This window comes from Scomber scombrus, chromosome 20 (assembly GCF_963691925.1).
Source record: "Scomber scombrus chromosome 20, fScoSco1.1, whole genome shotgun sequence".
Classification (NCBI taxonomy): domain Eukaryota; kingdom Metazoa; phylum Chordata; class Actinopteri; order Scombriformes; family Scombridae; genus Scomber; species Scomber scombrus.
The window spans coordinates 15,794,663-15,938,841 of record NC_084989.1 but is presented as its reverse complement, the minus strand read 5'-3'; the positions used below and the strand labels follow the sequence as shown (position 1 = coordinate 15,938,841).

The 144,179-nt window shown below is 39.2% G+C and overlaps 5 protein-coding genes and 1 long non-coding RNA gene across 10 annotated transcripts; 2 read left to right on the top strand and 4 right to left on the bottom strand.

The window, feature by feature from the left end:
• The first annotated feature begins 14,102 nt into the window (after positions 1-14,102).
• Positions 14,103-22,131, top strand: shha (sonic hedgehog signaling molecule a). Its single transcript, XM_062441645.1, has 4 exons — positions 14,103-14,131; positions 14,555-14,861; positions 19,149-19,410; positions 21,449-22,131. The coding sequence occupies exons 2-4, from the start codon at positions 14,562-14,564 to the stop codon at positions 22,129-22,131; spliced, it is 1,245 nt and encodes a 414-aa protein (XP_062297629.1). The 5' UTR covers positions 14,103-14,131; positions 14,555-14,561.
• A 3,583-nt stretch (positions 22,132-25,714) lies between these two features.
• Positions 25,715-55,801, bottom strand: rbm33a (RNA binding motif protein 33a). 4 transcript variants are annotated; one of them, XM_062441174.1, is made up of 19 exons: positions 55,627-55,801; positions 51,193-51,271; positions 50,390-50,438; positions 49,889-49,962; positions 49,408-49,723; positions 47,300-47,452; positions 46,737-46,905; positions 46,374-46,609; positions 44,680-45,001; positions 41,136-41,197; positions 38,209-38,338; positions 37,441-37,805; positions 36,539-36,802; positions 36,022-36,333; positions 34,828-35,625; positions 32,925-33,113; positions 31,883-32,068; positions 31,392-31,480; positions 25,715-31,185 (listed from the first exon to the last, which is right to left on the bottom strand). In XM_062441174.1, exons 1-19 carry the CDS (start codon positions 55,643-55,645, stop codon positions 31,137-31,139), a joined length of 3,861 nt encoding a protein of 1,286 aa, XP_062297158.1. In that variant the 5' UTR covers positions 55,646-55,801; the 3' UTR covers positions 25,715-31,136. The 4 variants fall into 4 exon arrangements, with proteins under 4 accessions (XP_062297158.1, XP_062297160.1, XP_062297159.1 ...); XM_062441176.1 differs by having other exon boundaries at positions 37,453-37,805; XM_062441175.1 differs by having other exon boundaries at positions 44,680-44,998.
• A 5,944-nt stretch (positions 55,802-61,745) lies between these two features.
• Positions 61,746-81,499, top strand: LOC134002528 (uncharacterized). Its single transcript, XR_009927609.1, has 5 exons — positions 61,746-61,999; positions 62,594-62,659; positions 64,556-64,613; positions 65,195-65,263; positions 79,303-81,499. It is a non-coding gene; the product is annotated as an uncharacterized LOC134002528 (long non-coding RNA).
• Positions 81,500-86,182: 4,683 nt separating this feature from the next.
• Positions 86,183-89,120, bottom strand: en2a (engrailed homeobox 2a). The gene is made up of 2 exons (XM_062441713.1): positions 88,392-89,120; positions 86,183-86,587 (listed from the first exon to the last, which is right to left on the bottom strand). The coding sequence occupies exons 1-2, from the start codon at positions 88,876-88,878 to the stop codon at positions 86,268-86,270; spliced, it is 807 nt and encodes a 268-aa protein (XP_062297697.1). The 5' UTR covers positions 88,879-89,120; the 3' UTR covers positions 86,183-86,267.
• A 13,333-nt stretch (positions 89,121-102,453) lies between these two features.
• insig1 (insulin induced gene 1) lies at positions 102,454-109,239 on the bottom strand. Its single transcript, XM_062441907.1, has 6 exons — positions 108,743-109,239; positions 108,252-108,602; positions 106,439-106,563; positions 106,074-106,240; positions 105,557-105,656; positions 102,454-103,323 (listed from the first exon to the last, which is right to left on the bottom strand). The coding sequence occupies exons 1-6, from the start codon at positions 108,798-108,800 to the stop codon at positions 103,294-103,296; spliced, it is 831 nt and encodes a 276-aa protein (XP_062297891.1). The 5' UTR covers positions 108,801-109,239; the 3' UTR covers positions 102,454-103,293.
• A 27,646-nt stretch (positions 109,240-136,885) lies between these two features.
• Positions 136,886-141,011, bottom strand: htr5ab (5-hydroxytryptamine (serotonin) receptor 5A, genome duplicate b). 2 transcript variants are annotated; one of them, XM_062441865.1, is made up of 2 exons: positions 140,299-141,011; positions 136,886-137,222 (listed from the first exon to the last, which is right to left on the bottom strand). In XM_062441865.1, the coding sequence occupies exons 1-2, from the start codon at positions 141,009-141,011 to the stop codon at positions 136,886-136,888; spliced, it is 1,050 nt and encodes a 349-aa protein (XP_062297849.1). The 2 variants fall into 2 exon arrangements, with proteins under 2 accessions (XP_062297849.1, XP_062297850.1); XM_062441866.1 differs by having other exon boundaries at positions 136,886-137,218; positions 140,304-141,011.
• Between the last annotated feature and the right edge of the window lie 3,168 nt (positions 141,012-144,179).

The window sequence follows — 144,179 nt, the reverse complement described above, 5'->3', positions numbered from 1 at the left end:
TTGCTGTGCTAGTAGAGTTTTCTTGGCAATGGATTATTACCAAATCAACAGTAGTCTAACATGAATATTTTGTGAAACGCACTCATAGTGTTAGCACTGAGTGAGCAGCATTAACTTCATACATTACAACAAAGGAACTGGGTGAATGGGTGGGGTGGATTTGGAAAAATGAAAAAAATGAAAAAGAAAAAGAAAAAAAAAAGCTCAATAGATTTTTTCTATACTTTAATTTTAGGCTTATTAAGGGCTGTGATCTGCTTTTCTGGCCAGCATTGATACAGGGAGTACAAAGGTGCAAGCGTGTGTCAAATAAATTGCAGCACTATCAGTTATAACCCTATTATCCCTCGCAGACACACACACACACATCCACCTCACACGTAACACGTTCCTCCTGAGAAATATTGCTCACTGTACTGGCATGAGTTAGCAAATAATTGCTAGTCAGGGGAGGAGGTGGCTTATAATATGCATTGGGAATTTTAATCTTGACTTTTAATAAGCTTTGACCTTCTTGCGTCTGCAGCCTATAATTAGAAATTCTGGCTGGGCTAGATTGACAGAATGCTGTGTCTTAAGGGAGGTAAGACCTTGTGCGACTGCGGTCAGCAGACCTTCTAAATCATGCGGCTGCATGAGAAACATTTAATCTAACAAATTGGTTCCTGTTTCCTCTCCTTTTTTCATTCTTTCATGCAGTAGGTATTCTAAATATGGTGGTGATGTCATCGTCTCATCCTTTTAAGAGTGACTGTAGACATATTGTGGATATATTCTGAGGGGGAGGCAGAGAATCACGACCTAATGATCTCTCCTCTGTCAGCCAAATCTAATTGTGCCCTTATCTTCTCCAAGTTTAACTGCCCCATCAAACAGGATTGAACTGTCTCGACTTTAACTGTTGACTTGCCTTTGTGTGTTCACACATATGTGAAGTTATATTTCAAACAGTACCACAGTGCTTCTTGATATTTCTGCGATTGACAGTATGCAGGTTTGAACCTCAGCAGAACGGTTGCAGTCTTCTTGCATCTGCGTTAAAACGATGAACTCTCTCTTCTTCTTTGGGCCTTTGCATCTGTCAGGCAGCACTAAATTTAGCGGCTGGCGTTTATTTACTTTATGTCCTTGCTGGTGTGTCCTTGCTAAATGAAGGCGAACCGGACTGTCACCATCCAGAGGACAGCACTGCCCAGCCCCTCGTGAGTTGATGGATAACGTGGGGATGTGTACTCCTGTGTGTGTGCGTGTGTGTGTGTGTGTGTATGTGTATGTGTGTGTGTGTATGAACAGAAACAAGAATATACATGTGTGCAAATGACATGCATGCACACACACGTGCACACAGACAAAATACCTCCTTTTGCACAATTACTGGTTGCAGTAATCCACTCAGATCATACAGTACAGGAAGCTGGGTGCATGACCAGCCACCACAGCTTCACTTTGAACAACAGGCCTGTGTGCCTCCAGTTATACAGGTATTTGAGTTTGCAGCTTGTGAAGGTATTTGGGCTTCCATGTGGCATAGTGGTATTTGCACCTTTGCTGTTTCAGTGTGTCAGTGTTGAGCGCTACACAGTCCTATGGATCAGTGCCTCTGTATGGATCCCCTGGAGCAGCCTCTTGTTCCTTTAACATTCCAGGTACATCCACGCCAGCTCCTTCCTGTCGCTCCCCTTGTGTGGCGCTGATTGACAAGCGTCCGCTTCTCTCAGGCGCGTAATCAATCTGCTAATTGGTGTCGGAGGGTCGGTTGCTGTTGAAGCGTCCCCCACTCTTTCTTTAGCTAATTTATCTTTGTCACCGCCAGATTCACAAGGTACATTAGTTAGGAAAGTTCAGTCTCTGCAGAGCCTTGTCTCCCTCTCTCTCTCTCACTCACACACACAGTATGCTACTGTGCTTTGTTCATCTCTTTTTTCCCCCTTACTGCAATACATCACACAAAAGAGTGAGGGTAAATGTTAGCCTTGCACTGTTTCCATTGGTAACCACGGCTCAGGAGGTAGAGAAGGAGAGCAGGTCAGTCTCTATGCAGGATAATTGGTCACAACTACTGTATGTTCCTTATCATAATCCACTACAGCAAATACATCACAAAATCAGAGGACTCTAATGACTGGAAAGGCTTCTGAAAGTTGTGAAATAGGTTGAATACAATCAGGTTTTCGAAACAATTGTTAAAACTGCATTCATGTAAACTTATGATCAGTAAAGGGAAATAAATACATGTAATTCCTGGTATAACAGGAGCTCAAAAGCGGCATCTACACTTGCAGAGAGCTGACTGAGCCCTTGAAACAGCACATCTGATTGATTTACAGGCAGTTTCTCCCCAGGGTGCCAATCAAGCCCTGATTAGACATCACTGACTCGCTGATGACGGTTCAAACAGCAGCCGTGTCCGCTGTCTTACCAAGCACAGAAGATTGATTGCATGAGGCCGATTTAACCCAGATTAATCTCTGCAAATGACATAAGAGTCATGAAGTTTTCATCTCTCTCAGTTTGCTGGTTAAAAGTAGGAGCAGTGTAATAGCAGAGAAGTAAAAGGAAAAGCATGTGTGGCACTTGAACCACTGCTTGCTCCCAAACTTGTGGATTAGGCCCCCAGTGCCCCCTATTGGCCCCCAAATCATCTGTTTATCCTCTCACATACTGATCCTCCACATTCATTAAGGAAAACCAGGCTTTACTGTGAAAAGCTGTATAAATTAACTGAAAATTATTATTTAATGTTCATCATAACATATATGCCTTCAGATGATGTTAAAATGCATTGCTTTTTATATATACTTATGGTCCTCTGGCTCTTTTCCATTTGCATCTTCTCTTTTCTAGTGTCTTTTTTTTCTTTTCTTTCTGCCTTTTTTCTCATGCAGTGATACATAGGCGCAGAAGTGAGGTAAGGTGCTCTGATGGGAGGAAATTATGGTGAGCAGCAGGAGAGTCCATATTTCAGCCCTGCCTGCCTGTTCGCTAGCTACACGACAAGAACAGCGGCTGCACACTGATCATACCCTCATTAAAGTTGTTCACTTTCTCCTTTTTCACTCTTTTTTTCCCTTCGATGCACTCACTGATCTTTAAGTGCTTTAAGCACTGCGACAGTCGCCTCAGTAAAAGTCTGCCTCCCAGCTGTTAACAACCACCTTTTCAACAATGACAGAACTATCAGAGGATTATTTTATGCAAACGTCCTCTGAAATCGATCCACTCCCATTACCTCCACTTTTATTCACTCTCTTACTCACCTTTAATGCAAAGTAAGGCTCTTAACATTGCTAAGGGATCTCAGCAGAGCTATATGTCTGATCTTCACGTTATTATGATTAGCTGCTGTTGTATAAAAGCCTAAAACCCATTTTGTTTCAGGCTTCTTTTTTTTCTTCAAGTTTTAATTTCATTACTTTTTCGCTTTTGTTAATTTTACAAAACCTGTGCAATTTTTTAAAAAACCCTTTAAAAACACACAATGAGGACACATTTCAGTTATTAATTCTCTAAAATGATTCCTTAGTTCCTCAAAAGTTTACATTTTGATTGTTTCTCAAATTTTAAGTTTTCCATCTGCTAAGTGTATGCTTTTGTGGCTAGACTGTGATTATTCCTGTTATCTGATGGAAGAGGGTGACATGTATGGTTTATGGTTTTTAGGTTCAGGTACAGAGTACAATAGATAAGAAAATAGCCATGCTTCCGAGAATCTACCATCAGATCCTACGGTAAAACGTCACAATTATACTCAGCAACGGAAAATGAATTTCAGGAGGAAGTCAAGGTGCTTCTTGTCCAACATCAAAGGACACAAAGGCCCCCACAGGTCATGACCAACGCTACGAGGCCAGATAGCTTCAAGACACCTCTAATCAGCCTATCTGCAGAGTCGCCCTCTGTATCGGCCTGCTATGCGTCACACTGCACGTTGTTTCAACCCTGACCCAGACATGCAGCCAGACAAACACACTGACAGGGACAAGCTCAATACAAATTAGCCTGTCCTCTTTTTATGCAGGTTGTTTTTTGCAATCGTTGCATTATAACTTTTGGATATTCTTAGGTTTCTGTAGATTCACATGGACCATATTAACATGATAAAAGCTCAAGTCTGAGTCTGACTACCTGTGGGGATGACAACCTTTCCCTCTGCTTCTCTTGAGTTTCTGTATTTGAAGAAAACCATTTAGGGCAGTAAATTCAACACATTTCTGAGCGCCGAGCTTCAGTCTGGTCGGCAGCTTACTTGACAATGTAGCGAGTGGGTGAGTTTTTACACACTGCCCTGTCAGTTTTCAGGGAGCTACGCAAGCGGAGGATGTGGTGAAGTCTCACACCGGCCCCGACCTTCCCAAAACTCCAGCGGTGGAGGCCGGCCTCTGATAGTTTGGTGAGATTATAGAAGAACAGAAGAGGGTCTAAACTGAGCAAAAACACTTCACAGTATGGATTCTTACTTAAAAGAAAAAAAAACAATAAAACGAGTCCATGCAGTTACTGAAAAATATCCTATAATGTGTAAATAATGTGATATTCTCTTATGAGAAATGACGTGAGTTGAGGTTATTCCGGTAACAAAAGAGGATCCAAGGTGGGAAAACACCTTTTCTGCAAGAACAAAGCATAAACATCAATTTGTGCAGCGCTAAACAATAATCAATTTGTGTTACTATTAAATAATAAGAGCCTTGAGCGAGGTAATCTCTGTGAGATTGGCTGCACTGCAAGGTGTAACGTAACCATCAACTTCGCTGTGTGCAAGTCGGTTTCCTGTGCTTTTGATCTGCAGATAGAACACGTCTTCACAAAGCTGAAAGATAATGTACGATATAATATTATGTTCATATGTACACGGCACTAAAACAGCCTTCAGTACACTCCTCAAACACCTGCACAGTCTCCTCTGTGATCCCCTCACCTGTGATCTAAGCCTTTTATAAACCTCCACCCTACAGTCGCACAGTGGAAAAAAAAAACTTTCAACCTGTAAACTCCTCCCTCTGCTCCTCACGGCGCAGTAAAGATAAAGGATGAGGAGTTTCCCACCTGCAGACAGGAAGTGGGAATAGGTTCAGTGGTAAATTGCCACTCACCGACTTGATTGTACTTTCACCCTCAGACCTCATACTGTCAAATTTAGAATGAAAAACAACATCCAGATAAACTGCTAACAAAAAGGTTTGACCTTCCCTGATAACACCAAGAAATATGGTGAGTGGGACTTGTTCTGACATGCCAAAAACAGCCCCTTCTCCTCCACATATTCCCACCTATAGCAATGTCCCCATTTCTTGTTTGTATTGTTAAACTGTATTTTGTCATTGAGGTTTTGTTTGCAGGGGTAGTGCAGGATTTATCCCAGATTACAGAATCGTATACAGACACATCTCAAAGTTGCATTAATCAATATTTGTATATTAATAACAGATCAAATGACTATGTTTAATGTGAAGGATGTCACTTAAAATGACAAATCCACAAAGAATGAGCACCCAACACTGCAGTTCCCCTCAGCTCTATGAAGATATTTTGCGTTGTTTTGGTTTTACGGCCTAAAACTTTACTGTTACAGTTCATTCTCACCGCTCTCATGGATGTCATTTCCAGCCGCAGCAGCTCTGATGAATGTCCTGTACCCGCCCCGCACCCAACTGCAGGGAGACAAAATTGGCAGCTAGCTGGTGGACATAGTGGAGCAAGAGTTCGATGTTTCCCTCTGCAGATGGTGGAGATCAAATCAGAGCTAAAAGGAAAATCAATCAGTCTTACATTCGTGAGGTGGCCAGAAACATGACTCCAAAGGAATACTAAGAATTACTGGCAACTGTTTGACCCCATGAGACAAAATATCCTCTTTGTCTCTCTCCTATTGATATCAACTGCTATCTCCCAGGTTGGTCGCATCAGTGGCGAAATACAAATCAGACCCATCCTCCTTTGTGTGGACAGTGACCACCCTTTGATCTTTTCCCGCACAAGCACTAACTAACCAAACTAAAAAATTGATATCATGACAATATATTGTCAAATTGCCCAACCCTAGGAGAGAAGATGGAAGTCCTCTTTCATGGAGGTATTATAAAGAGTTTGGTAAGAGGTGTCAGTCTGTTTTATAAATAGAAACAACCAACAGTGATGTCTCAAGCCTGTTATGATGTCTGCATATTTCAATCAATCAATCTATCTATCTATCTATCTATCTATCTATCTATCTATCTATCTATCTATCTATCTATCTATCTATCTATCTATCTATCTATCTATCTATCTATCTATCTATCTATCTATCTATCTATCTATTTCTCGTACTAACAGCTTATCTGCTTGTCTGTCTGTCTGCCTCATTTTATCATCTGTCGGTTCAATCTGTCTGTTACTGATCAGACTTCAAAGGAGTTTTAATGCAGGTCAATGCCCCACATTTTCTCTCGGGGGACACAAACAGGAGCCTCTGCCACATAAGACAATTAACCTACAACCACGCCAGCTAAACAAATCATAAAAATAGGTATGAGAGCCCAGGGGCTGATTGTTTGGCAGCTTTTTATGAAGCTGCCATAAAGGGATTTGGTCCCTTCATGATTCATTTGAAGTCTCTTAAGGAGTTTCAGTCTTTAGAGTTTATTAAAAAAAACTGAGTGAAGATGTCTCGAGGTGGATTTTGTTATTCAGGGTGTCAGTTGAGGAAGGGGTGTGAGCAGCAGGGGTCATCGCCAAGGTGCGAGCGAGAGGTGCAGTGCAGTCTGGGTGTTAATCAGACTCATCCTCTGGAGCAGCATTTGACATTTCCCATCAACACCAGCTCCTGGCTCGCTCTCTCCTCACCTGGGCTCTCTCATATGCTCAGCTCCCAACTCAGGCCGTCTTCCATACTCTGTTGACACAGGCAGGCTGCTCCGTCAGTCACTCGCCTCATTAACTCCTGTTGGGCTGTTATTCCCACTGCTATAGTCATACATGCACGTGCCCTCACATACGCACACTCGCGTACATCCACTGACTCAAAGTTTCCCACTTGGAGGCAGTCGAGTGTTTGTCAGTTTGCACATTTTGACATGTTTTGACGTTTTGCTGCTTGTGTGAATCACTACAGCTGCAGGATTCACTTTCTGTCTTTTACCCTCTGATCAGTTGAATTGATTTTGTAGTGCTGGCAGGATAAGTGTGCACTTTTTTTTCTCCCTTCTCTTTTTTCCTTTGCCTGTTTGGATTAAAGCTCAATAGACACATCACTTTTGATTCTCAAGTAGATAAACTAAACCCTTGTGAGTATAGCTTGTTCAGATGGAGTTGTTTTTCTATCATTTCTATTACCTCAGACCCATAAGGAGCATCAATCATCATGCAGACCACAGTATACCACACATTTCAATTTATTGCTGCTTTCACTTTGAAACGCCATCAAATAACCAGCTGACAAAGATCTGTGTCCATCCAAAGCAACAACTCATAGTAAGATATGAGGCAGTGTTACTGTTGTCCAGCTTCCCTGTTCCTTCCAGGCAATAACTTTGATCAGATGAACTTACAAAGCGGGAAGGATGTAGGTTGGGTTGGAACTGATCGCTATCGACTTTGATTTAACAGAAACTCTGATACCGCAGAACGTACACTTCCTCTTTTTTTGATGAATTGTGATATCTGCCACAAAATCAAAATTCAAAAAGGTTAAATTTAAAAGGGAAACTGTAATGCCAGAGCACAGCAAATGATGTTTAGCAACATTTAGTAAGGAGAAATAATAATTAATCGTTATTTATTAATCCAGCCAAACAAATAAGTCCGTCTGATGAGAGACACAATGTTTTGCAGATATCATTAAGGCAGATGAGAAAGAGCTGATTGAGGAGAGATATGCCTGAGCAACATGTTAGCATAATAATTGACTATCAGACACACAGGTGGTTAGTGTGGTTGACATGGGTAGTGTAGTAGCCTGCTAACGGGGTGTGATTAAGCTTTCCTGCTGTTTGTTTTGTTCCTATGCCTCATTTTAGTCAGAAAGGAATTATAACCTCCATTTGTGTGGCCTCGGGTGAAATGGCACACACTCGAAGCATTCAGGGCTAATTAGAGAGATAGAATCAGTGTCCTCAGATTTAATGAGAGAAAAGAGTTCATGTTGAAGCATATGACTCATCTTTAAGAAGTATATTTGCATTTGTGATACTCTCACTCCATTGTCTGGTACTTCAGTCAATCCTGAACTGTTTCACAACTTCATGTCTTTGAGTCACTTGTGACGGATTACAGTAACAGCACCACCTTTTTTCTAAGCGGAACAAACTTTACAACAGATACCAACATATTACAATGGCATCTGTGCTCATATTCAGCCTTCGGTTCTTAATTTCTTGAGGCAAGAAAAAATTACATTAATGATGTGAGATAATTTAGTTTTCTAGATATTAGTATCAACATCTGGAGGCAATGTGTTGCAGTGCAGATTGCAGCAATATAATGTGAACAAAATAATTAGATAATTAAATAATCTCACCCCAATGGCAGTTTTCGTCCTGTTTAAAGCAATTAACATTTTAGAATTTAAATAATAGACAAAACTACTCCTAATGTACTATCATCCATCTCAATCCAACTTCCCCAACCTAGCTGTAGCTCTCAGACCCAAGTCTATTTGTCCCTGCTGAAGACACACATCTTTAAAAAAAACGGGTCACAAAGTTCATTCTCAAAAAGAGATCAATAATTCTCAAAAAAAACCTGGGACCAGATGCATAAAACTCTGTATAGATTCATGAATAAAACTGAGTGCACACAAAGCCATAAATATAAAGCTGTGCGTACTCATGGTTCTGTTTTTATAAATCTCAGTCATGATGGAGCTGGACGCACCGTGCACTAGCCTCATTACCACGTTTCACAATGATCCATAAATGGATGAAGACCATCCCTTAACCAGCCGTTTTCATACCAATAAGCTATCTGCTCCATCAGTCTGTACACCTGTCAATAAAACAAATGAAGACATGCAGTTTCACAGATTGTGTTGCACCGGCGAGGTTCTCCAAGACACCAGTCCTACAGTAGTGCGCGACTATTACGCACAGCAGTGCGGCTCTTTATAGCGTCCATATCATTAATTCATCACGTGGACCCATAAATCATCGCCGACAGCGATATTTTAGAAATGTAATCAATGACTAGTTTGATCGTTCATATCTAAATTGACTTTATAAGGTGTGAAGCAACCATGTATTAAATGAAAAGAACAGCAAAATACAGTATCGATTGCCATGTAAATTAAAAGGATGATAAAAATTAATCACACAAAATCATTAACCAACATTAGCTTTGTTAATGCGTTTTTGATTGACATCCCTGTGTAAAGCAAACAAAACCAAAAAATCAAACAATCAGTGCAGCTGGTTGTCAACCAAAACAATGTTGAACTAAAAGATTCCTTCTTTCACCTTATATTTCATCTCCATCTCATCACGTCACCCTCAAATAGCTTTATAAAAACATGCGTACGCCTGGTCTGAAGAATGCTTGAGGTGTGCACATTCTTGCGTACATTCTGTGTTCATGAATACCAGTCTACGTGAGTGAAATAGCGTGTGCATGGTTTTTGTGTATATGCATTGTTTATGCATCTGGCCCCTGGACACTGTAGTTTTTACCAAACGTTATTCAAACAGCAGTGAATTGCAAATTTGTTGGGGACTACTTTTATCTGCAGATTAATACACATTTGGTACTCCACTGAGTATTTACAAAAGCAGGAAATGGTATGTAGGAATTTAAAATCTATAGTGCTCATGTTTATTGTAATGAAAGAACTTGTCAGTATGTGTAACAGTTTGTTTGTTGTGGTGTTGTTACATGTAATATAGCAAGCTTTGGATACACAGACAACCCTTATTAGTATGTTAGTTGGTTTTGCTCTTTTCATGTAAATCTTCCATTAAAAAATATATAGAATTTAACCAGAATTGTCTTTAAAGATTTTCTTTTTTTTTTTTTTTTTTTTTTTTTTTTTTACAATGTATCCTCATAAAAATTTACAACAGTTACACTGAAAATAATCAAAGGTAGTGTTAAGAAAATGAAACTAACAAGTTGAGATGTTTTAGAATTAAGTAAAAAAATCTCACCCCATTTGCTGTCACTTGTTTCAAGTACTCAACGAAAATTCTGGGCTTAAAACAGACAAACAAAACAACTTGCTAATATGTAAATTCTTTACAATGCATCTCTAAAACTGTTCAGTACAGCAGAGGATAAACGTGAACAGCCACATGTACAGTACATTTCAACGAGGCTGAGCCCCTCCCTTCCCTGTCACCATTGCCCAAGATTGTGATGGTGTTGCATGGCGGGCAGTGTGCTGACTCACCTGGTGGAGTATCACACACACACACCAGCCCCCCGCTCTCCACTCACTCACCTCCTTCCCCTCCCACTGAGTTCACCCTGCATGCAGTTCAAAGTGGTTTTGCCTGTCTAGCCTTGGCGTTTAATGTTTAAGTATTGGGAGCGGCTGGAGAGTGCAAATAAAATGCCTTTACAGACTCCGGGGCACGCTGAGGGCTGTGATTCCAGATACTGTATTGTGAAATTTCCATTGTGCTTGACAGAGTAGCCTCAGGGCTTCTGAATCTGCTCTGCTGAATTTTGACTCTTTACTTATTCACAATGCTCGATGCGTGCGGCTTAGATAAACCATTTAGAGGAAGATTATTCAAACTTTATTACACTGACAAAAGAGTACACATGCTCATGGGATAGACGGCAACATGTCCGTGCTATAAACTGTTTGTCAAAAGTTCAAAACAGGATAAAGGTTTGAATGCAGACCCCACCTGCAAGAGAAAACCACAAACAGCACAATGAGTTGTGGTAGGGCTGCCTTTTCTATTGGCTGGAAAAAAGGAAAACCCTATTTGCAGGAAAGGAAAAACAACACAGAAAGCCTGATACTACTTATATGTTTGTGCGTGATTATTCTGTAGTCCTAATCCGTCTAACAATGTTACAAAACATTCAGACAGGAGGAGGCTTTAAAGCAGTAATTGGGGGGACTTACTCTGGTAAAACTCCGCTCAACCACTTCTAGTTGCATCTCGCTCATGCTTGATCGAGACTGTGGCACAAGAAATCAAACATGGGTGTGGATTTAGTCTGATTTAAAGCATATCTGTTAATTCCCTTAAATGTCAAACTGAAGAGGGAGCATTTCTTTAAAGACTTGGCAATGCAGCAGATGTCTCACACTGGGTAGAGGGTGATGTGCCGGGATGTAATGTGCGTTCATTTCAGTGGTAGAAGTTTTAAAGTGACACAGAGGGAGCCAAAAACTGATGACTCATTGGCCGTTTTCACGCCTCACACTGGATTAGCCATCACATGCAACAGGCTTCTTAATGGAATTGTGTAATGCCCTCAATCCCTCCAGAATTATTTCATAAAATCAGCCTCACTTTCGGCTTCACACAAGCAGTACATGACTGAACATTTTGGGGTTCATTGTAGTCGAGACCTGAACGATTACTTTGTTTTCAGATGTTGGGATAGCTCTTTTACCAGAAAGGCTTCCAAACAACTTGGATAATGTTGTTGTCAGGTGAAAATTTCTAGTTTGCTCGCTCAAACTTAAGCCACTGAGATTATGTGCTCCTCTGTGGTTTGTTGGGCTTATAAAAATCTCTCAAAACCAGTCTGCAAACTGAAAATGGCTATTTTGAAGCTTAAGTGCAAAGTCTAAATTGTCCATAGGTGCGCGAATATGTTATTCTTGCCTGTGTGTTCACTGTATGACTGAGTGTTTGCACCTCAGCATGAACAGGAGTAACCCTGTGTAAGTCCTGAACACGTATAAGCAGGTATTCCAAGTATTGTTTTGTGTTTGCTCTCAGGTGTTTGGGTTTGTTTAGACAGCATAAGATACGTTTTACATATACTAAATTGAGCTTAGATACTTTGATTAATTGTCTAAACTGTCTGCTGTGATTTCAATTGCCTATAGCTGCAAACTCCACCCACCTGGCACTGAAGGAGGCCAAAACCAAACAATGAAGTGTAATGTTTGCAAAGGCTATTTGCCCCAGATCTGGCTGATAAATGCCTGGTTTCCTCGGTAGGAGAAACTGAAGTTCAAATTCGGTCTGTCACATCAGCACACCTTGCTCTTTAGGATGCATTATTTATCACAATTTCTACATTATTAATTCCATGTACCATCACATTTTGTCTCTAAGTTCATTTATAAGAAGCTTTTTACAGTCAATTATGATTATGAAGATGATGGTGATTATTATTGTGTGTACACCCTGCATCCTTTGCGTGGACTGAGACCTCTGAGGACTCTTCCTGCCTCATGTTTTCCCCTCTCTGTGGTTTTGAGGTGTTTGTGTGGCATGCCAGGTTTTATCTCAGAGCTGTGACACCTGAACCAAGACTGACCTGGGGCCAAACAGTGCCTCTGGTGTCCCTCAGGGCACCACAGCCGCTGTCAGCTCAGTGTTTGAACAGCACCTCTGCAGACACAGCTGCTGAAATGTGTCTGAAGAAGACGTCTTGAGAATCTCCATGACGTATGGCAAAAACAGAGGGAATTCAGTGACATGTAGACTGAAAGCTATCAGTAGTAGTCGGGTAACCTGGTCAGGGTTACACAGTGGCTTGCCAAGTGCACCAGCCATCTTTTGGCCAAGACTTGATGTTCATGGTCTCAGTGAGCGGCAGGTAGTCTCACAGTGCCACAAGCCTGGCACAGACAGTGAACACCAGACTGGAGGTCAGCCAGAGTGAGGTTTAATGAGACTGAAGCCACACCAAAGGCTGGCATATCTGTCCTCACACTTCAGAGCACCTGTGCCACACTGTCAGTGTGATGAGAGCTTAAGTTGCCCCAAAACAGCCCCTCTTCCTGTAATTACTCTAACAGTTGGATTGTTATCACACAAATCATTTTCCTTCCTGAAACCTTTTATATATCTGTTTTTGTCTTCGCTAATATACCTTAAATGTGGATTTAGAAGTGTTTCATGTGCAACCAACACACACCAGCACCAAAACATGTCCTAATTGGCTTTAATCACAGCAGTATATAAACACGTGTATGGCTGAAAAACAACCCAAGGATGTTGGTGGTTGAAATGTAAGCTTTTTAAACCAGATACTTCTGTAAGTAGAGTCTTAATGACAGAAGTGCTGCCATGATGTGAGGGAGGAACTCTCCCCAGCCCTCCTACTCCATTAAAGGAGAGAGTACAAGAGAAAGTTACAGTTATATGCAGTAAACATACTTTGGCCACTTACATAGGCCAGTGAATACCATACCAAGCCCTAATCTGGATAACCTGTGGTTGATTCTTGGCCCTTAACACTGGCACACAGTACATTTTACGCACAAATACACTGCTTCCGTTAAGACTATAGGCCTGGAAAACGCTTTCTGAAGCCTCAAACACTAATGTTTTGAAAGTCTGCCCCATTGCTATTATCTTTATTAAGGAATCATCTTCAAAATGGTTAGAATATGTACTTAAATAGATTTAGACTTTTGAAGGGGGAAATAACCGTTAAAAGAATAAAACGCATGCTTTGACGCACAAATAGAGAGGGCGCAACGAGGGCGCAGGGTGGGCACTGCACAGATATCAGTGCACTTTGACAAAGTTTCTTTAACTATGACAGAGTTACATGAGTTTGCGTAATGTCAAACCTAAAGGTAAACTGTGTTATATTTGCTCAGATTTCTTTAGACTGTGATTTAAATTGTTTGAAACATCTCCAAAATAACTTTCGTGCGTGGCCATGGTGTTATTTGGTTGTTTTAGAGGAGAAACAGGGTTAAAATCCATTCAGCATTCAAATCCACCAATCTGCTAAACTAGACAGTAAGTGAACTGTGTAATATGCTTATTTATTTATTTGCTAAGTACAGGGTCACTGCAAAAGCATCATGCACAGGCGTGCGCAGTTCTATTCCTCTGGGAAATGCAATCTGTGCGGAAAGTTGTTCCAGGCGCACTCCAGTTACCGCACACACTGAAATCACTTCACCTAACTATAGTTTCAGATTTTAGCCCAGCACTGTGCAAGTGCCCCTGTCTGTCCTGCCTTCCCTGTGAAATCTGGAAAATGGGAGGGTGAAAAAAAAAAGACGGTTTATAATTGATGTTTTCCCATGGAACAGCCCCTCCTCCCCACGACACAGGCTAACCCTCAGGTGGAAGAAATCTTTTAAGATTTTTTTGTGGGATAACATCAGGAGGGTTTGTCTAGGCGAGCCAATCAAGTCCCTCCCCTGCTATAGATCGGTGCTATAATACAAAGCAGTAAAAGCGGTCGCCTCACACAAGCGGCTGCAGCTCGACTAGAGATCCCGTGGCTTTTAATTCCCTCGCTACTTTTTTTTAACCCTCCTTCGATGTGCCCCGTTATTACCATTTGTCTGAGGCGTTCATTTCCGCACCTGCCACGGTAGAGACCAGGCGAAGGCGAAGTAGAGGAGGAGACAAGGGCATTGCGAGAGCCGGGAGAGGCAGACGGTAGAGATAGCAGCGGCGACTCGTTTGAGATCTTAAAGGACAAAAATGCTGCTCTGGACCAGAATCGTATTGGTCGGTCTCATCTGCTTGTCCTTGGTGTCCTCTGGGATGGGATGCGGACCGGGCAGGGGCTACGGCAGGAGAAGACACCCGAAGAAGCTGACACCTCTTGCGTACAAGCAGTTCATCCCCAACGTGGCGGAGAAGACCCTCGGGGCAAGTGGCAGATACGAAGGCAAGATCACAAGAAACTCCGAGCGATTTAAAGAACTGACTCCCAATTATAACACAGACATCATATTCAAGGATGAGGAGAACACTGGTGCCGACAGGCTAATGACTCAGGTAAGGAGACAGAATAACCTTTTTCCCCCACTGCCCGTCTCCTAACGCACCATCACTGCGCACTGCAACAACCTCCCTGTCAGACTGATTGCGCACCTTAAGTGGAGTCTGTTTTACCGGCTGCTGAACTCTTCACACTGAACCTTTTAACTTCACTGTAAAAGCAGATGCGCTTTATGCACCAGCATGGGAGTTTTTCTTTAAAAAAAAAAAAAAAGCTGCAGGCTTGAAGCAAATGTAGAAATCCAGCTGGAGAAGTGATGTGCAGGCGGACAGTCAGGACACTCGGCCTTCATGATTGTGACAGTGTATTTAAAATATTAATGTGCCCTTCTCCTCATATCTATATTTGTATCTATGTGAGGCTCTATTTGCTGTCTTACACGCGCACATTCACATTAACTTACATTTTATGAAGACATCCAGAATGTGTTGCCTATTTACGCGTTATATTATAGCTGCTTTTAAGCGCATTTTCTTTATTCCAGCGCATACAGAGAGCTGGAGATGCGCACCGCTTCAAACAGCCGGGCTTATTCAGGCATGGCGTGGCTCATTCAGACATTTTCTCGCACAGGCTGCTGTAATTTAGCCTTTCGCATGGTGTGCATCAGTGCATGGAAATAGTGATATTTCTTTGAGAGTGTTCAGGACTTCATTAATGGGTGGGACTCGATCATGTATAAGAGCAGGGCGCACATGAGTGATGGTGCGCTACACAAATGCAAATGCATGGAAGATGACATCTTTTTTTCAAAATAATACTCCATGCTCATGTAGGTAGTTAGTTATCAAAGCTCATAACTCGTTCTGTACATATAAAACGAGCCTCACAATACATCGCAGAGATGGCTTGATTTCTCTCCAGGCTGCAGGATGCCGCGTCTCTTCAGCATGACTTTTAGCACTTAGATGCTGGTGAATTATTAAAAGCGCTTGGGTGATATTGGCTCAGTAATAATAAAATGCCGGTGGTGATGGTGGTGGTGCTGCTGGTGATGAAGCCAGGCGCGCGCCGGAGTCCCTGAACCCGTGCCTCGCACCATGTATGAGCACGAGCTCCGATGAAATATTCACTGTGCGTGCGGTCCCGGCGTCCCTCTCAGCCCTCCCCACATCTCCTCTGTGATACACCTATAGGTTCTCAGACACAGACATCATGAAACTACAGTCGCGTGGTGGTGTGATGCCCGAAGTGAGGTTCAGGGACCCCTCACGTATGCTCGAGTCAGTCTTCCACAGACTCGCGGAAAAATAAGAATAGTTTCGTTTTTACTGTTATTTTATTCATTTACAAGAATATAGAATAACATCTGCATGCAAAGCTTCCAATGTCAGTAAAACGCACCACCTGCTGTATAAACTGCTGTGTTTACAGGTCTATATCAAATCATACACACAAGGCGAGAGTCCCTCAGACAAAGGGGGGTTGTATGGGGCATTTTTGGCATAGGTTTGCCAAATTTTGGGGCCTGTTATTAGCAATGATTGGGAGTTTGTTCTCCTGTTTTACAGATTTATTTTAAATAAGGCCAGTGGTTCTAGCTTCTGCTTCTTCATCCGTTTTCCATTCGGTATCCTAGCGTTTACAGATAACATAACAACTGTGTGAAATGTACATGAAAGGGCTGTTAAGCACCCCTCGCTGGGCCTGAAACGCAATTTGAACTTATGACCTTTGGTCAGCGGGAGGCCATAGTAACTAAAACAGGTGAGCTTGTACTCATCGTACATGACATTGAAATACATGCATCTAAAAGACTGTGGTTGTTGCTGTTTTGTAGACTACTCTGCCAGTGGCATAAGCATGATCACATGGGGATTAACGCTGTGCCAACGATTCTTTCGCTGTTCTACGGCTTTACGCATGAATCCGGTGGTATTTTACGCACGGGTTTTTACGCAATAATGTAGTGGACTTTCCTTGTTATCTTTGACAACAGAAGTTACATTTATACATGAAATGAGGCACGTGCCTGCAGTAGCTTCCTGGAGTATGTGCAATAAATGAACTAATCAATGAATTAATTCACTGCAGTCTAGGAAAGCCTGGTAAACTCAAGTCTGATTTGAAGGAGCGTTTGAATCACCACCTCCCTCAACTATTAAGCCACATCTCACTCTGGGGAGAGTTGCCAAAAGAGGCGTTTTTACACACATTCACAGATGGTGTTTCTTAAGGGTAAAGGGCCTGATATGAACAAGGGTTCCACTCTGGAGGCTGAGCTGCAAAAAAGTCCATCTTCTCCACAAATTATAGCGCCATATTTAGTGTTAAAGACATATTTGTGAGTTGAATGAGTTGCATTGTACCCAATAGAAAAGGTGAAGCTCCATGTGTTCTCAAACTCCTAATTCCACGTATCTATAATGAAGTTTTACATGTTAAAATAAAATTCTAGGCACTACCTGTAAAGGAATATAAAGGTGTTGGGTAGATCTTGTGACAAGGAAATGAAAGTAAAGTCATTTTCCTTTTTTAAACAAGCACAGCTATGGCAGCCCGATTGGTAGATGTTTTACACTGAAGAAAAAAAAGACAAAGCTCCAATACTGGATTGAATTGCTTTTAAAGTGGATTTTTTTTTGCAGTGTAGCACTGTTGGGACACTGCAGTCTCTGCCCACAGTGCAAACGAGTCGGAAAAGAGATGAGCTGGCGGCTTGTTTGCACTGACAGGTAGCTGATAAGTGTTTCCTCTAACCAAATAATTTGTGAAAAGATTAAGAGGGAGGCTGTTGAACAACTTTACCCCGAGCACAAAGCGCCGGTCCGGGGCGCCCTGCTGGGCTTCACGGTGGCTGAGCAGAATTTGGCTTGATTTGCGGCACACGACCTAATGAATTAATAAATAGGTTAAGCTTTACGGCTCTTGACTCCGACAATCCCACTCAGAGTGTGGGAGGTTTTTTTGGGGAGGGATGTTTTGTATTCATCACATTCTACAAGTGTGATATCCTCATAAATCAGCGACTGATATATATAGAAGCCCTTTTTTGTTGTACGAGTTCTTGGGCCTGTGTGAACATTCTTGCTTTAGGACACATAGGCTTTCCATAAGGGGGGAAGACAGTAGGTCTCACACACACGCGCGCGCGCACACGCACACACAGCGAGACAGAGAGACAGAGACAGAGACAGAGAGAGAGAGAGAAAGAGAGAGAGAGAGAGAGAGAGAGAGAGAGAGAGAGAGAGAGAGAGAGAGAGAGAGAGAGAGAGAGAGAGAGAGAGAGAGAGAGACGTTTCTCTGTGTACCCATAACCATCCTTGGATATTTCACAAGTCTGTCAGTCAGCAGGCAAAACACCTCGACTTAAGGAGGCATGTCACGTTTCCAAGACTTTGCAGGAGAAGAATAATGAAAGTTTCCCTCAGCGTTTGGACTGAAAAGACTCTTTGTGATGTTTTATTTGACATATTGGTTGAGTGTTGAGAATAGTTGTCTTGGAGAAGGCCAAGCATCTTCATTGAGAGAGCGCGGAGAGGTTGGGGTGCATGCGACGATTTATTTATAAGACAAACTCCAGATATTTTAAGGCAGCAGCTGCTCTTGGAGATCATCTTCATATCATCTGCATATCAATTATTTATTTAAAGAAAACAGACAACTTGCAACCAACAAAGGAGTCGGTCATTTCTTGGCCTAATAGCTACAAACTCATGAATTCATAATGCAATGCATGTTGTGCTCAATGCAACACTTTTTGATAGAAAGGGACGATGCTCGCACCTTTCCAAGACCGAAGCCCCATATGTTATAGGCCAGTGAAGCGAATGCGCTGCCTTATCAATATTTCATCAGCAGCTTTCTTATCCGAGATATGCCCTCTGACGCTGCTGCTCACACTGAGAAATGCAAGCTCACATTCAGGATCAGAGCTACTCGGCCACCTCTGCAGTTCAGTTCCTCAGCTTGAAAGAATCAGGAGCGTCAGGTGGGGGGCGGGGGAGTGGAAAGGTGTAGAGGAGGCCTCGGCGAGTCCAAATCGATCTCTAATTGTCATTACGATTTAATGGACTCAGCAGAGATTAAACAAGCATACTAGGAATCTTTCAAAAGGAGATAAAACATCATGTGTGGCGCATGTGGTCCAATCGTTCTCTGGGCAAAATATGAGATGTATGTATTAAGTCAGTTAGGGGCACCTGCTCTTTTTGGTAAAATAAATTGTGCCAATCTAAGAGAAGCTTTCCTGCACTTCTCTTGGACAGCTTATATGACTTAAAGCACCCAATATGCCGTATAACACAACAAGTAACAAACTGATTCATTCCTCCTTCCCTCAGAGATGTAAAGACAAGCTGAACTCGCTGGCCATCTCGGTGATGAACCAGTGGCCCGGGGTGAAGCTGCGGGTCACCGAGGGCTGGGACGAGGACGGACACCACTTCGAGGAGTCGCTTCACTACGAGGGCAGAGCAGTGGACATCACCACCTCGGACAGAGACAAGAGCAAATACGGCACTCTTTCCAGGCTAGCGGTGGAAGCCGGATTCGACTGGGTCTACTATGAATCGAAAGCCCACATCCACTGCTCTGTGAAAGCAGGTATGCTGCAGGGAGAGAGGGAAACCACTCAATTGTTCTGTGATGCGTGAGCACAGGAGAAAATCTATCACCAGTGCACATTTTCCCCATCAGGTGCGATTGTAATCATCAAGAAGCGCAGGTGCAGCTCGGGGAAGCTGCCGCGATGTTTTATCTCTAACATAAGTTCATGCAAAAAGCAGTTTTATCAGCTATGAGAAGGGGACAACTAGATTATTTTGCAGGCGTGCTGTGAGGACCTCAGATATCAATCAAGTTGACGATAAAAACCAAGGGTCTAAATAACCTGCTTCCAGTGATCAGTTGTTTGCAACATGTAGTCTGTGGGGAACTAAGCTTGAAACTGTTAAATTCATAAAAAGTGTCTAAATCTCGTCAAGAAAACGTAATGAAAAAAATACAGGTTTTGCCAAATTTACGCATCAACACTTTGCTATTATTAGCAATCAATTAATGATTAATCAAAACAACTAACTACTAAAATCTTTCTCTTAAGCTTAACTGGAGTGAAAAAGAGTGAGAGTAATGATTTTGTTTGCATTGTGAAATTGTAGATGTGTTTTTCTATGAATGGTGTATGGGCACATCCCAGCCTGTGGCGATATGAGCATTTCCCATGCAGCATATTTCTTGATCTTACATCGCCCCACACTGTTTCCTGGTGGGAACCACGACCATAATCTAACAAGGCTTCTAGATGTGACCTAAAACAGCAAACATCATTATTGTTCTCTGGATATTTGTACATGAGCAGAAACCAAAATAAGGTTCTTTAAGTTATGTTGTTAGTTTTAAATTTGGGGAACAGTTTGTATTTGGCCATATACGAGAAAACGTAAGAACGTTCAACTTTTTTCAATTTTTTAAAAATATTTAGCTTAGCTTTGCTATCAAAGTTTGTATTTAAAAACCTTCTTTATGTGTTATTTTTGGCTTAAATCTTCTAAAATTGAGGCCTTCACTAAGCTAAGGACACCTATTGGGTTTGGAAAATATTTCTTCACACTGATTGATGAGCCATGGCTCTTTTTTAATTGATAAATCCCTTATTTATCATTCAACACACACTTTTTTAGATCACACTATGGGCCAGGCCGATGTGTCATTAGGGGTCATGCGACTTTACTAAAGGGATTTGGGGGTAAATCTGGTTTTCAGTTGTCACCTTATTTCATGCTCGGGAATCTTAAAAGAAGATTAAAAGCCCCAAATTCTGAGTAGGAAACCCCCTTTTTCTGTGTGCAGGACAGTGTGATCCTAGAGACTGGTATGTGAAGAGCTCCACCAAGGCCAAAATTATTGTCATCAAGACTGACAACAAAGCAGGGAGAGGTGGTAGAAAGAGGGACATTGATGTTGCACAACAGAAAGCATTTAAGAGTCCGGACCCTCATTTAAATTCAAATCTACAACTCGAGAGGCTTGGAAAAGTGGCTCCACTGGGTAAATAGTAGTTGTGAGTCGCCTATTTGTGTGAATTGTCACATAGAGGTTTCTGCACCTGAGTAAATATGGGAAGAGTAGCTGGGAAAGGCGTAAGTGTTCTTTACCGAGAGTAGCTCGATCCACAAGCTGATTTAGAATAACAATGGCTGCTCTTTATTGGGTTTTTTAATTAAGAATAGATGAGCCAAGGCTTTCAGTTTTCTCGTCTCAGACAACTTGGGCCAAGCCAATACGCATTTGGCATGGAGGAGCCGACAGGCATCATTATGCAAAATGCATATAGCCCACCAAGATGTGGAGGAAGGAAAAAAAAAATACACATACGCGCAGAAAAGGGGGGGTTCTTGAATGGTCTTTTGAATAGGACGGTGGTCCCGAACTGTAATGAAAGCAGGTGTGATTCTTTCTTTTTTCTTTTCAAAAGTACTAAAAGTTTTAAGTATTGTTGATTTAGAAAATGTTAGGAGTATTTAAGATGTTTTAAAATAAGTTTAGGGTGCCACTATGGATGCTTAATAAACATTTTGGGGTTGTAAAAAAATGTGTTGCCTAAACTTCAGTAATGTAACGAGATAATGTTTTATTTCAACAGAAAACTCAGTGGCAGCAAAAACTGGTGGTTGCTTCCCAGGCTCCTCTTCAGTCACCCTGCAGGATGGATCCACGAAGGCGGTTAAAGACCTCCAAACCGGCGACAAAGTCCTGGCAGCAGATGACGATGGAAACCCGATTTACACTGATTTCATCATGTTCATAGACCAAGACTCGACGACCAGGAGGCTCTTCTATGTGATCGAAACCGACGCCGGACAGAAAATCGTCCTCACCGCGGCGCACCTCCTCTTCGTCGCCCACAACTCCACTGACATGGACGAGAGGAGGTCGGCGATCTTCGCGAGCGAAGTCCAACCTGGGCAAAAGGTGTTCGTCTCTGACGACGAGCGAATTCGACTCGAGCCTGTGACCGTAAAACGGATTTACACGGAGGAACACGAGGGCTCGTTTGCGCCGGTGACCGTCCAGGGGACCGTTGTGGTGGACCAGGTCCTTGCGTCCTGTTACGCAGTGATTGAAGACCACGACCTGGCGCACTGGGCCCTGGCACCTGTCAGGCTCGCCCACTGGGTGTCCTCGTTGCTTTTCAGTTCCCAGCCACAAGTCAGTGCACAGAACGACGGAGTGCACTGGTACTCCAAGATCCTTTATCAATTAGGAACATGGCTCTTGGACAGCCACTCGATCCATCCACTTGGGATGTCAGTATACTCGAGTTGAAACCTCTACTACAGGAGCAGAGTGAGACTTAAATGTAGGACACACGAACTATTCAATAGATTAAAAAAAAGAAATAAAATAATAATAATAATTAAAACGAACAAACGAGACAAGGCCCCAGTGGAGTTGGGATATTTATTTCAGTGACTTTTCTATGATGTGTCCCCTTTCAAAGAATGAACGGAGCCTTAAAAAGTTTCTCTTTGAATAATTTATTCTCACGTGAACTCGCTGCTGTCTGTCACACAAATGGATTCTGAGAGGGTGTGAGCAGCAAATTGTGCATAATCTATTTTTGTATATCTCAAATGCAAAAAAAGAATGAAAAAATGACAAAAAAAAATGAAAAAATGAAAAAGAGAGAAAAAACGCGCAAAGAGAAAAGACCATGTAGAAAGGAGCTAACTTTGACAGGTTGTAATGTTCATATGTGCATATATGTGCAACTGACTGTTATATTTTGGGGAGAACAAACTTCGTGGGGATCCATAAATTATATTTTTATACACAGAATTGTAAATTAGATTTTGACAGATCGCTACCGAATCACATTTCGTTATTTGAAATAGTGTAAGATATGAGAATATATTTTAATTTAAATACAGTAGTTGGGAAAGTATTGGAAAAATCTTGTACTGCTTGGTTTAAGAATTTTATTATTTTGGAAACTGTTGGTTTAAGTTGTCGGAGAGGGACAGATATTCTGCCTCATGTCTGCATTCTCTGCTTTTTTTCCCTTTTTTGTTTGTGTTTCTACTTTTCTGTTTTCTTCTGAGAAAAATATTAAAAATGCAGATTCTGACAATTCAGTAACAGTTAAAGTAGTACTGAAAGTTTCGTTAAATAAATTAATAAGTAACTCCTGTACATGTACTAAAATGTATTTTTCTTTTCATATTTTGTAATAGGGAGATAGTTTTATAGAAATGACATGCGGCAGATGCACAGTTTGGATAGTCTATATAGCCAGACCATACCAATTAACTTTCATAACAGGGCGATGTGTCAAAAAATGTCTAGAGTTTATTATTTATATGTTTATTACAAAATGAGATAAAGAACATCTTCAAACTTGCAGTTGTTACATGTCTTTGTCTGACTGAGCTTCACAGGAAACACAAAGAGGAACATTTAAACCACATTATGAGACATTTTTACGCCCAATTAGGATCTTAAATGCGGTCCTGGAACACATAATCAGTGTATAAATCAGTTATCACTTGTAAAGTTATTTTCCCATTTGGCACAATTATCCTTTATAAACGAACTGAATATTCATTTTTGGGCAATGAAGCAATGGTTATAATCAGTGTATAAGGATGATTTTTAAGGTCATTGAATGAGTTTCTTTTGGAAGAGCTAATAAACCATTCCGCCTTGGTTGGCAGCTTCTACAAAATGGAGAATATTGAGCTTTGAAAAACCTATTGCATGCTTGCGAAATGTTGAGAGCCCATGTCAAATTTAACGAGGTTTGCCCTCCGCAAATAACTTCTAACATGCAGACAAATTAAACAGAAGTGTGTTTGTTGGCTCTAAATCTGCTTTCCGGTGTCTGCTGGTTGGGGTCAGATCCTCTTTAACGTCCAAAAACAAAGAAATACAGAAATTGTATTAATCGCAGCTCATTAAAACATGTATTAGTCTGTAGAAATCACCATAATCCTACAATATTTTCTTAGGAACTGAGAGCATGTCAGTGCAACGTCACACATTAGTGACGTTGCACTGATGTATTTTTTTGTCCTCTTTGAGATGTGATGTGGTATTGGTAGTCTTAAATTGATTACAGCATCACTTTCCCCCAGTAGCTATGTTTGTACGCTATACAAGGGCGACACCACGTGGCGTATCAGCGGTACTGCTGGTTGAAGAAAAAAAAGGAATACTGTGCTGTGAATACTTTTATATGAAATCTAACAACTCACAAGCACAGAGGAGCAGCCGCTTCTGTATGTGAACCAGGTAAGAAATACATGTATATTTGGGATTTTGGTGACTATAGGCTCACTTTGTCTAAATGTGATTCACCTCTATATGATAGATTACATAATTAAACAACACAGGGTTAATTAGGAGCACTAGTACAAAATTAAATTCAAATTATGTAATGTAAATAGTATTGCTTTTCAGTTTCAACATCTTGAAAGTGATCAAACCCATCCCTCACCCAGACTTATCAAAGGTAAAAGAGGCCATTGAACCTGAGTTTCTGAACACTGTTGCAACACGAGCAGGAATTCCATTTCCTTCTCTCAGGTCGCCCACATTGTTTTATTGTTGATATTGTGAGGTGGAAACTTGGTGAGGGACAAAGTGGCCCATCTCTGCCAGCACTGTGACCTTGGGTCCCTGACAGATACAAAAGCGTCCGTGCAGGGCAGCATTCCTCAGAGCAGGTAAACAGAGCCTCCTCTAATCCCTCTGGGGGCCCTCAGTCTGCTGGAGCTCAACAACGGCTTTTACAAATGTTGACATTTGCAAACACGAACAGTCTGGCATTCTGGAAAACAAAACTCACCGTTTCTAAGGAGTTCTGCAAATGGCAGCGCTCCTTCTTTCCAGGCCAACATTTACTTCTCTGTGGCAGCAACCAGTAGAGTGCTCAAGATCTGAGTGGTAAATTGGAGGAACAAGAAAACCTACAGGATTCTGATTCTTGACAAGTCATCACACCTTTAACACCACAATTACATTATTAAACTCAAAGAGAGGACTTTACTCTTCATGACAGACTAATAAGATACATTAGTAGAGTTTGAAGAAAGTAGCAAGATAGCAAAAGTACAAGTAGGGAAGTAAAAATGGACAAATCATAAGAAATATAAGGTATAAACCTACATGATTATAATATTGTGACCAAAACAAAGGGTTGTTAACCAGAGTCATAAATGTATGACAATTAAAAACTTTCAATTTGAATATATTTACAATATTTGGAGTTTTCGTGACCTTTCCTATTGGTCATGGCTATGAAGAGCACTTGGTGAATGCTTTAGTTCAAGAGAAGACAACATGAAATCCACAACATACGGTCTGCCAAAGCTACACGTTGCTGGTTTGAGAATTATATACAGTAAGAGAAGTACATTGCAGTATCCAGGAACCTGAAGGTAGTCTTTTTGGATTCTAAATAGCATGCCTTCCTAGGTCAGTGGTTCTCACACTGAGGGAGGGGATCCTTTGATGCGTTCCACAGATAAATAGATAAACTGTTAGGCTAGCTAAGTTTAGATCGCCTTTTTAACTTTTCTCTAATCTGCTTTATTTTTCCTTGTGAAATGCTGGATAGTTTTATCTTGTTGGGCTTCTTACAGTCATTTTAAGAGAAAATTAATGATTGAATTGTTCCCAACCAAAGAGAACATATTCATCCAGTGATGACTAGTCGCAAACACATTATTTCAAATTAAGGGGTCAGCAGCCAACAACAGGCTGGGAACCTTTGCTTCAAGATCCCCTCTATTCCAGTCAGTATCTACTTTTGACTGTGGTTGTTTATGTCTAAACAGGATTAGTTTTAAGTGCCAGCCGTTCAAAAACACACAACAAAAACACAAAAGGTCACTTTTATATCAAAAAGTTTATTCTTTTTAGTTGAGAGTATCACATTTAATACATGTCATCTTTTTCTTAAAAAATATTAAATTTCTTTAAAAATAATTCCAGCGTATTAAAAAATTGCATAATTTACAACATCTGAACAAATTGCACATTGATTTCTGAATTTTCCAACATAAGGAAGCAAACAAAGGATTACTTCATGCCATACATCAAAGTGTGAACACACATGACAGGATGGTTCGTCAACAGTTTCAGTCAAAACTCAAGAGGCTGGATTTTCAACAGTTTGAGTCATTATTTGGCACACCATACTGTTCCAGATGAGGGAACAATTGTAGTGTCTTTTTCAAAAATCCAACCAAATAATGAATGTCAAGAAGTGGGGATGACCTTTGGTGGAGTGAAAGCCATAAAGCGGCTTTAGAGTTACGTGTCTGCTCTATGAACCCGGCTGTCGTCACAGAGATGGAAACCTCCATCCACTGGGCTAACAAACAATGGTAATCCAGGTAGGCCACCCTGCTTGATACAGAAGTCTTAAGTTCATTCAAAGAAAAGATGAGCAACTGTCAAAAATATGCAAGTTGGAAGAACAGCGATAGCAGGGAAAGCAGTGATGAAAGGAAATGTGGTGGGTCCCATAGTCTGATTGCAGCAACAGCTATTTAGTGAGGGAAATAAAGAAAAATGAAATCTTCATTCCAAGGTCCGAGGCGGCGTGGCTGTAAAAGGACTGAAAGTGTTAGAGTTAAAAATAATTTTAAAAAGACAGGAAAAATGACAAAGCAGCATCAAACCATTTTCATGTATGCTGAGGGAAAGTTTTGTTAAGCAATTTGTGTTAATCATTCTGTTTTGGTGACATCTGTGGTGAGAAGTGGTCACATCAGGTGTGTTTTCACAAGAAAGATCTCATGAGTGCCATCCGAAACGCATCTGTACAGCTACAACCTCCAACAAAGTGATTATACCAGGGGTGTATCAAGTGTTTTTTTAGAGTAAACTTCAGCAACAGCTTATTTTTACCAGTGATCTTTCCACAAAAACACACCATCGCTACCCTTTTAATCTTTAATTACAGTCTGGGAATCTTAAAAGGACCATACCATTGGTTTTACATGTCTTAGCTTTATACCAGTTTGTTCCTCTTGTGTAATCAATCTTTCAGCTTTTAAACACACATTACAGTCACAAATTTAAGCCACCAGTTAAAATAAAAACAAACAAAAAAACTGCAAGGTCATTTTGAAAATACTTATTTGCTACTTTTGCAAAAACAAAGAAAAAAAATCTATCTGGTGTACTGTAGAGAATACTTTCCCTTTAACCAAGCTAAGACGGCAAAAGTTGGATAAATAATAATAATATTTTTGTTTGGATGATGTTTTGTATGAATCTGAAAATTAAACTTTAAATTATTACAAAAGAGGTACAAACTGTTTCTAGATTTTGTTTGCATTAACTATAAACTGCCCGACTTAAGTTTGAGGTGTTGGAGATTTACACAAGAATAACCGTCAACTGTGTTATCATGCAATAACAAATTAACTTAGACAAAAATAAATAAATAAAGCTGGGTTTCTACAAGCTGCAACTAAAGAAACTGCCATTACTTTGGGAAATGTATTTAAACATGTGCTATAATTTGTGGTTAGTAGCAAATTATAACCCATTTATAACCCAATATGTTGATTGGCTAAAACATACTAAACCCTTAGTATGGTCACTTTCAAAAGAACAGAAACTTCAAGCTAGCAACCACACTGATGCCCGCTTGTATCGCTTCTGTTTAAGAGGATGTGACCTAAAGAAACAGAAAGAGTGAAATGGTTATTTTAGCAGGATGTCAATGCTCCGATTCTCCAAATAGACCTGTTGAAAAAATATTGTAAGTTAGCGTTGTGTATAAAATTTTTTGACCCAATGCCAGTATAACCATTGAGAAACTAGTCATTCACAGCCATGATGGTGTCTTATGCAAACACAAGAAAAGCCCCATTGACAACTTAGAAATGAACTTATCTCACAGAAAATAAGCCATTTTGAATTAAAGATGTTTGCCTATTGCAACCATATGAGGCAAGATCTTACTGCTTCTGTAACAGCCTACTGAAATTACAGTGAAAACATATCTTAAGGTTCAAGTTGTATATATGTCAGAAACTCTTAAAATTAAGATACAAATAGATTCAATATGAATCTGTTCTGGTAGTACAAGACCAAGTGTCTTATAACAATATTACTTTGACTGGCATTGTCAATACTTTTTCAAATCCACAGGATTTACCATTGCACTAAATATCAAGTGTAATGCACAACATTTAAGACAGCAAATACACAATGCTAGGGAACAAAAACCTCTACATCAGTTCAACTCAAAACAAAAAGGAATAAAACACAAAGAAGTCAGTTTAGAACAACTGTACAACATACAAAAGATTTGGAACCACTTAACCTCAAGTTTTACAAGGACTTAAGGAATTTAAGGAGTTTCAACATTTTCAGACACCTCATTTATCCCAATACTAAAGCATGTTGAGAATGCGGTGATCTTAAATGTGCAGCTAATTTTTTTAACTTAGTGGATTTTTCAAGTAATGGCTAATTTAGAGGTGAATACCACTAAATTTACAAGTTTAGTTTACACATGCAGGCAATCACAGAGGCCAATTGGTAATTGAGAATATGAACAACTCCCCAAGTCTCAAAACCAGAGAACCAAGAACTTTATCTGTGATGTCATCCAGATGCACAGAAGTTAATTTTCTGACTGTAAATAAAATCTTTTATGGAAACCCTGCAAAATACATTTGTAATATAGTCTGTGCTAACCCCAGAAGACAGCCTGGTAAAATTGTTAAGGCTACTGTTAGATTTACATTTCATAATTATTTCACCTTTTGCATGTCCTATACTGTCTGGACATTAGTATGGCATCACGGTAAAACAGGCAAGAAAATATTACTTTTGTTGACAACGTAGCAAATACGTTCAAGACCAAAATTTAGTGGTATTCCCCTTCATCTATACGATGTAGTATTTCCTGCCATATAATCACTAGTGTCAGAAATTCTAAAACACTAACTAGGATAAATTCTTAAAAAGTTCTGAATTAGGCACAAAGTGTTTGAGTTGTGTATAAAGTATAAAGCATGTACTGCAACGTGAGTACCCAGGACCTTATAAAATACATAAAAAGTATAAATTAATAAAACGTGGCTCAAATAATAAAAGATACTTCATTGTAAACGCATCAGACACATGGACATCACACACAACCACACATCTTTGGGCTAAGGTTGAACCGGCTTCACATACCTGCATGTTCACGGTATATTGGCCATGTTTTTATTGTTTTCTTGCTTTCCCTTGAACTTTTTGTCAAAAGTCTTATAAACAGAAATGTGGTCCAGTCGTTTTTCATTTTGGCTTGAAATTAGAAACAAAACACTAGTAAAATTATTTTTGTCTGGACACATCAGCATATCCTTACATATAAAAATGTTTTAACTTGATACAACATGAGTAAAGAGTAACTCAAAAACAAAAAAAAAAGTTAACAGGATAAATATTAAGTGAAACACCTGGTCTACTTATGTACATGATCACGACACATAATGGTTGCCCCCTCACCTTCCTATTGATGATGAATGCCAAATTCACTTCTGAGCTTGAGTTTTTAGAAAAACACGGATAAACGATGTTCATTTTTGACTAATTTTAATCCTGGAACAGGCAAAAATATTACGCAAAAAGTAAAAAAAAACTAATACATGTAATCAATGACGGAAAAAGTGAAGCATATCTTGCTGTATTTGGTTTAATGACGTCTAATGGAATCAAACTGAAAGCCGAAAGTTGAAATTTATTATTTAGAGAATTCAAAGTTTTCAATGATGTGGTAGCCCTTCCCAAACAAGGGCACATGCTCAGAGAAAATTAAAATAAAGTATTGCATAAGTGCCTGTAGTAACCACTTCCAACACATCTTGTGACTTTTTGTGTCCTACAGAGCCCAAACTTTGCAGAGGATGTCTTAATTGTAATGATAATAATAAACAATAATAATAATATTAAACATTATTGGGGGGGGGGGGGGGGGGGGGGGGTGTTTCTCTTCTGTTTTAGCCAAACATCTCTAGTATGAGAATGCAAGTTGTTCAAAGTGCTATTCCAGGTACACTATACATCTCAGTGATAAGACACCAAATTATCAACAGACAGGGACTTGGACCAATTGTACCAGTTTCAGAAAGGAGTAAGCAAAATTTGTATCTTAGTAAAAAATCACAGAAATGCGTGTATTCTGAAGAGACATGTAAGCAATTCTCTTGGATTTACCAAATAAGACAAGTATTAAATTCCCAACAACATACGCTGAAATCGTATTCATAAAAACTTTCAAAAAAAAGGATATTTGTACTTCCTCAAAGCACAATTGCCACAGACTAGAAATCTAAACGCATGACTACTCCATAATAGGACAAACAACTAAAATATACATCAAAAAGGTATGAAAGATCTTTCCAAAAATGCATTCCAGGTATCAGTTAAAAGACCTATCAACATTTAGAAAATTGTCCATCTCAATTGAACAAACCTAAATGAGAGAGGTGGTCTGAACAATCTGATCAAGAGGCAGCACGGAAACCAATAAGCACCACTAAATCTGCACAATCCAGTTGCAACATTTTCCATTCCCAAAACCAATGGGAATTCAGGAAAAACATGTTCTGTTGTGTCCTATGCCAATATTATTCAAATCATTACATACAACCCAGGCCACTTCTGTGCTTGTCTGCATGTTCTCCACTAGGCAGTGCCATTTACCCACAAACAGTTTGGAGACTTAACTCTATCTGAGAGCCGTCTTGGGTTAGAAATAAATGAAGCTCCAACAGTGATGAAATACTGCCATCTACAGCACTGGTATATGAATATACTGGCCAAAATATTCCACAACCATTCCCTGCATCCGAACCAAACAGCGACTTATAAATTATTAAAAGAAGATACCATGAAGTGATCAGAATTACATAGTTCAAATGTCCTTTTGTTTTTTTTATAATGAATCTTATTAAGGGGGGGAGCAACCATTATCCCATGATAAGTTCTACTTAGTGTCCATGTAAAATGCACAAAAACATTCTTCACAAACTACATCAAAGTAGGATTAACTGTTCAGTGTCTCTCCAGTGCCATTTTACAACAAAGGACAATGGTAGACAAAGTCAAACGCAGGCATGCTCGCAGCTAATGTCTTTGTGTTCATTGTTCCGAGCTGATAGGAGATGAATGCTTCTGTGCAGGAACGATGACTGTGATTGACCCCAAAGGGTTGAAGAAATATTCCTGCGGTAGGTTGGAGCTGTACATGAGAGGCTCCCACGTTGGGAGACAGCGACTTCTTGTAACAGGGCTCCCTCGCTTTATTGTGCTCCTCATCCATCAATCAGCGACACATCAATGTGGGACAAATCAATCATGTGCCTGTGTGGTAATTGTAATAATGAAGTTTCAACCTCTGTCTCAGGGGGCTGACATAATAATGAACACTTATGCTGTACTTTGTACAAAATGTAAAAAAGCAAAATTCCAAGACCATCACACTGGGGAAATGTAAAAGGGCTACCACTGTATGTAATTATTTAACTGGCATGTCTATTAAAATGAAAGGAAGAAGATGAATTGATTACCTATGGAAGCTCATTTGAAAACTTGCTGCATGCTGGGGAGTGGAAAAGGTGGCAACCGCTTTCCTCTGCTGGGGTATCATTTTGAACATCTGCGATACGCAGAAATAGAAAAGGACAAATTGGATATAACTAGATGCTTCTGTCACCCACAAGAGGGAGTGAGGGTGGTGAAGAGAAACTGATTAATTCATTCACTTTTTCTAGCTACCACATCACAACAACAGAGGGCGCTACGATCACACTGAGAAAATATCATTACTACCACTCTAGCTGACGCAAATAAAAATCTATTTTTAAGTTTTCATCAAGAGGTAGATATCTTAAATATAAAAATGCCATCTAAGAGCACATGGCAGTGGTTACAGCTTTAACTTCTGAGTGATGTGTAGAATGTTACTCTATACAAAACGGGAGCCTTACAGACAAATCTAGTCTAAATTACAATAAATGTGCACTCTTAAGAATCAAGCTGAAATGCAGTTGGTACCTACCTCTATTGGGCCGATGGACCTGAGAAGGTTCTTCAGCTGAACATCAGTTGTGGATGATGAAAGGCCCTCTATGGACACAGTACAGTGTTTGCTCTCTGCAACTCTCTGGCTTTGTCTGGTGGCCACTGGACGTCCTCGACCCATTGGACCACCCCCTCTACCTCGGCCCCGGCCCGAAACGACAACCTATACCAACACCAGGTGTGGGAAAAAATACGAGGAATGAGTAAGGGAGTAACGGCGAAAATAAAACTGAACCTTTTCCTGCTTACCCAGTCATGTTGATGTTTTAATCCTGCATTAAACAGTGTGGTGAGAAGCTATAGTGTTTCTCAGCACAAAGGAAATATTAAAAATGCTATGCGTTTCTCCCTTGCACCTCTCAGACATGCCAGGCTTTCACATGATTGACTTATCATATTTCTACATAGAACATCAACGTCAGAACATGATGCATGTGGCATGGCATATCTTCATATGAGTTTGTGAGTGAGAGGTATGTTTCTTCAGCAGCAGAGGAAGAGGAGGAGGAGGGAGAGACCCAAAAAGAGAGGAGAGGAGTAGTGGGATTGTGTGTGTGTGTGTGTGTGTGTGTGTGTGTGTGTGTGTGTGTGTGTGTGTGTGTGTGTGTGTGTGTGCGTGCGTGTGTTGGAGGCGGGGGAACATAAAGGGAGAGGAGCCATGCAAGCGTTATGGTGGCTGCCTTACCCTGTCAGCGTCAGTGAGTATAGTAAGTGTGACAGCAGCCTGGTGGCAGGGTGTGCAGAGAGGCCAGGGGACCTTGTGTAGCCCCCCGTGTTACACTGCTTTCAGCATGTCAATACTACTGCACCTGGCACACTGTCCTGTCTTATTACCTCTCCTGCTCAACTGGTATGTCTACTGCCAGCGGCACACAACAACTTTACAGGAGACATTTCAACTTCTTTTATTTCAGAACTGCTATTGGCCCCCAGTCTACACTGGTAATATATATATTTTAGCTGAAATGATTTCTGGTGTCCGCAGTCCAGAAGAAGGTAAGTGCTTGTTTATTACATACCCTATTTTGCTGTGGGTTGCCCATGCCCCCTCGGCCAGCCTGCGGTGCTCCTCCTGGTCCCTGTTGCTGTTGCTGTTGCTGCTGCTCTGTCATGGTAACCTTCCTTTGGACGCCCTGGTTGAGTGGGGTTGCCGACCAGGTGTCTTGTTGCTGCACTGGGATGCCTATGGCCTCAGGCCCCTTTCCAGCCTGGATGGGAATGATAGAGGACAACACTAATTTCGCACCTAAAAAAATTTCAGCCTTTATCTCCATTTGCAGGCGTCACAAACTGCTGCTCACATTAAGCATTTAGGCAAAGTGTCAAGTTTGTGGACAACAGGGAGAAATACAAGGCCATATCTACAAAGCAAACTGAAATTGTGCCAGCAGTGGGACTGGATCCCTATCAGACAGGCTGTGGGGAATAGATCAACCCAACAAGGTGATGGTCTCATTATCAAATAAAGTCACAGCTCAACTCTGTTGACATGCGGAGGAATTGAAGGTCGTCCCTTCCCCGACTCTGCGGAGAGATGTGACAGATCAATACAGGGGAAGAAAAGAGACGATATCTCTGACCTGTCCCCAGTTGAGAGTAAATGGATTAATCCCTCCTATAGAAATCACAGCTCCTGATTGCGCCCATCAAATGCTAAGCTGCATTACACTGGAACGACGGCAGCTCGATGTGTACCCCATCCCCCTTACGCCCCCCTCCTCCCAAGCTTTTGTGTCTTGCGCTGCTTTGTATTATCCCTGATGAAAATATAATTTGCCTCTTATCTGTGTGCCTAAGCCATACAAATCCAAATCCTCAAAAGTGGCAACTTTCTTACACAGGTATTATGGTTCCCCCCCTTCAACCAAGAAAGATTAATTACAAGGGTCTTGGATTGGCATTCTTTTGTTGCCTCACACCTGAGAGATGGGTTGATGGAAAAAAGCAACTGAGGGATGACAGAGGGAAAGAGAGAGAGACAGAAAAAAAGGAGTGAGGAGATAACATTGTCAAGCTCCCGTTGATGACAGCAGAACAATGTGGAAGAGAGAGCATCTAGAGAATCTGCTTTTCACCACGGCTATAGGCCTTCTTCTGTTTCCATCTCTCTTTCTCCACCTCACATCCCACTCCCTTTTTTTTCCTCTAAGATGCGGCGTATCAGATAGCTCTGCGCAGGTTTCCATTAACGCACTGACACCCAGTTATCTTCATCTGCAGCCAGCCTGCGATTTTGGCTCTACGGCTTGATCCTCTGGGATGGAGTCGAAAGCGGCTTATTTCAAATACTATCACATCTCACCAACATGTCTCATCAGTGACAAGTATGAATGTTTAACATGCATGCCTTTGTGTTTTTTTTTCAATAAAGATTAATGTGTAATTAAGGCCACAGCAGTAACCTATCAAGTGAGTATAAATTAACCGGCAGTGGTAATTCTAGACTTTGTTGGTGTTACTGTCATTCTTGTTTTACCCTCTCAGAGGCCTTTATCTTTAAAAGAATAGTCTTCTGCCCTTAAAAGAGGATATCAACCTTTAAGAGCAGTGATGAGATGTCCCCAACTCTACAGATAAATGTCATACTCTTCTCTTTAATGCCTACGGCCTTTCTGTGTTCTAAAGGTAAAACATACGTAGAGGCATTGTGGCTTAAATATCAGTTGCCGAAGCTTAAGAGAGGAAACTCTTAACAGATCAATTTTGCCAAAATGACACAGACATCAACTTGTCATCCACATAGGTTAGATATCTTTTAGGTTACAAAACAGACAGTGTGAGGGCACTCAGTGGCATTTAAAACTATTTCATTACAAAACTATGTCATTTCCCATGTGGGTAAGAATTAGTTGAAAGGGGATCAAATAAATGTCAGACAAAAACCCAAAAGATAGTGAGATAGAAATGAAACCATATGCTCACCGCTCCTGAAAGTTTGACGACTCTGACTTTTTGTGGCACCTGCTGGCCTTCAACTCCACAAATCTTCGCCCGCTGCATCACAGTTCTTTTAGCCCCAGGTTTAGGTCCCTGAACCTGGGTCTGGCCAGGGCCCACTGAGGAAGTTACAGGTATGTTCTTTTGGGGGACCTGAGTAGACTGGATTTGAGCGCCGGGTCTGTTTACATTCTGCAGACCACTGTTCCTCCACAGTGGTGGCTGCTGCTGATTTTGTTGGGGCGGCTTCCACTGCTGGTCAGGCCCAGGCCCAGGCCCAGGCCCAGGCCCAGGCCCAAGAGTCTGTTGTTGCTGACTGTTACCCTTCACCATCTGCAGGCGTGTCTTGACATTGGGACGTTGTGTAGGGGTCTGAGCAGCGCCGTTAGGAGAAATGGGGGGGACTTGATTAGGATTCTTTAATGATTGATTTACGGACTGTTGTGTTCTCTGCTGTTGTGGCTGTAGTTGTTGTTGCTGCTGCTGCTGCTGCTGCTGTTGTTGTTCTTGCTGCAGTGGTGGTTGTGGTTGTGGTTGTGGTTGCTGTTGTACAACGGGGTGTGGGGTTTGTTGATTTTGTTGTACGGATGGAATCTGTGAAGGAGGCAGGCCTTGGTTTGGAGTGGTTGTCTGGGAGTTGATCCTGTCTAGCAGCTCCTTCTTCCTGACGCCTGCCTGCATCTGCCGTCTCAATTCCTTCCTCTTCAGGATCTCCTCTCTCAGACGTTTCTGCTCCTCAATCTTTAGACGGTACTGCCGCATCTCCTCATCCTCATCAGGGTCCTGTGGTACATAACACAAGCTGACAATATCACTGTCTGTCTCTACTGACTGGAGGGAGGGAGGGGGGGGCATGTGACACAGAGTCCTATTTGAACCATTTTACTTGGCGTGACACTCAGATGTAATCAAAGTCAAAACCCAAGAGAAAATAGTATTGATCTGATCTTTCCAATTGAATGATGCTGCTGTCATTAACAAATCTTATGATTGGATTTTTAATAAATGGGAGTCCCTCTCAGCACACTAACAAGCCCCACTGAGCGTACAATTTCTGGGTCACTCAATATAGCAGGGGAAAAAAAACTGAAGGCGGAATTACACACATTTATCTGAAATAATCTGTGCAGTATGTCAACCTTTATTCTTGTTAATTTTCAAAAGTGTTAAAAAGCTGACCTGTCGTGCATCGCCGGACGGTGTGCTTGGGATTTCCTTGCGAACCACTGTCCTGCCTGCTCCCCCAGGCTGTAAAGCAGTCTTGGCAACAACTTGGCCTCTTCCTCTTCCTCTGCCACCGTCAAACACCGGCTGAGTGTTCTGCACGGGACGCACCCCCTGTGTTGCCTTGGCAACAGGCCTGACGTTGGCGGCAGGGGAGGCAACGGGGCGGGCACTGTTCATGGTCGTGTTGCCAGGTGCTACGGGGAGCTCCCGTAGATTGCTGTTGCGCTGAGGAAGGATCTGCATTTGCTTGGAAACAGGTGTGTTCTGTAGAAAGGGTAAAATATAGACATTTACACTCAATCTTACCATTATATATATTTCATTCTATCCATTTTCTATCAAGCTTTGTTTTATTTACTGAGGAATGATACTGACAGAATACTGTTCTTAGTGTAAATATGCACCCTTTTCCAGCCGCCTTTCATCAGTTTGAGAAGAAAATAGATGAGCTAATATGTTAATGTCTCACCATCCTTTGCCTGTTGGACATGTTGCGCTGTTGGGGGTTCTGAGGGTGGGGAGTCATCTGCCTGGGGCTACCATGCGCCTGCTGTTGATGGAAGGGATTCTGCCCATGGTGCATCATGGGGCGAGGCTCATTGAGATTTAGCTGTTGCTGCTGATGATGGGATAAGTCCTGCCTATGATGGTGCGGCTGCTGGTGCATGGGCTGATGGGATGGCATGGGGTCATGATGCTGAAGCTGGGAGACGGGAGGGCCATGCATTATGCCCTGAATATCAGAGAAAGAAGACAAAATACAACTTGAGAAAACCAGGAGATTCAGAGCTTAGTGTCTCATATCATACTACACGCCCATCTGCTTTCTATTTCATTTTAAAGCAATGATTTTTGTTCTCAATTATGCTTTTCTTAACATTCAGGAAATGCTCTGCATGTAATTAAGCTCCAATTGGTGTCCTCGTGAATACACTGAGTAGTACTACAATAGTGATTCGATCACTAGAGGGAGCTCTTGTCCATGTCTCATGACAAAATGTAGAGGTACCAAACAGACAAGTCTTTTTCCTGAACGCTTCACTTGCAGTTAATATGACAACTACTCTAGTCTATTCAAGTGTACAGCAATCTAGTATAGTCATTGCTCTTACCACATTTTAATAATCTAGAACAAAGCCAATGAAATTCATAAAACTATCACAGAGAAAAGCATGTGAACAGTTTGCCAGACAGTTTTACAAGAATTGTAAGTGGCAGGATTGAGGATGTTTAAAAAAAAAAAAAGGATCAAATTAATATATTTACAGAGCAAATTCAAGATCAATACGGGAAGAAATACAGAAACAACTGACAATATTTATGTACAACAAACAAATACACAGACACCTATTGATTATAAAAATCACTTACTCTTAGTCGTACCTGCATCCCAAATTGGACTTGTGGAGGGTGGAAAAGATTACCCTCCTGGCCAAACGGCTGTCGAGGGCCCATGAAGGGCCGGGGCTGGTTGGGGGGGCCACCTTGTTGATTCATGCCGATCATCCCCTGGTGACCTTGGTGGTGAGGGAGGTTGGGTCTTGGGGGTTCTCTTGGAAACAGTCCTAGTGGGCCCTGGCCCGGCTGGTTGAAGGCTGGTCCTGGTGGGCCAAAGCCCATTTGGCCAGGGCCAGGCAGCTGCTGCTGGTGGAGGTTGTTGCCGCTGTTCATCAGAGTGTTGGGGCCCTGGTGATCAAACATGTGCTGCCCTGGAAACCGTGTTGACTCTGTGCGCTCTGTGCCCGCAAAAGACGACCAAACAACAACACAACAAAGATTGTGAGCCAATTTCAATACATCAGTAACTCCCTCTCCAGATGTATAGTGTTATAGCAAGGGAAATGAAAACAGACAACTCTATCAAGGTGAAAGGGTAAACAACTGAATGGGTTGCATTTCTATTTAATTCTGCATTAATACCGGGAATTATAAATCAGAAATATATATGTTTAATGCAGTTTTCCACAACTCGTTCAGATGTATATATACACACATGCATTTAACATGAGTGTTGCTAATAGAGCAGCAGCAGAAGCTAGGAGCATACCCTGTAGGTATACTGCCAGAGGTGATGTCGAATAGGGTTAAATATGCTAAGAGAGCTTTGTAATCCTCGTCAAGGCTGGGTGTGGAACTCACCTCCCATAAAGAGGGGCTCTCTGTCCTGGGGGCCTTGAGGTGGCTGGTTCCGAAAGGGCTCCATGTGATGAGGGGGCCGCTGGGGCTGACCAAAATTACCCGGCATGTGCTGATGGAAGTCTCCCGGTCCCTGGGAAAACACAAAACTCATGAATTATAGGCCATATTGGGAGCTCAATAATCACAAACAAATTAAACTAATGAAAAATGGGAATTTGTTGTGGAGCATTGCATCAGGCAGGGAGGGCTTGTAATTGAAGGGCTAGGGTCATTAAATAGACACAGAATCTTGACTTGTAAACATCAACATGCATGCCAATATTAAAGAAACCCTTCAGCATGAATTTGTGAGCAAACCTGCATTAATGCTACTTGGGGCTTTGTTGATAAACATTCTAAAAGTCCATCTCTAACAAGGAAAGGGTATTTCAGGAGGGGATAAGTGCCCTCATCTTTGTTTCAACCACTTCGTATGTTAGACAGCTTTCTACTCATTGCATGCACGCAACTCCCCATCTATCTTCCAAGGAAAACTAGATAACAACCCTTTAATCCCTCCTTGGAATTCGAATCCCCCTCATAACTGTCTCCTTTATTCTTTTAAACATCCATCTCTGTTGAAAAATTAACCTGCTATTCAACACGTGGAACTTCCACAAATGGGCTGCTTGCCTCCTCCAAGCCTATTGTAAATTACTTAAGATGCTATCAAGGCTTAATCCATCTTTATTCCACTGCTGTGTGGCGGTATTTAGAGAGGAGAGGTGTTAGAAAGCCAGAAGGCCAGAGTTCCAAAAATGTGCTAAACAGAAAGTTAATCAAAGGGGCTTACAAAGACAGGGTATCACAATGGGGGTAATATCATACTGTTCTAAAAGGTCAGACAGGCAGGTTTTTCACAATGAGGACTCTGGTGTCCATTTAATACCTCTCAAATAACTGCTCATCCTCTCACTTCTAATCCCTGATAAACAGGCTGTTAGCTGTTCAATATGTAACTGATGCAGAGCTCACACCAGTAAAGGGATAACCAAGGTACACATAATGAAGAGAGGTGAAATGTTAAAGTATTTAATGAAGAATGGAAATTTGAATTTAGAGATGTTTTCAGAACAAAGGACTGTTGACAAGAGATAAAAGTTAATGAGCTGTGATTGATTTAAATGTTGTCAGAGGTATTTTGTGTTAATGTACCAAAAGAAATACAAGATTTCAAAAATATATGGAGCTCACACGGACAACATTTTCAAATTGTGCCATCAATGATGACACTTGAATGATAAATCCATCATAAGGAATTTAAACAGCAACAATTTATGTAATTTTTAACCACCCCTCTGCAAATAAATCTCTGATTTTACCTACTCAAGTGTGAATATATACTGGTTTTCAAAGTCTTCTGTAAACAAAATAAATATTTTTGGGTTTTTAGACAGTTGGTCAGACAAAACAAACTATTTGAATATATCATGTTGTGCTCTTTGAAATTGTGATTTCTCATTTTTCACTATTTGATTATTATTTTATCAACCAATTTCTTGATCGAGAAAATAATTAGCAGATCACTCAATAAATAAAAATCATCATTAGTTGTAGCCGCAGTTGATATATTTTGTAGTTAAACAGAATATCATTACCTAAACTGATGAAATATTCTAATAACTGTAATTGCAGATGAAATTAATATTTCAAAACCAGTCTCCACCAGCAAAAATTTAATGCAATAATACTAGAGGCTATGACCCCCCATTCGCCCGGTCTTTTAACAATTAAATTTGATGGGATGATAATGTATGATAATCACGAGTAATCAGGTGCCCAGTGGTAAATGGAATGTTGCCGGCTGGTATGTCACCTGCATTTCAAATTGTGTCCTTGGCAACGGCAGCCTAAACGCAATTGACAGCTGGGGAATCCAACACTATGCTGATCATCAACCCAGTAGTCTGCATACCCTTCCATCCCCACCTCCACTGTCTGATAAGAAGCAAAATAACTCCATGCTGCCATTCTATCACTATCTAGCACAATCACAGAAAGCAGGGAAGAGGAGTTGCAAAATAACAAAGAATTAAATAAAGATACAAGGATTTTTTTTTGGACAAAGATGGACTCTTATATTAAAGCCTGGCTCATTTGGCAGCAGGAATGTGAATCCACATGAATGCAATTGGATGCAGCTATTTTCCAATGTCTAATTTGCATAAATCCATATAAAATGCACTTTCCAGGAAGATGTCAGTCAGTACCAGCGCCACCTGATGCCTGGGCATCATTAACTAAAGGACGGAGTAAGTTAAGGCACTTTGGCTGACTTGCTGGCAAGCCATTTCCCTCCATACAGTAATTACTTTAACGGCATTTCTGTCATCTCTTGGATGGGTTCTTTGTGAGTGAAATAAAGGACCTTTTCTTAAAGGAAATCACTGACTTAAGATCCCTTTTCTCTGACGTGAAATTCAGCTTTGGAAGTATGTGGTGCAAAAAGGCAGGAGGCTCACCCCAACCTCATGAAACTACCACCACGTTTCATTAACTCAAATACCGTTCAAAAAAAGGTCTCCGTGCCTTTGGGACACAAACTTGTGGAAAGTGAATTTTAACTGGCAGTATATCCTGGTTTCACAATTCCATTATGTGCGAAGCTGGCTAGTCTGAGCCCCAGCCCATCCATGAAGAGTTGCAAACTAAGTCCCGCCGCTGCAGCCCCGACCTCCAAAAGTCTACTGCCTAAAGCCCCTATCACGTATTTCCAGTTGTGCAGTCAGGCTCATATCAGTGTTTACAGATTTGCTTTAACAGTATTTGGCCGGGGCAGGCAGTCTAATTGCCATAATGATATTGCTCTCACAAAAAAAGGACGCCAACCGTGTTGAGAGGGAGAGAAAGTGAGGTGAAAGGGAAGGAGAGGAGCAGCTGCTACTCACAGGGAACCTCTGAGGACCCACAGCAGGTCTGGGCTGGCTCTGAGCAGGAGGCATCAAGGGCACTGCAATGAGAGGGAGAGAGCAAAAGAAAGGGGGGGGGGAGTGTTAGAAAATTAAAATGAGGGGCAGTCGGCAGAGAGAGGGTGGTGATAGTAGAAAGGGAGGGGACCGTAAGACTGTTATACAAGCATACATGTTACATTTTATCTAAAAATTGTTCCTCACATCTTTACATAGCTTGGCACAGACCCGGAAGCTCAAGAAAATATTAAATAGATGAGGATAAAATGCCAAATTCAACAAATAAAAATGAATAAGACATTTGCTGTTTGACAACATTTGGCACCAAGCAATTCATTAAAATGGATTTTAATATTGCTGGCATCAACATAAGAGTTACAGTCAACTTGTGAAACTGGAAAACATTCAATTGGAATCTATCACTTAAATAAATATGTAAATAATAAAGAAATTTAAAAAATACAGACGTACATACAAACACATCATCATAACCAGAGGCAATCCCTGATTTTCCAGAATATGTCTTCCTCTCAGGAGAAAAAACCCCAGAATGTGCACAGTGACACACACACACACACACACACACACACACACACACACACACACACACACACACACACACACACACACACACACACACACACACACACACACACACACACACACACACACACACACACACACACACACACACACACACACACACACACACACACACACACACACACGCTTTGCAAACAAAATTTCAATCTTGGCCTGGACAGACAGGCCAGATAAACCCATCTCAGGGAATGAAATGGTGATGCCGCCAGAAAAAAAAATAGAAAAAAAGAAGGAGAATAAACCCATTACTGGCTGAGAGAGCTATTCACTTGTCATTCAACCAAACAACAAAATGGCATCTAATCCCGACACCTGGACATTGTAATAATAACTACGAGCCATCATTGCTGGTGAACTAGGGCCGCATGATTCTGGATAAATGAAAAATCACAATTTTCTCACATATTAAAGGGAAACGTGTGTATTTTTCAACCTGGACCCCATTTTCCCATCATTTCTGGTCAAAGTGACTTATGGTGACAACATTTTTTGGAAATTGGTCCAGTATTGAGCGAGAGCACTTCAGCTAGCAGCCGCAAAGCAGGCTGCAATGTAATCCTTGGGGGGACTGTGCCAGTCAAAGTACGTTCTCTAAACATGCTTGTTTTTGCCACTGGCAGGCTCAAATTTTTATTATATGTGTCTGACAATGAAAGTAAACAAAGGAACTAGTGGCATGTTCAAAAATTCCCTATAAGACAAAAAATCTTATAGATATTATTTTGAAATTAAGTTGTTAATTGTATTTTCTTTGTGACTTGTGAATGGTATGGGACATTCATATCATCTTTACATAGACAAAAATTGTAGCTAATGTTTCTTTTATGCTTTTTATAACCAACTGCTTGACTTAAATAGTAGAAATCACAGCATAGTCACTCTTTGGATCTTTAATAAAAAAAATATATATATATATATATTTTTAAGATCCTTCTATCAATATCCATTATTTCATTACAGAGATGCAAAGCTGTAATTCTGCAAATCTGTTCCATCTATACACATAATGTAACTGTTAAACACATTAGCAGCAACTACAGTGAAACACTGCTTATAAATTACTGGGTTTGATTCTTGTGTTGGGCCGACAACTCTTCTGATCAATCAGTGGCCGGCAGTCTGTTGACGTCACATTTAGTATCGGCTCGGCTCACTTGGAACCTCGGCAGAGCAGGTACTAAAAAAGTACCAGATACCAGGTACTATCCCTGATGGAAACGCAAAAAAAACGAGTAGAGTCGAGTCGTGCTAGAACTGTATAGTGGAAAAGCGCCATAACACACAAACTGTGAAATAAGATCACTCAGTCAGTTTGGTGTGGGCTGGCTTGCTCTAAACTTTTATGATTCAACAAGCCACTCAGATTTGATGCCCCCTCTTACATAACTTGGGACTTTGAAAGTGTAACCGCCCCCACATCTTTGTTTCTCTAACCACTATTTTCAGACATGGGTAGCCATTGTTATTTTCGAACGGGTAGCAAAGTCAATGAGTCTATGCTAAGAGCCAAACACGTGAAATGCTGTATTTGCTGGCTGTAAAGACTAGCATAAATTGCTACACTAGCTCCCGGCCTCAGAGGATAGAAGAGCTGAGTAGTTACATTTTATTTTTATTATTTTTTTGGCAACATCCCAGCTGAAGTTAGCATCACTTTTACATTTGTGCTAACCAATTTTTGTCAGACTGTTTTACCAACCTCGGTTGGTATCAACAGGACTTGCCAAGAAACTTTTTCTGAAAGAGGGATCGACACCAAATGTCCATGACAAAACTGCAGATGAGTGAGATGCAACTATATAAAAAAGTAATTGTGCTGTATGTTTCTATTACTATGCAGCACTATCTAATGCTGAAAGCTGATACGGATGCTAATTTTAGAGAAATGGTGTTAACATTAATGCTCATTTGAAGCTAACTAAAAAACAACAGTAGATTTGATGGTGGTTAGAAAAGTGTTGGTTGTGAAGGTGGTCCAAGTATATCAGGCTGTTCTAAGCTAATTCTAAAGCTCAGGATCAGACTCTGGGTCGAACATGTAAGGCTGATGTGTAAGATTTAAGGCTGTCACTTTTTCAAAATATCAATTTCAAACTTCAAATGACCCACAATTCGTTCAAATCAATTAATTAATTCATGCCAAGGTGAGTGTGCCGAGTAGTATGCAGCCAAACGAGGTTGTATATTTGTCACTGTCTGCTCAGGACGGCTCTGCTTGCTATGGTCCTTCATTTTAACAAAAGAACATTAGATTAACATTAGCTTAGGATACTGATCAAAAGGGCATGTAACTGGTCTAGCTAATAGTGTAGTTTTAGAGCGCCCCTAACTAAATCACAAGGCAAACTACTTTAAATGGTCTGATGCGCTTATAGAGACTGCAGCCTACATTTACAATATGAACATCCCACATTTAATCGAACGTCTGACTTTCAAATAAAAAGTGACAGCACAGTTCGGCTGATACAACACCATTGATACTGTAGCATCTAGCAACAGCAGTGTTTTTAGCATTTCAGCCTGCCTCAGGAGCCGAACTCCAGTTATGGTAAGGGGCGTAACATTTCTGATATGCTCTGAGCAGCTGGCCAATCACAACAGAGTGGGCTTTTTGGAAGGGGAGGCAGGACCCAAGACAGCTCATTTCAGTGAGACTGAGTGGCTGTATCCATGGCTTGTACAGCTGTAACTTGGAGCTTTTTGACCATAAAAGCATGTTAATGTTTGTAAATTGACCATGATAATGAAACTATGAAACTGGGAAAGAAGCATAATATGACCTCTTTAATACTATTAATCATGCACCACAATGGTGAACCCAGATAGACACTGGAAATGAGGGGCAATGCTTTTGAAGACATAGAAATGAAATCTTACAAAGTCTAATACAAAGCACTTGAATAATATTGGATTAACATACCTTGTACAGAGGATGTTGCAGGGCCTCTAAAATGGGGGTTAATGTGGATGTTTTTGGGCTGTGGAGGCTGCTGTTGGTGATGCTGAGGGAAGTTGGGTGGCGGGGAGTTCATGATTCGTGACGGTGGCTCCATCGGGGGCCGCATCGGTGGTGAGCGGTGAGCCATGTGTGGGGGAATGAGGGGTTGGAGGGGCTGCTGGGCCAGCGGGCGCCCGTGCTCTTGGAAGGGAGGAGGTCCTCTTGGCCGTGAAGGGTGGTGCTGCTGGGAATGCAGTTGCTGCTGATGAGGCTGATGAGGAAGAGGCATTCGGGAGGATGGCTGCTAATTGGAAAGAGATGGGGAAACGGAGAGGAGGGAAAACCAAAACAACCTGTCAAAACACATTTCTTTCTGGGAATATTCTGACATGACTTGACAAACTAATAAGTCAATTCACAAGCAAGATTGAAGATGGTACCTTTAAGTAATTTAGTTCTCCCATGAATATTAAAAGTAAACATTTTCTTAGAAGTCACATAATAAAGAAACATTATTAGGATCATAATATATCCTTCAGCCATTAAAAACTAATTAATACTGGCTTAATTCATTATTATTATTATCAGAATTTATTTTTGTTGAGGAATTAACAAGTAAATTAGTCAACACCATTCATGCTGTCTGACGAAAGAAACTAAGAATGTGCAAACTGATTAGCAACTGAAAAATAATTGTTGGATAATGTTTTAAATGAGTCCTTTATAATTGGCCAATCTATCCGTTTAAACTGCCACACAATCAAACAAACAAAAAAATGAACAAACAAACAAGCCAGTGGTTGAGCATACAGTAGGTTTGTACAAAAAGAAAGATAGTGCAAACTCATTAAAAACAGTCAGCAGAATGTTTCTGGTGTTGGCATTTTGTCCATCTGCCATTACATTTTCATTTCCAATGTTGATGCTTTGTTTTAAATTTGACAGCTTCGACATATCATTAGAGCAATTAAAAAGTTGGATAGCTGGAATGAAATGTCATACAGCCATAAGAACAATCTCTGTAGTATATCAGTTATTTATTTATCTTTAATACATGTGTGTTCTGTGCACTTGCATGATTTCACTCAGTGATGGGATCAGTAATAACACAAAAAAAAATTGACTTTTGCTTTCCGTCACAATATGATTAACCGGATGCGAGTCTAAATCTAGTGCAGGCCCGGTTAAACCTTCCACTGTGTTACCATCACCAGTTCTTTTTATTTAGGCTAGTGATAAATCAAAGGATTAAATGCTTGGAGTGATACCTAATAAAAAAAGTCCACAGGGAAACTAAATCCTCCGCAAAGAACAAATTGAATTTTGTATAATAGTGGTTGAATGTACTACTGCCAAATAATTTGCTATAATCCATATATCAACATTGATAAGAGGAAGCAGGAGTGTTTTCACTTTTGTAGGCTCGGTTTTTTCTAGGCTTTGGTAAGCTTTTAGAGGTCTTAGAGTGAACAAAAGTACTTAAGTAAGTACTTCTAGACCCAGCCTTATAGTACCTGTGACAAATACAATAAGTCACAGAGTCAACCCATCTCAAATAATCTTATCACTTATGCTCCCTTTAGCTACTCTTACAGAAGAGTATCATGTGACTGAGTAGCAAAATAGATTATCCCCTCAAAAGGTGTTTTTAGGTGCATCACTGTACAGTGTTTTACCTGCATGCCCATGTTTCCCATGAGAGGGATCCTCTGGTCATGCATTCTTCCTCTGTTTCCTCCTTTAAAATCTGGCATTCCATAACAAGGGAAGTATCCTCTTCCTCTGCCTCCTCGCCCCCCTCCCCCTCCTCCCCCTCCTCCTCCTCTCCCTCGGCCTCCATAACGGTTTTGTCTCTTCTGCCGTTCCTGCTCCTCGAACTCTAGCAGATCCTGCTTAGCCTTCTCTGACAGTTCTGAAGGCCGGTGGAACATGAAAACAGAGCAGAAGTACATTAAATATTTGGAAAATCTTGATATATGAAGTCAGGAAATATTTGTGGATTCACTCAGGTTAATTTGCCCGACGAGAATTAAGTATACCTAGTGTGTCAGGGATGTTCCTTCTTTTACTGCCTGCGTCAGCCAACCGCACAACAGCACCATCCTTTCTCTCCGATTTGAACCGTATGCGGCCAGACTCTTCATCTTCCTCTTCCTCTTCATCTGATTCCTCCCTTGTTTCTTCATCAGGCACAGTTTCATTTTCAACCTGAGGACAAGTTTTTTTGTTTTATAAACTAAAGTCTGCCATTCTTCCACATGACATTTTACTCACTCGTGTTCATGGTTTGCATTGCAGAACAAAATGTCCTAAAAAAATAGTGTTGTTATTTTTTTGAAATAAAAGTTGTACTCGTTAGCATTTAACACTGAAAATCAATCTTCCCAACCCTAGTATGGGTTTTCAAACTGTTTTTGAACCTTAAATTTAGAGAAAAACAAAACTGCCATGTCGCTACTGAGACTTTTATGTTCAAAAACTAAACAATGATGAAGAGTTTAAAATTAATCAGCTGAAGCTCCCGTGTAAGATTTGTTTATTTATCAGCAAATTCTGAAATAAATGTACTCAATGTAAAGTAACAAAAACTGTCTCAGCATACCTCATCTGTGTCAAAGACCCGAGAGCCCCCGGCGGTGTCTTCCTCCTCCTCTTCCTGCTGCTCCTCTCCCCCCTCATCCTCCTCGGGGGCCTCCCCCTGTTGGACTCCATGTTCATCCAGTGGCTGATCAGCATAGGTTTGGTATTCATCATCCTTTAAAGATCACAAAGATAATGCGTATTGATTAGCTTCAGTGTTTACAACGCTTTGAAAACAATTGGCGATGGCAGAGTGTATTTTGGTCACTGCTGGAAAAGAAACTCCTTGTGTCTTTCCACTGAAAATGAGGCCAAATCAATGCTTGCATGTATGGGTAATATATAAAAGCGTAAGAAACACATGGAAGAGTGCAACTGACATCCAATAGTAAATTTTATGAAATATAGATGTAGGTTTTAACTATTTTTTCTTTTGGTGGCTAAAATAAATATAAGAGTTTAATGATGACACACTGGCCTTGTTTATAAAATCTGAAATAAAAAATAAAAAATCATACAGAGAATAAAGGCAAACATCAAGATGTTATGGAGAAGATTTTGGGGAGGCACCATGTAAACCCCCCTCCTCCCTCCTCATTGCAAATTACCATAACAGTGGGAGCAAGGCTTCATTACTATTCCTGACAGCATTTGAAATTCAATGAGATGTAAATGTTTGACATGATACACAGAAATGCAGGCACAGATAAAAACACTCCACCCCGGTTCAATGATGGTGAAAATATCATTGACTGACTCCTCGCAAATCACTCCTTTATTGGCCGCACTGTAAGTTCATGATTTCATGCCAAAAAAAAACATCACACAGACACAAACAATCTGCGAGATGACAAATCAGTTTTTACAACTCACAACGAAATTTCAGTTGAACCAAATCCAAATCCACATCCCGAAGTCACAGCAGCAACCAATAAGATATGAGCACCACATAACTGGTACGGCACTAGCTGCTGATTCAAACATGCTATCTGCATAACACTGTCTGACAAAAATTCATTGCTGAATAAGGTCAGACTGTAGGTCACACAATGGTGTTTGGTGTTGCGCTCCATTAGCCTGCCAAACAGCAGCACATATTAATGCAGAAAAGAAAAAAGAAAAAAACGCTCTCACCAAATCAGATGGATGGACAGGCTGCCCCAGGGGAACACAACAGCTTAATCCTTTAAAGTGTTCAAAATTGTACTGAATGAATACCATAGCCAGCAAAATGTCAAGGTCAGGCAGTTTAGTGACCTTGTAAATTGTTATTACACCTAAGGAGAATACACATCCACACCTGCAGACACTTCCCAAAATCGAAAATAGGTAGCCACTTTTGCTGCGCACCCTCAGTAAGAAGGTCAACATCTTATCTTTGTTTGGAAAAAGAAGGTGGGCTAATATATCTCTGTCAGGTGCCAACCACCATCACACCTTGGTAAATGGACCATAACAGACATTTGCACATGGATCAGGCCTTATCTTTGATCCTCTTAGTCTGGGTTAAGAGGGAAGGGAAACAAATAAAAGAGAAACTCACATCAATCATTAGAAAACTGTATAGGGTGTCCTCAGGAAGGTCAATAATCTTTTCACCTGCATGAGACTTTATCAGATCCAGTCTAAAGTGCGAGATAAAAGCCCCCCACATTAACCTCTGCCGATTGGCAGCACATCTCCCCGACACAAAGCAGCTTCTTACTCCCCCAAAGATACAGGGCCCAAGGTCACAATAGCACTGGGATTTGGAGGCGACAGCAGAGTGTTACCTTACGCCAAACAAGCTGTCAACACAAACTTTGTCAGCAAGATGGAGAAATTAACTGGCAGTGAGCGATAATGAATCTAATCCTCTACTGCCCCCAAAACACCATCCTACATCTCCCTTTCCTCAATAGATTTTCAATCCTCACTGTCCCCTTATAGAGGCAAGAAAACTGACATTATCTCTTGGTTACAATAGAGTTAGATAAAAGAGTGAGCATGTGAGCATGTGAGCATGTGTGTGTGTGTGTGTGTGTGTGTGTGTGTGTGTGTGTGTGTGTGTGTGTGTGTGTGTGTGTGTGTGTGTGTGTGTGTGTGTATTTGCAGGCTTTTACATGTGAGTAAACTAATGTGAAAACTCACTTGAAATTCACCGTCTATTGGCTCATTGATTTGGATGTCTAGCACTTCATCCTGGTAGCCATCATCACCCTCAGCTACACCTCCAGTGTAATCCATTTGGTCCTCAGGCAGCGCTGTGTTGTCCTGGCTGTATTCCTCTGTGTACTCCTGTTCCCCCTCTTGCTGGTACCCCTCCTCCCCCTCTACGTCCCCTTCTTCACAGCCCTCTGCACCCAGGTTCACAACGTCATCTGTGTAGTCTGCTTCCTGCGAGTAGTCCTGCTGGCCATAGGATGTGCCCAAGCTGTATGTGGCATTAAGGCTCACATCCTGAACACTGAACAAACAAACAAACAACAAAAAAACAAACAACACATTAGACTTCTCTGTAAACAGAAATTACATATGACTGGAGGATATGCAAATATGTTTGCTTAGCTTCGTCAGCTTTACAACTAAAACATTAGACACTTGAACTCATGGCAGTAATGAATTTGCTTACGCCATATTTTGATCTTCGTCGTCGCTTTGCAGAAGGTCATCATTCAGTTCTTCATCTGACACTTCAGAGGGATTCTAAAAACAAAAATAAAGAAACATTTTGTTCTACTAACTAACATTTTGTGCTCTTTCTCTTCTCTGTGTGTGTGTGTTTGTGCGTGTGTAAGGCGTGGGGGCAGGGGACCACCTCCAACCCCGAAGGATGCTTAATTCCCATGTGGTGAAGGCAATCTGGGCAGGTCAACACAGTTCTTTTTTGTCCACTGTACTTCCTCCTGGTTCACATCAACAGTTCCCCCTGTGGAGGAGCCACCTGCTACACTGTCCACTTGTATTTTCTAAATGCTCCATCAACACTAAAAGCCAATGCTTTGGATATTATTTTGCTTTTCCTGCATGTAGGCAGAGGAACCACACTGACAAGCCAAGTGCATTTTGGTAAGCAGAATAAAATCAAAGTAAATGAAGATGGAAGATTCAAAGAGATGTTGTTTTATCTCACCTTTTTACTTGACAGCCAATCCTCCTCCAACAAATCCTCTCCCAAATCACTTTTAAGGAGAAAAGACAACAAATAAAAAGGTTAACAGAGTCTGATAATAGTGCAGTGTGTCTGTTTACAAATTATTATATACTGATTTGTTTGACTAAAATATCTCAAAAATATTTTATCTACAATTTACCATCATTTTCACTCTGAGATAATATAGTTTTAAAGTAAGTAAAAGCAAATACTATTTTTTTTATTACTTTTTTTTTTTAATTCAAAAAAAGGGAGCAACTAAGACACTAAAATGAAAAGAAAACCTGATTATGATTAATACTTGTTATCACAATATTTCACCTAGCCCCAGACATCACACCTACACAAAATATATTCAAATGGGTAAGTGATCTGTAGGAGAAAACTTTTGCTGGAGTTTTTTCTTGGGATTGAGGGAAAGAGAGAAGCAAAAGGTCCTCAGTCAGATTCAAACTGGATTCATGGTTGGCATCTTAACACCTAAGCCATGGGGCAACCTTTTTGTTAGTTAACTTGATTAGAAATAATGTCAATAACTGAGTGAACTTTAGGAGTGAGCAATGAGCGAATACAACCCAGTCCACAACTATACTGGTGGCACCTAAAGATATGCATCTTTTACTCAATAAAATTGTGATTTTTGATAGTTATGTAAGCACAATGCATGATCAAAAACTTGTTTTGCTTTTGAAAAGAGGCTGTTTTGATTTTGACTGTCCAAGCAGGTTGTGAATTTCAGCAGCATTCCCGTAAAGAAATGAGAACACGACAAGATGATTTACCTCTCCAGGTCGTCATCTTCACCCCTTCTCCTGCGTGACCGCTCAATCCCAGGTTTGTCATACTCATCAAAGTCATAATCTGCAACAGAAAAGCATATAAAGCATATAATATATAATCCTCATAGATTGATATGCAGTCGTATGAAGCATTCTCACTGTGACCCCAACAATTACAGTCAAAATAGTTCAATAATCCACTGACTCCGTCATGTGGAACAATGAATCTCGAGCACAAGTGTATGCTAGTCAGCTCAGCCAAGGCATCATGGTTACTGTGGTTACCCTGTAGTGTCACTGCTGTCAGATTCACAAACGAGTGACCCATAACACTGACCCGAGTGCAACACTATTGTTAAAATATGTTCCATTGTCTCCATAGTGAAGCCATACCATGTGTACCATTGTACGCAGTAGAAACTGGTAAATACATCTTTCACATGGTTTGCCATGGCCGATGCTACTTGAAAAGGTATTGTATTTAAAAAGTTCAATTTTGGGCTGGATGATGTTTTATAGGTTTAAAATATAATGTAATAATGTTGCCCACTGATTAGATACGCACGGTCAGCATTAGCACTAATCCTGACATTATGCAGAGAGAATATCAGCAATGAAGTGATTGATCCTCATTAAATACAGTCTCTACAGGAATTCAATGTTTCTGTAATCAGTTCTACTCAAATACTATTCAAATACAGGGGACTGCTGACTCAGAAATCCTTGGCATAATGTTATATGACATAAAAATGATCTGAAAGACTTCTACACACTGAGGCATACAGACTTTTCTATTTGGGGGGAAAAAGAGCACTGGTATCAGATCTTTACTCTGTATCAGCAGATATCCTGAATTCAGGTATCAGAATAATGTTGGAAAGAAAAAGGTGGAATCTGTGCACCTCTAATGTCACAACTGCACTGATTTATCTGTGTCTGATAATTAAACTTTATTCTCAACGAGACCTTATAATTACAGCATCTGCCACAGTACTTGCTGCTGTTTGACCAATGTCAACTCAACCAATGTGCCACATGCAATCCATTTAAAAAAGTATCTCTGCCAGGCTTGGGAAGTATTAAAGTACAAAGGCTTTCCGTGAGATGGTCACATTGGAGCTTAATATGAGCTGCCTGGAAGAAAATATATCTCCCAAAAAGCCATAAACAACGTGTACAATAAAGTTTGAAAAGAAATTAAAGTGCTTGTGTTGAAGGCATGCTTTAACAACCGACATGTAGTCAGTGGAGGTCATAACCCGTACACGTATTTGACAGCACACTTCATCACATTTGACTGGGAACTTGAATCAAAATGCCTTCAGTCTAGCTTTTCAACCCAGAAAAGCATACAGTGTAAAACATGAATGAAGCCCTCTGCCAGGCATTTGAAGTTTGGGGATTTAGATGCGAATAAACTGTCAGCATTAACCACCGACAACACAGCCAACATCACAGCTGCAACAACAAGAAACTTGACATGGCCATGGCTCAGTTGTTTTGGGCACAATTTTAACCTTGCCATAACAAATGCACTGGCAGACCAAAAGCAGAGGATTGAAAGGACCCCCCACCCCCACCTTCTTCCCCAGCTGGCCCTGAAAGAGGGTGCTCAAAAATAAACAGCAAGAGCATAGTTGCGTAATGGTACACCTGGCTAATCAATATTTAGGCCTAATCCAAACTATAGACATATCCCTTATGTAGGTTAAGAAGAACAGAACTATAATTATTAGTTAATAATTGTAGCTTACATGCTTGTATCTATGTTTAATTAGTAATTAATAAAATTAATGAACGCATTTGATTGAAATAAATGTTTTATTTTGTTATCAATAAAAGACACTTCCAACTTCTGTGATTAAAATCCTATTATGAATGAATGAATGAATTATTATTATGTAGTAGTACTACTTTTGTGAATATTTCCGTCTGTTTTGCACCACAACACGACGGCATATTCCTTGTTTGTGGAATGGTGATTTAAGTATTATTGTTATGTCATGTGTGTTATTTTGTATGTCCTAGCTGTTATCTTTAGAAATCTGCTATCAGTTCATTTGACTAATCTTCACAATTCTTAAGATGTTGTGGAAAACCAACAGCAATGCACAAAAAGGAACTTTGAGTTTGTGGAGCTCCTCAGTCCTTTGACCCTTAATCATTGCAATATAACAGAACAGCTTCCCTGTTCCAGAAACTCCCCCAAATGCAATCCTCAATGGGTTTTTAATGGACTATACAGGCAGTATTCACGAGTAAATTCAGGAAATATCAATAGACATTTAACAGTCACTTGCATCCAGGTGGTAATCAGTCACAGATAAATATAGCAGTGGAAAAGAGTCCAAAATCAACACTCGCCAAGTGCGGGTAGATTTTCCGTTGGGCTAAATCTGGGAAGGCTATCCAAAATAGTGATGGGTAAATGTTAGTACCTAAATAATCATGTAATAAAATATCTGGCATGATAGCTCAAAGGAAGTCACTCATGGTTTTCCCAATACAGTGTAGACACCCATACCATATATGTTTTTTAAGTACATCTAAACAGTGCTGCAAAACTCTAGGAGCACTTGAGACGATCAGAGGTGAATGAGTGTCAGCCACAGACCGTCACAAGCGCTCCTAGCTTTGAAGCACTGTCTACAGTACAGGACATCAACTACAACATTACAGCTCTCCACTCAACTGTCACGTGCTGTTAATTAAGTAACTATTGTGTGGCGACATAGTTTTCAACATAATACATTTTTATCTCAATCAAATGTACTGACACAAATGTAAATGTGACACGAAAAGGAACATTTATTATTTTAGTCGGTAAAAAAAAAGCTTGGCCAATGGATTTTTAAAAAATCCACAAGTCCCCAGGACGCAGGTGAGTCAAAGAGTTAATTTCAGACACTGCACTGGAAGTAGATCAAGGGAAACCGCTGGACATAAATATTGCAGGAGCACAGAGATTGAAAAGCAGCTCATAGAAATGCCATTGTTGTTCTGGCAGCATTTGCAGATTCTGGTTGGTATGCTACTGTTGGCTTTTGGTATGCCGCTACCATTCTACTAATTTATGGCCCTCATAAGCAGTATGTCACCCATGTTCAACTCTAATTTAGTTTTTAAGTGTTTAAATGGTCTGGCACCATCTTATTTATCAGAGCTTGTACAGCCTCACAGTACTACTAGGTCGTCAAGCCAGCTGCTTCTGGCCCCAAAGATGTAGAACAGCCTACCTTTCCAGGTTAGAGCTGCACAGTCTGTCTGAGCACTTTAAAACACTGCTGAAAACCCATCTTTTCTCCTTGGCGTTCAGTCCCAGTTAGGCGAGTAACCTTGGTAAGTTCTTACTATTCCTTTTATTGTTTTTATTTATTATTATATTTGTATATGATTATATTGTATTTTAATGTAGCTGTACAGCACTTTGGTCAACTGAGGTTATTTTTAAATGTGCTTTACAAATAAATCTTGACTTGACTAATGTGGCACTTCTTACTGGCATTTATCAATGCTTAACAATATAAGCCACCATTAATTATGATATGCCCCTGCTGTGTGACATTTATGAACGACTTATCACTTATTAACACCACCCCCAATACTAGGGAATATGAATGAATGTGTTGTTATTCACAGAGCAGTACAATTAAACAGAAGTTATAAGGTCTCACAAACGTATTTCACTTTTTTTTTTTTTTTAAAGTTACCTACACAAACTGAGGTTATAAATGACATGGCATGCATCATGTAATGTCCATTGCAGCTCAGTGTTGATGCAACAGCAACACAAATGTGGAATAAAAACACCGCGTAAACTGCGTCATGTACTGGTGCCCCCTTTTTAAACACTTACAAAAGCAGTGGTGTGTTACCTGCTGTAGTCCAATACTGGAAATATAAAACCCCTACCGTATGTGTAAGTGAGTAAACTAAAGCAGTCGACTAATGTTACCGAAATGCGTGTTTGTCTCGTATGACTCCACGTTAGCATTTATCAGCTAATGTTGCGGCTAATGTTACATTTCAGCCCCAAAAAACAACAGACTCGCTTAAGAGCCATACTTAACTTTGCAACGCCATTTAAAGCAAATTTAACACGCAATGATGTGTCAAACAGGACGCATGAACCATTTAAGATTAATAATTCAATTGTAAGAAAAACGTTTTCCACAAGTTAGCTGGTTGGCTAACCTGCTGCTAACAACCTCAATACGCTAAGATTTGGCCTGAGAAATTAAAAGCTAACGATGCAATTAGCTTAACCCGACCTGTGTTTACAACCAAGAGTGCCAAGTGTTAATTCAAGGTGCAGCTAATATAGTAGCCTACATACTCCATACTGCGGCCTACCCTCACCATCACTGCAGCCGTGTTGCTACTTGTGTTAGCTCACTTAGCATTGTCGAAGAAAAACAAGCTGCTGACATGACTTACCCTGAGCGTTGGCTGACATGGTGCAAGGCGCGTCCCGCTTACAGTCTACTAAACCGGAGGTTGCATTCAATCTTCAGTATTTCACCATTTTTGACGATGCTAAACGTGTGATTTGTAAAGGGGGGGGGGAAAGGTGGACGCTTCTATGCAGCAACGATTTTCATCCACCACTTGAGAGCACGAACATGGCAGAGCTGTGTTTGGCAGCAGTGGTGCATTGTGGGTGGGAAACAGCAGCTCCCCCCCTCGGTGAGCTGCATCAAGTGTGAAGGAGACAATATCAATATCATAATATCCGTCTGGATATTATGAATGTGCCATGCATGCAGGTGATTACAAGCATCAATAATGGCAGACAATATATATATATGTATATTACAGTGTTTCCCACATCATTTTGAAAGACTATGGTGGTTGGACCTCAGTCTGACTCTCTAAGGGGGTCCGGCTCCCCTGGAAGAAAAGTTTGAACATTTTTAAGTTAAATGCATCATTCTGGTGCACTCTGAGAGCAATATTAAGAGGTTCTCTCTCTCTCTCTCTCTCTCTCTCTCTCTCTCTCTCTCTCTCTCTCTCTCTCTCTCTCTCTCTCTCTCTCTCTCTCTCTCTCTATTTTCTTTTTTAAAGTGCCCCCCAAAAAAAAGAAAAAGAAAATGTTTCCCACAGAATTTTGAGAGACTATGGTGGTTGAACCTCAGTCTGACTCTCTAAGGAAGAACATTTTGTACATTTTAAGTCAAATGCATCATTCTGGTGCACTCTGAGAGCAAAATTAAGAGGTTATATCTATAATAAATAAATCAATTTGACCAGTTTATAAATGTTCCAAACAAACCATCAAAAAAGACTAATGCCCATATTTCAGCTCTGAAACAAAGAAAGCAGAAGTGATTATCCAAGTTCAAGTTAGATTTTTACATTTTTCACTAAACATCTATTTCTACATTGTTTCAAGTTCACGTTGTGTTTCTTCAAATAACCAAACTGCAAATTAGACTATGGTGGGCCGCCACACTGTATATAACTAATGGGAAATGCTGTATTATACAATAGGATAGATTATGTTTGCATGACCTATACATTCAAAACATTCATAATTATTTCCACACTCATATACCCTGACTGTAAGATGAGCAGGGTTGGGAAGGTTACTTTGGAAATGTAATAGGTTACAGATTACTTGTTACCTTATTTAAAATATAATAAGTAATGTAACTATTCCAATTACTTAATTAAAGTAATGTCACTTATTTAATTTGATTACTTTTTGATAACTTTTCTAACAAATGTTTTCAGCTGTTATGGTAGCCTAAATGTACCCATTAATCCCACCAAATCTATATTCAGGTGTTTTTCATGGATACTGACATGATTTATAAGGGAGATAATTTCTTTAAAAGCAAGATTTATTTCTAATTTGGAAAATGTATTCATTAGTTCATGTAGATTGTGGAATATAAAATAAAGATATTTTATGAAAAAAGTCAAAAGTCTGGCATGGACTTAATTGGTACTGCGACACAATTTAAGCCCATGGGTGCTCCAAATAAGCCCACATCATGATTTATTTACAAAATATTAAAAAATGATAGATTTCAAAGAATTAAAAACAGCAATATACAGTACTGTGCAAAAGTCTTAGGCCACCACTATCATACAAACAGAAAATACAGAAACTATGTACACAAAATGTAACATTAATGATCAATTATTATTAATAATTAAGGTTCCATTCCATTTAGGTTTAAGAGAGCCAGGTTCCTGCTATTGCTCAAGTGTAAGGGGAGGTAACACTAAATACTTGCCACTTTAGCCAATAGAAGCTGTTTTATTTTTTTTTTATTTATTTTTTTAATACTGCATACATATTTCCTGTATTTTATATGGTCATTATAGCATTGCTAATGGTGGCCTAAGACTTTTGCACAGTCTGTATATCTGCGGACTATAAGCAAAGTGATGAGGGACTTTGAGGTGTGTCAGCTGAAAAAGATGACGTGGAAATGACTGATGAATTTGACAGATTTTCCTGCTATTTACAGATAATGGGGGCCAAAGACACACAGTCCTCTCTGACAAGTCTTAGGCCACCATTAGATTTGTTGTCTTGGCAATGCTATAATGACCATACACAATTATTTCTCAGTCTCTATTAGAATACAACCAAAAAATACAGGAAATGTAGAAGCGGTTCAAGAAAACCACTTCTATAGGCTAAAGTGTGTAGAAGTATTCAAAATTCCCCTTACACTTGAGCAATATCAGGAACCTGGCTCTCTTAAACCTAAATGGAATGGAGCCTCAATTAATAATAATATTGAATTTAATAATAATTTAATAAGAGTTTTGCACAGTACCGTAGGTATTCAGTAACATGTTAAATATTAAAAAATGGGGGGAAACCCTCTTCCTGAGTAAAATCTTAAAGATGTAACCTCCTTTGTAATCATCAACATTTTCATAAGTCACTGTAATTTAATTACACATTTTTTCTCAGTAACTGTAACAGATTACAGTTGGTTTATTTTGTAATTCAATTACACAACGCTGTTACATGTAACTAGTTACTCCCCAACATTGACTAGTATTTACCAGTATTGCACATTGTAGCAGGATATTCAACATTCAACCAACAATTTATGTATTGCACATGCTAGTGTAAACTATTTGTAACATGCTCTGTGACTAGGCTATATACCATTCCATCAACATAGCATTTTATTACTTTATTACTCTTTAATCTTAATGAATAATGGGACATTGGCACCCTAGGCAAGATTTTAGATTGGAACCCCCCCCAAAAGTGCAACAGAAGTACCTCCAGCCCGGCAGATAAAGTCCTCCCAGTCTTCCAAAAAATAGGCAAGTGTATGTCAAGGCCCCATTCACTGAGTGTTTGGTGGAAAGGGCTGACGTAGCAGTTTGGTGGCTTTCAGGCAAAAACTGACTGACCAGTAAGGTTTCGAAAAAAACAAAGCAGATGAAAACAAGTCTGTGATAATACTGATTTTGATAAGATGTGCACACAATTAAACCATTAAGGTGACATATAGGCTGGTTCCATTTTCAAGTGTATTCAGCTGCACAGTACTATCTTGGGGGTTTCGTCACCGTCATGCAGAATTGAATGGTACCTTTCATGGTTCATAGATTAGATATACTGTAGATTGTATTTGGAAGGGGTTTCTTGATCAGCTCAGCAGTTAGATGAACTGTCAGGAGGTGACGTGAGCATGACACATCTGCAAGGCCAGAACTTAACTCACTCTCACCAGTTATAACTCTTTCTTCGCCACTGGATGGAGGTTTATTGGCACAATGTACTATTGCATCCATCAGACCTTGAAAATTGATCAATGTTTAAAAATACGATCATTCTTGGTTTCCAATTTTGGTGTTACAGCAAACATGGCACATGTGAAAATGCTTGCCCTTTTCAAATCTTGTTCACTTTGGCTGAAATTCAAAATAGTGCTTAATCTTCATTCAAGTCGCCCCTTTGATTTTTCTTCCCTGTAAGGTCAAAGCCTTTTTATCTCTGACCAAATTTTTCCTTTTTTCCTCTCTTGCGCTTAAGTCTGGGAGTCAAAGTTGTTGTCTGAGTCTACAGCTAGACTACAGCAGAATCGTAACCCCCAAATTCCTCCTGGGCTGACAAACGTCAACAAAGACCCCGAGAGACACCAAAGAGAGGTGAGCAGTGAACTGAAGCCTCATTGTATTGGCTCATTATGGGATCCCGCAGTGAGGAAGAAGCTATTTTGTAGCACCACAAGGTCAATATCTGAAAGCCAGGGCGATGGAGGGGATCAGCCGTGAGATTTTTAATTTGAGAAAGCGTAAAGGGACTTTCCTAGTGAAAGACAGTCTGTGAATTGTAATTGACTGTGAGGATTAAATAGACAAGATGTTGAGTTGGCAAATGTTTTCTCTTTTAAAGAAATGCGATTCCAGCTCCTAGACACGTCCTTGTATGTCATGTGCTGCATCTGTGGGACAACATACAACTAAGAGCTACATTCCAGGTGATCAGACCAATATTTATGTATGTTTCATTGAAATTCAATCCATCAATCCATATATCTAATGAATATCTTCATCTTATCATAAAATCCTAACTTTTGCATGAAATAAAAAAAAAATACTGTGTTATTTATTATAATACAACATTTAACAAAAATGAAAAATGTGCTTCTTTTATGACGTGAACTTAACTTGATAAAAGCCTGATGTTTCCGCCTTCAGCCCTTCAGCCAAACTCAGACATTTTTCATGCAGTGCGTACATGCATAAGCACATGTGTCCAGTTTATCTTTTTGAAATGAATGCAGGTGCAACTCATATCAATATCTATTCCACACCCTATTAAATATTCACTCTAAACAGCTGTTTCCAAAGCTGTATAAGATATTTCTATGCTCCCTGGATACACTTTCCCAGGAATTTTGATTTTACTTCCAAATAGATGTGAAAAGGGGAGCTGTCACACTCTATTATGGTGACCTCAATGATTCTGTGCCCTATCCAAATCCAGTGGTTTTCCATAACAATGCAAATTAAAGGGTGCAGAGCTGAAGGAGAGAATACTTGTTATTTTCCATCCAAAGGACAGAGGTTCTTTACAACAAACTTGTCTGTACGCCTTGTGTAGACTACGCCTTGTGTAGACTTTGACATAATTTTAATAGCAACTTGGAAGTTGCTTTGTGTGAGACAATCAGTTTTTGCTGTCAATTCATCTTGAGAAAGTGATACTGGAGCTGTAAGGCCTGCAGTAGATTGTTTTGTGAGTGACAGAAATGTAATCAGTCAATTTTTCCAATTCATTGTGTATTGTGTTTAGCTGCAGACTTACCCTGTCTGAGACATTCTGAGACTGATTTAGTGTCCAAGTTGTTGCAGTTTTTGCATCGATGGGAAGTAAAATGAATGTGTTACCATGCCGCTGTACCCAAGCACTATTAGCTTAACATACTCCAATAGGAAGATTTGTTTTTGTTTGTGGGTGTCTGGTTCAATCCCACATGGGAGACTGGGGTTTGAATCACATTTCTTTCACAGTACACTAGTCAGGGATTTGAGCCTCCATTCATAGTATCTCCTACACAGAAAAGCTATTTGATAAAGAAGAATATACATGTAAAATAAACACAGAAATTGGCGTTCATACTATTCACCTACACAAGTAGACAAAGACTTGGGTAGTATTCACAGTTGCACTACAACTAATCAATAACAATTGATTCATCTGCAAATTATTTTCTTAGCTAATTGCCCAATTGTCACAAACGAGCTCAATGTATGTAACAATGAGAGATGAGCCACGTTCAAAATTCACAAATCACATTCACATGTTCCCAGAGCTCAAGGTGACATCTTCAAATTGTTCATTTTGGATGACCAACAAGCTAAAACCCAAAGATATTCATTTTACCATCATCAAAGACTACAAAGAATTGTCATGTTGTCAATTTATTAAATAATAATTGCAGCTATAATTCACATGCATCAATGGAGACATCTTTGTTTTTCCCAGGCATCAATGGAGACATCTTTGTTTTTCATAAAGTCCCTGCACATTTGTAGTCACCTGCATGTAGTCATCTGTAACACAGTACTGACATAATGGCTGTTCAATAGCAGCCACTGGCTTTGACTGAAAACATCCAGCATCCAGCAGCTAGGGATCAGGTTACCTTTTAAGCTATACTGTCATATTTATAGGCTATTAATCCATATTTATATAATATGGTATATGATGGTATGATGTGTATTTCAAAAGCTATTAAGAATGCATCTAGGCAATCTAATGTACAGTATAGTAATGTTTGATATGATTCCTTTATAATACATGATAGCATGCATCTCTGCCTTTTCCCAGTGAGAGTAAGCTGCAGTCAGTGACCCACATCTCAGTGCAATGAACTGCTTAACTCAGACTGTTGTTTTATTCAGTGCACTGTCAACAGACGGGTGAAGAGGAGGAGGGGCGGGAGGTTATACTCACCGGCTCTTGTGATTAGCTGTCAGATCCAGCTTCGCTCTGCCATTGGTTCCCTGCGCTTTCACTCCGGAAATGTTATCTCCGCTTCCCGCGCCATTCGGCGTGCACGCGCAAGACGAACAGGCACGTAACCGCTTGGAGACCGTCTGGAGTGTGTCTGAAATTGATAAAATTGGAGATGGAGTTTTTTTTTCACATCTCTTTGCTCATTTACAAGGAAGCAGACTGTTGGAAACGGGAATTTCCTCTCTCCACCCGAAACGCCTTCGCCTACGAGTCGCTACGCTCGGCCAAAATAATTTGTAGATAAACGCTGTGAAAGTTTTTTTTTCTTCTGCAGTCTATCAGCAGACAGCTCTTTATGCACAGGTAGGTAAGGCAGGCGCCACCACAGCAAGTTGCCTAACATACAGTAGATACTGCAGCATTACAACACTGTCTAATAACGTGTATTTTGTGAATGTTAGCAGTGCCTTTTTGTGTTTAAAAAACGTTTTCCCAGCTTATAATTTAAATTATGTAGCTGTATCGTAACAAACCGCAAGAAGCTTAATAATTGTATGCTGTTACAAATAATGCGTGTGTGGTGTTTTTATACTATATATATTAATATATCTTACACAATTTGATGTGGAGATTTGACCTCATTCACACTACTTCAGGAGGATGCGCAGGTGACGCACCTTTGCTGACGTGATGTTCATTATCCCCACGCCTGCTTAAGATACCTGTTAACTCAGCAGGGGCGTGAACCTGGCTAGTGGGCTCATCACTTCAATTTTTAAATGAAAAAGTACAATTTTTAGCTATCCTACGTGATCAAATTATGATAACAAAACAATATATATTTCAGGCATATATGCAGCATATATGTCTGTGAGTTGATATGTGTAAGGTGAGGTAATATGAATCCAGTGTGAATTGTTTTTTTTTTCTTGTCCTGTCCTTGTTTATGCTCTGCAGGGGACCAGCCTTCAGAGTTCAAGAGGAGTGCACCATCCAGAAGGCAGACTGAAGTAGCTGAGAAAGGTTGGTTGCTGTGTGCACATTGTATATTGAGACAGGAGTTGTTCGTTCACTTTTAGGCTGCATAGGCTAACTAAGAGTTTTAGGATGGAGTGTGTGGTTTATGTCACACTGTGGATTTATTCATTTACACAAAACATTTTCTTGCCACTATTCACCTTAAACTTCCCCTTAAGCAGCTTCAAAGAAATATAAAATATTTTCCACAATGTCTGTCAACTAATCCATAGCTATGATTTAAAAAAATTAAAATAAATAAATAAATACAATTTTTAAATCTCTGAGTTGACCATTACGTCACATGGAGAAGTCTGATTTGTTTCTGCACATTCCCTCAATTTCAGCCTATTTGGTAACCTTTGGCTCTTGATTTGAATCCAGTTCGAACAATGCTTGTTCTCGTGGTTGAAGGGGTTAATCATCTCACTATTTCCTACCCAAATTGATCAACTATTTAAATTCAACGTGCAGATATGGTGAAAAAAGACTTACTATCAAAGATTTGAACAATAAGTCATAGTAAGTTGCATGCCAAAGTGCATGTGTACCTGATCTGCTGCTGCCTCAGGCTTGTCTAGACGCTTTTGCTCTGTCACTGCAGTTGTCTGCAGACAGTGCAGTCATATGACTTGGGGAGCCTTCCTCCCTCCTCCCAGTGTCTGCTCTTTTGGGGCAAGATGGCTGCTACAGCATTGTTGTTAGCCATGACGTATATTGAATTAATGTGATGAGGAAAAACATTGTTTCTCTCAACCACTATGTGTCCGTCTGTTGTTGGGACACTTGGTAGCCATTTTGTCTGATTCATCACTGCCAAAGGCTTCCTGTGAATCACAGCATGTTGTGAACAACCAAAATATCACTGGGGTTGCTTGTTTTTTTAAAATATAACTTGAGCTGTTAAGCCTACATCAATTTGTAGAGTATCTAGAAACTCAAGTAGTTTCTACTGTATTTGTTAGATACACAAATACAGGCACTTACAGCATGTATATCAAAGACTTTATGGTAAACTGCAAGGCGTTTGAAAGAAATTTAAATATAATGTACATCTATCTATAATCTATACACATAACTACTCAACATTTCTCAACATGTTGGGAAGCATATTGGGAACAGTTTAGACACCTAGTGTTTAATGCAATTTAAAATAATGTTTTAATGCTGTGGAAAATGTGAATGGCAACTGTTTAAAATTCAATTTATATTTTATATAATTTCTTATGTTCCGTGGGCTTCAGGCTGATAACTGAATGTTACTGAAAGTAATGTTGTAACTCTGATAAATCTGTGAAATACAGTAGATTGCCTTACTCGACATTTAGGAGGGAAAGTTAATCTGTAATAGGTTTCATTTTAGGTATTATTATCACTTATGTCTCTGTTGATTTAGACTCTATAACGTGCTGCAAGAATACCTAGTGGCATACTTGGTATGCAAGATTCTTTTTACGAGAGATTCAGGATAAACATAATTTAAAGATTAATAGCATTTACTGTCTTAAAGTAAAAGAGTGCTTATTAAAATGTTAACGCTTTTCATATATTCCTCTAAGCAATGTGTGTTTGTTTTTTTTAAAGACTCAGCTGCAATGTTCTTCTCACAGTCCACTTTTTGAGTAGAGGCAAATATAACTCTGGCTACTAAAAGTGCTGCAAGCATCAGTCTGCCATTACAAGTTACTTTCACTCACTGGGTCTGTGATGTTTATCTGTTTGCCATATCAGTGACCAGCCTGGACAGATCTCTTCATTATCACAGACTTAGTGCATACTCGTCTGCTGTCGGGCAGCTCCTTTAGTCTGGTCTTGTCATATTCCTTAATGGTTTTTGAGTGCTTGTTGATAATGTTTTCACTGGAGCGTACAGCCACACTTAAACATGCAGTTTCTTTGCAGGCCTGTCCCAAACCTGATCCAGTGTCTGACTAAAATGATTGGAATTGCAATTAGAAAGGTAAGCAACATGTGTAAAGCAGAGTTTCAGGCCCATATATTTTTATCGCAGTACTTGTTGCAATATCCACTTCTCGTAATAGTTCTAAATTGGCATTTTTTGAAGTTCTGCACAATATATTCAATCAAAATAAGCCTTTTTGAACGTACAATAAGACTTGTTTGCATTATTGTTTGTTTTCTGCTACACAAAACATAAAACGGTCTGTTTTACCATTAAAGAATAAACGAGAGTTTATGATCATCGCTGCTTGCATAAAGATAGCAAACGCAAGCAATGCAAAATCATCACAATTTACGTGGCTCTAATTTCATCTGACATTTTAAAGTTTATTTTATAAAGCCTAAGCTACATAACACTCATTTTTTAAAGAGGTAAACTACTTCAATAATTATTGTTTGTGCCTTAGAAATTGTTTCACTTTTATTTGCGACCACTGCAACATTTTATTTATTTATGTATGTAATTTTTTGACCGCAAATTGAGCCTAAATGTATTTTACGCCAAGGCTACAAACAAATGAAAAAGTAAAGCAAAAATGAAAATGTTGTTTCATGTTTATTTTTCTTCTGTTTTCACAGGAAATCTGTGTTTTCATGCAGCCTGTCATGCATTCATGCCTTCAACGCTGGAGTGTGTTCACCCAAATAGTAAGATCTGTGTTGACCTGTTCATTAAAGCACATTTGGGCACGTTTAAAGTCGAGAAAAGCAATTCTAGGAATGCTTTAAGGTGCTGCAGTGGGAGAATGTGATTGCCTGAGGGAAATATCAGTCTGCTGCACAGGCCAGTATTTACAGTGGTTGAGCTCTGGCTTGCAATGCCAATTCTAGATGATATGATGCTGAGAAATGGCAAATCAAATTCAGTGCTGTCATTCACTCGTCAACAGCAATCATTTTTTATTAACGCTGATTTTTGATCTCTTCATAAGATAATCATGGATATGGATCTCGTAACTTTCACTTGAGGCTTAGCCGGAAAATGCTGATGCAAGAAGGACTCTGGATCTTTATCCTGTTTTTCTATTGGCTCATTGTCTCCACCCACAGTGCAGTCACGAGGTCTAACATCATGATGATGTCTGGAGAAAACAGGCTTTCATCTAGGCTCTAATGCTGCCTGAGCTATACTGAAAAGATTTCTTGGGTTATTTCTGTGCACATACAGAGCAAAATTTGAGCATGTTTCAAAGCATTGCTCTGTACAAAATCAGCACCTGCCATTGTCTGTTGTAAACGGTGGGTTGTTCATCCCACTAGCCTCTGCTGCGTAATGACGCATTGGTGTGGCATATTTTAAATCAAGGCTTTCACTGTATTTTAAGGAGTCTTCTGGCAGTCTGCCAAAACATGGGTCCATTTGCCTCTTCTCTGGTAAGAGCACAACTGCACAGCTGTGACCCTTAACTGGTCCTATCCATCGATAACTCGAAGCCAGCAGCGTCCATTTTAGGTTTCAGGCAGTGGCAAAAGAAGTGAACTGTAGTGTAGCTCGCAGAAAAGGGAATCTGAACTCACAGAACAAATCCAGTTAGGAACCAGGGCTACTTTTGTCGAGTGAACAAACTTTTCAGTGGAACAGAACTGAAATAAATATTGAACCAACGGGCCGATTTGAAAATGTCTACTGTTGAATTGTGGCTTATGATTTATAGATTTAGTTTTTGTGAAATGCTGAGCGAAACAAAATAATTTGGATGATCATTTTGATTTTTATCATAAAATTTTCCTTTTTTATTTTCACAATTTCCACAATATCTTGTGAGCAGTTTTGAGGGAATATTTAATATGATTTACCACAAATGAACAAAAACAAAGACTGAAATAAAATGTTGAAGCAAATTATACCCGTTAATAATATTTTGTAGTGAAATAATATTTACAGTATGAGGTGAAATTAGTTGCGTTTAAATGTAGTATGTGATGCACAGTTTGTGCTATTTATTTTACTGTTTTACGTTACAAAAATGATCCAAGCTGTAAATTAATCAAAAAAAAATCATACAGTGGAGATGAAATTCTGCACGGTGACTGGGAAAATATTTTCAAAAGCGACGAAAACATTTTTTAGGAAGTGTAGTATGTCTCATGTTTGATGATTTGGTTTTGTGATTTGATTATTTCATCAGGTGAATATTAGTTCTCAGTGTAATAAGACTGTTTTGCAGTGTTTATGAAAAAAAATCACATCAAAAGAATACATACACATTAAATAAAATACTGTTTTATTTCAGCGAGTCGCGCATCATAAACATTATTTAACACAAATATATTTCACAGCGATAAATGTCTGGTATCTATTTTGTGTCTAATTTGTAACATCATATGTATATATTTTTAAATGATTTAATATTACAAATATTGTTGGATTATGCGCTGTGCATTTTATTATATATAATATAATGTAATCTAATTATATAGACCTATATTAAATGTAATTAATGTTATTAAATATATTACTCGTTTTGTATATTATGCTCGCTGAGAATTAAGGCAGTTAAAGCGATATAATGCTGTTATTTATATGTTATGTTGCATTAATTGAAAACTTGATATCTTTATAATAAAGTTGCATAGGCTGTAAATGCTCTTTTAAATTAAAGTCAGCCCATTGCAGTAGTTATATAAAAATACTGTATATTGTGATGTAGAACTGCTCACTTGACTCACTGAAAGGTTGAAGTGACCTTTACCCCCTTGAATACTTGTTTTCGTCCACTGTTAAGACCTCATGTGAAAGCCAGACGGTGTTCTAATGCCACGTAACACAACAGTGGCTGTCAGTAACATATTAAGCTGGGCCTCTACTCTTTTGCCACCAAAACACAGAAACCACAGAGAGAGAAAAGGCACTTTGGGTTTATGCATGTGTTGTGGAGCCACGAGGGAAGGAAGCTGGTCGGAATTTACAAACCTACAGATGAATGTCAGATTGTGCATTTTAAGATTTTTTTTTTTTTGCACACTCAAACCTGTTGTCCTTTGCAGATGAAACCAAACAAGTTAATCATTTCCGGTAAACATAATAATTTCAGCTGTAATTTGACTTGAAATCCGAAATTGAATAATAAAGAATATTTGTTCTTATGAAAACTTTAGTTGACCACAAACGCTTTAAACAACTGCATTTACTTCTAATATGATCAGTTATGGTTGAGTATGTTTCTTTAGACTGTAGTCATGACTCGTTATTGGAGTGGGTTATACCAACTCTGACTTCAGTCTTCTGCTGAAACACAATTTCTGGGATGTGAAATTGATCTTGGGTCAACAGTAAGATCTGTTCCTGCAGATGGCATAGCTTTGTTTATCATTAAAACAACCAGAGTCACCACACTGCTTATTGAATGAGATTTTAAATTTGAGGTGCAGCCACAACATCCCAGTCAACACATGAATATTAGATCCTCAGTAGTAAGGTGCACACTGACTGTACTGTAAATGTAATAGAAATTACAACACAGTTGAAACATTATTTTTGTGCTCTGTGAACAGTAAGTTAATAACTTGTTTTCGTTGACTGACGCAGTGTTTGAGTGTGAATTTTTTGTGCGTGCATTTGTTTCCAGTGTTTGTGATCCAGCTGGATGTACACATGCAGCATGTCAGGTTCCCTCTCAGCTGCGTAGCATTGACAGCTTCTGCAACACTTCCTGTTTTCCTTTTGTCTGCAAATCCACCACTGCCTTTTAAATGGAGTGTGCTCATCTATTACACCCTCATAAATGGTACAAAGAAGGCTGTAGGCCTGGGTGACCAGCGTTTGACTGCAGTGCGAGGCTGCATGCCTGCTTAAACTGAACAGCAGCCTGAACAAGTACTTACTTTCTGGGAAGAAACTTTTGGCCTGAGATTTATTTCTGCTCTTTTACTCAAGTTTTAACTTTCACTGAGTTCTCAACACAGCAGAAGTAAACACAGCTCTTGATTTAGGCCTTGAAAAATGAAAAGAAGTAATCCCCCTAGCCTAAGTTATTGTTTTTCAAAAAAAAGAGAAAAATATATAAATATATAACTAGGCATTTAATGTAATTCTTCTTTAGAATAACAGTCTGCATGTTTACTGTAAAAATCATCAAATATATGCATGTTTGGACTGCGATTAATAGCTAAAATATTGTTTATTTTACCCTTTTATGCAGATTCTTACAAAAAATAAACTACAGTTGCCATTGGTCATAATAGGTCTAAATCAGTTACCTGCCTCAGGTCTACCTTGCCCTCTGCAAGGATTTTATACTGCTCAGCTTCATTATGAAAAGGTGAAATAAAAAATGCATATTGTCCTTGTAAACTTGAAGTTACTGCACAGCTTGAACATTACTGAATTTTTGAGCCTTATCGTATTTAGGAGAACAAAAACAATGTGATGATATTAAAGCAGCTAATATTTGTTTACTTTGTACACACTGTAATCAAGGATCCCTTAAATTCGGTTATCAAAAGTATGGCACAACTGAACAAAAGAAAGTCATTGTTCTTTCCAAACTGTTACATAGTGCTCTGCCAGTTCATGTGTTCCAGAGTATTTGTGTGAATACCTAAAGTAAAACAATCTGTAGAAATATCATTTCCGCCCAGCTATGATTTTGCTCCTCTTGACTACAAAAATGTTTGAATGAGAGAATAGATCAACTATAAAGTTGTAAATATTTCTTCCAGACTGACGCCTAGATGAAATTTTGGGTTATAGCAGCAATAACTGTTTTTAATGATGCAACCAGTTTAACACCGTAAAGATCAACAGTTTTGGGCTGGGTCCTGAGTAACTGGGGATAACCCAGGATTAATGTGACTAATGGTTTGGTGTAAATATTATATTCCATGCGCGGCCTTTGTGTGTAAAAGTTATTTCTCTATCGTTCTCATTTCTTTTTGTCGAAGACATATGTAAATAAGTGCACTAACATACCACAACATTTAAATTTCCCCACTTCAGGGGCTTTACTGAAAGTTTCCTTCCAAGTCACACGTGTGAGACTTGAGGGTGTGCTTGCATTTTTCCCTAATTGGGGCTTATTTTTAACATACCTGGAGTACCTGCTTTCACTTTGCCATTTGACCTTTAGTGAATTAAGATGGTAAGGCAGAGTTAAAGCACGTCGACCCTGCGGTACATCATAGCGAGGGGAGGCTGCACCATGACTAATTAGTAAATCTTACTTTTCTCTAAGGTGAAAAAAATGATTTCCTTTGCAGGGAGGGTAAGGGGTTGATGAGTAAATACCCACCTGCACCAAGTTGCAGTAACCTAATAAGTCTCCCTGGACTTTGAAAGTGAATATTTCATATTTCACTGATCTCTAACAGCTTTTCTGCATGTCTCATATTTGAGTCTCCATAAGCCATCTAAGATGTGCAAAGGGGAAATACAGACTGCAGGATCTCTTTCCTGTCACACAATGGCGTGGAAAGGTCAGGCCTAATGAAGTCGGGGGTGTGACCCCTAGTATTCAGTGACTTTGCATGGGCCCCCATCCCACTGCTGCAACCATGCCGGTTAATCCCTTTTTGATCCTAATTGATAGGCATTAACATGATCCTTATCCAGGAGCTGTGTTTTGTCTTCCACAGCCCTTCTCTCTGGGTGTCAGTGACACAAAGTGTGAAAGTGTTAAACCAAATGTGAAATTGATATTTTTCATGTTTGTGTGCTTAATATCTGGCTGTGTTTCTAAACACTCCCTCGAAAGTGCTCAGTGTTCAACGTTTGCCCTTTGAGGCTCTTAACAGGACTTAGCACATGACCTCTTGAATCCGACTGTGATGTGAATGGTACCAGCCCATTTCCAGTTTGTTTTCCTTTGAGTCCTTTCATCTTCATCACTAGGTGATTACTGCCTTTAACTGTTGACTAATTACCCTCCTTAAAATGTATTGACTTTAAGTCAGGGCCCCTGTCACTTTTATTAAAGTGCGGACATTGCATTGTTTCCAAAGTGCAGGTGTTGTAGTAACTGGCTTTTAAAAAAAAAAAACAAAAAAAAAAAAAAACCTGTTTGTTACATCTGCAACATCTAAATTGTTGTCCAATTGTCATGTTTCTGGATGATTTGCTTGAGTTTACACTCTAGCATGTAATGGCTTTTATTAAATAGAGCACATGGTGTTATCTCAATACACTGTGCACTGTTTGTGATTAATTTTAATACATTCCTTCATCATGACATGTCCTCAACTGAATTCAGTCCGAGCAATGACTGAGTGGCACCGATGTTAGAAAAGAATAAATGATATTAAAGTAAAAACTTTTCATGAACCTCTTGTATCTTGACAAACCAGTTGTACAGAAATAGTTTGATTTGTAATGGTATCACATTAAGTCACACATCAGTTAGAAATTAAGAAAGCCTTAGATTATTATTATTTTTTTATCTCTTTGGTGTTTTCTTCAGATATTGTGGTTAACACAATCAGGTTTTGAGCAATATTTGAGCCTCACCCCAGAATCAGTTTGTTTGATCTAAAAATGTTGTGTGTCATGCACAATCACTACTTTTACTTAAAAAATTATTTGAAAAGATTCAACAGGAAATCTTTCAAGTAAACAGTAACTTAATCATGTTCAACTTGAGCTGTGTTCAGTCTTTGAAAGACTGTACTTAGAGTAGTCCAACCTGCCATCGCTGTACAGTAGCTTCAACAATGAATATCATTTATACAGACCTACAGATCACAGTGAATGTCTTTGAACCTGAATGCCTTAGACTCCTGAACATATATTTGTGATTGTTGTTGTAGTAAAAATATCTTTTTCAAAGCAATTTTCATCTTAAAAGACAAAGATAATGTGTTTATAATGCACACTATATGAGAAATTAAAAAATTAAAAAGGTGTAACCCTTGCAATATTATAGGAACTTTTCTTCAGTGTGGACTATACATATGTATTTATCCTAAATGCCTTTTATAATATCTTGTTTATTATGTGGATGGATCGCATTCTTTACAAGACATTTGGACATTTTCAAAAACATTAGATGTTTCTCTTTGCATGTAAGTTAAAATGTTTCCTAGTTTCTGATTTAATTTTTGTTGGTTCATGCTACTGAATGCTGCTGGGCGTTTCCTTTAATATGATTAATTATGTAGGTGAACACTGACATGAAGACTACATAGCTGCTCTGTAATGGCAGGATAACATATCTAGCTATTCCCCTAAACTGATGCTAAGCCACAGACACTTTTGGTGAATTTTGTTTGCTTTCTTAATGATGTCTGAACATTGATTAAGACAGTTTCGTCAAATATTCATGGTTATGTTTAAACCTGCAGGTTTTCAGTCTTTTTAAGGAAACCCATATGTGTGATTTTTTTTTTTTTTTTTTTCTCAGCACATTCAAACCTGCAAAATTGAGAAGCATTTCTTGTGATTGTGCTCAGCAGTGTGCAACAGCCCACTTTAGCTGGAAAATGCCAGGTGTCGTGTTGGTTCTTGTTGGTTTCACACAGTGACTCAAGTCCCTCCCAGGAACACAGTACTCAGGTCTCCATAGGATTGCATGTTATTTCCAGCTTGTTTGTTGCAGTGAATAATGAGTACTCTGTAAGGCCTGATGACATAATTTCGTGATTGCTATGGAGAAATAACTAATTATGGAGCTCCGAAACTACAGATTGGGACTATGCTGGTGTACTCCACTTGACTGGCACCACCTGCCCTCTATATGTCACACTCACTTCACTTCTCCCACAGTGGTGAAACCGAGCTGGTGTCTGCCAGTTATGTGCAACCCCTGCAGACACACATGCAATGAATCTGTAGTGGGTTGGACTTCATAATTCTATTGTTATTTAGATTTTCTTTGCCCATAAATAAATAATCAGCCGTAGATCATGTACAGGATGGAGAGTTTGGTGAAAGAAGGATTCAGTGTTGGCAACCACATGGGAACTAACCTCAGTAGGGAAGAGAGTCAGAGTATTGGAGAGAAAGTTCTGGAAATAATTGTCTCTTTAGGCCGGTGATAGTACTTATGGTTCTCTGGAAAGTACTTGTCAGATGTTGTAACTTGACCTACTGGAACCTATGTTTTCTTGAGTTTGCATCTTGTCTAAACTATTGGTCTAAAACATTTTGGGAATAACATTGAGCTCATTTAGCATAAGTGTGCTCTGCTTTGAGCTCTGGCTATGGTTGTGCATCTCTTTCCTGCGCATTATTTTTTCTCCACACTCCCTGCTTGAGAAACTGGCAGCAGATGTTATGAATATAAAGTAGTACACATACTTCTGTTTTAAGAGCATTGAACAGCACGTTTTAACATTATTGCCTGTATTGCACTGGTAAAGCATGTTCAAGTAAATTAAGAGATTTTCTAAAATTGTCATGAGTTCAGGTGTGTGCGCACTTGAGGTGTCAACCCACAATGTGCAACTGATGCCTACGCATTTACAGCTATATTTTACTTTTGCATGATTCACCAGTATATTTACCAATACATTTTCATCTTGCAGTGTGTTCCCCTCAACAAAACTCTACAGAAAGTCTGACTCTAGCTGCCCTTTTCTGTATTCGCTTCTGGTATACTGGCCTTTATTCTGACTGTTTTTTTTATCAATAATTACAAGGCCAAAGAACATTCTTGAGAAAACAAAGAACAAAGAAAAACAACAGCAGCCACATCAGTTTGTGTGTGTGTATGCTTGAGGTTTGACTCTTAGACTAAAGGTACCAAAGCAGGTTCAAGTGAGCAGAATCATCACAAAGAGCTGGGATAAGAACTGACTGTCCGAGCCATGTTTATGCATGTCAAATCCTCATCTGAATGCAAGTCAATACAGCAGATCTTCAGCATTGTGGAGCAGTTAAGTGTGTCCGTGCCTCATCTTTGAAATGTGTGACTTGTACTTTTTAGCATATATTGAGAAAAAAATTCAGCCCGAATTTTCTACTTGAGCTGTAATGGCAGAACAGCAGGCTGATCACAGCACCTAACCTGCTTCACTTTATTCCATCCATATTGGTTTTATATGTTCTGCTACTACTTAGAAATGACACAGATGAAAAAAATCAGATGTTAAGTACTTGCAGGATGTTGCTGCATCACAGCAGGGATAAGAAGAGCTTGTTGTCATGTTTGAATTAGGTCTTTTTAAGACATTGAAGTCTACAGTAATTTCCACTCCTCTCATGATATAGTTGTCAAATCATACCACTAGACTGTCATTCTCATTCATTCATTTTTGAGAATTGGCTTATTTGACCATTTTTTGTCATGTGCATCATTTATTGTGTAGCCACAGTACTTTTACTTATTTATTCAGTTATTTAACTTCTGTCCTTGTACTCATTAATATAGGGATTAAAAAATAATATTAGGGCTGCAACTAACAATTATTTTCATCATCAATTACTCAGTCAATTAATAAGTCTATAAAATGTCAAAAAAAATTGGAAAATGCCCATTATGAATTCTCAGAGATGACAAATAGTCGCTCATCTTGATGACCAACAGTCATGAATTTTCAGTTTACAATAATATAAAACAAAGAAAAAGCAGGAAATCATAACATTGATGAAGCTGGAAGTTAATGCTCTGCCTTTTTACTTGATAAAAGACTCAAATAATAAAATACCAAAATATTTGCCGATCAAATTCCTGTTGATTGATTAATCGGTAAATTGACTAATCATTTCAACCCTAGAGAATAGAAAAAGTTTTAACCCTGTATTTGATTTATAATAAGTTTTCAAATAAGAGAAAAAATCCAGAACGAAGCAAGAAAAATGAAATTGAAAAGAGGTAAAATACTACCTGTAGAGGGTGAATAGTTAGAAACATTTGATGAGAATTACTGTGTCCACCTGTTAAGTACGTAAAAAGTCTTTATCATGTCAGACAACTGACCAGGAAATACCTTTTATGTTTTACATTTCAAGGAAAGTTAAAAAAGATAATAAAATATCCTTGAAGTTCAATACTTACAATTATAGAATAAGAAAATCTAAATTAAAAAATAATCTATGTGTATGAGTTTCCTTGAATATTCTATATGTCTAATTCTACCAGCAATATGCACATAACACGTGATTCATTAAAAACGTATTTCGTCCATGCAATACTTTTAATTTAGATTTCATGAATCCCCAATATCTACTTTTTAGGATGGTGTTACAGGTCTACCTGAAAACGTGAATACATACATTAATTTAAAACTGCATTCTGCACTTTAGGTGCCAAGGTTGATTATTTGAAGTGTAATCCTTGTGGCTGCAGATATAGATAAGTATACATTTTAAGAGAGGGAAGGGAAGTGGTTCATGGTCCAGGCTTCCCTGTCTTGACTGCTGGATGACATATTTGTTAGATAAACTTTCAGATTTTGAGAATCCTTCGTATCAAATTTGGGTCTAAAAATATTATCCCACCGATTTGTAGCGGTTGAATTATAAAATATGTGCAAACTTATTTGTTAGGTAGTGCAGGTAGTTTTGTTCTCTCACACAGAACTTCTTTGCACCTCACAGATACTTGGTCTGTGCCAGTCAGGAGCTGAATATAGATTTAGATATATTTTTTATCTGCTATCTTTGTTCCAAAATCAGTTTTCATAACAAAGCTGGTAGTCCCATATGAGCAGGCTACTCAATCTAACTTTACTTCTCAGTGCTGCACATTCACCTTTCTCCTGACAAAAGCATTCAACATCAAGGGCAGCATCACCTTTGCCACTAATGAGGTTGTTTATTTACCAAATTTCCTTGTGGACTTAAACTGTGAGAGAAAAACAAGTCATGCATAGCAGAGCATATAATCAGCATTAGCAAAACAGCTCCAAAAGCTCCAAGTTATACGTTTGTGACACTATAACACCATGTAGCTTACCTGAAATGCCTACACGCTGAACATGTAAGCCTTTCAAAAAGGCTGCTGAAGTGAACAGACCACATTATTCCATCCTGAACAAAGTCGTACTAGATTTTAAATTGGACATCATCTTCAAAAGAAAGAAATGAGGAGTTCTCAATTGATGTTTCCTGGGATGAGCACTTAAGGCTTTTATTTAAAATAGATATATAGCTTTTTAATCAGCTACTTTAAATTCATCTCATGTCAGGCTTTCAGAAATGGATGATTATGTCAACAAACCACAGCCACTGACTGATAGCTTTAAAAGTAATGTCACACACACAGCTTTGACAAAGAAGACTGAGCAAAGGTTGAAAACTGACTAAATGACATGTAATATATGTGCAATATATGGGGTTGCAAATACTACCAACTGCTTATCAAGAAAATATGACACACCTTTATATCAGCAAGGCTCATTTACTTACATCAGAGTTAGTTAGTCCATGTATTGGCTTTGTTAGTTGTGTATATGCCTAATGTATGATCTCTTAAATTATTCGGCTTTATCTATTGACTGTTTTGTATTAAAAACTCACAACTATCACATATTTTAGTGTTTTTCTATTAATTTCCATCAAAAATCTAGCCACGTGGTCCACTGTGCAGTTTAAACTGCTGGAGAGCCTCTGGGCATTAATAGTTTGCAATAATAATGATCTATGTGTGGCCCAGCTGAGGGTATATTCTCTGTGTGGTGCACAGCTGAATTCCATTTTTGTTTAAATACGTCAACAATTTGCAGGCCTGCTCATCACAGCCCATGTACACGGCTTTATTTGCTGATGTAGATTGGGTTCCAATCTCTGCGTAAATGTGCGAGGCTTTACTGTATGTTTGCTTATCTGTCCAGCCATCCCATCTATTCAAACAGCGTTCCTTTCATTTAAGGCTGTGTGCTGGCTGGGCTCTTTTTTTTATTTTTTCTGGGACCTTTTCTGTTATTTTCGGACCAGATGGTGAGGGGCACGGAAGCACCTCTTTTGTCCTGGCGCCCCTGTGAAAAGAGTCTTTCCTCCCTAATGTAATCAGTGGCACCGGAAGGGTCCATTTTGGGCTGTGAAAGAAGACAATCGGGTCTGGACACGTCTAGATTACAGAAACGCAGAGTTCATCTTCCGACCCTGCCCCCTCTGACCAAGGCCCTGGCATGGAAGATCCTCATCTTTGATCAGTGGAGGGTGGAGGTGCTGATCCGACCCCACGAGGGCCAAAGGCCACCCCCCCCTTGTCCTGTTTACCCTGCACTTGGCTACTGCTGACACCTCCTTCCGGAAAGAGCCAGGGGGTGGTGGGTTGGTTTGGGCATGGGGGGGATACCATGACCTGTCTAGACACCGTTTCTTGTTGCCCTGGTGTTGCCAAGGGGATATAATGAACTTTGACCTCAAATGTAGTTGGTTAGGAGCAACTTTGGTCATCCAAGGAAGACATTTTTTTTTTTCTTTTTAATTTTCAGGGTTGGGGGTGGGGAAATGAGGCAGTATGGATGTGACCCACATAATACACAATCTGCTTTGAGGGAACACAAGCATGAATTTGCTGGCAAAGTTTTTTTTAATTTTTTAATTTTTTTTATTATAATAGTGTGACATTTTCAGTTAGATTACAGCACAACTGGGCAGTTGGGAAAGATACAGTACTGCTGACTAATGCGATTGCTTTTGACTGATACGACCTTTATGAGAATTTAGTGTTTGCTTTAGTTATCTGATCCTACGATGACACTCTTTGAAGGAGGACTGATTTTATTTTTTAATTTGTGACATGATGTAGCTCCTACGTTGATGCTGTTTTTGATTCACGATTGTTTTTTCGAATTTGATAAAATTTTGGACCTTTCCTTTCTCATATGCAGTAAGTAATCTTTAAATTTGAAATAATGCTATAAATTTTATCTTAAATACTGTATTTAACATGCAATTTGTAGGGGGAAAAAAGAAAAATATTCTTATTTTGAGTCTGTATTCTTTGTAGACTCTTTTTGAGCTAGTCTTATGTTAAAATGTTGATCCAAAATCAGTTTTACATCTTGGATGTGCATAATCACGTGATTTATTTATTTGTTTTCTATTTTTAAAATTATTTTATTTGTCAGTATATGAAGTAACGTATGCCAAATTCTTCTGCTATTCTCTATATTCAGTCTTAACCAGTACTAATACACAGCATGTGCCTACATAATTAAAGTTAGAAGATGGTAAAATATTAGGGATTTGCAAGAATAGTGCAGTGCTGATTAATAAAAAAACAAGTGAAGAAACCAACATGACGTACAGTTTTGAAGAGTATTTTGAATTTAAGCATTTGATTTGGGACCTTTCCTTCTCCATAGTCTAGATATCTAAAAAGGTTCTTGCAAATAATTTGGTTGAAGTTTTCTCTGGTTGTTTTCACATGGTCAGAATAGTGTAATTAGTATGATTTCACTCTCAGAGAAATGTTTCACCGAGCAAACGGAGACATATTGTTGACATCATTCTGATTTATCACATTTAGTATATATCGTCCTTTACCTACAGTCCTCGGTTTTGGCCTGAATCACAACATAGCCGAATGTGTGAACTGGCTTTGATGTTGGGGCTGTTCCTCTGGAGTGGGTGTAGTGATTCCACCATCATGGCCGCCACTACAAACCCCGCCCTCTTGCCTGCCACTCAGGAACAGTTAAAATGGCAGCATGCAGCAAAATGAGTGAGAGGGAGAAAGGGAGAGACGCCCACCAACATGAGCTAAGGCTCGGTCGACTGAGCCATTGCTCGCCTTGTTTGCCAACTCAAACAGATAATTATTATTTGTGTCTAGTCGTCTGAATACGATATGATACAAAGAAGTGTGGACAGGTAGAAAGTGCTGAAACCATTGAGGGGTTAACCTCTTTTGTCACTGCTTCAACCAAAATCAGTAGTTTACAATAGTCCGCTATTTTCAACCCCAATTTGTCCAAATATAGAACCTGATTTTCTATATATTCTTATTTTATAAGACTGAGTTGAAAAAAATGTAAATTCATCCGAACCTCATTAGCGAAACCTTGGGTGCACTATTTTTATAGTTACAAATGCGGCCAAACAGAGATCATCTATGCTAAATATGCTTTTTGGGATTCAGTGTGACCCTCACTACAATGTAATGGAAAGTGCTAACGTTTTTTGAACTCTTCACCCGTCTCTGTGGTGGGCTGCCATTTTATTCTCCAAATTATCGGGTGTAGCTTGGCGCAATGGGAACGAGCGATTACCACAAAATTCTCTGCACTGTGGCTTCATGATGTAAAAACGAGCTAGATTATTCACACACTATATGTTTCTTGGTCATATTATTATCTTAGTTGCGGTTGTCGGCGTTGGCCACAGTATCATTTGTATTCTGAAGTGGTACAGTACAATATTTCAGTGAATGTATTCATTTTTAATGTAGAAAGAACAAAGTGCTATGATCAGTGATCATTGAAGCCCTTTGCTCTTAGTCAAACAGCCTCATACATGTGCTTATTATGTCATCTAATACCAATTAAAGCCTATACGCTACCCAACCCAATGCTGTTTCAATGAGCTGGAGAACCATTTAAAATGGCTCACAGAGCGTAGATGTGGGTATCCAGTCTCAATAAACCATTGTAAATGAAGTATTACACCAGCCATTTTAAACCTTTTGCAGGCATAACTGCTACTTTATAACATCTCTAGTGCATGGCATTTCACATCCAAACTGCAGTGTGGAGAATTTTAAGGTAAATATCCAAATCATCTATTTTTAGGTTTACGAAATCACACTAAATGACATTTTTGTTATTGGCTCTTGGTGTGAATCTCTTCTTTCCCCCTTCTGCAGTGTAGAGAGCTGGTGCTGGACTAGGAGGAAGATGTCATGCTAAGGATGGGTTTTGGTGATGATGTTGATGCAGCATCGAGCTCTCACTTTGTGCCTCTGTCAGCTATGATGCGTAACCACAGAGTGAGTGACAGGCCAGTCCCCGGGGAGAGCAGGGGGCCTGAGGTGAGTCAGATGTATCCTTGACCCTGTCTAGCAGTGTGTCAGCAAACAACACAAACTCTGTAAAGAAGGCCAGCAATGGCATGACTGTATATTGTACATCTTCATTTAGTATGTAGAAGAAGACTGTAGGAATCATTTTTTAAGAAACACAACCACCTTGACAGTTTGTGTTTAAGGGACTTGGTTTTCATTGCATATACTCCCTCAATTTATGAATAATGAAATGATAATGCAGCATATTACATTACAGCTGATACCTTTGCTCGCATCTGTATTTCCAACAGAGTCTTTGCTTTGTGATATTGTTAAGAGCCTGTCTAAAACATTAACTCAATTTTGCTTTATATTCAATGAAAAATGTTTACTTCGGTGAAATACAGATCAAGCAAAAATGCTCAATGTCAGAACTTTGAAAAAAGATGCAGTAAAGTTTACGTCTGTGTCAGCCTGTGGAGTCAGGACTTGTTTTTAAAGATATTTCTTATATTTTAAGATGCAAAGCTGTCAAAGTGGTGCAGAAAGAGATAACCACCAATATTAAATAACTGAAAATTCCAAGCTTGGATTTAAGAAAACCTTTATTAGAACACCTACAGTACATGATATGTGGCCAAACAACTGAAGAATAACCTGTGTTTAGTGAAACAATAACTGAAGGTAATCTAACTTCACAGATAATGTAATATGTAATTAGAGTTGCTTGATAAACTGACTGGCTGATCAGTGCTAAATCAAACTTTCATCCAACCCAAATGATGAAGAAATGTGTGGAGAAAGTGTGAATTGCAACTTAACATCAGTCTTACTTTCGCATTACTTGGCTTATTTTGATTTGCTTTAAAATCCATACGACATGGAAATTAAGACGTGAAAACGTCCTCCATATTGCTCAAACTATAGTCTGATTACAGGTGCTATCATTATGAAACAAGTGGTTGATTAATCAATTGTCTAGTCAGTCAACATAAACGAACACAAATTCTGATAATTAGTGAATGGTTTATGTCATTTAGCAAGTGAAAATGCCAAATGGTTCCTGTTTTCAGCTTCTGAACTGAGGATTTTCTGTTTTTCTTTGTTTTACATCATGGAAACACTTCAAATCCCTTAATTTAGTGTTTATAAGCAGTATACAAACATTTAATGAATGGTTTATAACCCTATAACACACTATAATATAGTTGTAAGCAGATATATGTTTATCAATGCATTTGTATAAACAGATAATTAATGATAATATAGTAGAACACAGTTACAATAATATAAAATATGTGTTCATTAGAGAAGGTATAATTGATGACAAATATTCTGCATTAATAAACACCTAAATGTCTTTATCTGCTTATAACTATATTAGTTTGTTATGAAGATGCATTCAATTTTTATATAGTTTATAAATGCTAAATAAGGAGATGTAAAGAAAGGTTTTACTTAAATCATTATGAATTGAATTTATGGATTTTGTGGTATAGTCCACACAAAAGAAGCTATTTCTAACATCGCCTTGGTCCCTGTGAAATCATTATGGGCATTTTTTCTCAAATTTATGCCATTTTATAGACTAAACAAAAAATCAATTAATGGGAGATGTTACCAACAGATACATTGAGAATAAAAATAATTGTGAATTGGAGCCCTAATTGTCTTCAGCATGAACATAAAGTTATAAATAACCAAAATCTGTAGATGCTTCATAGGCTAAAATAAACATTAATTGTTCTGCTCTGTGAAATATATCTGCTTCCACCTTCCAAAAAGATAAAATATCAGTATATGATGTTGAAAGTTAGTTTTTTTTATAGTATTTGTTGTTTGATCTGTTGTCCTTGTGTCTGTGTTCAGTCTCAGTGTAGCAGTAAGCTATTTTACCAAAGCCGTAGTCAGTGTTATATCAAAAGCATTCTGTAAAAAATCATGATTGAACTCAAAATGTAACTGAAATAATTGATGCAACCTGTGTCATCATTTGAACGTAAGCCAATTCTTTATGAACAGATATTTCTTATGATGTTTGCTCATCCTTGTTTCTCCTTTTTTTGCCACAAAGTAAATAAACAAACAAAAAAAGAAAAAGAAAACTTTGTCATATTTTTTGTGATACATCCACAATTCAGCCAACGTAGATCAGAAACATTGCTGGTCAAGGCCTTTTATAAACCACTTTGTGAAATGTAATGCAATGTTTTAATTCATTGCCACTGAGCAGAAAACATTCCTCTTGAAACCAGACATGGTAGCTACATGGGAAAAAAGTATATGGGTCTTTTTTCCTGAATTTCGTTAAGTGAACAAAAAGAATCTTTATCTTGCATCTTTTTTTTCAAGGGTCACTCAAACACGGTGTGTGAAATGAGAGTTGCCTGGGTGTGACTTTTCCAGAAAGCATCCGCTTGCTATTGTCTGCCTAGTCAACTTCTGCAGGCCCCAGCGCCCTGACTTCCATACATGAGAGATCAAGGGTTACCAAGGTGCTTTTGAGAAAGAAGGGCTCAGTGTGAGAGAGGACAAACCAGTCCACAAAATACTAATTTCCTTTGCATGTTAGGTGCCCTAGTGGGGATTCAGATGGGGTCACTGACACAGCCATTGGGGTTGAGGTTTTTTTTTTTTCCATCGTTGTTCTTAATGAAAACTTTTCAGTGGTGTTTGACTGCTACGGATCTATTGCCTTTACAGTATGTTGCTTGATAATGTGCCGAATTTGCCCAAAAGAAAGTTTGTTCAGTCTCTGGCTGTTTATCCAATGCCAGACAGAGGCACCTCATGTAGAAAGGTAAAAGTAGTTCTGTCCACCTCTCATTCTTGCCAAAAAGTTCAGTCACTGAGCCACGGCATTAACTTGTATTCTAACAAGATTAAAATATATTCGTCCTGGGGATTAGCATAGTTAGGTGTCCTTTTGCCTCTTTTTTTCCTGCACTGGTGCGGTGACAGTGGGCTTTGATCTGTGTTGCAAAGCAAGAGTCCTGGCTTGGACCTAGCCATTCGAGTGCCAAGTGTGAAATTGGCCTGATGTCATCCCCATTCTTCACCTTTTACATCTTTCACCACTTTAATTATGTTTCCGCCACAAAGCCCAGGCACCTCTGAGCAGATTCCACTCTGGCCGTAGGAAGCATTTAGAAACTGTGGGTAAATGACACAGTAGGGGAGGGGGAGGATGGTAGGAGAGGTCATAGCAGGATGGGGCCCTTTTGTGTTTAGAGGTAGACATTGATACTTTCCTGATGTGTCCTCCTCTCACTTCCATTTTACAACATCAAAACTTTCTGAAATTGTCAGCAACACTTCTTGTTGCAGGCATTTTTTTCTTTACAATTCTTGCATCTTTTTCCAGGAGAGTTGTTTATTTCTCAGTGTTATCTACTTAGATTATTGATGATTTTACTGTCATACATTTGGGTATCACGTTTAGACAGAAATGCATGACTGCTCTGTAGCATGAAGCACTTTCAAAGCCTCAAACCTGCACCACTCCAGCTCACTTGACCACCTGAATCTCACTTCCACAGATGGGACAAATCGTTCTCAGATAAAGCCTTTTGTTCCAGGAGAATGTGCCCATGCAGCCGTACAGCTTTAGCTATTGTTCATACATTGGTGTCCCTATCTGAACTTCAGCAAGCTTCTCTGCCTGTGAATATTTTGATGAAGGTTCCTATTGATGCGCTGAGTGAAGGACCAAAACAACAGCGATATGCGTGCTCGAGCGTGCGAGCGGATGAGTGCAATGCGAGGTGGAAAAAAATGAATGAAACGTGTTGGGGTGTGTGTGTGTGTGTGTGTGTGTGTGTGTGTGTGTGTGTGTGTGTGTGTGTGTGTGTGTGTGTGTGTGTGTGTGTGTGTGTGTGTGTGTGTGTGTGTGTGTGTGTGTGTGTGTGTGTGTGTGTGTGTGTGTGCCAGGCAAGAATAAAATAAAACCAAGTGATAGTAAGATGTGTGTGTGTGTGTGTGAGTGAGCGAGCGAGAGAAGGGAAAGAGAGTACGAGTTGGTGAGTGAGAAAGCTCTGTGTGGAGAATGGGTTACTGAGGGGCGGGAGGGGGAAAACCAGCCACCTGCAGCCATGACAGGCTTTGACCTTCATTGCTCTCTCTCTCTCTCTCTCTCTCTCTCTCTCTCTCTCTCTCTCTCTCTCTCTCTCTCTCTCTCTCTCTCTCTCTCTCTCTCTCTCTCTCTCTCTCTCTGTTTCTCACCCCCTCCCTCCCTCTCTTTCTCCCTCTCTCCTTTCGACTCCCATTTCTGGATAGAAGCACAGGCTCTTTTCAGAAGCGGCAAGGAAGACTGACCGTCGTGGAGACAGTGCTGGGAGCAGCCCTATCTGCTCTAATGCTAGTCACTGGCCGTTAGACATGGCGTTCAAAGACTAGTGGTGCAAGTATGGAAATGCAGATAAGGCATTGTTGAGGAAACCTGCCTGGGAATTGTTCAAGGCTTTCCCTTGCATAATGTTTGGCTGCTTTTTCAAATGTTTTAATCTCAAATCCCATGAATTTGATCCTCCTTGAATCTGATGCTGAACCGCCCATAGAATGAGTGGGTGTTTGCAAGGATTGTCAGGCTATTGAAATTAATGTATGTGACTACATTTTTGAATATTTGGCATCTGGCAACATTTAATTAAAACCACTATTGTCTGTATTTCTGTTTTCAAAACAATTTTTGCTAGAATTGCTGTGTTTTTTTCCCTTTCTATCTATGTAGTAAGTCCTACTTACTGTTTCAGTCAGGCCTCAGTTTTTCCTTTTTCTGTTTTTATGATATATATAACATATAACATATGAACGCTTTGCCTCACATGAAGATGCCAGAAACTTGTTTTTGTATAATCTTCAAGGTTTATTTACTCTTCTTTTGCACTTTTCTGGAGGCAGTTAATTACACAATTAATACATGATACAAATTATGTACATTTATACCAAAGAATACTTCCAACATAAAATAAAAATAGCATTGTATTCTACAACTCTGTGTTGTAATTTTATTTAAACATGTTCATATATAGATAGATATACGCTGATGAGTAAATTCATAATGTCGTACCAGCAGTTTCATAAAGGCATTAAACTTGAATAGTCTGCATTTGAAGTAATACTGCTTCTCTGATTCGGCACAGTTCTGTTTCATAAAAAGTTCACACTTGAACTTTAAGGCAAAGTGTGTTTCTGTTTGGTGGATTTTAATTCACACACACTTTTTGCAGATACACAACAAAACACTTTGAAAGGCAAAAAGTCCACAATTTGGTATGGATACAGTCTAAAACTTAGCTCGATCATACTTTTGTCGATAAAGACCAAAGTTTATAAACACAGTTATTTGCCCAAGTACAACAAATTGCAGCTTTCATGCAAAGGCCCCATAAACTATTTTTCATTCACAATAAAAGAAAACAAAAAGAAGTTATTGCAAGATAAACAAGCAGTGTAAACACCTCAGATATCTACTCTAAAGCAACACTGGTCATTGGATAGATTTTTTTCTCAATATAATCTATATAAATACACATATGAAGTCCTTTCAACAACGATAAGAGATTTCCAACATTTGTAATACAGTCACTGACGGATTTGCCTTCTTTAATGATATATGGATATGTAATAAAAATGTATATAGAGAAAGATTTAACAAGAACATCCAATAACCTGCATTTATAGTCTATGCTCAAGAGTGCACAAAATGGTTATCATCATTGTCTTTATGCTACAGAGTTGTTTCTGTGACTTTATAGGCAGCATTATAGCCTTCAATTCATTTAGCTACAAAACATGATTGATATTGCTATTTAAAACTATAATAGCTGCACTGATGCATTGGTATAACGAAGGGAACACACGCATAATATTTGTTTAAAGGCTATGAGGCGACCACATACATAGAAGCAAGGCCTAACTTCGCTTTTTTGCGTGTTAGAAAAAAAAGAAAAGCGCTCCCTCTCTCAATCACTTAGGTCTGTACATAATATTAAACTGTTCCTGTGATTTTTTTAATTTTAATTTTTTATAAACGTATCAAAATTCATAGTCTGCCCAATTAGATCCGCAACTGACACTCAAAAAGCACCTCCCTCTGTCCATTTTACATCATAAAACAACCAAGAAAACCAACAAGCAATGGAAATAAAGTCGTGTTAGCATTTATTTAAATTCACAGTAGCCTGGATGCAGCAGAAAAATATTCTTTGGACTTAAGTTTGTTCACCTCACTGACAAGATCGAAACGTGCCAGTTAGTTAAATGTAGAATGATGACAATCATGAAAAGCAGTATAGGCCTATATAAAATGAAGTGTAAGCATTTGTACCTCCTGGGGGGCGAGAACGACAAACAATGAAAACATACCTTTATACAACATCTTTTATAGACGTGATATTGCAGAAATATCTCTCTCTCTTATTTTTTTAAAACAATTTATGCTGGTATACTCTATACACTGGCCCTTTATTCGATGAAATTATTGCATTGTAGGCTTGATTAAACCTCCCATATAACGAAAAATCACTATAATATTCCTATAGGAACCTATAGAGACCTATGATATGATTAAATATTCCTGAAGGGACCCAGTTAGTCCAGCGACCTTATTGTTCCTTTGTAGTATTTTTTAAAATATTTTCTAGGGTTGCAGTGACCCATCTGTTGTAGGTCAGCATTGAGTAACAGTGACTTTATGGTATTTTTATCTGCTGTTGTATCATTAAATATTCCTGACTTATGTTGTGATACATCTGTGAAAAAAAAATCTATCATAGGATTACTATAGGTTCTTTTTCGTCAGGAGGCTGCTGTTACTTCTCTGGAAATCAATCGCTGTCTGATTTTTCATCTTTCGACGTGACGGTGGCGTGATTGTACAGTCCCTGTGCCATCAGGTGTATGGCCAGACTGTTTTTAGGGCCTGTGGTCTTCTTGATTTTGGCCCTCTTGTTCTGAAACCAGATCTTGATCTGGGACTCGTTCAGGCCCAGTTCCTGCGCCAAGTTCTGCCGCCTCTGCTCGGTCAGATACCGGTTTGTCTGAAACTCCGATTTTAGTCTTTGCAGCTGCTCTGCTGTGAAGGCCGTCCGTGGTCGCTTGTCCTCTTTGCTGGTCGTTTTCTTCTTTGGTTTGCGAGATCTCGGCCCTGCAGTGTAGGGGGTGTGGGGGTGGGGGTCACATACATACAAATATGCTTCATGAGTATCCAAATATCGGTCCGAAATAAAAAATAGCCCATAAACGTTTATCTACGCTTAGTCAAACGGGTTCATAACAACTTTAAACCCAACACATGCATTGCTCGATTATATTTTTCCAACTTTGCATTTAGGTCATTCAAATGAATTTAAATCATGTGCGTAAAAGGCAAATTTAGGAAAAAGTACGATTTCCGAACTTGTTTTAAAATACACAATCAAGGCATAAGTCTGTGAAATGCAGGCAAATGTCTGTTTAGACATATGTTGTCATTAGGGTCATTTATCTTTAGTACAAAAAAAACCCAACAAAAAAGTTGTATTGGTTCTCTAAAGCATGTTGGACAACATAATAAAAAAACGAACGTGGAAGTCTGATTGTAAAATGTTGACACGTCCACTGAAGAAAACAAGCAAGAAACAAAAAACCTCCCCTCCCTCCCTGTCTCTACTTACACACATATACGTGAACACACACACGCACGCACTGACACTGCCTATAGTATAGTAAGGAATTATTAACCAATAGGACAGCAGTGGGAAAACATCACTGATACATCTCAGCCAGTGTTGTGCAGGTGAGCTGAAATGCAGGATAAATTTCAATGCTGCTACTTTGCATTTTTGTTTTTGTGGGCCACTTGAAAAGCTCCTCAGTGGGCAAACGTGAACAGAATTTGGGCAGCACACACTGGATACACATTCATTTTCCATTTGGATGGAGGCCTATTTGGTGGAACTTTGGGGCTAAGTGTTTGGTTCCCTCCTCCAAACAGTGCAAAACACTAATGAAACAACATAATACAGGCCGAACCTTTCTACTGATGAATCAGCTTGTGTGTATGTATGTGTGTGTGTGTGTGTGTGTGTGTGTGTGTGTGTGTGTGTGTGTGTGTGTGTGTGTGTGTGTGTGTGTGTGTTTCCAACCAGCCCATATAAAAACTGTGCAGCTCTACAACTCGTAGTAGTCGCCTACGCCACTCCATACAGCGTTACATAATGCATGAGAACAAGCTGTACTCCACTTTTGATAGACACTAATAAAAATACACTAGATATATCTTGCTTCTGATTGAAAAGTTTCAGCTTGTGTTTTCTCATAAATAAAGATACGACTTGACCGCATATAAATAGACTACACGAGCGTCCATTGTGAAAACAGATGCATATGTAATTCATCCCAAACACAACTCGTTTGCGCGCAAGTGCTGCAAATATTATTTTGCAGAATATCTGGAAGACATGCAGCCTATCAGCACGTTTATGTTTACTCTATAGTAGCATATTATCATATTCATAACCCGAGGAAATTTGCAAGAAAGCTGCCTCGATTAGGAATATTTTTGTAAGGAAAAAGTACGTTTAGAAATGAGCTGGATTTTTTACGTTTTGGTGAGTTAGTAAAATATCAAGATTTAAAGAAAGTTTTAATGTTTTAAATATTTTTGTTCTGTCTAGATTTAAAATATGTGTACTCTCACTGAAAAATAAATAAATCTTTTTTTATTTTTTATGTTTTAAAAAACAACAACATTGTGCTTCATGTAGTCTACAATGGGATGGTTGTTTTGCATGAATTCTCCAAAAAAAACCTACAGATTCAGGCCTGTATTTGGTAAATTGTCAGTGTGCGCTGCACAGCACGGTTCGCTCTGCTCTACTCGGGAGAAGTCGGTCAAGGCATCCGGGGTCAGTGTTACGGGGTATTTCAGGTTACCGAGAACACGGCATAGTAAAACGCACGGCACTAACCTGAAGAAGGCCTGTCCGAGTATCTGGTGCAGTAAACCCAGGCTGGCCACAGCATGGGCTGAGATGTGGCTGGGGTTGAGCTGGCTTGGGAACTGTCTGAGTCTGAGCTTAGGCACTGGTCTCCGTTCTCCCCGCGGGGTTTCAGGGGCTCCTCGGCGGCTATAGCTGGCTTCTTGGACCCGGTAACCGTGTGTGGAGTGGAGGTCCCCTCCGCTGGCACCGTGCTCCCCACCGGCTCGGTCTGAGGGGCGGCGGGGCTGTTGTGGCTCTCCCGCGATGCCAGGCTATTCTCTTCACGGTTTGTGCCCGCGTCCTTTCTCCGTCCGAAATCCGGCCGCAGGATGTTGTCGATGAAGAAATTGGTGACCCGGTGAGGGATCTGCAGGTTCCCCGGCGCTTGTAAGAGGGGAAGGATAGCTCTGTTTGATCCGTCCGCCGATTCCTGCCGCTCCACCACATCTCTGTTGCCGTGATCATTTTCTTCCATACTGATTCACTTTCCCCGCTTTACTCTCTTTAACCCCTTTATCGCTCTCTCCGCTGCAATAAAATTCGCAAGGAACTTTGGGGGAAATTAAATTGCAAAAAAAACCTGCACGGATAAAATAAATAAAAAAATAAAAACTCAAATACTACTGAGTGCCGTGGACACCATGCAAAGCCTTGCGGTAGTGTCCTCTGAGAAAAGCATACTTTTTTGACATATATCCCTTCAATCTCGGGTTACAACTGATATCGTGGAGCTAAAACATGTGCCATTTGCGCACCATCCAATTTAGTGTTATCCGATTTCAGTGTGCTCAGTAATGCCTACACCTAAACTAAACTAAGGGTAAATAAAGAGGCTGCTAAACTGATGCTCTAATACTCTCACTCTGGAGTTTTGTTCTTATTTTCAATACAAGCCCCTCGAGTGACGTTTTCCCACCGTCCTCCCAGACACGTGCCTTAGACCAATAGGATGTGAGGAACCAGGCCATGTGACGCCGACTCCAGAGCAGTCCACAAACGCCCATCCTCGCCTTAGTAAAGGGAAAGAGTCCTGGACTAACGGAGAAGAAGCCTAAATCCTGTGCATGTTCTAAGATACCCCCCCCCCCCCCCAAAAAAAAGAAAAAAGAAATCATCTGTGTTTATAAACCTGTAACTTTTTTTGAGTTTACATTTGCAAAGGAACACATGATGCACACCACCTTGCTTGAGTTAATTAAAACAAAAGGAGATTAAAGCATCGGCTGTCAAAGTGCGGGGACCCCCGGGGTTCCTTGCTGGCAAGACAGGGAGGGATTCCCAATAAAAGGAGGTCTCGAACATTTCCACCGTATTTGAATGCACTATAAGATACCTGAGCAATAAATAAGTTTAACCATGGACGCTTTTAAAACTCCACAATATTACTACAGTTTAGTATACATATGTAACAGTACAAATCTACTCATGGAAGCAAATAAGACAAAATGTTCTATCAAAAGGGCACAATGTGGCCTAATGTGGATATATATTCGGGAATCCGTAACACTGAAATCTGTGAGTCTACCTGTTTTGGAGTATCATATGAAAATACTGGACTAACATGCGTTTAAGATACTGAAACCTAATTTTTTGGAGATATTTTAGAGTATATCTGCATTAAAGGTCATTATGATACCTGTGAGGTCAGTTAGACTCTGAGCAACTTAAAGTCAGTTTGTCCTGGCCAAGGTTAAATTCAGAAAACAGAATTGCTGCATATCTATAAGCTCACATTTTCAACTGAAATAACGTTATTTTCTTGAAATTTTAATTTCATCCCAAAATATGTATCTCCTTTTCATATATAGCAACACGTTTGTGTTTATATTATGGACTTTAACTATGGACTTTAGATTTTTTGCAGGATGCCCTAATGTGCCATGTGTTCATTCGCCTTTTAATAGGCAACAAAATGCATCAAAACTGAAGATATGACAGCCAAAGAGTGTTTCCTGACTGGTTTCAAACGTGCAGGGATGTGAGTTAAGTATTTTTGATGTTGTCATGTTCGCCTGTCGTGACGCTGCGGTCGACCAAGAACTGGGACCATATCCCTTTAAAAGAAATCAGTGATGCAAACAAACAGTTTTGTGCACGGTGCTCAGGATACTGAGTAGCGCCAAAGACAAAACTTTGAGTAACTTTGCTGACCAGCGCTAAGTTTGTATATCTCCTCTCAGGACGCCACCGGGCAGCAGGGACGGCTCAGTCCGCTCTCCGCTGGCGTTTGAACCGGGGCAGCGCGTAAAAAGTGTGCGTCGAGGAGGACCAGAGGAGCAGCAAGACTGAGACTGAGTGAGCCTTTACACAATTGAGCCAGCTGCCTTCGGATTTATTATAACATGTATGCTTTATATTTTCCTACAGTTTTAAGTGTGAGCCAATCCAAATTTCTTAAATTACGCACAACAAATTTAGTTGTATAATTTGATTATTTATGCATCAGAGGCCAATCAGCCGTTATGATCTGGATACATTAAGTTTTATTTGAGTTGTGGTCATGTTTGCTATGAAACTGGAGTTTTTATAGACCATGTGAAGTTTGGGTTTGCTGACCAAAACATCAGTTTTGATTTGTATTTGTGACTAGTTAAACCTCGTAATTTAAGATCGAGTCTAAACCATGGATTTTCCTGCGGAAAACAGCCAAACCTTGACTTTTTACTTGTTAAATACAGGCCTTGTGCAAATTGGAAAGCAATTATGGTGAAATCCTATTGCTTAAAATATTTGTCTGGGCTTAATCTGTGGTTTGTATTGAAACGCGTCTCGACAGCTCATATGCACACAGACTCAAAGTGGTTTCAGGATCAATTTTTCAAAATAATCTTGGATTGAAAGTGCATTTTTATTATCTAATGATGCTGCATTTAAAAAATGATTCTTATTCCAAATCTACCTGATAAACACCCTCTGTTCCTGCCTCATATGTCCCCATCACAAAGGGCCCATCCAAGCTCCCATGTCGGCTGCTGAAGTGAAAGTTGGGAGTGAAACATGTAATTAGACAGGCCACTCTCATGCTGCGATTGTTTCTCACTTGTGAGGGGAAGCGCAGATTAATGTTGAGCGCTAAATAAGCAGCAGACAATGGAGGCACAGACAGGCCGCTACCGCCTGGGTTTGGCCTCTAACCTCACAGCAAAACAGGGTGTCTGGAGGAAATGGCACCAATTCAGCCTGTGAATTATAATATGAGTCCATGCATGTGCAATGCAGAAAATACTATCCATTTCCATAAGCCAAGCAGTTTGCTCTTGGTTCCAATCTTATATTTCTTCACAAAGAGAAATATCTGCCACTTATTTCAGTTATTTGCACCCAAAGGAGCATTTTATTGGACTTGTTTTAAGATTCGGGAATAGTGCTTTTAGGCATACCTCTCCAAGAAAATTCTCGAAAGCTGCGTAAAGAATATATCTTACCATACTGCAGTATTTAGAAGGAAAACGAGATTTCAAGACTCAAAATTAGTCCGTAAGTGTATTTTTTGCAGTGTGTCCTTTAGAAGCCCGTTATCCCACTATTGTGAGGTTTTGATTCACTATTGTCTGGTCAGTGTTGACTGGCTTGAGTTGTTCTTGTCCTGTTTTAGTTGGAACCTTCATCCCAATAATCATATCTTCAGTTAACTGAGTATTTCGGTTGGACATGTAAGCGAGACTCTGGTTTACTTTCTTGATTGTGGATGAATATATCTTCTAGGACAGCTTGTCCTGGTTGTTAACTGTTTAAAACAATGCTGCAGCATTCATGTGAGTTGCATATTGCAATAGTGTTGCTTTTATTTTTTATTTTATTTTTTTACTTAAGTCAGAAAGAATAGACTCTTATAGTGTAGGGCTTTCCTATTTTGGCTGTTGTGTCATACGTAAAGCTGCAGTATATTTAGATTAGTCTTAAGGGTGTTTGTTTTTTGATAATTGATGCATTCACAAGACATTGCAATTTTAAAAGCTTTTATGATGCTTGGTCACCCTTGAAGATGTTTTATATGAGCCTGAGATAAAAAAAAATTGGCATTTGATCTCAACAATAACAATTTTATTTTTCCTGTTTGGGATCAAAAACTATCCAAATAAATCTGAGTGTTGTATGCGCATGTGCTTCAAAGCATGCCATACTCGGATTGGATTACAGGTGTTTATAGTTTTTGTTTAAGGTGACTTTAAGACTTGTGCATGTGTACTTTTCACATTTAGACGATGGAGTGCAGTCAGAGAAAGCTGTTTTCTGTTTGCAACCAATTTCTGATGAACTCAAAATGTGTGCAAAATAGGAGCCTGATCAGTTTTCATATTTAGCTGTTATTTGCTTTAATTTGCTCAATAACATTTAGTCATGCAACCCCTAAATAAGCGCCAGCAATCAAATCACTGATGGATGGTATGAAGTTGAAGAAAATTCCTGGTCAACTATTATTCATTCATGTAGCACGGTATCTTATCCTTTTTCAAATGTTATTTATTTATTTATTTATTTTACAAAAGCGTACATTGAGATTTCTGTCTCATGGTTAAAGCATAGGCTAGATACATTTATTATGGCAAGGAATATATTCTGTTCTTGCTCAGAGAAGCAGGACATTGATTATCGTACATGACATGTCTGTCAGGTTCTACTAAATAGTGAATGCTTCAGTTTCTTCTCTCTTTTCTCTTGTTTTTTTCTTTACAAAGCATTGGAGCATCTCTTCTGCGTTTCAGGGAATGGTTAATATGGTTGTATCTCTCTTCTTTTTTTTTTTTTTTTTTAAATCAAGGCTGGTAGCGCACATATTTTTTGTGTGTATCTGTGCAGCCTATAAATCCAGCAACTCGGTTTATTTCATATTCACTTATAGCTCTCTACACCTCTCAACCCCTCCTCATCCTCCTCATTCACACACACACACACACACACACACACACACACACACACACACACACACACACACACACACACACACACACACACACACACGTATATACACACCCCTCCTACTACCATAATAAATCGCATGCATTGTGCGCATGTGCCCTGTCCTTGAGTTCCTATAACCTATTTTTTTCCCCTCTGTATTTTCCTTGGTAGGATTGTCTTACACGTCACCAGCGCTCAGTACTATGGAGTACTACAAAAGGTGACGCGCAGAAGGAGGATTTGTGAATGGACGCCGTGATGTGTGCGCCAGCTCACAGATCAGAGGGCGGTGGGACCTCTGCAGATGCACCCCCACCCAGCACCCCCTCCCCTCCCCTCTCCCGGTCACCATCCCCACTCTTCCAGATGAATGGGGGTCTCTAAGATATCAGCTCTGTCACCATACAGGGGTCGGACCAAATCCTCCAGCTTCCTGTGCCTTTTGAAAACCTGAAAGCACGTCTCTCCTATTTGATGATCCTGTATGATTTTGTTTTAGTTGCGCTTTTGTTGGCCTGGAAGCTCTCTGCTCCCTGGGTCAGCTAAGAACACGGCAGCCGAATTAGAAAAAGATGATAAGCGGGCCTAATTACGTCTACACTGCAAAAGGTTAATCAGTTTGGACATTTAAATGATCTTGAATACATGTTAGGTTTTGAGAATACATTTGTTCCCATCGCCCCCATTGTTTCCCAGGAATATTCCAGAAACAAGCAGTCTACCAGTGTGTTGAATGTGGCAGAATTAGGAAGATCGGGAGTAAATAATGTGAAAAAAGTTGATTTGTATTGGGAACAAATGTCATTATTCTATGGCATTAGCACGTTTTGCATTTGCATCAACACTTGATATTTTTTCAGTGTAATGTGCGAACATTTGCCTGCTTAGTAAGCAGATATTGCTTCAGAGTACTGTGGATATCTAGCTGAAATAGGCCTACGTTTGCAGAAACAACTCCTAAACTGTACGTCTTATTCTCCTAAAAGTCCAAACGTGATTTAAAAAAAAAAAAAACACGTTTGGATTTGTATTCTTAAGTGTCTCTCCTCAAAGTCTGCTTAATTCATGAATTTAATTTTTGTTTCTATTGGTGTTTTGCCTTCCAGATAAGATCATTTACCTCACTATTTATGCATCATACAACGCTTTATGTAGACTAGAGGATGTCTATATTATATTTTTCCCGTGGTGTGAATGTGTTTACAGAGAAATCCTCTGGAGTCACCACGCAGCAGACTTTGGGGCTGCTGAATATTCTGGTTTCAGCCCTTTATAGGTTTTAATAACTCTTAATCCGTCTGATCGGTCTGGCGTAGATAAGTCTCATTTGAATTGGGATTGTTCTTAAGGAGCGGCTCGTATTTCTCCACAGAAGTCTCAAACAGAGCTTAGCACAAACAACTGCACCACCCTGAGCGCAATTAAGGCCTCAGCTAAATTAGATGAAGGCTAATTGAATGCAGCTGAGTTCCCATCAGCAAACTCTTGAATGCTTCGCTAATATGTGAAAAACGTCCAGTGGATAGTCACTGTTTTTTTCTGCAGGTTTTTAAGGAGTAAATATTTATTAAAATGTCAAAAAAGCAAATTTGCTTACAGACATAAAGCAGCAAGACTCCTGTCTGAATTTACATGCTTTTGGAGCTGGAAATATTTTTAAAAGTTTTCTCATTACTCATAAGAGGAAAAAGTTATAGCTGTGGGGTTTATTGAGTTTGCTTCTTGCATGAGTGTGAGAGGTTTTTTTGTTTACACAACTATAAACAAGATCCATTTAAAAGTTACAGAAAAAAACCTGCTAAACTATGAATTTTTAATGTTGTGGTCCGTTTTACGGTGGAAAATAGTTTCAATTAAGTTGTGATTGGTGTACTAATCATAAATAGGCGTATTACGACCCCAAGTTGGTCCACGAGAAAGAGGCGTGACAAAAAACTTAAGATGAGGAACATTAGGAATCAGTTTGTTCAGTTTCTCAATATTTTATTGCCAAATATAAAATCTTAAATAGATTTAAGATTTAAATAATCAGATTAGAAAGGACAACCCATGGCCAAACCAACAAACTAATCAGCTCTTAGTAAACTAAAATGCGGAATAAAGTGCCCACAAAGAAATTCAAGTTACTATAGTAAACTTTAGACAAAAGAACAACAGAAAAGATACTGAAACAAATATGGCAGATCTCCACATCAGTAAATTCATCCTGAAACGTTAGTAAATGGTGCTAAGCATGAAAACATGCGTTGCTTTAAATGTTAAATCATCATCCAACCCGCTTCTGTTATTAGAAAAAAAATATGAATGGTAGTAGAACCACTGCTGATTCAGTAAGAGTTACTTTAAGACACAATGGCAAAGGAGCAAAAGTTTACAAGAGAAAAAATGGTGAGAAAAGGCAAACAAACGGGCGCAAAGTTTTAGTTTTTTACGTGGAAATCTGAGTTTGTTGTCTCTGTGTGTTTCTGTAAAACATTTAGAGGCGCTGCCCTCTTATTGTCGTGTCATAACAAATGCGTAAAGTAATTAAAAGGCCCTCTTTCCCTTAATTAGGCCCCCGAGTTTCTTCACAGCTGCTGTTATCTGCGTGATAGTCAACTGGTGTCAGGCCCGCAGTATCATGAAGGTTTCCCAGCTGGTCGGTAGGACTTTTCACATGTCGGGACGTCTTACTTGTGACAGCAAAGAATGAACTCCACGTGGTGGCTATTTCCGTAAGGTTAATGGGTTTACATTCTCAGTCATACAGAACAAATAGGCTACCACGCAACTTGGGGGGAGTTGGGGTGTTGAGAAAGACTAGAGGGGGCATTTGTGAATGAAAAAAAGTGTCGTTAAACAGATCTCAAAGAATGGCCAATGTAATGGTAAACGTGCGTTAAAGCTGCAGCAGTGCGCTGCAGTCTACCTGGTGCTCGCTGACCCTCACTCACATCAGCTCAGCTCGGTGGCCCTCGAGTTCTCGCCCCCCCACCCCCACCCAAACCCCACATGCGGAACATCCAGGATGCTTTTCGGGGTTTGGATCGTCCAAATGCCTCGTGCACCTGTCCCGAGCTCCTGCACTCATTTATGAGGAGGGAGGAACAAGTGGGAGAGAGACAGGTGGAAAGCACTTGCTCCTGCATAATGGCATATTTGTTGAGCAGGTGTTTGCAAGAGATCTATTATATTTTCAATGCTTTACGTTTTATATCTTTAACATATCTTCCTATCCTGCATCATGGAGGAGTTTGCAATCACTATATCTAATTTCCCCAAAAAATGCATGATCAGTTTAACCTTTTTAAAGAATATTTTCACAGTCATATTTAGGTTCTATTAAAGCAAGTCTCATAGTTGATGATTCGTGTGTTTTACTGAACAATATCAAATCAACAAACTAGATATGTTTATTTAAAGTTGCATAGTCAATGAGAGAGAAATAATCCCAAAATCTAGTTTTGCAGAGTTTTTTTGTCGATTATTTCCGTTTTCAGATTTGAGGTCATTCCAAATGGGAGAAACAATTCGTGTTATGTCTTCGGGTCCAGCTTGCAACTTTAATTATAGTGGACGGAGGTCAGTCATAAGCGGTTATTCGACCCCTCTCCCTGTGTGGCATGGCTGTACTGGGCCGTTTAACTCGCCAAAATAGTGCTGGCCTCCCCTGAAAGCGCCATGTGCGACTGGGTCCCTTTCACCCCTGCGCACCTGAGTTGTTTTTACCCCCCAGCAGAAGATATGCTGTGAATTTGTCACTTATCAGGGCGGGCTGTCAAAGGCCATTTTAGGCGCAATAACTTTCCCAGATGAATTTAGCCTGCCAACTTTGTGTATCTCTCAGCAGCGAGATGAATAGGCTGCGTGCATGTTGCTCTCCACAAATATCTCTTACGCGTACTAATGAAGACTAATTAAAACATAACAAACATCGACCTTTAGTGCATCCCAAATAGGGTTTCAAGCATGATTTGGATTATGCAAATTTGAGAAAGGAAACCATGAATTCTCCAACCTCTGACATTATAGAAGTAGGTGACAAAGGACAAATCCCTAACAGGAGTCCATAAACAAATCAGTGCTGTATATCACACAGCAGGTGTCAGGGCTTAGATTTTCAGAAGTTAGAGGCATGTTTATATATTAAGTTATGTATTTTCTTTACACAATTAAATCAGATTTTAAAAAGCAAATCCTCATATTTTAATATTTTATCAGATTCATGGGAAAAGCCTGCATGTTTGTGAGTTGTCACTATGCAGAGTTTTTGTTGTCTGCCTCTCAGGCTACATCTTGCAGCAGGAATGCTCACCTTGATTTATTCCATTACCTTTTATTCAGTTATTATTACCCTGGTTCGATTTACAGAGTCTGATCTGGGCTGTAAGATGCACTGGGTGTGTTTAATTTACACTGGGAAGGATTTGTTTGGATGGCATGCATAATGTGCCATCACCTGAGGTTTATGCTGTCATTTTATGATTGTCCTGCGGAGGAAGAGGAGGAATCAACAGGAATGGCACACAAGGCTGAGCATGCTGACTGAACTGATAAATCCCACTGAGACATTGTTTACGCTGCTAAGGATGATTCTCTGTCTGCAGCTTGTTCCTTGTGTTTTTATGCAGATCTTTTGCTTTTATTCCTCTGATTATCCCGTGGTTTAACCTAGAGCAGTGGAGGGATGACCATCAAAAAAAGAAAAAAAGCTGCTACTTAAATAAGTAAATGAATAAAAAGGTATGAACGGATCAGTTCACCCTCTGACAGGAATATGTAGGGAAGGCAGAGAGCAGCCTGAAACTGAAATTGAATGGGATCTGAGAGGTAATTTGAACTAAAATGGAGTCCACTTCTGAGCCACTCACTCAGCCCCCCCATGGCATCCACTGTAATTCATTATTCCTGGCCGGCACTGGGAGAGGCAATGAGCGAGGGCAGAGGACAGGAGTGGACCCAGCTCTGGTGTAATGAAGACTCAGTAGACCTAAACGACACACACTTGCGCACACACACACACACACACACACACACACTCTCTCTCTCTCTCTCTCTCTCTCTCTCTCTCTCTCTCTCTCTCTCTCTCTCTCTCTCTCTCTCTCTCTCTCTCTCTCTCTCTCTCTCTCTCTCTCTCTCTCTCTCTCTCTCTCTCTCTCTCTCTCTCTCTCTCTCTCTCTCTCTCACACACACACACAATCTTTCATTATATTTCACAGAGAGCAGGACATTAATGCCACTGAAGACCTTTTGGCAGAGAAATAAGAGTGTGCAATGATTTTCTCCACACTCAATCCATTTCATTGACCTTTTCTATCATGCATGTGACTCTGCTGCTCACTGCAGTGTAAGATAAATATTCCAATATTCCGCTCACTGTTTAATAAATTATCATTTTGAATCTGATTTGTTTTATTATTTTCATCAGTGCTTTTCAGAAGGCTTTAAGGAAAATGTCTTTTTAAAAACACAGATACATGAATTGCTCAAGTTTTCTCCCTTTTTTTCATGTGCAACATTTGCTTGAACATGCACTTTGAAACATATAAAGCTTGGTATCTCAGATCAATAACATGCACTCTGCTTGTGTTTTTGTCCAAAGGCTTAATTTAGTGCTGCATAGAAGTAGTTGGGTGAATAGGGGTAGTTCGATCTTTTGCATTGTAAAATTGGGCCCTGTAAGACATTGCTGTTCCCTGTCCCACCACTAGGGGTCCGTAGATGTCATGGTAATGTCCGGACAAGCTGAGAGGATAAATACTGTCATCTGGTGGTAACAAAAGCCATCACTACTGAGTAGACAACGTTGTAAATCTCACACTGTGCTGCATGATTTACTCCTCCAGTGTATGTGCCTCTTAACGTCCTCTAATACCTCACCTGTTCAACATGTCTCTGATGCATGCATTTAACTTTTCAACTTCATAACAAGTTGTTTACTTTCAGCCCAGTCCAGTCCAGAAGGACCCAACAAACAGTTAAGCACCACAGCAGGAGCATGAATCAAAGCAAACACTTGTCAAGATGTCTTATGTAACAGCACCTGAAAGACTTTTTAATATGTGCGACAGGCAGAGTGAGTTGACAGCAGCTCCACGAGTCAACAACAGAGTTACAACAGAAGCATCTGATGAGAGGGAGACAGGCCACCTGCATCCAACCAGGACAGAGTCAGGAACTGCTGAAGGGCCCTACGGTGAGATGCAATTACTGTACAGAAGTCTGATGATGTAATTTAGCCAAGTATTGAGTCTAGTGTGGTTCCCTGAATACAAATGTGTAGAGCACACTTTTTTTTCCTTCCCATGCAAGTCAATCATTTGCAAAGCTTAAGTGGGTTTTTCAGATATTGTCACTTCAAAAAGTGGAACGATCCCACAGGAGAGGTTTTTCCTTTCATCCAAAAGACTTCTTTAGCTCCTCAGAACTTAAAAAAGTAATATAACACTATAACACAACACTATCCCACTGTACAAAAATGATATGATCTTTCTATATTATTTCCTTTTCATATATTTGTTATAGACACATGTATGGAAATATTATTATAATGATTTTTATATTCATTATTCATACATAGTAATCTCTATAAATATTCATTCTAGAAACACTGTATCTACTATGCCATCATGACACAGTTTTTGCATATACATTTTTGCACCCTGGTTAGGGTAACATACTGTATATAGCTTTCTAACAGATTTTTTTTGTGTTATCTGTATGTATATTTCTACTGATCTGTAGTCTGTGTTTATTTTGGTCTCTGGTTGTCTTTGTGTGTTGCTGTAATGATGAATTTCCACTCCTGGGATCAATAAAGTTTAATTGTATCTTTTGTACAATGACCTGGATGACTATGACTATCTTCATAGACATATTCCACCTACAGTAGCTGAAACTAGATTTTTAAGATTCTTGTAAATAACGATGGCTCCTTAAGTGTACAGTTATTAAATGTTCACATCACTGTCTGACATGTTTACTGGCAGCTCATTCACTGCATCAAATTAGAGGCTAAATAACAGAATCTCCAAAGGCATAATCAAAGTCAAGGAGCCCAAAGTGCTGCAGGTGAAAGTGAATGGTTTGAACCTATAGATGGCCCCCAAATCAATAGATAAGATGGGCCCAGATACAGCAAGAGGAAGCAAGAGAGTGGGAGAGAGGGAAGGGGGGTTGTTTTGGCAATAAGGAGGCGCTCTAATGGAGTCTTTCAGTTTGCTGTTGCTGGAAATGAAAGGAGGTTGAAGCCCAGCCAATTATTCTGCCTCAGAAGAGGAGGAGGCGGAAAGAGGAGGGAGAGAAGAAGAAGTGGCGTGTGGCGCTGGATCATTGTCCTGTTGGATAGATAGATGGATAGATAGATAGAGAAACAGAAAGAAACAACTGAAAAATAGATAAATGTATGGAGAGCTTCCCAGAACGAGGGGGTGATACAGAATAGCCCACAGATATTGGCCCCACTCCCAGAAATTTCCCCCAGTGCAAAAGGTTAACTGTCAGTCCCCCGCTAGGTATAAATAGAAGTCTGCCCTCCAGAAAGGCGTGTTCAGTAACAGGGGTAGACAGAGGAGGAGGGGGGCCAGTTCCTCATGATCCCAGTGACACACAGGGGGCGGGGGGACTCAGGGTCTTATAGAAGAGATGCAGTCGAAGACATTATAATGGCTCTGGAGACTGACAGAGACCCCCGGACAAAAGAGTGTCCTCATCTATTCAAACTTGGACGTGACAGCAGACACAACAAATGCCATCATCAGCACCCCAGAAAGCTCTGGTCCAATTGAGCTGCTGCCGCTGCATCTGGCACCCAAATAAAATCTGAGGGTCATTGTTTTACTGAAGCTGGTGAGACGTGTAATTAGGCTAGTGTCTAGTAATTAAATACAGAATGAATGACTGAAGCTCAGTTCACTTATGTGTGTTGATATCAGGTGTATATGACTGTGTATGTGACTGTAGTTCCTTTTTTTCTTTCTGCTTTTTAAATATAATTTATATAATTTCCATATGTGAGTAATGACTCCACACAGATATCCTCATCAGGTGTTTTTTTTAAAATAATTTTTCACTTAAATCCAAGGTAGCAAAAATGATACACAGCTGAAATATCTGAGACACACACAGGGACTCTAAAACATTGAAACAAAAGGTGTTACACCACCTCAAAAAAATAAAGCTTCCTCTTCAGTTTAGCACACCTGAATATAACAGATCCGACCTCTGAGATCTGTCGCAAGAAACAGTATTTAAAAAAATAAATCAGGTCTCCTTCGATAATGCTACGAAATCAGATTTTACAACAGTTTGACACAATATGTAGATTTAATTTTGTCTCTCTGGTGAGAGTCATTGGTATTGACTCTGAAGGCATGTAATCTCTGACAAAAAATCACAAAAAAACAAAGCTGTTATTGCTGTTTTTGTTGAAAGTATTCACACTGCAAGTTATATATATTTTTTTTAGCCATTGTCAGAAATAATAATAATAAATAAAGAAAAATAATCGGCTCATGTATACTCTGATTGCACTTAATCCTCTAGACCCCCCAAACACTAACTAACATACTGTAGGTCTAGTATGGTAATACCTGTCTGATTACATAGGCAAGCCATCATATATACAAGCAATAATGTCATTATGTTTGTACAAATGATAAAACTAAACTGTTATAGTGACAAAAGCACTACATTCTATAATACACAGGCAATCACAGATTGCAAATCTTCGAGGCTGAAGTAATAATGTCCCGCTCTCTCCTTTAACCGGCGTATGTTCCCAAACTGTTATCGCAAGTTTGAAGATACAATTTTAAAGTGGGAAATGCTCACGATCAACATGGTGAATGTTTGTCCATTCCACAAGACGTTTAACACCTGGCCACAAAGTTAAAGATATGTCGGAATTTTTTTTTTAACTGGTATTACAGCAAAATTGTAATATATATTCCTGGTACATTCTTAAAAAACACGGCCCATACTAGCGTCTTTCCTCACTATGCTAGTAAAAGAAAATGAAAAAAGCTTCTGTCATACTTCATCCTACTTTCTTCTAAACAATCATCTGCAGGTGAGAAACAACATACTGCTGGTGTGAGAGAAGTTTTTGAAAAAATAAGGAAAACACGATTCTGTCCTGACGGATAACTGCCAAATGCCAATGTTATGCTTTTGACTTGTAAATACGACTCATTTTCACTGAAGAACTTAAGTAGTATTCATCTTCCTCTCCAAATATCTTACCACTTATATTACTCATGTACAAGTGAATATCAATCAGTACAGACTGACTGTACTGACTGACTAAAGAAACTACAAACTGGTAGTTTCTTTAGAAATGGGAAGAAGCATTCATTATCACACAGTACATTTGGTTTGGGGTCATTCAAAATGTAACAAAATAAATACTTAATTTGGCTTGATTGGGAACATACAGTACATCTTATCCACGCCTCAGATATTGAGGCCACTGAATACTTTTCCATGTGAGAGTGTGTGAAGACATTTTTTGTTTTGTCCACTTCATATAACATTTCCCTTTTATGATCATATTCAAACTACTAAAACAAAAACAGACATTATAGCACCCCCCATGTCTTTTCTGCTAAGACCACGACACATCCACACTAAAGCACACACACTCTTTCACTCCATAAACTGTGGGAAGAGGAGGAGTCGGATCTTCCAGCGCAAAAATAAAACCAGCTTACTGTTCTTTTTTTTTTTCTTTTTAAAGGCAAACACTGTCCTCCTGTCTAATGTGAAGGAAGCCTTAATGCTAATGGAGTATAACAGAGGTTGGGAGGGAAAGGCTGTTTTGCCACAAGGAGGTGCAGAGGACATGGCACGTTAGATGAGGGGCTTTTCTGACCAGTACTTTGTTATGAGAACAAAGGATGGAGTCAAAAACCAATGAGTCTTTTTTTCTCTTTTGAGTTCAAAGCAAAACTTGTCCATGTTGGTTCTCCACCTGGTTTCTCTGTCTTTCCACTGTTCTGTGCTTCACCATTCAGTCATTGTGAGGTTTCTCCACACAACCCTGACAGGAGAAAGAAGAAAAGAAGGCCTGTGTTAATAACATGCCATTCAATCAATTACACTTCAATGTAACAAGTAGTACTGAAGTTAGTTAGAAAAGTCACATTTTAAAGATTCTGTGTTGTGTCTTTGTGTAAACACTGAAGATGTGTGATGTTTATAGTGAGAGCAGTCATATAGAAAGCATTAATAAAACATAATCTGATCCTTTTGCTTGTTCAAACCATTTGAATAACTGGAAAACCGAGTTGGGAAAACTTTTAAAGAGCCTTGGGTGACTCATTTTCAAGATATGAATGCCAGAAACACACCAACACTTAAGTTTCAGCTTCCTGCAAACTGCTGCTGAAACAGAATCCTGTTGAATTTCCTGTACATTGTGTCACTTGCTATCTTTGGGCTGACATAAATATGGATCCGTTCCTCCCTTTGCAAACCAATCTGAACTATTTCAAGTATCAAGATCAGACTTAAACAAATGAACCATTTTGTTTCAGTTCCTTTTTTTGTGATGATTTGTTTTTTCCCAGTTGCACAAAAGAGGGAAGAAAGTACTGCTGCTTAAACAAGAAAACAGCAAATCTCAACATTTCAAATAGATTCAGACATTAATCTCTCAACAGCTTGTGCACTAAACTATGCTGTCACCTTATTTTCCAACAAATTCCACATCTGGCTATAACTGGGTAAAAAACCAGTACAATCATAAGGCATTCTACTTTAAACAAGATCTAATAAGAACTGGAAAGAGCCAAGATTTTTTTGTTATTTTATCCTGCACGCTTACTGCTGTTAAACAGATTGTTTCACTGTAACTGGCTTAAACCCAAAATGAAAGAAAGAAAAGCCACCAAAAAAACAATTTTGTAAGAAGGGGAGAAAAAAAAGTCTCACGTTCCTTCTTCTCCTTTTCATAAATGAACTACTGGAGCGAAAGAGAGAAAAACAGCGAACAAATACACAAGTGAGGGCTTGTGCCAGCATTCCAGGCCTCATCACAAACAAAAACAACAAGTGGCAAATGACCCTCTGGTCAGCCGAGTCCTGACTGGCTCTGTGTCCCCGCCACGACTGTGAAAAACAACAGCTCTTAATCTGCTTTCACGCTTTGACTGAGTCAAACTGAGGGAGTGACGGGATTCTTACTTTACAGAGAGAATGAGGTGAAGCTTCTGGGCAGAAGCTTAATGAAGACATCAAAGCTGACTTGATGGGATAATTATGAAGGGGGGGGGGGGCATCCAATGCACTTTGCACTACTCTAAACCGTTTGACAATGTTGTCAGCTGTTGTGGTCTTTTGAAGTCATAATTTTAGGTTCAACTGCTCTAAGATAAGGAAGAAGTATTCAATAGATACAGAATTCTTGAAGGATGACACTCTGGAGTGATATTTTGTGCTGATCTTAAAATATCTTAAAGTTGACCCACTGCCAGGCAAAAAAACCCCATACAAAATCACACACATTCAGTGTTAAGCCCTAAATTAGATCCTTGGAAAATAAGAAAAAGCCTCTGGATCAAAACAAACAAAAGAGTATCATGTGACAAGGAAACACGCCACTGACACCTGTAGTACTGAAACTGGTTTGGTAGCTGTTTACAGGAATAGGTCACATCAAAGCTGAAAATGAAGACGTTACGATGAGACTTTGAGGTTTTACATGTAGCCAGGCTGAAGCTAATAAACCCAGTGACATTTCAAAAATATCGCCTCCAAATTTAGTTCATGTAGGGCAATATAGTTTTGCTTTGCCAGGTCTAAACTTCTATTCCAGGTTCCTTTTCTGACTTAAAAGAACCCATCAAAGAAATATGTTGTTGAAAGCTGTACTGATGACTTTCAAGCACTGAAACTAGTTTATGAACACTGTAAATCCATTAACAAAGCGATCAGTTTTTAAGTGGTGAAATATTTGGTGATAATAAGAGAAATGTTAAACGTTGGGATCCAAAACCCAATTATTTTTGATGAGGTACATGAACTTTGTGCCCATTGTTGTAACCAAAGAATCAGCTTCTGGTTATTTCTAATGTTTGGGAGAAGGCTGACACAAACAGCAGCAACGCTTACTCATCTAGTGCATGTTATAATTACACACCAGTCACATAATGAAAATCTCTACCAGATTACCACAGATCAGTTTATATGTGATTTCCTACCTAAAACAAGGGATGTAGCTGTTTATTACAACTCAAATAAAATATATAACAAACCAAAGGTTGCAAACTTACCATGGCAAGTTGGCGCCCTATGTTCCCCACCGTAACACCGCCTGAGAAGAATATGCATGGGAGCCAGGAGCGCACGTACAAGAAGTCTGGAGACGTATACCTGAAGGAGAGAAAACAATGTAAACATCTTTTTTGATTGTTCTTTAAAAAACTGAGTTTAGGTGTTGCAGTCCTGTAGCTGATCCTGACCTCTGACCTCTATTGGGTGATTGAATGAAAACAAGATTTCCCTCCAAAGTAACCCTATAATAATCAAATCACGATGTCTTTTCACTTGGAGCTAATCTATGAATGAGACACGTCAGCTCTTATAAACACAAAAGACATCATAAAAACAGATCCCTGAATGTAGAGATCATACTAAACTTCCACATCTATTATGCTCACAGTGGGGTGAGGTTTACTAGTATGTAGCTGACAGCATCAAAAAAAAGTGTTGCTTCCTCAAAAGTGAAAATTTAACAACTTTTGTTCCACTTGAAAGATTTTATCATAGAAAATGAGTTGTTGGACGTACTGGTAGACTCCATTGTAGACTAGCAGCTGTGTGATCACAGTAGCTAGGAAGGCAGTGGTGATGCCCAAACCGAAGCCGCTCCTGGACCGGTCGAATGTCCACCACAGGCCCAAGGACAAGGCTGCCAGGGTTAGGGAGAGCTGCATGTTGTTGACGAAGTCTAGTTTCTGTGTTTCGGGCAGTTAAGGACAAAGTCAAACAGTATGCCGCTAGCGAGGGATTAGTTTTACTCAAATATTTGTATGACCTGCCAATGTTCCATCACGTCTTAAGGGTAAAGGGTAAAGCAGGACATCCTGGTTGTTTTAGATACTGTGCAAACTAGAACCCAGTCACTCATAACCGCAGACTTTGTAAAAGGATACAACACTGGCGTGATTGATGCCGACAAACACTGCGATGCACCTCATGACGCTGGCCCACTCCCGCTTGAACTTGTGCGGCTCTCCCAAATGGCTGTCGAGGCAGGGATACAGCAGGCCGACAACAGCTGTGAAAGGAACAAACAGACCCGAATTACACCAGATAAGCAGAAATTCTGTGAAACGCCAGAGGGGAAAATCCTGTCATAGAACTGCTGTGTGGGATTATTTGCTGAACATGCGCTTCCATAATTAGTGACTCATTTATACACATAGATAGACTGAAACCCCCCTAAAGAAAAGGACAAAGCATTAGAAAGACACTATAATAATATAAGAAAATGTATTAGCTCTACATACACTTCATTTCATAGGAATATTATATTGAGACTAGAGCTACAATTATTGGGGCTGCATTGCTTTCATTATCTATTAATGTGCAGATTATTTTTACCATTTATCAATTAATCATTCTGTAAAATGCCAGAAAATGTCAAATCTTTGATTCCCAGAGCACAAAGGGACATCTTCTAGCTTGTTTTGTTCATGTAAACCGCCTTTTCTACAACGTAAGATAACAAATAACAGGAAATGCTCACAAATGAGAAACTGAAAGTAGGTATTGTCGTTTTGTTTGACTTATAAATGGCTTCATTAATCATTTATCAAAATTGTTGCAAACTGTTTTTCTGTCTAACTAATCACTTCAGCTCAAAAAACATTGCATATTGAAAAAACAAAAATATATGTATATATATTTCCTGGTTCCTGCTTCAAAAAGTTTAGACAGCCTAGGCGGCATCTATCTCTCCTATATCATTAGAAGTTTAATAGATTTGGGTTTTAGTATGTTGGTTGGAAAATGAGTTATTTGAAGATGTTATCTTTGACTCTAGGAACTATATCAAACATTTCAAAGACTAAACGGTTGAGTGTTTATTTGAAAAGCAGCCTCAGTAGAGACTTAAGTGAAAAAAACACCACCAGTTCACTTTAAACGTACTACTGAGTACTAAATGCGCGCAGTTTATAGAATAATGACCTTAAACAAGCACCTACATGACACTGATAGGTATTAAATGGGGCACAGAGTAATGTAAACAGGACACGAAGCTACACCTCTCCTATCACTTGTTTTCTGCCTCGCAGCACATGGGAGGAGGAGCCCGAGCGCGGATGCTGTTATCCCCCCACCCCCACTTCCTGGTTCCAGGCCTTAAGGGTACCGCCCTCACTCAGCTCACCCGTTATGACACCAGCCAATGAGCGCTCAGCTCACCTCATGTCCGGCTGTTGCGACCAATCACAGCTCGGGGATCTTTACCATCTGTACCCAGTCTGTTTTTTTCCTTTTTTTTTTTTTTTATAACTGACTGCCAGACAAAACCACCAAGACTGATAAAACATGAGAGAAGAAGGCTTATATAATGGCTAACAAAAACAAAGTTGAGTGATGATTCATTCCCACCTGATAATGCATCATCTGATAATAATGGCAATTACAGAAAATAATAGTTGTTGTACCCTTAAGCAGCCTAATTTACACAGTTTTACTTCTCAGTATGGTGTGTTTGTGTGTGTGCTGTAAATTAACTTTCAACGCTACTAAACTATTGGTTAACTGATTTTTAAAGCATATATTCTTCACCCTAATTTTCTCTTTATATGGTAAAAACTACTGCCTTGCAACCCCTCCCCTCTCTCTGCATTCCTTTGTCACAAACTGCATATAGCCCTACATCAAACAGCTCCCCCACAGCTGTTCATAAACGCACTTTTTTAAAGCATGTTTTACAGCAATGTAATGTCCACTCACCTGCACCAGTACCGCAACACGGTGGGATCCACCAGGCGGACGAAAACACAGTGGTCATCACCTCCTCTGGAAACAGGGTGACGTGCCTTTGTATCTGCAGCAAGTTGAGCACCAAGGCGAGGAAGGCTCCCACCGTGAAGAGGACGAGACCCCGGCGGATAAGGTTGGCCATCCGGACGTCGTGCAGGGAGCCGTAGGCATTGCTGAGCACCGACGTGATAATGGACATCATCTCTTCAGTTTTCGATGCCAACCACTTCGCTCCAGATGATGAGTCCTTAGTTTCCACCCTCGATGCACAGGAGCAGCTCCAACAGTGGTCGTCTAGTCTGGACATTTGGCACTTTGGGGCTGGAGGAAATGAGGAAATTAGCTGAATTATCATGAAATTGAATAACTGATACATTTTTTCTAACGATTAGAGATATACATTGTTGCAGCATGAGTTACACTGACAAAGAAAAGCTTGCGATCATTGGTGCTTAACTTACCTTGATCTCCAGACGTCTTCAGTGTCTGGTCAAAAGAGAAACCTCCGCTACTGTTCATTAAAGTGGACTCTCCTCCTTGTTTTCCTGCTCTTAACAACAAGCCCTGCGATCACGTTGCTTGTTCACATCATCGTAAGTGGACTCAGAGAGGCAGAAGAAGTGGAGGGGAAAAAAACACTACAGCGTTGCTCCATTCCTCAGCACAGAGCTCATACCAGAGACCAGAGCTTCCTCTGCAGAAAACAATCACAGCTGTGTCGGGTGAGAATCGGCAGCCAATCAGAGCGCGGCGGCTGATATGACGTGACGCCACCCCACCGCCCCTTCGTCCGGGACAGACGCACAAACCTGGAGGCTGGGGAGCAGAGAAGTGAAAGTAGAAACAGAGAACTAGTTAAAATAGCAGCAAAACATAACAACCGCAATGAAGAGCTATACAAAATGGTGCAGGCATATAATATAGGCTATCACAAGGCTTTGATGGACTAGTAGAGCAAATCTAGTGGGAAAAAAACACAAAAGTAGCCATTGTGAGAATGAGTATCTTTTAAGAAGGAAAGTTTGTGTTTACCAGGCTAAAAGCAGAATTTTCTTCTTTGATTAATGCTCAAACTTTTGCAGGTTTTGTCCGCAGTCTCTCTCTTGCTAATCCAGCAGTCTCCACTATCTGACTCCAACTTCCTGTACAGACTCCTTTATATAGTCAGCTCTTGTACAATGGGGTTAGTGGCACGACATTTTTGTGATGTTATTGAACTTTGTAGCACCTCTGCACGTCAGTCAAGAGATAATGTGAGTGGCAAATGGTTCAGTGCCCAGATGACACAGTCTTTCAAGGAACGACAACAACATGGAAACATGTTTTGCAAGAGCCTGTGTGACCTAGTGGGGCACTCTGTACAGCAGCATGATAACAAACCTCCACCCATTGCATACGTGCAGGAAAAAACATACATCTATAGGGTCATGTTTTGCTTTTCTCTGCGCCTGAGGACATGCATAGGGAACATTGTACTCACTGGAAAATCAACCACACTTGACAGATTTGGGTAAAAACTTGACGCTGTGTTTTCATGAGATGAAACTGCATGATTCATCCAAGGAGTTGAACAAAAACATTTATTTATTTATTTCAAGTTGACTGTCAAAAAGCCCCTCACTAAGAAAGATACTTAATTTTCAGCTGCTGGCACTTTGTAGAAACTAAAAGCATGGTTGAATCATCTTTTTTTTCATGCAAATTGACTTACAAAATTGAGCGATGCTTCATGACCTACAGCACATTTGGTAAACAAAAACAGAGAGCATATAAATCAGATAAGCATTTCGTTTTCAATTAAGTTTAATTAAAATCTTGTTTTGGGGGGTGTAATTATCTGTGCTGCTGGTGTCTCAGGGTATTGTATTTATTGTTTTTTTTATTCATCAATTATGTGGTGCTAAGATGCTGAACTAAAAATGAGCTCTAAATGAATGTGATGCAGGGACTGGGTTATGGTGGTTGTCACCCAGTGTTCAGCTTCAAAGCCTTAAGCCAACTGCTGAATTTATCACTTCTTTTTATGGCTGGTTTGATGTGCCATGCAGAGAAAAACGATGCTCCAATTACCAGGGATATTGGGAACAAAACAATCTATAACTATATTTATGAAAGCAGTCATGGAAACATTGCAAGCACACCATTGACTTTTTAGCCATGATTGTGGCTTGGCTTTTCACTTTGGTCTCCCAGCTTTTAGAGGGATTGCCATGAAATTCTGTGCAGACATTCATGGTCCCCAGGTGATATATCAGTATGACTTTGGTGATCCTGGCATGGCTGTAAGTCTTGTTGTACATGCAAGCAGTGATGGCAAATTCAGCAGAGGGGAAGCCACTTTATTCTGCTGCTTTCCATATTATTAAGGTACTAACCATGTCATCACTCAATTTAAAAGATAATGCAGCTTTTATAGTCCCCACTAGAGCAGTTTCAGAATGGGTTTTTGAATGTTAGTATTACATATAGATACATAATCATCTTATATAGTAGGTATTACAGTCTCCAGACAGCACATTCAAATTGGCCAAGTTTAAATTGGTTCCAGTTGAATAGAAGGAGAAAATGCCATTTCTAAAATGGCAGTGATAACTGAATGGTTAAATATAAATGTCACAGCTGGAACCACTTCACTGGAGCTGTGTCACTACTTTGTACCAAATAAATCAAGCATGAAAGTATATTGAGGGTTGAAAAGTTTGCATTTGTCCCCACCGTCTCATTTCTGAGTGCTTAGAGTTTTGTTGGTTTGTGTAGAAGGCTTGAACAAATACAGCATGTCTTACAGGATGAGAAGACTGTTAAAGAAGAAAAATTCAGCTTTTTAACCAATTGAACAAGTTTCTTTTTCTTCCTCACTCATTTCTTAAAGGATGCTTGAATATAGGGGTATAGATCCTCACTCATGACCTCTTTACAAACACGCTGTTGTGGTTCTAAACCAACATTCAGAGACATATTCACTTTGCTGCAACCCATAGATAATGACATCAGTCATATTTACTCTATCCTAATTTCAGTGGACCATGTGGTTAACACAGATAAATCACCAGAGACATAACAACTTCACAAAGGGGAAAAGGAGGTCAAAAAGAGAAGGGTGCACGTACAGGGAGCTCCCAAAGGCCCCAAACTACTACACCATCACAGTAATCAAACAATAGTATTCCTTTCTGCCTCAGGACAAAATGAGTATCTTGAAGTATCGTTTCTGGGAAAAGGTGTGTGTATGTTCCCCAAATGAATACATTTCTCTTTATGTAATTCTTGGCAATCCTGGTGCCTGTGGAGAAAAGCCTACAGCAGTGTGTATTTGTGTGTGTGTGTGTCTGTGGAGGTGTCAGTGTGCGTAAATCTCACTCTTTGCTTGAGTTTGTATGTTGTAGTGTATGGGTGACTTGCCAGACTTACACACAAGAAGACATAGCTAAATATCAGTATTATAATGCTGAAAAGACATGAAATATTTAATCACAAAGAGAAGGGGCGCAAGTTTAAAAAAATTGGAAAATAAAGATCATGTAGGAATTTAGATTGCCTCTCATACTTATACTGACAGTAACATGTGCATTAATGCCGAGGCTGGAATCACAATTTGTATGTTAGCTAATGCGAGTCCATAATAACCGTGAAAATGACTCGGCATATAGCAAATAGCTCCTAGCAACCGCCAGTGCTGGTGCTGGCGTAGAGGAGGTCTCAGCTACATCAGAAGATAAAGCAGGATGCTACGACACTTCAAATGAATAGCAGATCAAGCGTGTCATAGATTATGCTGTTAGACTGGGAGGGATTGAATTATAGCTAAAGGAAAAGCCTGCTGGAACAGCTGCTAAATTGATCTATCAAACTCAAGCTTGACAATTTTTTCCTCAATCCTGTGTGAAATTATGAAGGGAAACATCCTAATCCATGCTCTCGGATAGTTGATTAAAACAGCTTCATTCTGTTTATTCTTTCTAGTTCAGGTGTCAAAATTATTGCATTTCTTCTCTCCATTTCAAGGATGCTAAGCCAGTGCACATTTAGACGACATTTAAAGTGGTTCGACCCCATTAATAAAGACGTTATTTTCCTCCAAAAAGCAATCATGGATCAAGTGCACTGTAAGTAAGCATAGGCTGCACCCATCCTTTTTTATTGCTAGTTTAATAATCCACAGTTTGCTCAAAATTCTCTATCTTCTTCCTTCAGTGCATTCTGGGTACCCTGGATACACAACCTTTTCAGTAGCTCTCTTTTTCACTGGGCCATGAAAGATGAAAGGGGATTCTGGGGTATAGAGTGTATCAAGCAGCTTAACAAAGGGTGCCATAAAGGCCCTAACTCTACAGCCCGAGGGCGTGGCACCAGGATGCAATCTCCTAGCCCCTTTGTTCTTTAGCGCTCAGCTCCAAAATTGTTTCAGAGCAGCTCACCTTTTTTCATAGCCGGATTCTACACACTGTCCTGTACAGCATGCTTATTTTCTGGATGTATTCTTTCTGCCAATACAGAAAGAATATGTTGGACTGTAGGGGATGACAAATGGATTCAGCGCTATAAGACAAATAAATTCTGCTATTCAGTGAATAAAAATGTTTCTATTTCAGAAACAGTGACTCACATTTAATCTGTTTTTTGTAAAAGAACAGTTACACTTCTTGAGAAATTAGCTTGTTTCTTGCTGAGAGTCATGTCTGTAGGTTAAATATATAGCTGGGGGCAGCAGCTGGTTAGCTTAGCATAAAGAACAATTAAACAAAAGGGAACATGTACATTGCTGAGTATCCATTTTCCCATCTAATGCTCATCCGAATAAGTGCATGATTAAAAATGTGGAGCTTCTCCTTTAACTTAATAATCACCCTTCGCTGTGTGTATGTTGTGATAAAGTACACATGCTGTTATCAGCACTGAGCTTCCCACTGCTGAGTTTATTGCAGCCGTTGACCTTTAAATAGCTAATTCAGTTTAAAGAAAAACACTTCTGTTTGCTATGTTTTTTCAAGTAAATTGCACCAAGTTGATAAGTGCTGTATCTACAGTGGGCACAGTGGCTGAATTTTTAATGACCTTACTGTTTTTGTGCTGTCTGGTAAATAGATTATGTTCTGAGTTAACAACACTAAAGTCATACTGAAAACCTCCCACAGAGTTGATTCTGCCACTCTCAGACACAAGCTGAACAAGCTCAACATTGGTACTTTTTGTTTTGTTTGTTGTTGCAGTGCTATTGTATTGGACTGCACTAAAGTACAGGTGTTCATGATAGTGTCCCCCTCACCTCTTTATGTAGTATGTTTACACAAAAGCTCTATTCAACTCAGCTACACTAGAAGTGCCCATGAACAGCTCAGTTCCAACAGCCAATGAGCATCCTAAATTATCCCCGGCTGTCTGCTCAGGTGTCATTCTCCACCAATTACAGCCATGCAGCCAGTGGGTACATTCGGGTGTGTGTGTGAGAGAGAGAGATATATACTAAGGGAGAGAGAGATAGTGAAAGGAATATAGAGAATTAGTTGGTCTAATTTGACATTCTAAAAATACACATCACTTGTTTTTTCTGCGCTATTAGTCAGTGCACATTTCATTTGTAAATTTGAACAAGTTTCTTCCCCAGCTGAACACTAGTGAGACACACTGTGGTGATGATGTCATCCACAGGCAAATACTAGAGTTGCCTCCCAGACAGTGAATAATAGGACAACTCACTACCAGTGGTACTTCTACTGGGATATGAGCACATGACTAATAGCTGAAGCCATTATAAAACTCATTGGTTGAAACGTCTGAATCAGTCCCCAAAACCCAAGGAAGGGACACATTTTCATTGATTTTGTCTTTATTATCCAAAAATCAATGCAATTACCACAATTGAATTGCCATCATGAATGTTTTTGATAGTAGTCCTTTATTAAAGCTTTTTGACATGTTGTATGTTGCATTTTTTTTTAGCCATTCCCTTTTAAAACTGAATGAATGTAAGTCCAATTTACTTTTTGCTCCATTTTTTTGTCTCCACCATCTTCTGAGGGAAATACCTGACTCTTTAGCTGCCAAATGCTATTCTGTGCTAACTAGCTAGTTGCTGTTTGTTGCTGTGTAGGTAGCGTACAGTGAGTTTTTTAGAGAACAGAATCAGATGACATTCTCCGTTGCTTCATTACTAGTACTTGACACATGCAATTGTCACCTGTACCTTTGTTACTGATTATAGCTACTTTAAAGATCACAGTTCTATCGCAATGAGGACATCACACCACCTTTACCTGAGGCAACCTCATCCTGAGCCTCCTCCAACTATAGCTTAATGTTTAACATAGTGGCCTCATATCAGGGGAAGTGCGGAACACCCTGTTTCTAAAGAGGATTAGTGTGGGAAAAGAGTATGTAAAAGTTAACAAGTAAACTCACCTTGTTTACTGTTCTCAGATCATTTCCACTTGACCCTGCAGAAAACCCAACATCTATAAACGGGGACATACTTTGTATATGTAAGAGCAATTTTGTTGGGGTTTTGAGCGAGATATAATGAAATACTTTCATTGATCATATGTTTCAACCAAAAGAAAAGAACAGTGACACACAAAAATTGAAGACAAATTATTGCTGAACATTCTTTAATAATATAAACACAAAAATCCTTTTCTTGGAAGTCCAGATAGAAAGTGAAAATAAAAAATAGATTCACACCAAAAAAATGAATTTCTTATTCTTGAAACAGATAGTCCCCTGCTGTTTCTCAGTTCAAAGCCTTGAATTCAATGTTAGTTTATGCCACATCTAACACCCAAACACTCACATCATGGCATCTTGTGATTGTGGGGAGAGTCACAGGATTGGCTGGAGGTTTGAACAGCGTGTCCTGTACAACTGCCCCACCATTGTCCTTGTTGGCCTGCCCTGCACTTGTCAGTGATGAAGCCTTGATGCACTGTAAGCATGTGATTTTCTTTTGTCTGAAATTGTTTCCTCAGTCTTGCATCACAGCGCTTCTTTTCAAGCAAGTCCACAATGGGAAACAGATTTTGAACTGACCATATTTATGCACAAGTATTCTCTTTAATAGTATCTTCTGACATATTGCATTATAACAATGTTGATTTCTAAAGTAAGCAAGCAAACAAACAAACAAACCGAAAGTAATATTAATTTCTGGTTGTGGATGGGTATTTTGTTTTCACAGAAACGGCTGAATGAGTGTAACCAAAACTGCTTACTCAGTTATTAAATAGATATGCCCCAAGATGATACAGAATGAGTTTTTCTCCCTGTTTATACAGAAGACTCACAGTTGGAAGTAATCAGACTTTACTGACTGAGCTCCTTAAAACACACTGAAAAATACACCGAAATACTGAGATAAAAATTGTTTTCTATATTTTTTTCCAAGATTGCTCATGATTAAACAGAAATGCTGCATATTGTCAACAATCTGTTTGCGATTCCAGTGTCACATAATGGAAAAAAGTCAAAATGTCATCCTAAACATATTTATCATGCAATAAAAGCTGTTAGTTTACTTCATTATATACATTTAAAACAATGTATGTTCCCCTAATCATTAATTAGTAAGTATTAAGATAGCTACTCTAACCAATTAGTTATTGCACTTATAGATTTAATGCAATTTAGAGAAATATTGTCATTTTATATGTAGTTTCTATATATTATCAGTTTCTACAGTGTTCTTATCCATACTTAAATGTTGTTATTGGTCCATTTATCGCTACAGAAGGGTGGCACTTAATACTGAGCCACTATTGGATGGAGGCTGACAGCCTGTATGGCTGATCTATTATCTCTGATAAGTGAGTGATAAAGCTGGAGCATGCATGGCTTTATCTGTAAGATAAAAGAAACAAACACAATACTATCTGGGAAAAACTGTTACAAACACCGCAGGATATGGGAGGGTTTTTATCAAGTGAGTTGTGATTGCAGTTTCAGTAACAGAAATAGTTTGCAGTCTCACAATGTGCACTACATTGGTACAGTGCATGTAGTAGTGCAGTGTCCTCCTAGTGGTAGTTTTGGGTAAAGCAGAGTTGTCTTTCTGCATAAGAGCAACCAGCAGGTGGCACCCACATAACAGTCAATAAAAGAGTAAGTGACATTCAATTTCCTTTCTTTCTACCTTTCTTACATGTTTTAAATATTCTTCCAATCAGCTAGTTGAGTCTAAGCCTGCACAATCACATGCGTATGTCTGTTTCAGACTTAAATGTATCTGCAAAGACACATCACCTTCTCTACATTGCAGTTAGGTGTCTCATTGGAGAATTAAGTCATGTGACATACTTCTTGCTCATTTCCACAATAGATGCAAGACTGTGTTGCTATGGCACCAGAACAAAAACACATCCTTTAGTTTGTCTGAGAAAATTATGAATACAAATTTACTACCCTGACAGCAATTTGCGGTTGACTCTAGATGTCACTTTATTTGAATGTGGCCTGATTGGTACCCTCTTCAAACTTTATGAGACTCACAGACATTAAAACACAAGCTAATCAAACATTTTCATGCCCGCCGCTTGCACCATATATTGGACATTAGAGAGGCAAAGAATGTGAGTAAGGGACAGTCAGTGTTCAAATGTTGTTTATTTTTTCAATGAACGTGGAAGCAGACAATTTCAATTTTGAGTAGAGATCTCCCTCCAGCTTATTTTTCCAGATTCCAGCAAGATCCATTGGTGACAGACATGTGTGCTGATAACAGCTCGTCTGGTGGCCAGTGGGGTCAGAGAGAAGTGTCTCTCATTTCCAGTGCTGGTGCCAGAGTGTATATTACCTGTGAATGAATTTCACTTGACAGGGATAACACATTTAAAGGCACGTTCTTACAGTCTACCACTATTGTTAAAGTCTAGTCTTTTCCTTACATACAGTTTTAATCAATACAAGCTCATATTCAGTGACATGAATCTACACCAGAGCTTGTTTTGTCTCCTTACTCGTTGTGCCACATTGAAAAAAATAAGATGTATCCCCTTTTCCTCTTGCAGCTACGTAGCCATGATTGTGCTTTTGTTGCAGGAACAGGTAAATTGTTTTCTACTTAGTCCGCCATTATCATCCCTTTAAAGATAATTGTTCCTCATAGATCTATTACAGTTGGCAGTTTACAGGGCACTTTTAAATCATGAAACAAGTGAAATGCTAATGGGTGCCAGCTATCCAATAATTGCAGGCAATTATTACAAAAGTTCTCTTGTCATGTAATTGCAGGTAATGAAATCATGCGATAGTGAAACAAGGATGATAATTTCAGTGAATATACATATCAAAACCCTACTTTGACTGTCAAGTGGGTCTGCTTGACGTCACCACTTTGAGTAGGAAAATACCCCATCTTGCCATGACCAGAACTGTTATACTGATCACTGGTGAGCATCACAAATCAATGTTCTCTGGCGTTCAGTCATGTATACCTAAATCTTCATATGCCTTTTACAGAAGCTTATTTTTACTGTCATGCTGGGCAAAAAAAAACATTTCATAACTGAGAACCTTTACTTTTTACTTTATGTTTCGTTGATAAGTCAGTTCAGCCACACCACAGTGAGATTCTGAAAAGGGCATGACTTTTATCAACGCCTGAGTGCTTGTGAGTCGAGCCGAGGAAAATTTTGGTTAGCAAAGCCCTGAAGGTGGAACTGGATCCAGCAAGTCAAATAGAGACTCAGATGTGTTCAATTTTACACCCACCTAAGGCATCTGAATGTACACGAGGAGAAATGTACGACTCTGTGCTCACAGGGTGGTTACATTGTGTTATTCATTATTCATACTGAACAAACAGAAAGAAAAATGAGCTAAGGAATGTCATCAGTGCCACATATAGGAGCATATATTATCAAAGTCGTTGGGACGGAAAGTTTGAGGAAGTGAATGATATTGCTTTAATAGATTAAAAAGGAATAGAGATGATTATGCTCTTTAATCAACTTAGAGGTTATTAACAGATTGGAGAGATTGAATGAGTTAAAGAACAGTGATTTGAAAATTGAAAATAAAGTCCTGTGGGATTTTTATGTTCATGCTAATTAAAATGGAAACCTCTCAGTCAGAGATTTGACAGTAATACTTTGCTATTTGCCAAGATATACAGTATACCTTCCTACATTTCAACTCAGCGAGCTGGGCGCTGTTTTGATAGGGGTCTAGTGTGCATCAGTGCCGAGGCGGTCATCTCCAGCAGGACATAAATAGACAATCTGTGCTTATGTTTAATGCAAACAGTAACTGAACAAAGCGTTCTTGCATTCATGCTTTTTGAAGAACATGTGATTATATTAGAATGAGAAATCACTTTGTTTTTAACCTGCTGACATTCACATTGTATGCAAATCTAACTTGCACTTTTTTAGTCAACATCTTTAATATGCAGGAATCATAAGCTACAAAAATTGTTAGAGAGCCCCCCCCCCCATCTTGCCCAATTATTATGCATGATTAACGATTGTAAATCTGTTATGAAACAATGAACAGATTTACTTAATGCAGCAAAAGATTTGCAGTTTTCTTCTTACAAGCGATACAACTGCATCTTCAGTAAGAAAAGCACAAGTGGAACTAATAACTTTAACTTTAATGATGGCTCTGTTTCATTTAGGTGTTTCAGTGAGCTGCGACAGTGAGCCGGCACGTACAGTACCAGGGCAGAAAGACCTGAAATGAATATAGACATTAATAATATTATCATTACACTTGGGCTCTCATATGACATGTTGAAATGTCTGTCGTGAAAAACATTTGCTTGTGTTGAAGCTGCTACACACTCATAATCCACCCTCACAGGTGTTTCCACTTCTGCTGCCTGATTAGACATCTTGTCACGAATGTGTGAGCATGGACAGCTCCCTCAATTTCCAGTTTGTTCTGTTGCAACTATTAGGACTGGACCATTTGCACCATTATCTTTGCCTCATAGACTTTGGTGACATTACATGATTCCCAGCAGTGAACACCAGAGCTGAATTCACATTAAGTTTCTGTTGTATGGAAGCAAATAATGCCCTAAAACCTTCTAGGCAAAACTTTAAGCACCCTCTATGAAGCTTACAGTATATAATTACAATGCACAATATATCATTTTTAAGCTTCACAAATTCAAGTACCCAAAATCAAAAACTATATTCAAATTGCCCCATTACCCCAGCAAGCAACAGTTTCAGTTTTGATATATTATTTGTACATATCACTTAAAACATTTAATACCTTAACGGGACATATAAGATCTATATTAAAAAAATACTCTGTCTATCTTTGAAAACCTTAACATTTTATCTACTGCTTCTCCCTCATTGAAAAATAGAGAATTGAATAATTCACTAAATATATACACAAATATTGATCATTTCAAAAATGTAGCTGTAGAACAAAATGTGTTGCCTCCTTCACAAAAATTCTCATTTTATGTGCACTGGAGGCTTCAAGTTTCCAGATCACACTTGTGAACATTGAATACTGGACAACCAATTAGCCTCATATCATGTTATGATGTCACAACTCATGCTTGTAGTCCCACCACCTAAAATCATATTTTCAATGAGCATGGTTAAACTTTCAGTGTTAAACTCTGCACATACATCATTTTGTACAGTGAAGCTTAAACATGCATGCGAAAGAACAATAGGTAAAAACCAATTGAGTAGCGTTAGATTAGATATTGTCTTAAAATATTTCCAATTTAATATGTTCCTGAAGAAATAAATCTATAACTGGTACTCACTTATTTGGTAGTATACTAAAACAGAGGGAAAAAAGCAGGGTGTTCAGAAAACTAATTCAGAGATACGTCAATATTTCCTCATACACAGGCAATAAGCATCATAGATTTGAGTCTAGATAGATGTGTGTCTGAAACTCCCAAAAGGCAAAACCAGGTTAAGATGTCACCATGATTGTGTACTCAGGATTCAAGACATCACACTCCTGAGATGAAACACTTCAGTACATCACCTCAGCAAATAATATGACTTCTCATTCCCATATGTTGCCCTCTTCATCTCACATTGCCCTTAATCCTGGAAAAACAAGATGTCTGCAAATAAGATGTGAGAAATCATGTACGTAGAGTCATTAGGAGTGTAGTGTTTGTGTTATGGTCCCCTCAGAATAGGAGGTGTAGTCCTGTTTCCCTTAGCGAGCAAAGCCAACCCTTACACAGTACACAGGCACTGGCAGGTGCAGAAATGCTCCACTTTTGATCTCTTCACAGAGTGCCTTGCTATGATTATCTCAAGCTCTCACTGCCTTTGATTCATTGCTGTTACACTGTGGAATCCATGTATTTTAGTCCATCTATTGCATGGTTTTCTTTGTGTTTTCAGATTATTGTGGTGGAGAACAAACAGGTACAGTGTGCCGGTATTAAAGAGGAATACACCTACACTCTTCGTGTAAAGAAATATACAGTATTGTGGGAAATCAAATAGTCCTACATTCATGTAAGCACTTCGGATCGTGTTTGAGTGGGTGGATGTGGAGTTATTGAACTTTCTAAAGATATCTCATTTTTCTGGCAGCCTCATTCTATTCCTTACAATATATACAATATATGGAGATCTAATCAATAAAAACAGAAACAAGATATGTGTAATCAATATGTTCTTATTGATTGCAGTGACCAAGAAACAGAAAGAGGGTTGAAAAAGCCTCCCTGTGCACTGAGTTTACTCACATAAAAACTGCAGATTGTATCCTCTCTGGCCCCTCAGTCTGGTGTGAAGCACATAAACATTTGGACGATGATTCTGGACGATTTTTGGAGATGTGAAGAAGCAGCCGGAGCCCAAATCGCAGAGGAGGCACTGACCTCTGCTTTTTTTCATGTTTGTGCTTGGTGGCAGTAGTGAGGGGTGTGTATGCATGTGTGTGATGTTTGTGTTTTGCCCCTGAGTCAGAAGCACAGATTGGATGGGATTTCTATCCTCGGTGCCTCCAGAATTTATACACATGACCAACATTACACTACTTAACACTACCTCACAGTTTGTCACAAGATACTTTGTCAGCAAGTTAAAGCTCTATTGTTACATTTTCATCTGAAATAATGTATTCTGTAACAGCATGCAGATTTGATTGTAGACCAGTTTTATTTACTGTGCTATACAAGTCAAGAATAAGAAGAGAATAAAGCAGGAAGAAGCAGGAATAAAATCCAAAATATAACCAGCGCTTCATTTCAGATGTGAGTCTAAGTCATATCATTATTTCCAGGTTCTTGTAAAGATCAATAATTGCCCTGCAGTTAACCACATCAAACTGCCTCATTAGAGCTCAAACTTATTGTATATTCCCTCTGCTCTGGAGTGAATCTCTTTGCATCTTCAGTCTCTGTCTGTCTTAAATGTTGGTAAGATCTCGATAGATACAGATCTGAACCACATATTTATTCCTCAGCAATTTGTATTTGTGTGTACACCTGTATATCTGTGTGTTTTAGTTGAAAGAAATTGAGGTTAAATGAGCAAGAGAGGTCTTTTCTGGCTCTGACATTGAAAGCGTATGTTTTTAACCATCCGCTAGCAGTGTTTGTAGTGAGAAGTTGTCAGAAATGTCTCGTCTTTTCATCTTTCAAATTCCATCCTTTTGTATGTTCCAGTGTTCACTACGCTAAGGCCATTTGCAGTAGAGCAAAAAGCTTTTTTGACAGGCCAATTGAAAGACTTGCCTTTGTGAACAGTAGGCAGAAAACACTCATTTCTGCATTTATCTTTGTTACTGTGAGTGTAGAACAGACTATTTCTGCAGAGTTCAGGTTCTGTGATTCCCATTTATTTTCCAATATAAAATGGTCAGACAATGCCAGACGTTAACCGCAGCACTATGAGTATTTCAGATTGTGTTATCAAACATTTATAAGCTTATTTCTTTATATATATGAAATGAATGAGAGGTAAGCCTCAGTGAAAGTGAGGAAAAGTTGGTTTCGTTACACAGAGTTTGCTGTTACTCAACACAACAAATGAGGAATCTTCCATCAGTTAAAAATGACTACTACTACTTGTTCAATCACATCTTCCATTGGGTCTGAATGCACATGCTTTGATATATATGTGTGTTGGGGGAAAAACAATTTCTACCTCCACTCTTCCACACTTATATCTTGACAGACTACTTCATCATGATAAGGTACCAAGCCATTCAAGGAACACAGAAACATTTGCTTGTATTGACCTTACTCTTTACTGTTGTTTCGGCGTAAGATTTGCAAACAATAAATAAAACTTATTTGTGTCAAAGGTCCAACATTTTAAAATGGAGGGAAAATATATAAATTAAAGCACATGGAAAGTGAAACTAAAATCTATTTGACCATATAAAGTTTAAAGTTGCATTAATTGTTTGTTGTTGTTTTTGGCCATGTGGCCATTTACAAGCTGTAAACATGACATTGACATTTTACCACCTTATAAAGTTGTTATGATGAACGTGTTAGCACACCAGCAGACAAACAGAAACATTAACATCATTTAAAGTTATATCTCTGCCATGTCAATCAATGTATCTCTTTTGTTGTAGCTCTGTTTTGGTCTCCACCAACTCCTAAGAGAAATATTTGGCTCTTTTGCTGTTAAATGCTCTACTATGTTCACTAGATAGTCCCTAACAAAAAAAATGCAACTAGCTAACAAAATTATTTTTTCTGGTGCTCGTCACGTATTAAACAAGTGGTTTATCAAATCTTTGTCACTGAATACAGCTTCCTGCTACGGCTGAAAACAATGCAAATGAGAGCAATGACACTGAACCAAAACAGTATAGTTATGGGCAGGAAAATCAAAATAATGAGCTAAAAAATGCTAAAATACCCCAAGAGTTGAGGGAAAATGCAGAGACTAGTGAACATAATCTGTATTCATCACTACAAGTGACATTTTCATATTAAATATAGCAATTTGACAAATTGTTTACATAAAATGATGATTGGAGCAGCTTTAAATAATATTACATTTATTTTGTTTGAGCAGTACTTTGAAGCCTTTTCTGTGTTTTTCCTTTGCACACAAGAGAAAAACGTGTGGAGCTCTTCAAATTCATAGGCTCATGGCTCACACAATAACCTGTGCTGTGATAGACTCATCTTCAATCCAATAAATCACTGTTGCCAGTGTTTGAGCTACAGTGTTTCAGCTGAAAAGCCTTTCACTGTGAATCAAAAGGTCTATGCTAGATCGCACAAAAAAACACTCAAATCTCATTTTGCATTTCACACATTAAAATGTATTCACATGATACAGGCTTACAAAGCTTACTAAACACATCATGAGGTGTAAAAAAATATATAACAGATGAGACAGAGCACTGGATTTAAGTGGAATTTATTGGCTAGAACATGGATCACTTGAAATGCTAATTAACACTGCTGGCTACAGAGAAATGAGCAATGTGAGAACCATTATCTGTATAGCAAATGGTGTCAGTGACATTCAAATTCTTTCTTTCTTTCTTTCTTTCTTTCTATCTATCTATCTATCTATCTATCTATCTATCTATCTATCTATCTATCTATCTATCTATCTATCTATCTATCTATCTATCTATATATCTATCTATCTATCTATCTATCTATCTATCTATCTATCTATCTATCTATCTATCTATCTATCTATCTATCTATCTATCTATTCATCAAATAGCTGCTTTGCTTGACCTGGTATCACCTGCTCACTACATTTTAACATCCCATAGTGCTCAGCAGGGAATCACATTTGTCCCACAACCTTAAAGCAGTAAAGGCTCTAAATCAATACTGATGAATAATGATCAGTCCTACAATAACAGACATACACACATGGATGACTGTGACTGATAATCCTGCAGACTCTGGAGACACACACATGAATCCACATACGGTGCTCTAAATTACATTGTGAATCTCGATTAAGCTACACAGCTGGGGTTTTCTAGTCATGCAGCACACGATGTTGCACTTTTTTTGAACTTTTGAGAGAGTAGTAGTGAAACTGGCAGGTGCACAAAGCCTGGGGAATCTGTAGCTTTTCCAGTAAAACCCAGAATTTTTCACTGGGGTGACATATTACGAGAAAATGGTCAGCGGGGTGTATTCCATGATTGCATAGGGCAAGGAGCATTTGAAGATTTTCCGTTTTATGTTTATGTTCTCATGATAGCTCCATTATAATGAGCACACCTGAAGCAAGGACATCTCCGGGAAGTCCTTTCAAATGTTCTATATGCTGCCAGGCTTTTTAAGTGGAGAAGAAGACATGGAGGATGTAGCTCTGATTAATTTTTACCACTGTCAAAGCTGTCTGTGGGAACGACTGAAAGTGGGAACGCACAGCAGGAAAAGAGGATCTGTCAAAGCATTAATAGTTATTAGGGTAGTAATATTGCAGAGAGCATCCTAATATAGCTCAGTTATATCCATTCAGTATGAGTATGAGTAATATCTGATGGTAGTAATGGTAATACATTTCTGGGAGAATAATGAGTGTGTATTACATCAGTGAGATTTATCTCATTTTCACGAGAACCCGAAGCTGATACTGTGCTAAAGTTATAATGCATGCCAGGAGGTTCAGTATATATATCTCTCTTGAGTCCTTGCATGTGGCCTGAATTGGTTTCACGCGTTGCGGTCGATGCACACAAAAGCCAGCAGGCTGTTGATGAACACTCAGCTTTGAAGATTATCATATGCTTGTCCACGCTTTGTTGCCTCATGCATACATTTCCTGTTAATCAGAGAGCTGTGATGAAGGTTTGATTGGCCTCTCTCTGTCAGTTAATTTCTGTCTTGATGATGACAAATCACTCATATGCATGCAACTGGCCATTCAAAGAGAGACACACACAGAAAATGTCCAACATAGGAAAGCCACATCTGATGTTGCTCATGCAGTATTAGTTAATTATTCATTTTTGTGTTTCTTTAATGTTTTCATTCATTGTGATCAAGCTTTTTCAGTCAACTCTTTAGGTATAGCAATGTAGGTCAGTTGGTTTCCTTTTTTGGAGCTGTTGATGTTAACATGCTGACACACTAAAGTAAGATGGTGCTATGTTTCACTGTGCATTTAGCACATGCTTGAAATGTACACTGTGAAGTCTGACGCAGACTGAAACCAAGATTTTTATTAGAGCCACCTTGCACCCTGTGACATGCAATAAACTTACATGATTGCTGCTGTCACACAGTCTAAAAGGGTTTTTATACTATCAATGTGAGCATGTCAGCACATTTGCATTTAGCTCAAAGCACTACTGTGCTGAAGTAGCCTCACCTTTAAACCTTTAGTCTGTGATTTTGTTCAGTTTTGTTGGTATCCCCCATGTCATAACTGAAAAGGACTGGAAATGCACTGGAAGAAACATGTACAATTATTCTGAAAATTATTGTTGTGAGTGGAATGTTTTACATCATATAATGTTTGATTTCCAACACATTAGCAGCAACACTGTACATTTTCCTCTTCACACCCTCCTTTAAATTTGCACTTGTTTTTTTAAAATATTATTCCTACTGAACGGAGCTACAACCACCCACACAGCACTTCTTCCCATGTTCAGAGTCAACATGATTTAGCTAATGGGACAGCTCACTCCTCTTGAATCTGCCCACTCAGCACATTGCAATCTACCTAATTGAATAATCAGTTATCGAATGAACACTGCAGGCTGCACTTAGAATATATTCCTGTATGAGTTGATACAGAAAGATCTATGGATGGTGATTGACTAACCAGTGTGGCTACATTATAATACGATCATACTAATTTCTTGATTATTCCTTAGGGACTCATTCAGTCCAACTCATTTTCTCTACCGTTATCCCTGTTTTAATTGGGCGTTCTTTTGGCAGCAATTTATTCATATTTTAAGCCCCATGGGTGTAAAAGCCTCAAACCTTTTATGGATAATGTTCTCCTTTCATAATACATAACCGAACAGTGCATTAATTTGATGTTTCCTGTGGAGAATTTGCCATTTATTTTATGTTATGTATGTACAGCTCTTATCGTCTCCCCGATTTAGGTGGTGTTGAGGCTTTCTGGGCTGGCAGAGAGAACATGTTGCTAAGTGCAGTTGCCCAAGAGGACATTTTAAGTGAGAAGTGGGCTGTGCTGAGTGGAGTTGGTGTGGACTAACGGTGGCTATATAAAAAAAAAAGGCAGGGACAGACAATAGTGCTAAATACAAACTGCCTTGTAGTTTGCCAGCAGTCACACATAACTGCATGTTGTTTGAAATCTGCTATCAAATCATCTTTGCTATAATTAGATATGCAATGAACATGATACATACATGCTAGGTATAGTTTATTGGGTTTCATTAATGTGATTAGGTTTCTGGAGAACACCACACAAATTAAATCATATACAAATTCATGGCTTTTTAGACTTTATTGAGCATTTACTGATCTCTTTGTCTTATATAATATTTCATTTGTCATCTATCTAACTGAGATTTCACAGTTTGGTTGTCATGTGCTTCTTGCCAGACAGCAATAATATGCTAATTCAACATTTCTTTGTGCAATTTAAATCCCTCAAAACAGCCAGAACAGAGATGAAAAATAACAGGCAATAAGGTGGCCTATAAAGGTTAACACTGCAGGCATTTGAGCAATGCATAATTTGTCAAAGACTATAATGAAAATACTACAGTAGCACACAGATATGTTTTTGCATCTTGTGGATACATTTAACTTATGAATGTAAATGAATCAAATGGAATTAAACTGTCTTCCATCTAACTGGAAAAAAGAAGCATTTTGTGGGATGAACTTGGCAATCACATCTGGTGTCTTTAGCCTTTAGAAGGACTTACTGATGTAAATGCAGCTTGCATAACAGAAGTCTCCATTTAAGCATGCGCAGATGTATTCCATCTGCAAAATACACTGTGTTGCAATTTTACAACAGGTCTCATCTTGAAAATTCATCAAAAAGGTTTGTTTCAACGTTTTTTATTGTTTAAGGCCATGTAGTTGGTTTAGTGTCGGCCAATGTACCATAAGCAAATTGTGACTATAAATGTAGAGGAACAATGAAATGCAAAACAGAGGCTGTTTTTTCCTCTCGGACTTGTTGTCATGCTAACATATGAGCTGTAATGCAGGTTGTTGTTCCAGCTTGGGTCAACATGTTTTCTGATTCAGCTCTGAATCCTTGTTAAGGGACACAACTCGGGGGGATTTTTTTTTACCATAAGATCTTGTGCTGGCACAAGCAAGCCACTGAAGCCTCATGGTCATGGTGCTGATCATCAGGCATGGTAATCAACCACGTTTTGTTCCCTTGCGACAGATCTCATTCATATTGTAATGTTTCTTCAGGGGAATTCAAACCAGAAGCTCTCACATTGGGTGTGTATAATGCAACCGATGATAAAACGGTGCCGATGTGCACATCGATCGGACATCAAAGTCGTGCGTGCAAACATCCTCTGGGCTGAATAAGGTGAAGGGCAGCAGCTTAGACTACATCGGCTGAAAAATGAGGAGTAATGACGATACCAGCTCGTCATCACAAGAAAAACTACAGATTGGTCAGGCAAAATCGACATTTAGTCACATTTAAGTGACAGACGTCTTCTAACAACAAAAGTAATTATGACCCAAGGAAGTGACACAGTTGACAAATGACTTAGCTGTAGGAGACTGCTGTTCACTAAACCTAACCTAACCTAACCAGCTGTGCCTAAACCTAACCAGAACTTAACTACAGCATAGTCAAATCATTAACATAATTATTTTCTAACAGTGATTTGTAACATATGTGGAAATGATTATAACGGTACTATGGGTCGTTCTGACAATGCTCCAGTGGGGGCAGGTACAATCACAATCTATGTGGTTGTTTAATCATGAAAGTGTGTTGGACAAAACATATGCTGTTGCTTACCAAATAGCACACACTGGCGCCAAATACAACATGCAGTTTCCATGAACTTTACTGGGCTGTGGCTATATCATGCTTTTTATGATTTTCAATTATTTTTATACTGTGTTCTAATGTTGGATGTCAAAGTTCCAAAACTTGAGGTGAATGCATGTAAAAATGCTTCCTGCAAGTCAAAAGCCAGGGTTTACTCTTGCTTACATCTACCTCCTCTTCATGATGATGCCAAATTGTTTATGCATGCCCACAAAAGTGTGCCATCTGTTCCTTAGCCTTTGTTGTTAAAGTTGTTGCTAAGGTTGATCCACGGATTGTTTGAGTTGTCCACTCGCATATTTTGGATCAGATTCGGGCTCAAACATGTACATATGCATATGAGTTTCCATTTCAAGTCAAAAATGAGAAAAATAAGTGAATTTCTACCACTACTGTTTGTTTAAGCAGCCAGCAGAGCTGCCAGAAGTCTGGTGAGGGGCATCTTCCAGAGGCTGGCTAATCAGAACAGAGTGGGCTCATTGTGAGGCGAGCCTCAAAGAGAGAGGAGCTAAAATGGCCTGTTTCAGACAGAGGCTGAACTGAGGGGCTAAATAAAAAGACAGTATAAAATGAATTGAGTTTTTATAACAGTAAATTATGCAAAGATATTCCAGTAGAGCCCCTGGATATAAATATAGACTTGAAAATGTGCATATTATGTGCCCTTTAAACCCGACACAAACCTGAGTAATGCACAATGGGAAAGACAGGACAAATGTTTGTCAGGGTTGAAGTACATTATGCACAGGTCATGAGCAGTTCACAGTCTTTCTCTTTGGGGTTTTTTTCTAATAAGATGCCTGCTATAAAAATAATGATCTAGTGTATAAGCATATAATATATAGTATATAAGTGTATAATATAACCTGGGTGACTGAGAATCTTTACAGACATGTACAGAGCTATTTTTCACGGTGGAACATGTAAGTTGCTGTTACTAGTTAGTATTTCAATCAGTAGAGACAAGTGATAGAAAGATTTTTATTGTGAATATATGAGAGAACAAAGTCTTAGTAAATGAAAAAGTCTTTGATGCTTGAACTCCATGAGGAATCGTCCATGAACGGCTGCATATATATAGAAATTCAGTTGTACTGCTTGAATGTATTTATTTATGTCAGATATTTACTAGGTTTATATTTGGGTGTGTAAATATTTATTAAAGTTTGTGTAAAGTGAATTCAGCCATTTTCTTCTAAACACATTAACTAGGTCATAAATGTATTTCTCAAAAATGTGTAAAAAGCATTTCAACCATTTAGATTTGAATTGTGGAGCTAGGCTTCAAAAACTGTTTCAAAATTTCTGTGTTCAGGATTTAGTGGGCGGGTCTGAAAATCACCGCAAATGGCATGAAACCGCCCCTGCTGTAGCGGTATAAATACATTCAGCGCACACTACTACTACAGTCTACAGCTAGCCAGTTAGCTGAGTTAACCGCCGAGCTAACAGCTGAGTTAGCAGCAGAAAGCTCTCAGACGTAGCGTCCATGTTTCTGGTAGAGGTGGTGACTTTGATTGACAGGTGACACTTGGTAGGGGACAGGGTTTCAGCGAATTCGGTGGGCAAGCCCACAGCGTTTGGGAGCAGAGGCTGATTTTTACACAACTTTGAAGCCTAATTTCGCCCATAAAGTTGGAATAATTTTGTTTTCAGACACATTCCTCTTTTTATTTTCTATTTATACACATCAGTAATCACCTTTGACCAGGTGCTATGAGATTGATCAATACAATTTTGAGAATATATACACTTTATATATCAAGAATAAATCACATTCTCACAATCATTTCATGGAAAGAGGTAAAAAAATATTTTATCCCAACTTTATGGGCGACCGTGTATATTTGGAGAGTTTTTAATCATTCAAATTTGGCAGGGTGATTAACAACTCACTTTTTTGTGGTATGTCAAACTCAGAACACATATTTATTCTTACTTTACACAGACTTTAAGATTATAAATGTCTTTGGTAATGGTGAGCAGACACTCTTGTATAAGGCAGTCTGTGTGAAGATGGTGTTGGAAGGTATTGGGCAGATCTGATGTAGCCTACATAGCGCTATGTAAAAAGAATGCTTGATGCTGAAACATCACCCTGGACTTGTGCTTTTCTCCTCATTTGTCTCCTTTGACCGCTCTGGCATTGTAACACTGTCTTGGTGCCATAGCAACAGAGCATAAGGCTGTGTTGGTTTATCTTCACTGTACTGTGGAAATGTTGAGGAACAGAGGAATCACCTGTTTGCTATGAGTCTCCTGCAATGGAATGACTAAATGTCTTTTTTTTATATGGATGCATCTGAATCTTGAATATGTCTGCATGCAACATATATCTGTGCCTGTCTCCCTGATTAGCACATGGTGAGACTTCTCAAAACTTAACATTTACTCATTCTGAGCAATCACCTCCTGAATTAGTTCACTCGTGATTTTCACCTGTTACAAAATTACAACACTACTGGCCTAATCTCACTGGGAGGCAGCCACCTTATAACAGCATTTAGACTAAGAGCTCTCTGCTCTCTTTTCATGTTTGAGTTGGTTTAGCAAAGCCACTGAGGTGTAAAATTAAATGCAGACAGCCAGATGACACAAAAGATAACACAGTTTCTGTTTTCGTTCACTGCACCACAACCCAATAAAAAATTATATTTGGTTGTAAGGATATACAGAAAGCATCTTTTTAACAACAAAATATTATTACACATACTGTGTCATGACACTGCTATCATAACAGGGTGTATTACTATTTAAAAAGGCAGATACTCCAGAGTTGTTCCATTTAAAATGTCATTGTCATTACCTTGTTAATCAGTGGCATTGCAGCACAGCAGCATCTGCTGTATCTGTTTGAGATGCTTTCCACATGCATTGTTAACTATTCATGGTCTGGCAGTGCCAGTTATTATAATCAATGAGAGCAAAGGGGTCAGAAGACAGAAGAAGCACAGAGAATGGGAGAATCTAAGCAATGAATCAGTGCTCGAAGCAAACGAGTGACATTACTTACGTTTGCAAACTCAAACAACTCAGAGGCGCTTGAGAATTTTGATGACAGTATTTCGGTTTTGTTTTTGAGGCTAAAAGAACTTTATTAAAATCGTTTTTATTCACGTGACACATGCTTATGACCCTGAGTCATGAAGAGTTTTATCATGGATTGCAAAGCCTTTAATATTGTTTTGCTTACTTATATATTTCGAGAAAACATAGTGGGAAATACTGTTTATGACAGCTGAACTTGTTTTTGTTACTTGTCCCTGTTGCAGTGACAAGACAAGCTCTTTCATGCATATAATTCCTCTTCACAGACTCATTGAGAACATATTAAAACTTGAAAGAAAGCGAATGTTTCCCCTGAATTTGGTTGTACCTTTTTTAGCCACACTAGCAGCATGGCTATGGAGATGACAATGTCAGTTTGATGTTCTGATCCAGCGCCACCATGAGGTTTGTGTCATTTGACATTTGACATTTCTGTCAAGGTTAGACTCTGTTTATCCGTCCTCCGTTTTTTTCTTGCCATTTTGCCATCCTTCATTTCTTGAATGTTCCCTGTTTGTATGTATGTACTCTCTGGTTGTGTGTTTGCTGCCAATCAACCTACACACCTGCAGCTCATCCACTAATCAAGACTCAGCAGTATATCCATCCTGGCTCCACACTCCACTTTCCATCAGATCACCTATGTGGTCTTCATCAGCCAGACTTCCAGCCCCCATGGTTGAGCCTGCTCTTGCCTGCCTGCCTGCCTGCCCTGCTCGCCTGCTCTACCACAACCTCAAGCCTGGTTCCATTCACGCCTGCCTGCTTCACTACAGCCTCAACTGAAACTCCATCTCTAATTTACCTTGTGTTTCAATGGCTTTTAATCTAGCAGTCTCATCAGGGGAACATTTGAACTCATCCAATACTTTGATTTATAATCGAATACCTGCAAAACTAATGACATTCCTATCAGACTCAGCTGTACTTTATGTTTATTGGTAATTAGCAAATGTCAGCATGCTAACATGCAAAACTAAGATGTGAGCATGGTAAAAAATATTACCTGCAAATCATCATCATGTTAAAATTATCATTATGAGCATGTTAGCACACAAGCATTTAGCTCAAAGCAAGGCTAGTGTTGTTGTAGACTCTTAGCCATGTATGTACTTTTTGTATTTGTCGTCTGTCACTACTGTGTTCAGTCTTTCACTGGGAGTTTTGGACAGCATAGATAAAAAAGATGCATTTTACATCCTCAATAAATTTCTGCCAACAGCTTCAACCTAGCTGCAGCAGAGTTCATGTATTCATATATTAAATAAGATACATTAAAAATTCAGTGAGCACTGTCCATTCAACTGTGTCTTGAGGCAAAGAAAGGTTTATCAGCCTGTATCTCCTCTGGAGTATTTTAGAATTTCCAATTTTCCATTCATTCACAATCACCTCTGTTTTGCCCTGAGAACCTGAATTAAAAGCAAGCGAGGAGCAGAGTGGAGGTTGAGGGAGAGAGGGGTGATGCACTCGTTCAGATCACACATACATAGGCTCACTAGAATCCTCTTTGCTACGGTCTTGCTGTGCAAACTGAGCTTTCGCAGAATAATAAGTGGGACAACAACAGAGTCACACAGTCAACACCACCTCAGACAGGAGGACACTGAACCCACTTTGTTGTCAAGATAAGAGACAAATTGGTCATTCTACAATAAAAGTCTCCACCACATGTTCCTCAACCATTGTGTACAGTGTGCTTCGGTGTTACCCGAGACTATTCTGTGAAAACTAGGGATATTTTGTTTAAATGGCTGGGATGTTACAATTTTATCAATGACATAAGAACATGTATGGTATAGAAAAATCAATGTGCAGAAAAATGTGCAGATATGCATGGTGTGAAAACATTTAGTAAAAATGTGCGTTTTGGTGTTAAAAATATTTGACAAAGTTTTACACTGGTTGTCAAATTTGTTTGCTGACAGAGTATATTCCATCACTTTGTGTCATGAGGCTTCACGTTACAGCTATTTCTGTAAACCTCAGCTGCTAAAGCACAGGTTGCCAGAGGCATTTGGGTCTAATCCTAAATCAGTTTAGCCAAGCCACATTTTCATGTATGCTGTCTTTCCTGAAAAACATGGACGGATGTGCTCCTTTGAACAGCTGCAGGCTCACTCCTGGCTCCGAAATATATGCATGCTGGCAGGGGCACTGTAGAAAGATAGGACATGCCAATGCCTGTTTCTAAAATGACCTCCAGTCATTGGGTAATGATCATCATAAAAATGAATTCTTCATAAAACACAGAAATCTTTCTCCCTTTCATGTTTTCTTTCTGTCTCCCTCTTGAAGTCTATGCAAGCATGTATGTGTGTGTGTGTGTGTGTGTGTGTGTGTGTGTGTGTGTGTGTGTGCGCGCGCGCTCGTTTTGAGTGTGTCCATAGCCAAATGCTAGAAAAAATCAGTATGCATGATGCCTCGACCTGAATAGCTGTTACTTTCATAAGCTTTCTTGTCAAAGTGCCAAACTTGATTCTGTGTATCACAAATTAAGTGCATGTTTATTATCAATGTTATCGTCCAAGGCTTCTGTTAAAGAAAACATGCACACATTGACACAACTACACAAAATGATGATCACAATCCCTGTACTTTTATGCTTGTTTTTATGTATAGATACAAGTGTGCCAAGGCACTGCAGATGAACATTAGCTTTAAGCCAACTCTGGTACAATACATTAAATGGTAACATCTATATTCAACATTGTCCATGGTCCCTTACAAATAAAATAAATCAATATCCAAGAAGTCTCTCTGAAGGAGGCAATTGTCCACATTTTTTGACTTCTTTGGAACATGAAAAATGGAAACAGGAATGGATGACAAAAAATGCCCTCCTGCAACACCTTGCACTTCCTGAGCTGGGTCATCACACATATAAAGATCTAAGATGGGAAAGGGTGAATAATCAACTGTCCTCTGACAATTTAAAGAGCAGCAATAAGGCATTTAAATAAGTGTATCCTGTAAAAACACCACTGGCTCAAGTCAACCCAGCTCATGTCATTAATACATGAAAGAAGTTCTAAGATAGAACAGACCAGTTTCACGAGCACTGTCATTTACTTCATCAAATCAGGAAGAATGGAATAATGATGAACACTGTTTTTGTGTATATGCCATGCATTTTGTAATTTATGGAATGCTGTTAATATTGGACCCACCAGTACAATTAGTGAGGTAATTTTCTTTTCATATATATTTATGTTACTCTGTTCAACTTGATAATGTATTAATGATGTATAATGAAATTATTTCTCCTTTTTTACAAAGCCGTTTATATTAAATTATGAACCATTCAAACTGGAAGTCTGGAAGTTTTTAACATATGTAAAATATACTGTGAGAGTACAATTAAGGTAGAAAGAATATACAGATTGATCATTAAGCCTAACATTGTGCACAAACATTTGTGTAGAAAAAGGATAAGGCTACTCTAGTTTTAGCCACAGTACTGTGAAACTTATGTATGTCCAAAATGTCAACTTTTTGTGAGCAAAAAAACTAAACAGACAAACAAACACAACCCCAAAAAGAACAAATAACCAAAACGCTTTTCAGCTTAGAAACAAGTTTTCTGATAATCCAATGGGTTGTTTTGTTTGTTAGTTTTTTATCCATGCTAGTGATGTAGCTTTAGGGATAGAAATGTTGGTTGCTTAGTCCACCACTTTGTTCCAGACTAGAATGTCTCAACAACTATTGCCATGAATATTTGTACATTTATGGTCCCAAATGGATGAAGCCTACTGACATGTGCTACCAGAAGGTCAAAATGTTTATTTATCCAGTGAAGTATCTCAACATCTACATGGTAAATTGGAACAAGATATTGTACAATCATTCAGCATGAAGCCAAATGATTTCGGTAATCCCCTGACTTTTCCTTTGGTGACACCAAGAGGTTGAAATTTTGTTTGATTTTTAGTGAAATATCTAAACAAATATTGGATGGATTGCCATAAAATCTAAAACAGACATTTATGGTGCCCAGATGATGAATCCCAAGTATTTTAGGACTGAATTTTTACGTAGTACCATCATTGGGTCAAAATTACACTATGACCCACCTGATTAAATTCCTGTTAGCCTCAGCTTCACTAAGTGCGTAGTGCATAGACTGTAAAAAAAGAAAAAGTAGTAATAGACATAGCCACTGTGATATCACCCTTTGGTTTGTGGACTCACATTTTAAAGCCTTGAGTTTGTCATTTTGACTGTCGCCATCTTGGTTTTTTGAGGGTGGAACTGACCCTAACACTAGTGTTAGCTGCTAGCTCGGTTTGCAAAGTGCATTTACAGTCTATCGTTAACTGTGATCATTCTAATGCTAATTTTGGTTAACAAAAAACTGGCTTAAAACAAAATGTAGCGACTGCAGGAACTGAACAGTCCTGACCTGAAAACACACTAAAATACCCTATCCCCCCATTGTTATCATTGTTGACATTATCTAACATACGTAAACAACATTGTTGCCATGGTCGCAACTTGTCAATCACAACACAGTCACACCTTCAATCAAATGAACATCAGTCTGTATTGATGAGGACTTGAAACTAGCGGTTGAGATCATAATGTCATCAGGAAACTGTTTACTAAGCCCTCCTGCTGGCCATTAGGGAGAAGAGCAGTAGCCTACAGTAAACTCAATGAGGTATACTTTAAAACATGTATTGTTTCAGCACCTCAAGCTGTAGTAACATGTGGCTCCTGCATACAATGAAGCATCGCAAATGTCTCTATTTTTCCCAATTTAATTCCCACTGACTTCTACGGCTTCAGAATCTGTTGTGATAATGCTTTGAATAGGTTTACACCAGTCCATACATCTTTTGTATCTCACAGTTTATTTATCTGGTGAGTGAGATGTGATCATTTGTGGCTGTAGTCTCTCAACAATGAATCTATTCAAAGATGATGGAAACAATAACCTGCTGCTATTTTCCTGTTCTCATAAAAAGTATGGGAGTGTGTATGTTCAAGAAGAATCAGTGTATAGCTTGCCAGCACTAGAGGAGAGACTGTATTTATCTAGAATTATGTGAGTTTACGTGCACCTACAGTAGCTATAAACCAAGGTCCCTGAACACCTCATCACTTATTTTTCTGTGATCAAATTGCTTTATCAGCATGTTGTCCTCTAGTTCAGAGACAAATCCCTGGTTTGTTATTGGTTTATTATTTATGAGGTTCATTTTGTTCACTTGTAAAAGATTTCCTTGGATATTTTATTTAGCTCTACTTTGAAATTATTCCCAACAGCCTCACATATGATGATTAAACTGTTTACAAGAGAGTTTACATGCATTTCCCTTTAATAAGCCTAGAACAACAGAGACAGACCAACAGATAGACAGCACTGTGTCTGCTACTGTCACAATACAACTAATTTATTCCTCTCTTTGTAGTCGTTCAGTGGTTCAGACACCCATCTTAGTCCAGCTGTGAGCACAGCAATAATAAAAAAAATGTTAATAAAAACTACACAGTTTTAATGACAGTTTTTCAGACGCAATGTCTGGTTATCATCCATCTGGAGAGGATAGAGTGGCAGACATAGACAGGTTAGTCCTTTTCAGTGTGGAGGAGTAACACTGTGGAGTGCATGCTGGTATAGTGTGTCTGCTGAGCGTGCCGAGTGGCTCAGCGCTGCCGGGAGAAGAGGTTCCTCAGGGCATTGTTGTAGTTCTTATTAAAGGCGGTGTATATAAGAGGGTTAAAGAAGGAGTTGGAGTAGCCCAGCCACAGAAAGATGCTCTTCCAGATGGGGGGGATGTCGCAGGAGCATAGTGGGACGATGAGCTCGGTGATGAAAAAGGGGATCCAACAAAGTACAAACACGCCAATCAAAATGCCTACCATCAGCGCAGCCTTTTTCTCCTTTTGCTCGCGCCACGTGTCCCCGTCTGTCTGGAAGGTCACGGTGGCATGGCGCACAGTAAATACCATCTGGGGCTGCTGTGTTTCCTCCTTTACCTGGGAATAACAGAATAAAGACAATAAATCAATTGTTCTATTGATTCATCAATAAATCAGACATGGTTAGCATTAGAATAAGAAAGGCAATATCTTTAACATTATAGGCTGAAGAAAAGCAATTACTGAAGTGAAAATTTTGAGGCTGCTCAACAAAAGATGGATTATAGGCTGCTGAGCAGAAATGTGAATCAACAGGTGGATCAACAAGCCACAGTGTTTCTTCTTCTTTTCATTTCACACAAACACACTATGGCTCATGAAGCCAGAGCCCTGTCTTAATCTGCATTTTCCAGCAGCCCACTTTCCATTTCACAGACATACTGTGTGGGAAAAGGAAACAGAAAATGTCAACATTAATCTGCTGACTTCCCTCTCTCTTATTTGTTGCCTAGCACCACTCAAGGCTGACTTTATTTTTTGTTTATCCAGTTTTTAAATGTTTTTTTTAAAGACGAACCATCCCTCTAAATCTCTCAGAAGCACTCTGAACTGTTGTGCTCTGTTCAACATTTAAACAAGAACCTGCACTGGGATGGCAGGTTCACTCTGGAGTAAATTTAGTTAAATCAATATAGGTCAAAGGCGCCTGTAACTGATAAGATGAATGAAGCAAATCCATTTAGAGCAGAGGCCAGAAGTTAAAAGCATAGTGCTGCTGGGGAAGAGCTTTTAAATTCAATGGATGGTTGAAGACGCATCAACATTGTATACAAGGTAGGGTAATAGCCCAAATGGGCACTTACATCTGCAGATCTTCCTTTGTACAATCCCTTAAGTAATTATGTATCACTAAACTAAAAACACTAAGACGCCCCCTGAATGGCTCATTTAAGAACAAAATTATTTATATGGAGATTTTATCCTTCCTGGCATCCTAAGAGCTAAGCAGTCAGCCTTATCTTCTTCTAGTGTTAACAAATCCATACATATAAAGCATTTTACAGAGGTTCATATTTGTTGATCTGAACTATTGGATTGCTATTACACATTCATGTCCCATTCTAATAACTAAGGAGTTTGCTAGATCTAGCCCTGTCATCAGGTCCAAAATACTTTTCTTTATGACAAAATACCTGCAGAACTGAAATTCCCATCAGTCAGAAAATGTTAGCATGCCTACATGCTAAACTAAGGTGGTGAAAATAAACATCCATGTTGACATTAGCATTAGCCTCACATAATCATTAACTTGTCTGCATATTCTTTGTTTTGTTTCAGTTTTTATTCATTTATATTGTAGTTTTTTGTGTAGGGCTAGATCTGTGTGTTTGGTTGACTTTAGACAAGGTAAGGAAAAGATCTATAAAGCAGTCAGTGATCAACAGTGAACCCGTAGGTAAACATATACAGTACATGCTGACCTTCGGAGGAGAAGAAGTTTGGACAAACCTCATCACCTCCCCTGGAAAATACTGGACTTATGAACTGACAGCACTTTATACAGAATCACTGGACTCTGTGCACTTAATGGATGTTTTGCACTTTATGATTGATTGAAATTCAATAAAGAAAAGATTGGGGTCATGTTTAAAAGAAATCAAACTTGACAGTTGGCAAGAGAGGGTGTGTGAACTGCAGTCTCTGGTATTAAAGTCATATATTTACTTAGTTTTTCACCACAGCTTCCTCCCTAACATATTTAAGAAATTACAATACATATATCTTTGCTTCTAAAATTCTGAAATACTCACATGGCCATGAGAGCTTACCTGTATCAACCTGGGTTGATTTGAACATTTAAATACATTCCAGGACCAATGTTATTATTGATGTAGCAAAAATGTATAAATACTGTGTTGAAATAATAATGAAAAGGGAAATACAGAGATAAAAGTTATTACATCATTGTTATAGAGTCAGTCCTTTTTACATTTGAAGTTACATAAACCATTTTATATATATGTATGCAACTAGGCAAATAAATGGTGAATCCTACCTATCAATACATTCCATTCTGGTATGTGTGTGTCTGTCTTAATGTCTTTGAATGGGTGTTGCTGATGGATGAATGAGGGTGTTTATCATGTTGGATGTTGATGCCTCTGTCAACATCCCAACTTGCACTGTGCAGGGCTCTGTGCCTTGCCTCTTGGAAGCATGCTTGGGGATGATGAGAATAAACTTTGGTCAGGTAATGAGACACAAATAATATATGCTGCTAGTATGTCCGTGGAAAGCAAAATGACTAATAAAACTAATTCTGTTAAATTACTATAGCGACAAGAGTGATTGCCTGTGTAATGAAACTTGACATTAAAGTTAGTTTAGCAAAGCAATAAAAGTCAGGTCTAATTCATTTGATTGGTCCCCCTTGACCATGTGATTCTAATTTCCAGCCAACTCATGTTATGCTTGCATAACTACAGGGCATCTTGAGGATTTTAATGAAATTTCCAAGAACATTCCTTACGTAAATGAAATGAAAAAAAGCCCTTGGCGAGTATTTTCTGTGAAACCTTTTTTATCCTGTAGACAGTTATTAACTTGTCAGAATGTTCAGGCATAGAGTCATTTTCATGAGAAGCGATCTATAGGTGAAAGAAAAAGGTGTCTGCCCTATGATGTATAAAAATAGCTAAATCTAATGGGGTTCAAACTGCATTTCCTAACATCAGGGTGGGTGAAAAGTTGGTGCTGACTTAATTTTCATGTGGAAAATGTTCCTAATTAAAAATCAAACTAATGCTTGCAGAACAAACCTTTGTGTCTGCCCATGAGAAAGCCAGGAGGATGCACTGGCCCATTAAAATGGTGAATGGTGAAGGTGGTATTTATAGCCATCTACTTTCTGCCTACACACATTAACAAGCTGGTGGTGATGAACAGGATTGCTTCAATTATTTGTCCATATGGTCATACATTGGATACTTACATTTCCCTGATTTACTGTTGAATACCTCATCAGCCAAAATAACAAATAACTGCATAGCAACCCATATTTGTGGGTCATTGACATCGGCCAGTTTCAGAGAGATAAATAAATATCATTTGTAATGTAAAAGGGGATAATGATATTGCGACTTATAGGGACAAGAGGTTATACTGAGAAAATGGATTTAAAGTAAAGAATATTAATAATCACCTCAGCCATCGGTGTGATTGTGTTGGTCTTGCGAGAGCCAATCCGGAACTTAGCTGCCTTGTAGATCTTCCAATAGACAAACAGCACCACACAGAGGGGGAGGTAAAATGCTCCGAAGGTGGAGAAGATTGTATATGATGGCTCCTGGCTCACCTGGCACTTCATCCCCTCTGAGTAGGTTTCTCCCCAGCCAAAGAGAGGCGACAGGGAGATGATGGAGGACAGCAGCCATGTCAGGGCGATCATCACATTGGAGATCTTTTTACGTGTCTTGAGTGTGTACTCCAGGTGCCTGGTGATGGACCAGTAACGGTCCAGTGCGATGGCTGTCACGTTCCAGATGCTGGCCGTGCAGCAGAGCACATCAAAGGAGATCCACACCTGACACAGCACACGGCCCAGTTTCCACAGCCTGCCATTCAGCTCGTGGACGAGGCTGAGCGGCATGACCAGTGCGGCCACCATGACATCAGAAATGGCCATGGAAGCTACCAGGTTGTGTGGCACACGGTGGAATGTCCTCACCCTCAGAATGGTCACCAACACCAGCAAGTTCCACACGAAGGTGGCCGCCACCAGCATTGCCAGCAAAGTAAGAGTGAGCACACTGAAAACAGAGAAGGGACGATAGATGTTTCCCCCTGAGTCATGGCTGTCTAAAGTTCCACTGAGGTTGGCTGTCAGTATGCTGGTGTTGGGGTAAGTCATGGTAGCTGCTCACGACCCCGCAGCCAAGGGCCAACACAATTCTGAGACAGTTTCTGCAGAGGGTAGATACATTCTGTAGTAGGGAGAGAGGGGAAAACATTTTAATGTGACTAACACATATAATACTTTTACTGCCTCTTAATCAATGCGACAGCAGGGATTTAACAATATGAAATAAGAGATACAATTCTCACAAATACAAGCTTGTTGTGTTTATGTTTTGCACAGTTTGTGTGAATGCACTAATGTGCATCACTGTGTCATTCACAAGAGAGGTAGTTTAATGATTTGCTCAGTACTTGAGTTTCTCATTTCAGCTGACAAGAAACCTGCCTACAACTTTCAAGAGCAAATTCATCTGCTGTTAAAAAGGCACAAAAGTACTTTGGGACATCTCTGGATCTGGAAATGACCATAAATATTCAGTTTCATCATCCCACTGCTGCCCGTTGAATTGCATGAATTGCAACAGGGGCCTGACAATTAAATTGTCAGGCATCTGTTGCAAAACTAAGAGTTTTAAGTGGAGTCTTTGTTGTACACTATCATCCCACTTTCATATCCAGTGGAGAGACCCCACCTGTTAAGCCTTACAGAGTTATATGTTTTCAGTGGTTGCAGAAAGCAGTTTTCATTTTTACTTTAAATAAGAGTGTCTGTTAAGGAAATACTCTATATTAGCATGGGATTGTCTCCATTTCAGTCACAAAAGAAAGGCAAACATGCCAGCTCTATCAATACATTCACAGGAAAGACTCAGAAAGTGCAATGTCTACACTGTGCAGTGGTCAACAGTGTGGAAATAATAAATCTCATGTCACCAACCGCCTTTACTGTCTTTCGGCTGGGTGTTGTAAAGTTCACAATATACAGCTACTGTATGCAGTATAAATGAATAGGCCATCTTGTCTCAAACCATATATTAAATGATTTCAGGCACAGTTTTCTTTCAGCAGCGGCTATATTAATTATAAACTTTAAATGAAAATTATTAAAAAGCATTTGACTAACATTCGAAACTGATTATATTAGCCCAGAATACGTTGTTATGATAACTAAAGCACAGAAACATCGTTTTTAGTAACATCACTGGAAGCAATAATGATTTACCGCATCATGTTTTGAAAACATTCTGATCTACCTCACTTAGCAATCTCAAAAGACATTCATTATAATCATTAATAAACATTTCTTATTTATAAATGCAGTTCAAACTACTCATCCTGCTTGTTCCTACAACCTACGCTTGCCTCTCCTCTCACTCTCCTCCAGGCTTCTTAAAAATACAGATTACACTTTCTTACCTTGACCAGTTCCCCCACACCAGATCCTTAAAGTAGAGTTTTACCTTTAATCTTGAATATCAAATTTAATCATTCATTTTGCATGGCTGTTCCTGTGACATTGTCATGAGGGCTCATGGATGATATGCTCAGGTTTTTCCCAGACCTCTTCCACAGTGCAAGAGTCCATAATGAGTGTGGCTAATGCATATAATTTGGTAGATATAATTGGCCCTAATTGGGTTTGCTCTAAATCACAAGCTTTAATCAATAGGATCATATTCTTACGCCTGTCTGGCCTCTAATAAAATGTATTTTGGCTGTTTTACATTAATCTGATGAATAAATCTTTAAAAAAAAAAATCAATCCAACGTCTCTTGAATTTCCAAAGACATGTTGAGTTTTGTGCAGGAAAATCAACACTTTAGAGAAATACTTTAGACAAATCAATGAACACTCCTTCTTGTCCAGAGAACAGATTACATCATGTACTACCTTACATGCTGCTGTCAAAGTGCATTGACCAGGCATGAAACCTGATTGAAGAGGGTTTAAAATGCAATGCTGAACTACAAAGTGATGTAATTGATTACTGATTTTAGCTAAACGTGACAGTTTGAAGATTGGGTGGTAGTTATTTGGCTCACTGGTTTCACCACCTTTGCGTGCAGAAGCTATTTCCATGCATGCTGGTGTCCATACCCTCAACCTCCTTGATACTGTGTGTCACAGTTCTCTTAGATTTATTAAAGGTGACAGCTTAAGAACCCATCATATCCGCTATGAGAAAGTAGGGTGGACATCACTTACCACTCGAAGGAAACAACACTGTCCTGTTTTTATTTATAAGGCCATCCTAAATAAGCTCCACATTTTATCCTTAGAGCAGTTTAAGAATCTGTTGAACAATTTTTTATATAATGAATGCTTTTGTTTTTCTTATTGTGTCTGTGTAATGTACTTAAATTATTTCTATGTATGTATTTTTTTTAAGTCTTGTGTTTATCCTGTATTTATGTTTGGTATGAGGAATATCCCAGGGTTCCACATGAAAGGCTTCATACTGTATAGGTTCCTGTCAGATCAACCTGCTTGTTATCAATCACTGAGCTTTATCAATAAAGCCCGACAGTTAATAACAGTATGAGCCATGTCGCTGTCAAACAGTGCATTTCTGTGACATGTGACACTGTCTCTTAGCATCACAAAAAATGCCTTCTAATCAAAGGGTCCAACCAAGTGCACCAATAGGCCCATTGCTCTCTCTTCTCACCATTTCTATTAACAAGCCTAATAGCCATGAAATTGAACAACCGTTATGAGTGGAACAGGCAATCAAACATGCGGCATTCAGCAAAGCAATCCCACAATTTCTTTGCTGATGTCACAGGCCAGGTGTTTGAAACAATGGCTGCCACTCACTCTGTGAAAAACAGACACGTGACAGAAAGGAGGCGAGAGACACATGCAAATGTATATTTGCATATGCAAGAGGAGTGGGGAGGGAGAAACGAACTGACAGGAGGATAGCAATCATGGTCACTGGTGTCAAATGATACTAACTGAATATATTTGACTCTGTTTTTTAGACAGCTGTGCAGGTGAAGTGTCAATTCAAGTCAGTCAGTGTCTTGAGACTTGCAACAGTCAACTGGTTCACTGCATATTAGCTTGAGAGCCTTGTGGGGATTTTGGTTAACTGTGAGAAATCAAATGGGGACAGATGGTGATTAACATCTCATTACCTATCATAAAGTCTGTAACCTTTTACATTTTAATGCTGGTATTAAGACAGAGGTGAAGAGTGGACATTTTTCATGTTCCTGAAAGAGCTGCAGCAGGGACATATTTCCATATCACATATATTTGCCCATAATGTGAAAA

Coding starts and splice junctions, on each gene's coding strand:
- shha (XM_062441645.1), top strand. CDS start 14,562: ATGCTGCTCTGGACCAGAATCGTATTGGTCGGTCTCATCTGCTTGTCC. Junction 14,862..19,148: donor CCGACAGGCTAATGACTCAG/GTAAGGAGACAG, acceptor TCCTTCCCTCAG/AGATGTAAAGACAAGCTGAA. Junction 19,411..21,448: donor CCACTGCTCTGTGAAAGCAG/GTATGCTGCAGG, acceptor TTATTTCAACAG/AAAACTCAGTGGCAGCAAAA.
- rbm33a (XM_062441174.1), bottom strand. Junction 49,963..50,389: donor ATTGGCTGTCAAGTAAAAAG/GTGAGATAAAAC, acceptor TTTTGTTTTTAG/AATCCCTCTGAAGTGTCAGA. Junction 33,114..34,827: donor TCGTCAAACTTTCAGGAGCG/GTGAGCATATGG, acceptor ATTCCCATCCAG/GCTGGAAAGGGGCCTGAGGC.
- en2a (XM_062441713.1), bottom strand. CDS start 88,878: ATGGAAGAAAATGATCACGGCAACAGAGATGTGGTGGAGCGGCAGGAA. Junction 86,588..88,391: donor CTCGGACAGGCCTTCTTCAG/GTTAGTGCCGTG, acceptor CCTACACTGCAG/GGCCGAGATCTCGCAAACCA.
- insig1 (XM_062441907.1), bottom strand. CDS start 108,800: ATGAACAGTAGCGGAGGTTTCTCTTTTGACCAGACACTGAAGACGTCT. Junction 105,657..106,073: donor GTCTACAATGGAGTCTACCA/GTACGTCCAACA, acceptor TCTCTCCTTCAG/GTATACGTCTCCAGACTTCT. Junction 103,324..105,556: donor TAGGGCGCCAACTTGCCATG/GTAAGTTTGCAA, acceptor TTCTCCTGTCAG/GGTTGTGTGGAGAAACCTCA.
- htr5ab (XM_062441865.1), bottom strand. CDS start 141,011: ATGACTTACCCCAACACCAGCATACTGACAGCCAACCTCAGTGGAACT. Junction 137,223..140,298: donor ACACCGATGGCTGAGGTGAT/TATTAATATTCT, acceptor ATTCTGTTATTC/CCAGGTAAAGGAGGAAACAC.